This window comes from Tinamus guttatus, unplaced genomic scaffold, assembly GCF_059628265.1.
Source record: "Tinamus guttatus ecotype Peru unplaced genomic scaffold, ASM5962826v1 Tinamus_guttatus_pri_ptg000096l, whole genome shotgun sequence".
In the NCBI taxonomy this organism is placed as follows: domain Eukaryota; kingdom Metazoa; phylum Chordata; class Aves; order Tinamiformes; family Tinamidae; genus Tinamus; species Tinamus guttatus.
In genome coordinates, this window is record NW_028288630.1 from 378,423 (window position 1) to 502,407 (window position 123,985).

Below are 123,985 nucleotides of genomic sequence, written 5' to 3' on the forward strand. Positions count from 1 at the left end.
TCTCCTTGCATGCATGCGAACCCTGTGCACGCTCCCATTGCACACCTGCACCTGCAGACACCCTGCTGGGCTGGCACATGTACCCCCTTTGCACACCCACCACCCCCAGTGTGCAACACGGTGTCCAGGACTGCGTGTGTGGCACACGCTTGTGCACAAGAATATGGGGATGCAAGGGGGTTGGCACACGCTGCCCCCAGGCACACGCGGGGATCTTTGCACAAACCTTAACTTGTGTGTGAGCATGGGCTGAAGGGCATGCACCTGCCCACACGCGTGCACACGTGCTCCTGCCAGCAGGACATGCCGACACGGGCAGTGTGCACCCCTCGCACACTCCCTTGCACACTTGCCCCAGCAGTGCACACACAAACCCAGCACAGGGCGTCCTGCACCCCAGGGCTACCTGCAACCCCTTGGGCTACCCCCCAGCCCGTGGGGCACCCCAGGCAGCCGCAGCCTGGCAGTGCCCACAGGGCCCAGGCGTCCGGGGCCTGTGCAGCGCAGCTGGCAGCAGGAATGCAGGCCACGTCCTCGGGGAGGTGATTAATCATTAATTACCAGCGACGGCAGCGGCAGCCCCAATGCGGGAAGTCCCCACCAGCCCCGGGGGGGCCGAAGGTGCAGCGGGTGCCCCAGGGCCCAGCGGGTGCCAAGAGCTCCCTGGGCACCCACCCCGAGTCCCCAATTCCCGCTCAGGCAGGATGGGGCTCAGGCAGTTACTGGGTCCATGGGGACGTGGAGGGCACCAAGTGGGACCTGCGGTGCTGCCAGTGTCACTGTCCCCGCCAGGCTCCCGCTCCCTGGAGGAGCCCCGCCGCGCCGGCCCCGCTCCCTGTGTTATCAGCCCTGCAGCTGCCTGGATTAATGATTACGGCAGGGAACGGCCAAGCCCCAGAACCCGGCACACATTAACCAGGAGGCGGCTCCCAGCCCGGCTCCCATGGCCCGGGGGAAACTGAGGCACCGGGTGCCCAGTGCAGCCACCACAGCCGGGTCTCTGCCACCTCCCACCTTGTCTTGGATGGACCCTGGGCACACTGGAGGTCTCCAGGCTGAATTCGGACCATGCTGGGGCTCCCTGGGCTGTGCTGTGGCCACATTGGGGGTCCCCAAGCCACATTGTAGACACATTGATGGTCCCCAGTCTGGATGCGGGTCGTGCTGTAGCTCTCCTAGGCCAACTGCTGGCCATCCTGGGGGTCCAGAGGCTGGACCCGGGCCTTGTAGAAGATCCCTGCACCAGATCCCAGCTATCCTGGGAGTCCAGAACCTGGATCCAGGCTCCAATGGAGCTCCCTGCACTAGATCCTGACCATGTTGGGGGTCCCCAGGCCAAATCTGGGCTACATGGCTACCCTGGAGCTCCAGGTGGGACCCTGGAGGTCTGGAGGCTTCATCCAGGCCTAGCTGAAGCTCCCTGCACCAGATCCCAGGCACAGCGGGGGTGCCCAGGCTCCATCCCAACTTCATTGGAGTTCCAGGCGGGATCTAGGCTCCGCTGGGACTCCGGGGCCGCATCCTGCCCGCATCACCAGCAGCAGCCGGTCCCGGCGCTGCTCCCGCCATTGATCTGGCCCTGCAGCAAAGTGCGTTGCTGCAGCAACGGCCGTGCCGAATCCGTCTGCCTCCGTGGGAGCTGCGGGCACACAGGGCACACGCGTGTGCAAGACACACCGACACATGCGTGAGCATGGGGTGCACACGCATGTGTGAGCGTGCACAGCCCCGTGCAGGCAGGAGTGGTGGGTGCCCCTGCGTGTGCGAGCCCACGTGCGTGTGTGTGTGCAAGCCAGGCCCGGGGACAGCAGGACCGCGGCGGAGGGGACACCGGGACATCGTCCTGCCCGAGCACTCCCCCCCGCCCCACGCTTTGCTGGGGGAGGGGCTCTGCTCTCCCCCCACACTACGGCCCCGGTTCCCCCCAGCCCGGACACGCGTGGGTGCCGCGGCAGACGGTGCCGCTAGGAGGGGGGGCGATGACGGAGCCAGGGGGGAACCCCGGAACCCTCCGGGGGTGCCCAGCCGCGGGGGCGCAGGCCGGGCCGGCAGCCACGGGGATGGGCGCGGGGGCGGGCAGGGCGGGGGCGGGGACGGCCGGGAAGCCCCGGCGGCCCCGTGTGCGGCGGAGCGCGGCGGCGGCGGCGGCAGCGGCGCGGCCCTTCCCGGCGCTCCGGGGCGCGGCGGCCCCCACCGGCATCCCGGGCGCTGCCGCCGGGTATGTCCGGTGCGGCGGAGCCCGCGGCCGCCGGCTCCTTCCAGGTGAGCGGCTCCCGCTTCCCTCCCCTTCCTCTCCCGGGCCGGCCCGATGCCCGGTGCGGCGGGGCCGGGGCTCAGCGCCGCCGCCCCGCAGAGCCCCCGCCGCCTCCCGAAGCGCAAGAGCCGCTTCAAGCGCTCGGACGGGAGCACCTCGTCTGACACCACGTCCAGCATCCTCCGCAGGCAGGTGAGCGCCGCGGCCCCCCCGCCCCCCCGCGCCACCGGCGGCGGCTGCGGCGGCGCTGCGGGCACCGCGGAGCGGCCCCGCGGGGCCCAGGCGTCCCGGCACTGCTCTCCTCCCTGCCCGCCCCCCGCCGCCTCCTTCCCGGTCCGCCCTCCCCGCGCCCCCCCCCACCCTTCCTCGGGGACCGGGCGCTCGCACCGGGCCCCGGCGGCCCCGCAACGGCCGCTCCCCGCGGCTAAAAATAGCGAGTGCTGCGTCAGGCCGGGCCGGGCCGCCGGGCACCGGCGCTGCGGCGGCGGCGGCGGCGGCGGCGGGGGGGGCGCGTCTTGGCGTGGGTCCTTGGCGGGGCGGGGGCAGCAGCCCGGGTCGGGGGCCGCGGCGGGGCCCGGCGACCGGCGGGGAAACTGAGGCAGCGGAGCTGGAGGGGCCGGGGGGACTGGACCGCCCTCCTGCCGCCCCCGCCCGGCGGCTCCGTCTCACACCGGGCCGAGCGGAGCCCCCCGGGCCCGCAGCGAGGGGGGGAGCGGCGGGTACCGGGTCCTGCTCGTAGGCCCGGGGCCGCGTGGGGAGAGCGGAGCAGGGCCCGGGCGCGGCGCATCCCCCGGCGTCCCGCTCCCCGCCGCTCCATTGCCCCGGCCTCCCCCCCCGGCCTCTTCGAGCCCCCCCCGCCCGGCGCTGCGTCCCCTTCAGCACCTCGGAGAGGGCCCGTCCCGGCCCCGCCGCCCCCCCCGCCCGGGCCCCCCCGCGGCCCCCCCGGGCCCGGCCGGCGCGCGGTAACGGGGCGGGCCGGGCCGCTCCCCCGGGGCCGCCGCTGCCCCCCTCCTCGGGGGCGGGGGGGGCGCGGCGGGGGGGCGGGAGCGGCTCCGGCCCCGCCGCAGGGCTCGCCCTGCAGACGGGGCTGCTGCCGCCTCGGGGCAGGAGCGGGGCCGCCGCACCGGAGCATGGAGGTACGGCGGATCCCCCCGGCCCGGGACCCCCGGCGGAGGCCGCCCGCCCCCTTCCCCGCGGGAGCTCCGTCCAGGGACCCCCCTCTGCTCCTTGGGGCCGCTCGGGAGCGCCCGGGGCGAAGCATCCCCGGCGAGGGGGGGGAACCGGAGAGGGGCCGCGGCGGGAAGGGGGTCCCGATACCCCCTGGCAGCGGCGGGGGCGGCGGCTCCGCAAGGCCCGGGGGGGCGGCGGGGGCGGGGAGGGGCGGAGAGGGGCGGTGGCGAGGCGGGCAGGGCCAGGCGGAGCCGCAGCCGGAACCGGAGCCGGTGCCGGTGGCGGGGCCGGGGGCGCGGGCGGTCGGCTCCGCTCGCCCCGTCTATGTCGTTTTCTGACTCCAGCGCTACCTTCCTGCTCAACGAGGTACCGGCACCGGAACCGGCGCCGGTCTGCGCGGGGAGGGGGCGCTCGGTGGGGGCGGCTGCGCGGCGGGGTAGGGGGGGGCAGGTTGTGCAACGGGGGGCGGCGACTGCGCCCCGGGGGCTGCGCGCGCCGGGGGGGCCCGGCCCGGTGCCCCCTCCCGGGCTTTTGTTCGCGGCGGCGTCGGTCTCGCACCCCCCCTCCACCCCCGCCACATTCCCGGTAGGTGCCGCGGGGCCCCGGGAGCGCCCCCCGCCCCCGTGCCGGTGCCTCCCCCCCCCCGGAACGGAACCGCGGGGGCTCCGGGCTGCGCGGAGGAGGGGGCGGCCCGGGGCCGTGTTGGAGGCCCGGGCTGGGGGGTGGCCGCGAGGTTGGAGGGGGGGGCGTCTTGGGGATGTCGCGTTGAGGGGGGAGGTAGCCCGGCCACGTGGGGGGGACAAGCGGGGGGGGCAGCGGCTGCGATGGGTGAAGGGAGCCCAGGATGGGTGAGGGGAGCCCAGCCCCCCCCGGAGATGGCAGCAAAGCGGAGGGATGCGCGGGGAGGGGGAGGGGAGGAGGGGGCTCCTCTCCCGTCACCGGAGCCTCGTGCCGGGGCGGGGGGAGGTCCCTGCCCGTGTCCTGGGGCCCGGGGGACGCGCCCGGTGCAGCGGGGCCGGTGCCCGCCGTGCCCGCGGCAGCCGCTCGGAGCTCCCGGGCTGCCGGGGCCCGGAGCGCCGCGGGGGGCGCGGGGGGGCGCGCAGCCACATCCAGGCACCTATAAATATTTCACTGCAGCTTCCGCGCTCGTTCCGGGCGCAGCGGGCACCGGCTCCGGCCCCACCGCGGGGAGCGCGGGGGGCTGCAGCAAGGCCCCGGCCCCCCCCGGCTCAGCGGGGCACTCTGGGAAGGGGGGGGGCTGTAATCCCCCTCCCTAAAGCCTGGGGGGGGGGGGGGCTGCACTGGGGGGGGGTCCCTTGCAGCGGGGTTCCGGTGCCCCCCGTTAGGGCACTGCCCCAGTACGGGGGTCCCTGCCAGCAGCAATGTCCACAGGAGCCTGGGACCATCTGGGGGGACCATGCGGGTGTCACTGCAGCACAAGGGGGGTCCTGTAGGTCCCCCCCGGCACTGAGCCCCCCCCACCTCACAGGGCTCCGCGGATTCCTACACCAGCCGCCCGTCCCTGGACTCCGACGTGTCCCTGGAGGAGGACCGCGAGGGCGCCCGGCGCCAGGCGGAGAGCCAGGCCCAGCAGCAGCTCGAGAGGGCCAAGGTACCGTGGGATGGATAGCGGGGTGGGGGGGTCCAGGCCAGACCGCTGACCCCGGCCCCCCCCGCAGCACAAGCCGGTTGCCTTCGCCGTGCGCACCAATGTCAGCTACTGCGGGGCGCTGGACGAGGAGTGCCCGGTGCAGGGAGCCGCCATCAACTTTGAAGCCAAAGATTTCCTGCACATCAAGGAGGTGCGAGCGGCCGGGTACGGAATGGCGGGGGGGGGGGGGGGGCACGGGGCCCCTGCCTCACCCCCTGCCCGCCCCTTCCCCAGAAATACAGCAATGACTGGTGGATCGGGCGCCTAGTGAAGGAGGGGGGGGACATCGCCTTCATCCCCAGCCCGCAGCGCCTGGAGGCCATGAGGCTCAAGCAGGAGCAGAAAGCCAGGTGGGCAGCGGGGGGGCGGGCGCCGCGGCCCCCCCCGTGCCACTCACCCGCCCTGTGCCCCCCCCAGGAGAGCTGGCAACGCCTCGGGCCTCGGGGACAGCGGGAGCCGGCGATCGCCCCCCCCTTCCCTAGGTGAGGGCCGCCCGGGCGGGGGGCGCAGCTCTGTGTCCCCCCCGGCGCTCCTGACCTGGTCTCTTGTCCCTGTCCCCCCAGCCAAGCAGAAGCAGAAGCAGGTGAGACCTGGGGGGGGGCACAGACCCTGGCCCCAAAATGTGTGAGGGGGCCGGGGGGGCTGCTTTCCTCGAGCCCCCCCCTCCTTGTCCCGTGGCAGGGGGTGACACAGCCGGTTGCTGCTGTCCCCCCCGCCGCAGACACAGCACATCCCGCCCTACGACGTGGTCCCCTCCATGCGGCCCGTGGTGCTGGTGGGACCCTCGCTGAAGGGATACGAGGTACCGGGGGGGTCCTCTGCCCCCCGCCCCGAATGGTGGCGAGCAGATGGCAGGGCCACGGGCCGCCTGGCACCGGCGCTGGCGGCTCCATCTGCCCGGGCCGACGCTATCCCCGCGCGGTGGCAGGTCACCGACATGATGCAGAAGGCCCTTTTTGACTTCCTCAAGCACCGCTTCGATGGCAGGTGAGCGACCTCCTCCCCCTGGACCTCCCCTCGTCCCCAGTACCCCCCTGTATCCCTGTCACCCCCCTTGGTGTCCCCAGGATCTCCATCACCCACATCACGGCCGACCTGTCGCTGGCCAAGCGCTCCATCCTCAACAACCTGGGCAAGCAGGCGATCCTGGAGCGCTCGGCCGCACGCTCCAGCATCGGTGAGCGCGGGGGGCCGGGACCCCTCCCCGGGCCGGGCGGGCTCACACAGCCCCCGTGTCCCCGCCGTGTCCCCAGCCGAGGTGCAGAGCGAGATCGAGCGCATCTTCGAGCTGGCCAAGTCCCTGCAGCTCGTGGTGCTGGACGCCGACACCATCAACCACCCGGCGCAGCTGGCCAAGACGTCGCTGGCGCCCATCATCGTCTACGTGAAGGTGTCCTCCCCCAAAGTGAGTGGGGACAGGGCCAGGGGGCTCCGGGGGGTCCCCCCGCCCGCCCCGAGCGCCGTCTCGCCCCCAGGTGCTGCAGCGGCTCATCAAGTCTCGCGGCAAGTCCCAGGTGAAGCACCTCAACGTGCAGATGATGGCGGCCGACAAGCTGGTGCAGTGTCCCCCGGTGAGCCCGCGGCCCCGCGTGGCGGCCCCGCCGCGTCCCCACCCTGTCCCCAAACCCCCTTTGCTCCCCCCCCAACCCCAGGAGCTCTTCGACGTGATCCTGGACGAGAACCAGCTGGAGGACGCGTGCGAGCACCTGGCCGAGTACCTGGAGGTCTATTGGCGGGCGACGCACCACCCGCCCCACGCGCCCCACGCCGTCCCCTCGCCCACCAGCATCCCCGGCCTCCAGGTAACGTCCCCTGCTGTCCCCTGGGGGCCGGGGGAAGGAGCTGGGGCGGGTGATGCTGCGGGTGTCCCCACAGCCGCTGTCCCCAGGGCCAGCTGGCGGAGCGGGGCGGCGAGCGCTCGCCGCTGGAGCACGACAGCCTCATGCCGTCGGACGAGGCGGGCGAGACGTCGCCGGGCGCGTGGGCGGCCGCGGGGCGCCGCGGCGGGGACGACGACGACGAGGACGGCTACGCGGAGCCCTTCCCGGCGCTCTACCAGCCGCCGCGGCAGCACCCGGGCGGGCTGCGCGGCGCCGAGCCGCAGGAGCGGCTGCTGGAGCGCGCGCCCGAGCGCGCCCGCGCCGACAGGAACTGGCCCCGCGCGCGGCCCTGGGCCAAGGACAGCTACTAGTGCCGGGGAGGGGCGGCCGCGCGGCCCGCGCCGCTGTCCCCGCTGCTCGGGGACGTCCCCTGCGCCGCTGTCCCCGCTGCTCGGGGCGCGGGGATGGCCCTGTCCCCGCTGTCCCCGCTGCTCGGGGACGTCCCCGTGGCCACGCTGGGGGTGCTCAGACAATCTCCCCGGCGGGACCCGCCGCTGCCCGGCGCTGGCAGCGCCTTCAGCCATAAGCACAGGAGGGGCTCGGCCGCCCGGACGCCTGGGCCCCCACGCCGGAGCCACCGGCCTCCCTTTCCCTGTCCGGTCCCTGTGGCTTCCGCGAGGCGCCTCCCCCCCGCAGGGACCGGGCCCTGGGGCAGGGGGGACATTTTCAGCAGCACCTCCCTGCCCTGCGCCCACCGCGGCCCCGAGGACAGAGGGGACGTCGCCCCTTCCCCCGGGGCGCCCGGCCACCCCCTCCCCTGCCCCTTGCATGGGACCCCCAGGAGGAGGGGCCGCCCCCGCTTCGCTCTGCATCGATTTGCTCCCTGCAGCCCCCAAAACCGCCTCCTCGGGGGGCCGCCGGGCCCGGCCCCCCCTCGCCCCCGCGTCCCCGCAGCCGCCGCACGTCACCGCACGTCACCGCACGTCACCGCACAGCCCTGTAAATAGGGAGCCCGCCGGGCAGCTCCGCGCGGTCCCGGGCAGCGGCCGGAGCCGCCCCGGGGCCCCGGCAGAGCCGGGCCGAGCCCGCGGCCGGGGCACAGATTTGTTACAATTTCTTTTGTAGAAAGCACCGATTTCCCTGTAATTTGTTTCAGAAACACGAGAGTGCTCGGAGTCCCGGCTGTGCGTGTCCCTGGGCTGGGGACGGGGGACAGAGGCGTGGGGGGCCCCGAGGCTCCTTCCTTGGGGGCTGTGGCTGGCGGCAGCACCGGGGCGGGCGCTGGGAAGGGCTCCCGGCGCTGCGGGAGGGCTGGGACGGCTCCCAGGGGCCAGGGACACGGGGGTCCCCCGGAGCGCGGGGGCTGGCGGGACGGCGCAGGGAGGCAGGGAGGGCAGCGCTGCTGCGCTGGTTGGTTTATTCCTGCAGCGGGAACTGGGGTTTCAGCTTTAAAAAAGGGAGGAAGGGACAAAAAAGAGCTCCCGGGAGAGCCCCGGTGACAGGAGCAGCCGGCGAAGCCCAGCACGAGCCCCCAAGGTGCCTCTGCCCTGGCCGCGGGCCGAGGAGGGGGGACCCGTCCCCAAACAACCTCCAGAGGCTTCAGCAGTTCGTGACGGACGTGGGGAGGGGGCCTGGGAGCGAACGGGGGACTCGCAGGGGAGCCCCGGGCCCAGTCTCTGCTCTCGGCAGTCGCGGCTGCGCAGAGGCCGGCGGGGCTGGGACAGGAGCAGCCCCTGGCCCCGGCGGTCCTGGCGTCCCCGCAGCGGGGGACGGGAGGCGGACGGCGGCCCCGGGGACTCACGCGAAGATGGTCTCCTCCCGCCGCTTCTTGGTGAGGATGGTGCCCGGTTTGTGCTGCGCGTCGGGGTGGTTGGCGAGCTCGGGCGGGCAGGACGACACCGGGCTCTCCAGGATGGCCTGCTTGAGGTCGTAGAAGACGCTGGAGTCCTCCTTGGTGAGGAAGGTGATGGCCACGCCGCTCTTGCCCGCGCGGCCCGTGCGCCCGATGCGGTGGATGTAATCTGCGGCGGGACAGGGGGTCAGGCCACGCGGCGGCCCCAGGCCGAGGGGCCACCGGCGCCACGTCCCACCCCGAGCCCCGAGGGGCTGGCCCGGACCCACCTTCGATGTTCTTGGCCATGTCGTAGTTGACGACCATGGAGACGTCGTGGATGTCGATACCGCGACCGGCCACGTCCGTGGCCACCAGGATGTCCTTGGCCCCGGCCTTCAGGTTGGACAGGGCGAACTCTCGCTGCTCCTGGCCCTTGCCGCCGTGCAGGGTGCACGCGTTGTACTGCGGGACCAGGGACAGGCGTCAGCGGGTGACACACGGTGCCCACAGAGCCCCAAGTCGAGTCACGGGGTCTCCGTGCGCAGCCAGGAGCCGGGGAGCGAGTCCCGTGGTGCAGGACGGGACCTGCGGAGCCTGGGATGACCCCGCCAGAGCTGCGGATGCTGCTCCGGCCCGGACTCACCCCCATCTTCTCCAGTGACTTGGCCAGCACGTCGCAGCCCTTCTTCTGGTTGACGAAGATGATGATGGGCGGGTCGAAGCCCTGTTCCAGGATGGCCAACAGCTTCTTCCTGTTGGGCAAGAGGAGAGTTGGGCCAGGAGACGCCACGGTGCTCTGCACCCTTCCTTCCCAGAGCTCCTTTGCTCTCTGCATCCCGTACCAGCCCCCCAGATCCTCCCTCCGTGCCCCAGCCCGGCGCAGGAGCCCTCTCCACACCTCTTCTCCGACTCCGACATGAGGAAGACCTTCTGCTCCACGCGCTCGTGAGGCTTCCCGGCGGAGCCGATGTAGACCACGGCCGGGCGGCGCAGGTAGCTGCGGGCCAGGCGCTCCACCGCGGGCGGCATCGTGGCCGTGAACATCACGGTCTGCGAGAGACACAGGGGACGTCAGCGACACCCCCCTGGGGACAGCAACGCCCCCTCGTCCCCTCCGTGGCCGCCGCGCTGCTCCCCGGTGCCTCGCACTGCACCCACCTGCCTGTACTTGTGTTTCCCCGACTCGAAGTTGGCCAACATCTTCTCCGGGTCCTCGGCCTCGTCGGTGTCGGGTTTTTGGTTGGTGACAGGCATGTGCTCCAGGATCTTCTGCACGTCGGGCTCGAAGCCCATGTCGATCATGCGGTCGGCCTCGTCCAGCACCACGTAGGTGCAGCGGCTCAGCACCAGGTAGCGGTTCTCCAGCACGTCGATGAGCCGCCCCGGCGTGGCGATGACGATCTGCCAGGGGCAAAGGGGGACGGTGTCCGCAGCCCGGTGCCAACCTGGCCACCCCCCAGAGCCCGGCGCTGTCCCCAGCCCCTCCGTGACGCCCCCAGGGCCGGGCACCCACCTCGCAGCCCATGCGCAGGCGGAAGCCTTGGTCCTCGCGGGAGATGCCTCCGATCACGGCCACCGTGCGGATGCCCAGCGGCTTCCCAAACTTGATGGTCTCCTCCTCGATCTGCTGGGCCAGCTCACGGGTGGGCGCCAGGATGATGGCATAGGGACCCTGGTCCGACTCCTCGATCCTGCGGCGGGTGAGGCCGTGTCACCCGCTGCGCCCTCCCCCTTCCCGCGGCCCCGTCCTGCGGTGCAGGGGACGGGCCACTCACCGGTCGATTTTGGGCAGCGTGGTGATCCACACGAGCAGCGGGATGAGGAACGCGGCCGTCTTGCCGCTGCCGGTCTCGGCGACGCCGATGATGTCGCGGTTCTGCAGGCCGATGGGGATGGCCTGGCGCTGGATGGGGGTCGGCTCCTGCACAGGGAGAGGCCGTTGGGGAGCAGAACGCGCCCTGCCCTCCTCACCCCCTGCCCAGGCCACGGAGAATGAGGATTCCTGTCCCAGCTCAGGCTCCCTGGTGGCAGCTCCGGCGTCCCCACCTTGTAGCCGCACTTGTCGATGACCTCCAGGATGTGGGGGGGCAGGGAGGAGTCCTTCCAGGAGCGGATGGGGTTGGGAATCTTGCCCCCCTTGGTGGTGATGCTGTAGTCCTCGCGGAAGATGCGCCAGTCCCTGTCCGTCATCTCGTCCAGCTTCTTCTGGGACCAGTGCCGGTCATCCCAGCGCTGCTTGGCCTCCTTCTTCCGCAGCTTCCGCAGCCGGGCCCTGCACGGGAGACAGGACTCACCCGCCGGCCCCAGCACCTCTGGGGACGCTGGGTTTTCCCCTCCGCTTGCACAGGGACATGCTGTAACCCAGAGTCCCTCGTTCTGTCCCCACACGGGCACACAGAGCCAGACAGGACCCCCCCTGTGCCCCCAGCACGCTCACTCTTCCTGCTCCTTCTCCTCCAGCGTCCGCCTCTTCTCCATCAGGTCTCCGTAGAACCGGGACTGCTCCCGTTTCTGCTGCTTCAGGTCGATGCCGGCGATGAAGCCCCGGCCCAGCAGCTGCACCTGGTGCCGCTCCTTGTACCTGCGGCAGGAGGGAGCGTCAGGGCCAGGGCTGCCCCGTGTCCCCAGCACTGCCCCGCTCGCCGGCACTCACAGCGGGTTGTAGTCGATGGACGTGTCCTCGGACGCGTCCCACTCGAAGACAAACTTGCGGTCGTTGAGGTGCCGCGTGCGGCGCCGCTTCTTCACTCCTCCCAGGTACCGTTCCTGGGGGTGCCAGAGCGGCCACCTCGTCCCCCAGTCCAGGCTCCCTCCCCTGGCCCCAGCGAAAGGGCCCTGGCGTCCGGGTCGCTCCCGGCCCGGGGGTCCGTGGCCGGCTGTACCTTGATAGCGTGGAGCTCTTTGCTCTTGTCTTTCTCCTCGCGGATCTTCTGCCTGCCCTCCTCGTCCTCCGTGCCGTTGGTTTCCCGCTCCATGCGCTCCCGGCGCTCCCTGCGCTCACGCTCCTGAGGGTCTTCTGGGGAAGCCGGGAAGGGGCATCAGAACCGAGGCCTCTGTGGCGCTGCGGGGGGCTGTGGTGGGGACACCGCCATACCCAGCATCTTCCTGCCCATCTCCTGGAACTGCTTCCGCTTCTTCCTCTCCTCTTCGAGCAGCCGCTGCCGCTCCTCGACCTCCTGCTGCCGCCGCCGCAGGGCCTCGGCCTCGCGCTCCGCTTTGGACAGGAATTTGGGCTGGGGCAGGGGGGGCAGCTTCACTGCAGGGCCGGCTGCGACGCCAGGGCGGCCCCCTGCCCAGGCAGGGACGTCCCCATCCACGGGGACAGGAGCGTCCCTATCCGCCAGGATAGGAAACGTCCCCCCTGCTACAGCCACCACGGGAAAAGGGAGACCCCAAAGGGCTCCGGCTCCTACCTTGGCTTCAGCCTCTTCTTCTGCCTTCTTCTTGGCCAGCAGCTCCTCCAGGGACAGCGGCTGGGCCTGCAAATGAAGGGTCGGGCCGTCAGCAGCCCCGAAGGCTCCGTTCCTGCCAGCGGGACAGTGGCCGCCCCCAGAAGCAGTGTCCAACCCCTTCCTTGCCTGCACCTTCTCCTTCTTCAGCGCGTTCTCATCCTCGTCCTCCACCTTCCGCGAGTCCCGGTCCCTGCGGGACTTGGAATCCTTCCCCCTGCTCGGGGACAGGCTGCCGAGCAGAGCAAAGGGCAATGAGGCGGCGAGCGCAGCGTCACCCTGTCCCCTCTCCGGCCAGACGGCAGGACAGCGGCCACCGCTTCGAGCGGGCAGGGCCTGGGCACGCGGCGAGGAGCGGCACTCACCTGGATCGCTTCCTGTCCTTGTCCCGCCGGTGCCCATCTTTGTCCCGGTCGCGGTCCTTCTTGCCCCTGTCGCGGTCGCGCTCCTTGTGCCGGCGATCCCTGCGGAGCGGGGCAGGCGCACGCGGCTCAGCCCCCTTCCCGGGGCGCCCGGGCGCCTTTCCCGACGAGCCGCCCGCACTCACCTGTCCGCAGATTTGGAGCGGGAGCGGCTGCGCGAGCGGCTGCCCCGCCGGCGCTCCCGGGAGCGGTGCCGCTTGCGGTCCTTGCCGGGGGAGCTCTTACGGTCGCGGTCACGGTCACGGTCACGGTCACGGTCGCGGTCCCGGTCGGGTGAGCGCGAACGTTTCCTCTCCTCCTTGGCGGGAGACGCGTCCCGGTCCTTCTTGTCTGCCAGTTCCCCAGCCATCTGGGAAGGAAGAGAGTCAGTGGGAGCTGGGAATGGGGGCCGGTACCGGGGACCTGGTACCGGGGGGCCAGGAGTGGGGGCTGGTACCGGGGCACTGGGAATGGGAGCTGATATCAGGGAGCTGGTACCGGGGGGCTGGGAATGGGGTCCAGGAGCGGGCGGCTGGGAATGAGAGCCGGTGTGAGGAAGCTGCTACCGGGGGGTCGGGAGTAGGGGCTGGGAATAGGGGGCCGGTACCGGGACCTGGTACCGGGGGGGAGGAATGGGAGCCGGTATCAGGGAGCTGATACTGGGGGGCCAGGAATGGGGGCTGGCACCGGGGACTGGCAGCGGGCTCCGATCCTCGGACACTACACGGGGGGACAGGCAAGGCCGGGGACCAGCGCCGACCACGCAGCGTCCGGTGCTCCGCGGCCCCGGCGCGACGAGCGCGGCACCGGGACCTCCGAGCGCGGGGAGCCCGGGGAGCCCCCGCCGCCGCGGGGCAGAGGGGCCCGGGCGCTTCCCGTCCGCTCGCCCCGGCCCGGGGAGCCGCCCGCGGCCTCCGCGCCGCCCTCACCGCCGCCGCCGCCGCCACAGGCCTCAGCGCCGCCGCGCCGCCATGTTCCGGGCGCCGCGGGGCACGGCGGGAACGGCGTCGCTCCCCGCCGCGACTACAACTCCCGGCAGCCCCTGCGGCGCCGCGCCCCGCCGCGACTACAACTCCCGGCAGCCCCTGCGGCGCCGCGCGCCCCGCAGCCCCCCCCCCCGCGCTCCCTCCGCACCGGCGCCGCCGCGGGGGCTGCGGCCGCGCGGGACGGGGCGGCCCGGGCGGTAACGCGTGGAACGGTCCGGGGGGAGCCCCGCGCGCAAGGGCCACAGGGCCTCTCTAACCACCCCTGCAACCGGCCCCCAGGCCCTGGAACAGCCCCTGCGACACCTACACTAACCCCTGCAATTAGGGAACCCTGTGGCCCCCATCATAACCCCTGCAGTAGCCTCCTCCCAAACTATGGCCCCTGTAAAAACCCTTGTAAGGGCCCCACAAGCATCAGGACCCCCCTTAACGCTCCCACAGCCCCAATACAGCCCCTGCAGCAGCCCCACCTGCACTGCTACCCCTATAACAGCCCCTGCACTAGCCCCCTATGCAGCCCACTCGCCTATAATTCTCCCTGCAGTAACTCTCCCCAAGCTACAACCATCTGCAAGAGGCCCCCAGCACCACAGCACCCACCACCCAGACCAGAGAGGGCATCATCACCACCACATCCCCTGTATACACACTGCTGCCCCATACAATAACACCCCACCAGCCCCTTGGCCAAACACAACAAAGCACTCATTGCACAGTAAATAGTTATTATATTTCCAATAATAAATAAGCTTTTTTTTTTTTTAATAACACTGAACATTGAACAGAGTCACCCCAAGAGACAGTCTATAAAACAAGGCGCCCCCTCCGCCCCAAGCCCATCAGAGCCCCCCAGGGGCAGAGGGGGCACCAGGGCCAAGCAGCAGATGAGGAATGGGGCAGAGCCAGACACAACTGGGCAGTCAAAGGAAAAGGATGAGTCCGTGGATGAGTCCTGCCGGCTCTGGAGGCTCAGGAGCAGCCGCTGAGCAAGGTCCCCTCCACGCGGGGTCCCCAGGTCCCCCATCCCATGGCATCTCGGCAGGGGCTGCCCCCCAGCCCCGGGCCCCAGGACACACGTGCTGGTTGGCTGGGGGTAGCAGTGTGATGGGGCAGGGGAGTTGCTGGCACCCTCCCCGCGGGGCGCCACAGTCCCCACCACCCAGGGGGGCCGGGGCCACCTTGTCCCCATGTTTCCCTCCTCCCTCCACCTCTTCACATGACAGAGCAGCTTTTGGCCTTCTCCTTCTTGAAGGCGGAGGAGATGAGCTCGGAGCGGCTGGGCAGGTGCAGGCGGCGCTTGGCGAGGCCGCGCGCGGGGCTCTTGGGGGCCGGGGGGCCGCTGCGGCCCAGGCAGAGGCCGGACGCGCTGCGGAAGATGCTGTGAACGCTCTTCTCCGACGTGAAGGCCGAGCACTCCAGGTAGCTCTCGGCTCCCAGCTGCTTGGCCGCCGCGCAGCCCTGTGACCCCAAATCGGCGTGAGACCGGGATGGGGTGGGTGTCCACCCAGTCCCGCAGCCCAGGGTGGGGGTCCCAGCCCGCACCCCCCTGCCAGCACCTGCTCATAGGAGATGGGCGCCTGCTTCTGGTGCGAGAGCTCCATGAGGGTGCTCAGGTCCGTGCGCAGGTCCGTCTTGCAGCCGACAAGCAGCACTCGCGTGTTGGGGCAGTAGTCCAGGATCTCTGTCTTCCACTGTGCGCATCAGCCCGTGCTCAGGCGGGTGCGTGGCAGTGGGGGGTTCCCAACACCCTTCGGCTCCCAGAGGAGACTTTTCCCGCTGGGAACAGGGACCAGGACATCCCTCACCTTCTTGGAGGCGCTGTCCAGGGTCTCGGGGCGGCTGATGTCGAAGCAAAGCAGCACCGCATCCGAGTCGCTGTAGCACAAGGGCCGCACATTGTCATAGTAGGGAGAGCCTGGTGGGACAAGGAGGGTCACCTTGCTGCCCCCTAGCAGCATGAGGGGGCTGTCCAGGGACAGTGGGCAGCCCCAGAGCACCCCCAAATACTAAGTGCCCCCTCAGCGTGCCCATTGCTGCCACTGCCATGGCAGGAGCTGCGGCCCAGGGAGTTTATGTAACTGCAAAGCCTCCCCCGCCAGGAAGGAGCCCAGCCAGCAAAGACTGGCGGGGGGGGGACTGGGTACAGGGCTGCCCCCATGGGGCATCGGGGCTGGATGGGGGGGACCCCCACAGGCCCCAGGCGACCCCTCAGAGCCGCCCCCGGCGCCTCCTCCGAGGGGTTTTGCAGCCCAGACGCTCCGTGCGCGGAATAGCAAAGAGGCTGCGCCAGCGCATCGCCATGGCGACGCGGGGACCGCACCACGGGGACCCCTGCGCTGGGGGGGACACTGCAGCACCCAGGCTGCCCCCGTGTCCCCCACCCCGGCCTTGAGGGCTGTCTGGGGAGGGGGCAATGCCAGGAGCACCCCCCCCCCCATCCCCTCCATTTGCAGGGGCCTTTCATTCAGTATGATGGGGGGGGGGGGGGGTATAAAGAGATATGTGGGGGCTTCCACTGGTGCTGGACTCCCCCAGAAGGGAGCTGGGCCTTTGCTTGCCCCCTCCTCTGCATCACCCACACCCCACAGAGCCAGACCCACAGGTCCCCCAGCACCCCAAGGAACAGAGAGGCCCCCAGACCTGGATATCAGCACCCCCACGCTGAGCAAGCCCCACTATGGACCCTCACTGAACCCCCCACCGGGCCCCCCCTCCGTGCAGGCCTCACTGCAGCCCCCGTGTGCTGCAGCCCCCCCATAGCCCAGGCCTCCCCTCCCCCCCACTACCGCAGTCCCCAGTCGCAGGGTTCTGCCATCCTCCTCCTCCCCCCCGCGACAACCCCCCCACACATCCTCCCCCCGCAGACCCCCGCCTCGTTCGGGGAGGGGGGCTGGGGGGGGGGGGCGCACTCCGGTACTGAGCACCCCCTTGGGGGCTGGAAGGGCATTTCCCTCCCATCCATCCCCTGGGAAAGGCCCCACTTCCCCGGTACCAAACCGGCATTTCCCCGCAGCACCCGTTGCATCCTCCCGCTGTAACGAGAGGCGCATTTCCCATCTGCTAAACGCATTCCCTCCCGGTACCGGAGTTTCACCCTGCCTCCTCTCCATGCATTGCCTGCCGGTACCGCAGACGCATTGCCCCCCTCGCGGTGCATCCCCCGCCAAAACCAGCATTGGGCCGCGTTCCCTCCCGGTGCATTCCTCCCCTCCCCGTTACCGGCGATGCAAGCCCCTCCCGCCCCGGTACCGGAGGTGTCCCAGAGGCTCAGCTCCACACGCTGCTCCTCGCTGGCCAGACACGCCGTGTAATTCTCAAATACGGTGGGCACGTACGTCTGCAACAGCACCGGGATCGTCAGAGCACGGTACAGGCGGGATCCCCGGTGGTACCGGCGCCAGGGCCGCTCCGCCTCACCTCGGGGTAGCAGTCCTTGGCCAGCACCTGCAGCATGGCCGTCTTGCCGCACTGCACGTCGCCCACGAGCACCAGCTTGCAGCGCGCCGGGGCGGGCGCCGCCGGCCTCCGCTCCCTCATGGCAGCGGCGGCGCGAGCGCACCCCAACCCCAGCGCCCACCCACCGCCCTGCGCGCCCGCGCCGCGCCGCCCTTATATAGCGCCGCCGCCGCCGCGCCCCGCCCACGGCGGCGCCGCACAGCCAATGGCGAAGGGGGCGCGGGGTTCTGCGGCCAATGGCGGCGCGGCGGGCGGCCCCGCCCCTTAGGGCTAACGGGGCGGGACGCACCTGGCGCAGGTAGCGGCGGGGGGGCCGGTTCGGGGCTGCGGGCGCCGGGCGGGGCCTGTTCGGGGCCGGCGGGGCCGGTTCGGGGCCAGTTCGGCAGCGGCGTCCGGAACCGGCCAGGTCCGGCGGCGCTTCTCTGCCTGCGGGACCCCGGAAGTGCGGCTCGTTCGCTTCCGCCTCTAGCCGGAAGCGGCGGTTGCTAGGGGACCGGCAGGACGCGAGCCGGGGAGCCGGGTGTCGTTGGCGGGGGAGGGGGAGTGATGGGGGGGGACCCTGGGACGGAGGGAGGGACTTTATGGAGGGGGGACATCCCATCGGGGGGGGGACACATCCCGGGGACAACTTTGGGGGAGGGGACACCCCACAGGGGGTCCCACGCTGGGCGGGGAGGGGGTTGGACACCTCCTGGGGAGGGACATCCCGTTGGGGAGGGGACGGGGGACACGGTGTTGGGGGGGGACCTGATGGGGGAGGGAATAAGCGGGGCGGGGGAGGGACACCCGGAGCGGGGACACCCCACGGAGGAGGAGACAAGGGGGGACACCCAACGGGGTGGTTTCGGGAAGGGGGGGTTCCCCAAGAGGGGCCTCTATGGGGTCAGAAGGGCTCCCCATAAGCAAAGCCGCGGCGAGGGGACACGGAGGGGTCCTCGGGGATGTCGGTGACCCCCCGTGGCGCCCCCAGCCCCACGATGCCGCGGAAGCGGCGGCTCCGGCCGCCGGCACCCGCCGCCCTCCCGGAGGAGGAGCGGCTGCTCCTGCTGCAGGCCCAGGCCCTGGCCGAGGAGGAGGCGGCCAAGAAGAAGAGCGAGGTGCTCACCCAGTTCCTGAAGGTGCCACGAGGGCTGGGACGTGCGGGAAGCGTCACCGCTGCACGCGGGGACGCCCCCTCCTCACCGCACCCCGACCCCGCAGGACAAGCTGGCCAAGGAGGAGCAGAGCAGCGCCCTGAACCTCAACAAGATCAACACGCAGTGGCGCGCGGTGCTGCGCGCGGCCAAGGCGCGGGAGCTGCGCGCGGACATCGAGATCCTGAGCCAGACCTTCGCGCGCGTCACCGACTGCAAGGACAGCATCATCAGGGTGAGCGGGGCCCTGACGCGGGCAGGGGCCGCAGGGAGCCCCTGCGTGACCCTGCTGTCCCTCAGTCCCTGGCCAGGGATCTGGCGGAGGCCGAGGCGCAGCACCGCCAGGCCCTGTGCAGCCACCTGCACAACGTGGACCGCCTGCTGCAGCTGCAGCGCTGCCGCCTGCGCTACCTGCGCGAGGACTACGACACCGAGCTGCTGGCCCTGCAGAAGGACTTCGAGACAGAGAGGTGTGGAGGGGACAGAGCCACCGTCGGGGCTGGTCCCTGCCCTGCCACTGCATTGTCCTATGTCCCCCGCCAGGAGAGCCATCATGGAGCAACACAGGCAGGAGTGCTGCTACCTGCAGGGTGTCATGGTGGCCGTGGAGCACAACTTCGTGGAGAACAACTACGAGGCCACGCTGAACTTCCAGAGTGCCTGGGACGACATTAAGAACAAGGCAGGACACAGGGACAGGCTCGCGGGGCAACAGGGACCTGCCTCGCTTGGCACAGAGTGGTCACAGCCCGGGGAGGAGGTGACAGGGGTGACAGGACCTCCCTCCGCCATCTCCCTCCCGCAGCAACTGGAGGAGAAGCAGCTCAGCCGCCTGCACCTGGGCAGCAAGGTGGATTCCCTGTGGAAGCAGTTCCAGCAGCTCCTGCACAACTACACGGAGGCCACGGAGGACCGGAAAATCGCCTTCGAGGTGCTCAAGCAGAAGGACGAGAAGAGCTCCAAGGAGATAGAGATGCAGACGAGGAAGCTGCAGAGGCTGCAGGTTGCGCGTGCGGGAGGTGGCGGGCGCACGAGCCGAGGGGTCCCCGCGCTGCCATCCCGCCCGTCCCCAGGACTCCATCGCGGCCGTGCGGGGCCGGCTGGCCGCTCGTCTCCAGGAGAGCGAGGAGCAGAACCGGCGCGTGCGGCAGGACAAGGACGTCATCCTGCGGCGGCTGCAGGCGCTCAAGAAGGAGATGGCGCAGGCGCGGGCCGAGGCGCGCGGCGGCCTGGCCGAGCTCACGGCGCAGAGCGGCGCTGCCCTCGCGGCGCTGACGCACGCGGTGGCCAAGGTGGGAGCCCGGGGCAGGCGCGGGAGCCCCGCGACGCCGCCGGCCCCGTGCGGATCCCTGTGTCGGGCGTCCCGCTCGCAGGCTGAGCGCATCCTGCGGCTGGCCGAGATGTGCCGCAAGCTGGAGGCCGAGGAGGAGAAGGTGCTGCCCTTCTACCCGTGCTCGCTGGGCAAGCAGGAGCAGCAGGACGCGGAGCAGCTTCTTCACGAGCCGCCTGCGGAGCCTCTGGCCCAGGTAGGGAGGCAGCAGGGCACAGAGGAACCTTGGGGACTGCGGGGTGTGCGCAGGGACAGCCTGGGGACCCTCTCCCTTCCCTTTCTCCCTCCTCACAGGCCCTGCGGGACTACGTGGCCATGGAGCGCTTCTGGCAGCGCTTCAACAAGGCGAAGCTGGAGGAGCTGGCGCTGACACGGGAGAAGGCGGCTCTGGGCCTCCGCAACGGGCGCCTGCGGGAGCTGCTCGGCCAGTACCTGCGGGGCATCTCGGTGAGCCAGGACGTGCTCCGCGAGCCCAACCCGCTGCTGACCACGCGGCCCGGCCGCCCCGGCGCCCGGCCCCGCGCCGCGGAGGGACCCGCGCACAACGTCATGGAGGCCGCGCACGTGGCCTCGCGGCTGCTCTGAGCCTCCCAGCCGAGGAGGACGTGAACGGCCCCACGGGTGGCACCGAGTCTGTGATGGCAGGAGCTGCCATTAAAGAGCGTGACTTATTTCCACTCAGCCTTATTTCTGCTTTCCCACAGCTCTCGCGCGTCCAGGTCTGGCTCCAAACTCCCTGCCAGGAGCAGCTGGGAGCCAACACCCCGGCCCAGACCAGCCCCAGTCCCTTCCCAGCAGGATGTCGCACTCCGTCCCCATCATAGCAAGCGGCCAACAGAGCAGACAGCACGTGCTAAGGCTCCGTTTTATTTCTTTTTGGCCTTGTTCCTCTTCTCCTCCTTGAGCTTCTTCTTGGAGAGCTTGGGGCTGCTGGCTTTGCGGTAGAGGTGGAGGCCGATGAGGCCCAGGAGCGCCGGGAGCAGCGCCAGGCACACGAGGGGCAACACGTCGTTCACCACCTTCTGCCAGTAGCTGGCCCGGCTCAGGGCCACAAGCTCCACCTCGAACCTGAGCACGGCATCGCCTGGCGCGGGGACACGCGTGGCTTGAGCGGGACCCCCCGGCCACCGTGGGGACAGTGTGGACTGTGGGGGACCCACGCAGACCCCCAGCGCTTACCTGGGATGGTTGGGGGGGAACCTCGTTTGCCATATGCCAAATGCGGGGGGATGATGGCTCTGCGCTTCTCCCTGCCATGGCAAGGAGCTGTCAGGGTGGCCGGGACACAAGGGACAGGAGGAGCTCGGGAATGTCGGGGTCACCAGGACCTCATGTTGGACCGAGCAGCTTCCGGCCTTGTCCTGGTCCCCAGCACAGACAGTGGCACCCGGTGTCCTCCCCGGCCGCACTTACCCCACGCACATGTCCAGCAGACTCTGCTCCAGCCCTGCCGGGAGGGAGGGAACACTGAGCAGGACACAGGGACAGCCACCAGCCCCCCTTGTCCCTGTCCCCAGCTGGGCACCAACCAGGGATCACTTGGCGCTTGCCCAGCTCCACCTGGAGCGGGTCCCGTGTGAGCGACGTGTCAATGATCCGGCCATCCTCCAGGCTGCCCTGCGGGACGCACAGATATGGTCACCGCTGTCCCACCACTGTCCCTGTGCCAGTAGCCATCCTGATGCCACCCCAGAGACACCCCCAGGCCAGTCCAAGTGCTGCCCAGGGCCACATGGGCTCCCTCCCCCTGCTGGTGCCAGCCCCAGTGTCACCTTGGGGCTGTCTCCATATGGGTCCCAGAGCCACCAAAGGGACCCCATGCAGGTCCCGGTGCCAGCGCTAGTGCCACCCCCGTGCAGAGCTCACTGAGCTCCCAGTGTCACTTGGGCACCATCCCCATATGTGTCCCGGTGCCACCCCAGGGCCACCCCGGCCCCGAACCCACGTGGCGCCGCTGCTGCCGCGGGACCTTCCTCACGTGGGCCCTGACGCCGGTGCCGCCGCCAGCCCCGGTGCCACCCTGTGCCCACCCGTCCCGGTCCCTGGGGTCGCGCGCGGGCTCCGGCGCCACGCGGGGCCCGGGACACGCGGTGGCCGGTGCCGCCGCGCCCCGCCCGCCGCCCGCCCCCGCCGCCAGTGCTGACGTGTTCGTGCCGCCGCCCGCACCGTGTAGTGGATCTGCACCGTGTCCCCCAGCGCCGACAGCTCCGTGCAGCCCTCGGGGGGCGCCACCTGCAACGGGAGGCGACGCGGAGGGGACGGGGAGGGGGGATAAGTTGGGGTAGGGGGGTCACTGGGTCCGGTACCGGCGCCCCTCTCTCCCCAAACCGCCGCGCTGCCTCCAGGTGTCCCCACCGCCTCCCCTCCTCTCCCGGAGCGGCCGCCGGGATTCCCGGTGCCCTCTGTCCAGACGGTGCCCCCGCCGGTGCGCGGGAACGGCGCCCCTCGGTGCCCCCCGCCCCCCGGTTCCCTCTCCCGCTTCCCGCGGCCGGGGCCTCACGAGCGTCTCCAGGCGCAGCCCCCGCGCGCCGCTCTCGGTGTCGCCGTCGCCGTCGGCGGCGCGGGCGGGCGGCGGCAGCAGCAGCAGCGCGAGCAGCAGCAGCGCGGCGGGGGGCGGCATGGCCGGGCTGGCGGCGGCGGCGGCGGCGGGACCGGCACCGCCCCGGGACCGCCCCGGCCCGCGCGGCGCCGCCTCCCGCCCGCCCTGGCCCGGCCCCGCGGGGTCCTGCGGCCGGCACCGGCACCGCCGGGTGTCCCGGGAGGGAAACGCGGCTCTGGGGTGTCCCCCGAGCAGGGCACGTGGCTTTGGGGGTGTCCCGGGGCTGGGACATCCCGTCGGGGCGTTCCGGAGCTGGGGAGGAGCCTTCAGGACATCGCAGAGCTGCCGGGGGCGTCCGCGGGGTGTCCCCCAGCCGGGACGCGATGGGGGGAGCCCAAAGGGGCAGAAGGGGGACAAAGGGGTGGTCACCACGAGGTCCGTTGGAGGGGCGAGGGCTCAGCAGGCGACAGCAGCCCCCGGGGAAAGCAGCATCCACTGGGCACCCAGCACCCTGTACAAGCACCCAACGTGTCCCCAGCACCCAGGTGCCAGCGCCAATTTGGACCCCTGCATCCCTGCCCCATCACCCAACTCGCACCCGTGCACCCCCAGGTGGCCGCAGCTCAGGATTCAGGGAGACACTTGGGGACAGAGCCTGCACCCTGGGCACAGAACTGTCGTGCAGGGAGCCCCGGAGCACACGGAGCCACCCCAAAACACGCGGACGGCCCCAAAACGCAGAAAACCCACCCCAAAATGGCAGCAGCAGCGCATGCAGCCCAGTAGCGGTGGCGGCTCCTGGACGACGGCATCGGCACGCGGGCGGCCGCGCGCGGCCCATTGTGCGCCCGCCGCCGGCACCCACATACCAGCCCCGGTTGCCGAGCGGGGCCGGCGGCGCGGGGCCGCGGGCGCTAATGGGATTAGGGCGGGTGGGTCAGTGCAGGGCCGGGACCCCCGGGAGGGCGCACAAAGCCACAGCCACGGGAACGGGGGACAGCGGCGCCCCGTGGCACCAGGGAGCAGGAGGAAAGTGGCTGTTTTGCCCCAAATTTCTTTCCATCCACCCCCGCCAACAATACAGAGGGACCAGGCATCCGTGCGAGCATGTGGCCACAGCCCAGGAGTGATGCCAGGAGGGGACATCGGGGACCGAGGATGGTGCCCCCGGCCCTGCCCGCCGCTGGCACCGGCCCCACGGGATTAGCGCTAATGGGATTTCCCATTTCATCCAATATCGCCCCGAAGAGGGGCCGGCCAGGGCGGGGACGCCCACCCTCACCCCCCGTCCCACTAAGCTGGTTCTAATTAAAACCCACCCAGGGTTGTCCATCACTGCACCCCCCACCAGGGACCCCGGTGCCCGTCCCCGCCGGGTGAGGGGGCTGCAGGAGAGGAGCCGCAGGCCGGCGCTACATAAAACATGTTTAATATCCAAGGGGGGGCCGGGGCCGGGTGGCAGCCGCCACCTCCGGCACGGGGCGGGGGGGCGAGGACACACGTCCCCGAGCCGGGGCCGAGCCGCAGCGACACGTCACACCAAGCACAGACCGGGGCATAAATACAGTGCCGGGGGGGAGAGGGGGTGTCCGTCCATCCGTCCGTCCGGGGCAGGGGACATTACAATCACTATGCTGGCATGGGGGGGTGGGGACGACAGGGAGGGGGCACGCACCGCTGGGGAGGAGACCTGCCTCGAAGTGACATAGGGAGGGGAGCGGGGGGGATCCCCAGGAACTGGGGAGGGGGAATGTGGTCCCAAATGGCCCTGCGGTCTGTCCCCCCACCCCCTGCCCTGTTGTCCCCCCCCCCATTTGGTCCACGGCAGGGAGGGGGGGTCCAGGGCCGGGCACCCGCCCCCCGGGGGGGCTCTGCCCCCAACCCCCATATACTTTTATATAGAGCTATATTTCCACGCACGCACACACGAGATCCAGGGGGGGCCCCAGAGGAAGAGGCGAAGCCCCAAGGCCGCCGGCACCCCAAAAAAGCGAGAAAAAAAAAAAAAACAGAGGGGGGGAAGAACTGGGCAGGGGGGCGGCCGGGCACGGGGGGGCCGCCGCCTCCGCTCACTTCTTGTTCTTGAGCTGGTTGGCGAGCCAGTCGAGGCCCTCGTAGAGCCCGTCGCCGCTCGTGGCACATGTGGCCTGGATGTACCAGTTGCGGTGGCGCAGGGAGTGCAGCCCCAGCTTGTCCGTGATCTCCGCCGCGTTCATGGCGTTGGGAAGGTCCTAGGGCAGAGCGACCCTAAGCAGCAGCCCCGGCATCACGGGGACGGGCACGGCCCGGGCACAGGGTGGCTAAAGCCCAGCCCTGATGCCATGGGGATGGGCACGGCTCTGATGCTGCGACAGCCAAGCCTCGACGCCATGGGAATGAGCATGGCCCAACACCACGGAGATGGGCACAAGGCTGATGCCAGCATGGCTGCGAAATCCCAGCCTTGATGCCGTGGGGATGGGCAGGGCCACATAGCCTGCTGAATGGCAGCCCTGAGGCCACAGAGATGGCAATGGCTCCAGTGCCATGGGGATGGGTATGGTCTTGCCGCGGGGGCTGACAAGCCCAACCTTGACACCATAGGGACAGGGACAGCCCCACCGCGCAGGCTGCTGAACCCCAGCCCCAATGCCACAGGGATGGGCATAGCCCTCATGCCACCCAGGGGCTATAAAACCCTAGGTCCAACACCACGGGGATGAGCACAGCCCTAACAGAAGGTCTCCAAAACGCCAGCCCTGACACTACAGGGATGGGCACGGTCCCACCATGGCAGGCTGTGAAACGCCAGCCCTGACACCACGGGAATGGGCCCGGTGGTGCCCCCCGACCCCCACCTGCTTGTTGGCAAAGACGAGCAGCACGGCGTCCCGCAGCTCGTCCTCCGCCAGCATCCGCATGAGCTCCTCGCGCGCCTCGTTCACCCGCTCCCGGTCATTGCTGTCCACCACGAAGATCAGCCCTGGGCAGGGGGACAAGGCCACGGCGCTGGGGACAGCACGGGGACCGCAAGGGGACGGCCCCGAGGGGGTGGGAGGCGCAGCCGGCCCCCCAGCCTGGCACACGGGCACCTACCCTGGGTGTTTTGGAAGTAATGCCGCCAGAGGGGCCGGATCTTGTCCTGCCCGCCCACGTCCCACACAGTGAAGCTGATGTTCTTGTACTCCACCGTCTCCACGTTGAAGCCTGCGGGCAACGAGGCAGGGGGAAACTGAGGCAGGCACGGCCACCTAGGCACCCTCATCCCATCCGACACCCCCTTGCCGCCCCAGCACCCATCCCAGCTCCTGCTGCCCTTCCAGGTGGGAATACAAGGCAGGAAGGAGCGAAGAAGCCCTAAGGGAGGCAGAGGGCCCAGGCGTGCGGGTGTCCGCACACCTATGGTGGGGATGGTGGTGACGATCTCGCCCAGCTTGAGCTTGTAGAGGATGGTGGTCTTGCCGGCGGCGTCCAGCCCCACCATGAGGATCCGCATCTCCTTCTTCCCGATGAGGCTCTTCAGCAGGTTCCCGAAAATGTTGCCCATGGCGGCGGCTCTGAGCGGAGGCGAAGCCGAGTCCTGCGGGGCACAGGGCAAGCGCTGGGGGTGGCCCCGGGCCCGGGGGGGCTGCAGGGAAACCCTGGGGGTGGGGTGGGGGGCTGCAGGGTTTGGAGACACCCTGTACCCTGGGGGGGGGGGCTGTAGGGACCCCCCTATGCCCTGGGGGGGGGGGGGGGTGTCTGTGTATCCAAGTCCTAGTGTGGGGGCTCCGGGGTGCACAGGACCCTCTCCAGGCCACGAGGGAGGGCGGGGGGAGCCCCTGCGTCCTGCTCGCTGACCCTCCCCACCGCGTGTCATGGGCGGGGGGGCAGCCCGGCCTGACCCCCCCCTCAGCCAGGAGCCCCTCCAGCCCGGGACTCCTCGGTCCCTGCCCCCAGGAGCAGGATCCAGGGGTCCCCAGCCCCCCCCCCAGGGCACCCCCACAGGGCAGCCCCCCCCCCCCCCCCCGCGCATGCGAAGCCCCCTCGGGTCGCACTGCGCCCCCCCCCCCCCACGGCGCCCCCCTCCCCAGCAGCGCACGCGCCGCCGCGCCCCCCCCGGCTCCCCCCCCCAGCATTGAAGGGTCCCCCCCCCCGCACCGCGCACACCCCCGCACCGCGCCCCCCGGTGCAACGCGCCCCCCCGCGCCGCGCAGCCCCGGTGCGGCGCCGCATCCGCCCCCCACAACGGTGCAACGCGCATCCCTCCCGGTGCACCGCTCCCCCCACCCCTGCACCGCTCCCAGACCCTCCCCCGGTGCAATCGCCCCCTCCCCCGGTGCAATCGCCCCCCCCGCCCGGTGCAATCCGCCCCCCCGGTGCAATGCAGGCGCCGCTCCCGGTGCAGCGCAGCCGCCCATGCAGCGCAACCGGGTCCCCCCCACGGCGCGGTACAGCCCCCCCAACCTGGTGCTGGTGCTGGTGCCGGTGCCGGTGCCTCCCCTCCGCCCCCAGCTGACTCTGCACCGCGTCCCGCCGGCCGGAAGCGGAGGCCCGAGCGCGCGCGGATCTCGCGAGAGCGCCCGTCCTCCCCCCCCCCCCCCCGCCCCGCATCACTCCCCCCCTCCCGGCTCCATCCCCGCCGCCCGCACCGGGCCCGGGGGCGCGGGGGGGGCGCGGAGCTCGCGAGAGCCGCGAGTCGTTTCCATGGCAGCGGCTGCAGCAGAGCCGGGGAGGGGGGAAACGGGGGGCGATGCCCGGGGCGGGGGTGCCTGGATGGGGGGCACGATGGGGGGGTCCGGATGGGGGGGGCACGATGGGGGGATGGGGCGCACGATGGGGGTGCCCGGGGTTTGGGTGCCCGGGGCGGGGGGGGCACGATGGGGGGCAGCAGAGGGGGGGTGAGGGAGAGGATGGGGTGGGGGGAGGCACCGCTGGGGGGGGGGGCTTCAGAGCAGGGACGGGGGTGGGGGGGAAGGGGGACACACAGGGTGCCCTGGGGGGTGTTCCTGGGGAGGGGGTGCAGGGTCCCGGGTGGGGGCACCCTGCACTGCACCCCCCCACACACCACGGTGTGCACTGCACGATGCTGCGCACTGCAGCCTGCGGCCTTGGGCGCTGCAGGGCCCGCACACTGCACTGCACTGCACTGCACTGCACAGCCCCCGTGCTGCACTGCACTGCACTGCACAGCGCACTGCGCAGCCCCCGTGCTGCACTGCACTGCACTGCACAGTGCACTGCGCAGCCCCTGCACTGCACTGCACTGCACAGTGCAGCCCCCATGCTGCACTGCACATAGCAAGGGCCTGGGCGCTGCACAGCCCCTGCACTGCACTGCACAGCGCACTGCGCAGCCCCCGTGCTGCACTGCACGTAGCAAGGGCCTGGGCGCTGCACAGCCCCTGCACTGCACTGCACTGCACACTGCGCAGCCCCCGTGCTGCACTGCACATAGCAAGGGCCTGGGCGCTGCACAGCCCCTGCACTGCACTGCACTGCACAGCGCACTGCGCAGCCCCCGTGCTGCACTGCACATAGCAAGGGCCTGGGCGCTGCACAGCCCCTGTGCTGCACTGCACAGCGCACTGCACAGCCCCTGCACTGCACGTAGCAAGGGCCTGGGCGCTGCGCAGCCCCTGCACTGGCAGTGGGTGACTGAGGCAGCTCAGGGCCCCCCTTCCTGAGCCCACCCAGCCCCGCTCCTGTCCCGGGCCTGGAGGAGGGGCCCAGGCTTCTGGGTCCCCCTTATTCAACTCGCTGCGAGGAGGGAGGGCCCCGTGCTCAGTCCCCCAGGGCCTCCCCGCGCTCCCTGCGTCTCCTCGGCTGTCCCGGTGCTCCTTCTCCTCCCCATGCGCCCCCCACAGCTCCATCCTTCCCGTCTGTCCCGGACCCGGCCCCCCTCCGTCCCCCTACCCGTCCCGCCATCCCTCTGTCCTTCCCTCCGGCCGTTTCCCGGTGCCGCCGCCGCCCCTCGCCTCCGCTCCCGGCCCAACCCCGCTCCGCCGCTCCCGGGGCCGCCCCGGGCCGCCCCTTCTCCGCCTGCTCCGTGCGGAGCCGTCCCGGCCCCGGGCCGTCCCCGCCTCTCCCCCCCGGGCAGGTAAGGCCGGGAGCACCGGCCGCCCCGACGGCTGCGAGAACCGCCGCGCGCTGCTGCCCGCCCGGTGCCCTCCGGTGCCGCCGCTGCCCGGGGCGAGGGTGGGAGGAGCGGGGGGGTTGTCCGGGAGGAGTGCGGCGGCCAGCGGGGCTAGTGCAGGACCCCGGACAGGGCCGCGCAAGGCGACCCGGGGGAGCGGACAGGGCTGCACCGGGGACACCGGCGACAGAGCGGGGGGAACGGGCAGGGCTGCAGGAAGCAACCGGGGACAGCGCGGAGGCTGCGGGGGGAGCAGCCAGGGGATGCGACAGCCCCGGGGATGGAGGAGACAGCGGGGCAGGGGGTGCCCGGCCTGTGCTGGACCGGGGCGGGGAGGTGGCGGGACCCGGGGGCAGCGGGCAGCGGCGGCGGGCGGGGCCGGGCCGGGGGCGGCGGGGCCGCCCGGTGTGTCATGTTCTTGGCACGGCCCGGGCGCAGCTGCGCGGGGCGCCCGAGAGCCCCTGCCGCCCGGGGCAGCGGGGCCAGCGCCCGACGGGCCCCCTACCCCCAGGGAAAAAAGGGGAAGGGGGAGATATGGCGGGGGAGAGGGATATAGCGGTGGAGGTCGCGTTTCGGCCCCGCCGGGGGTGGCCCGGCCCCGGCCAAGACCCTCCCGGCCGCGCCCCGGGGCCTCCCGGCGGCCGCTGACCTCAGCCCGGGAGCCGCTCCGGGGCGGCGGCGGGAGGGCGCGGACAGCGCCTGGCCCGGCCGCCGCCCCTGGGCCCCCCCCGGCTCCCCCGCGCCCCGGGGCACCGCGGCCGGGAGGCGGCGTTGGGGGGCGGCCCGGGCCGGGGGGGTCTCTGACGTCACCTGCACCTGCAATGAGCTGCCGGGTCTCAGCGTGGCTCTCTACGGGCAGGTAGGAAACTGAGGCAGAGCGGGTCCCGCGGGCCCCTGCCGCAGCCCCTGCTGCCATCTCCGTTGTGGTGACCCTGTCCCAGTCGAGCATCCCTCCAACCCAGCCTGTCTTTCCCTGCCTCTTGTATCCCTGTGCGCTAGGACCTGCACCCTCCACCCTCGCCCCGGCACTCTGGGGCCATGGGTGACATCAACTGCCCTGGGCCACAGGGGTGCAAATTCTGCGGTGGGGGCACATTTCTCCCCAAGCCCCTCCAGGTCGAATCCCACAGCCCCAGGCTGCACCTGGGGAGGGGAAGGGGTCTGCACCCCCCCACCCCAGGGGCAGGGGATGGCAGAGGGGTTCTCCCACCCCATAAGCCTGTGCTGGGCCCGGCTTTGTCCGGTCTTTAATTGAAAGTGGCTCTGGGGGCTCCTGAGAAGAAAGGGCGTTTCGGGGCCGTGACGGGATGAGCGGGGCTAATCCATCCCGCGCGCATGACTGGTCCGGGGAAACCGCGGCCGTGGGGATTAGGCCCCGGGCCGGACCCCACCACAAAGGGGCTCCCGAAAAGGGCTCGTCTCACGGCTGCGCAGCCTCCTCTTGTCACCCCAGAGCTGGACACAGCGAGGACAAAACCTGTGTGAGGTGTCAATGCACTCGCAGCACCCTGTGCACCTACAGCATGTCTGGGCCACCCCTCCTGCACCATCCCTGAATGTCTCCCTTCATCAGCCATATCTCTCCATGCCTCTTTCCGAGCATCCCTCCATCTACTCCTCCATCCTGCCTTTGCACCTCCCTCCCCTCCTCTGCCTCCCTTCATTCCTCCTGCTCTTCCTCCACTTCCAGATCCCTGCATCCTTCTCAGCCTCCAGCCCTCTGTTCATTCACTGCTCCAGCCCTCCATCTGTTCCTCCATCCCTGTCTATCCCTCCAATGTGCAGTGCTGGAGCCCCAGGGTCATAGGGGACCGATGGTCCAACAGCAGGGGCTGTACACCCATGTACTGGCTGGGAGACTCCAGGTTCCTGCGTCCCAGGCCAGTGCCAGCACTATCCTATCCCTCTCCGCAGGGCACGGACCAGTGGGGAGAATAGGGATTTGGGGGGAAAGGGGCCGGCCCCAGTGTTCCTGATGCAGCCGCGGGGGTCCTGCACCGCCCCCCCAGCCCCCCGCACCCTCCCCTCCCCGCTCCTCCCGGGCTGTCCCGGGACTGCACTATCTGGGCTGTCCCGGTTCCTGCACCTCCGGGCTATGCCGAGCTGTCCCACATCCCGCTCCCCGGGCTATCCCGGGCTATCCCGACCCGAGCTGTTCATGCATCCCGGGCTGTCCCGGCGCCCATTCCGCCCGCGCAGTCCGGAGCAGCCCGGAGCGGGGCTGCGTGGCGGGACCGGTACCGGCGGCGGGGCTGGCGGGCAGCCCCAGCCGAGCCCCCCGCGGCCGTCGGCGGGGCCGGGGCGCAGCCACCTGCCAGGCTAATCCGGGCCGTGACGGACAGGCCCGGCGCCGCCGCTCCCGCCGCCCCGTTAAGAGGTGCCGCGGCCCCGCCGCTCCCCATTGTTAGGGCGAGGACGCGGGCTGGCCCCGCACGGCGGGACCGGCCCATGGGGACCCTCCGCGCCGCCCCTATAAGAGGGAAGGGGCTGGAAGATGTTCCCGGGTGCTGAGCGCTGCGCACCCGCCTCGCCTCTCCTCGCCGCCTCCCCGGGGAGCCACCGCGTCCCGGGCACCGGCACCGAGCACTGGGCACCGGCAGCCCGTACTAGCGTCCCGAGCATCAGCACCAGGCTCCGGGCACCGCGCAACGACAGCCCGCGCTGGGCACCGACACCGAGCACCGGGCTCCGGACAGCGCGCACTGCCCGTCCGCACCAGAGCACCGGCAGCAGCGTCCCGTGCACCGGGCTCCGTGCACGGAGCGTCCACAGCAGCAGCGCCCCGAGCACCGCGCCTCGGACACCGCGCACGGAGCTCCCGCCTCCGCGCTCCGGGGGCCGGTCCTGCGCCCCCCGCCCGCCGCTGTCCGGTGCCCGCGGCCCCCCGCGGCCCGCCGAGCCGCCCGCGCCCCGCGCGCCCGGAAACACGCGTGGATGTAGCGGCCGGGCCGGGGGCTCCGCGGCACCATAAATACCCCGGCGGGCGCTCTCCCTCGCACTCGCCGCCATGCGCCCCGCCGCGCTGGCCCTGGGCTGGAGGACGCTCTGGGCGCTCGCGCTCTCCTCCCTCTCCAACACGTTGGCGGTGAATAACAGCGGCCGGTGGTGGTGAGTCCGGCACGGAGCCACCGGGACGGCTTCGGCCCCGACAGCGGCCCCGGGGCAGCCCGGGCTGTCGCTGCGCCGTGCGCCCCGTCGCGGGAGCCGGAGCCGAGCGCCGGGGAGCGGGAGGAGGGACGGGGCGTCCCGCTGCCGGCGCGGACGGGCTCTTGGGCTGGGGCTTTGCGACGGGTCGGGCTGAGAGGGGGTGGCAGGGAAGGGATTTGGGGACCGGGGAACTGCTGGACTGGATTCTGTCCCCTGGGGGAGCTAGCGCTGAGCACGGCGCAAGGGAAGAGGTGACACCTGGGAGCCGGATGCCTGGGTCCCACCGGGGGAGCGGGGAGGACGGCAGGGCGGCGGGTGCCTCTGCAGAACCCCCCCCTTCCCCGCTGACCGCGGCGTGTGCCCTGCAGGGGGATCATCAACGTGGCCTCCTCCACCAACCTGCTCACGGACTCCAAGAACGTGCAGCTGGTGCTGGACCCCAGCCTGCAGCTGCTGAGCCGCAAGCAGCGCAAGCTGATCCGCCAGAACCCCGGCGTGCTGCACAGCGTCAGCAGTGGCCTCCAGAGTGCCATCAAGGAGTGCAAGTGGCAGTTCCGCAACCGCCGCTGGAACTGCCCCACCTCGCAGGGACCCAACATCTTCGGCAAGATCGTCAACCGTGGTGAGACCGCGGGTGGCGCGGGCGGGGGAACGGAGGCACCGGGAGGGCTCACGTTGGGCTCCCGCCTGGGAGCCTCAGAGGGTGCTATGGAGCTTCTCAGATAGAATGAACCCCATGCGGAGCCCTTTGCACTGAGGCTGGCGGGTGCCCCCCAGCCTGTTCCTGAGCCCCCGTTCCCCCCCACCCACACATACAGGATGCCGGGAGACAGCCTTCATCTTCGCCATTACCAGTGCTGGCGTGACGCACTCGGTGGCACGGTCCTGCTCCGAGGGCTCCATCGAGTCGTGCACCTGCGACTACCGGCGCCGTGGCCCTGGCGGCCCCGACTGGCACTGGGGTGGCTGCAGCGACAACATCGACTTCGGGCGCCTCTTCAGCCGGGAGTTTGTGGACTCCAGCGAGAAGGGCCGGGACCTCCGTTTCCTCATGAACCTGCACAACAACGAGGCCGGACGCATGGTGAGGGCTGCAAGGGCCATGGGGGAATTATGTGGGGGGGATGCAGGACCAGCTGCAACCTCCTCCTTTGCAACCCTCCCCTTGCCTGCGCAGACCGTCTTCTCGGAGATGCGGCAGGAGTGCAAGTGCCACGGCATGTCCGGCTCATGCACAGTGCGCACGTGCTGGATGCGGCTGCCCACCTTCCGCGCCGTGGGTGACTTCCTCAAGGACCGCTTCGATGGTGCCTCGCGTGTCATCTACGGCAACAAGGGCAGCAACCGGGCGTCGCGCGTGGAGCTGCATCACCTGGAACCTGAGAACCCGGCGCACAAGCCACCCTCACCCCACGACCTCGTCTACTTTGAGAAGTCACCCAACTTCTGTACCTACAGTGGCAAGACAGGCACGGCGGGCACAGCCGGGCGCTTCTGCAACAGCTCCTCGCCGGGGCTGGACGGCTGCGAGTTGCTGTGCTGCGGGCGCGGATACCGCACGCGCACCCAGCGCGTCACCGAGCGCTGCAACTGCACCTTCCACTGGTGCTGCCACGTCAGCTGCCTGAACTGCACCAACACGCAGGTGCTGCACGAGTGCTTGTGAGCGGCGGGACCCCCCGAGGGGGGCGCGTCCCCCCGATGACGGGGGCCCGGCCCCGGGGACGCGGTGCTGGCAGCCGCCCCACCGCACGGTTTGCTTCTTGCTGTAAATAAAATATTTATTGTGGACGGTGGGATGCTGGGTCCCCCGGGCCTCTCCGGGCCCCACCGTCCCTGTGCTTTGCTGGCCCCAGGCCCTGTTTTTTATAATTAAAGAAGAAGATAATAATAATAATAATAAATAATTATTGCTTTGTTACAGGTTTCATTAGCCTTTAGGGAAGAATAAAGGATATATTTTTATCAGTCCTGCCCTTTTTCTGTCCCGGGGTGCAGGGGGGTGGGAGGATGTGGGGAGCAGCGGCGGGGGGGGCTGATGTGTCACTCCCTCCAGCCGGGCAGCTGTCCAAGTGTCTGTTCATCCATCCGTCCATCCATCTCCCCATCCTCTCTGCATCCAGCCATCCACCCCATCCATCCATCGCCCTCTATCCGTCCCCCCCAGCACATCTGTGTGTGCCCCCTGCTGCTCCCTGCACCCCCCCCCATCTCTTGGCCGGCCTCGCTGCCGCCACCAGGCCCAGGGTGGCCATCACCATGGCGCCTGGGCTGCGGGGCTGCGGCCCTGGAATTTGCTGGGGGTGGTGGGGCTGGTGCCGCCGGGGCCGGGGGCCGGTAGCGGCCGCGGGAGGTACAAGACGGCAGACAAGGAATGAGCATCGTCCATCACGGCTGCCGGCCGGGGCTGACGGCTCCCCCCGGCTCCGGGGGACGAGAGGGGCAGGGGGGGGGCACTAACGTTCCTGCCGCCCTCATCCGCTGGGAAGCGCCGTGGCTCCGTGGCCTGGTGGGATCCTGCCAAGGTGAGAATCCCCTGGATGGGAGTCTCCTTGTCCCATTGGGAAGGGGATCCCAGTGGGATGAGCCTCTGCTCAGGGCAGGTGTCCCATCAGAGGTGACATCCTATGGGAATGGGCATCCTGCCTGTCTGGGAGTCCCTCAGGACAGGAATCCTCCCACGATGGGTATCCCACCAGGGTGGGTCTGGAGGCACGGCTTGCATCCTGTGGGAATGGGTATCCCACTGGGGAGAGTATCCCATGGGAACATGTATCCCACCAAGGAGGGAATCCCATGGGAATGAATATCCCACCAGAGAGGGAATCCCATGAGGATGAACTTCCCTCTGGGATGGCCATGGTGCCTGCCAGCAGTCCAGGTAAATCCCAGGGCTTTTTCACCATGGCAAAATCCCCATATGGGGAGGGTCCAGCCTGGCCGCGGGGTCCCGGGAACCTCTCACGGGGCCTCTTGGGGCCACTCACATCAAAGGCTGCAGATGACTCCGCGAGCAGAAATATCCCCGGAGCCGATAGTGGAAAAGTTGATGTTTCGAGTGTAAGGAGGCGGGGGGAAAAAAAACCAGGGGCCCCTCTGTCCGTGCCAGGGCCAAAACACTCCCTGGTGTGGTAAAATAAAATAAAGCAATGTGAGAAAAAAACGACTGGAAAGGAACAGCCCGAAATAACCCGCCGAGCATCTCCTGTCTGCCGGGAGTTATCTGTCTGCTAAATTCTGCACACGCGGAGGGCATGAAAATAGCCTGTTTTCCTGTGGTAGCAAGTCAGGAATATAGATAATGACATTCGCATAAGTCACCTCTGTTACTCAGCTTTTCCTGTGCGCCGGTGACCGCTCGGCACCTTGGGCAGCCGCGACCCCCGGGCGGGCAGGGGCACCCCGGGCGCTGCGCCCGGCCGCCCGCTGCAGGGTGCAAAACCTCCCCGGCTTTTATAAATACACCCGGGAGCTGGAAATAGCCCTTCTGGCAGTGGCGGCGCTGGGAAACGCCAGCCCCGCCTCCAGGGAGCCAGCCCGTCACATCTGGGAAGCCAGGCAACATCTGGATGCTGGCCACCAGCTCTGCCGGGGCCGCCAGGCCGGGCAGTGCCCGGACATTGGGATCCCCCTGGCACAGGGCTGGGATGGCAGCTGTGCTACTGTGGGAAAGTGCCCAGATGTGCAGGGAGGTGTAAGGAGCGGTGCCTGGCTGGGTGGCAAGACACAGCAGTGTCACAGGTGCAGGATGGTGAGAAGAAGCAGTGTCACATGTGTGGGATGGGGAAAAGAGGTGCCCAGATGTGCTGGGCAGAGTAAGCCACAGTGCCCAGATATGCAGGATGGGTTAGGACAGTGCAGAGATGTGTGGGACAGGGACAGGACCATATCCAGATGTGCAGGACAGGGAAAGGGATAGTGCCTAAATGTGCAGGAGCAGACAGGGCCATTCCCAGCTTCACAGAGCAGGGGTCAGACCATGCCCAGATGTTCTGGGCAAGGATAGCATCCTTCCCAGGTGTGCAAGATGGGAAAGACCCGTGCCCAGATGTGCAGGACGGGCCAGGACCATGAAGCCCTCCCCGATGCCACCGGTGGGAACCCCCCGTTCTCGCACTATTCCCCCGCGGCGGCACCGCCCCCCCCCGGGGCCGGGCGTCGCGGGCTCGCGCCCCCGCCAGTCGCCCGTCCCGTCCGGCCGCCCCCAGCCCCACAATCCGCCACATTCCTCCGGCGCGGGGCCAACGCGCCCAGCAACCGTGGCAGGTCTGGCCTCTAATCCCCGGGCATGCCAGGCCCGGGGGGACCGTCGCCGTCACCCACTCCCCGATAGGTGACCAATGCCCGAGACGAACAATTAGGGACAAAGCCGGAGCCGCCGGGGGGCTAACGCCGGCCTTCACGGGTGCCTTGTGCGGCATTCGGCGAGTTTAATGAATTGTCCATCACTCCTTTCAGCTCCGCTCGCCCGGGCTGGATTAATCTGAGAAGCCGCAGTGGGGTAGGAGCCGCTAAGCCTGTATTTATTACTCTGCCATTGTAACTAATTGAGGTAATTATCTGTGACTCCAGCCCCGCGCAACAATGCGCCATTCACGGCCCCCCCTCCCGCCGCCCGCCGCCGCGGGGCCTGGGAGAGCCCGGCCGCGGGCACGCGTGGGACCCGCTCCGCAAGGCGCCGGTACCGGAGCATCCATGGGCCGTGGCCGGTACCGGGCCATTCATTGCCCCAGTCGGCAGGTACCCGGTTGGTGCCTGTTCACGCACGGGCAGTGACAGCGGGTTGCACCCCGGCCTCCTAGCATCCCCGTGCACCCGGGATCGGAGCCCGCTGTCCGCTCCCCGCCGGTGTCCCCCGGGGCTAACCGGCTGAGCGGCGACATCTGGCGGCCACGGGGGACGCCGCGCTCCGGGGCAGGTGCCACCGGTGGCCGGTACCGGGCAGAGCCCCCGGGCACCCCCGACCCGCTCCTACTCCCGCCCCGGGCACTATCCGACCCTGCGCAAGCGCCTTCCCCCTTGCACAAACGCCTCCCCCCGCTTACACAAGCACCTCTCTCCTTGTACAAGCACCTCGCACCATGCCAAGGCCGCCTGTCACACGGGGTGTCCCCAAGCCTCGCTGACACCTGCCGTGGCAGGGGCACAGCGTGACAGGGCCTTTCCCGGCGCCGTGCATCGCTTCCGTGCAGTTTGCACGCGCACTTTGCACGCGGGCATGCAGCCCGTGGGCTTGCACAGGGAGACAGGCACACGCTTGCACTTGCATGCGCCCCCCGGGCACCCCCGAATGCTGACATTTCCACTAAGCCAGTGCCTGTTCGCATTTCTCCCCCCTACACACACGCATGTGTCCCCGCGTGTCCATGCACACGCGTGCGTGCCAGGCTAGGGGTCCCCGCGCCTCCCTCCCTGTTTTGGGTGGCGGCGGGGCCGGGGACGGCCCTGGTGCCAGCCCGAGCCCGAATTAGCAGCTCATTTTCTCGGCAGGGAGGCAGGGAGCGGGGAGCGGTTGGGGCTGGAGCGGAGCACGGGAAGGGCCGCGGCTTCTTCCCCCGTGGCCCAGCACCCTGGGGACCCTCCGCTGCCTCCAGCCTGGAGCAACGTGGGTGCCCTATAGCTGGGATCCGGATCCCACCATCCCGGAGCAACGTGCGTGCCGCATAGCTGGCACCCGGGTCCCTCACCCCGGAGCAATGTGGGTGCCCAACTGTTGGCGCCCATGGGGTGCTGTCCTGTGGCCCAGGCTAAAATTACCGGCGTGACTCAGAGCTAGCCGGACACCGGGGCCACGCGAGTGTCGGGAGTGGCACCTGGACGCGCGTGGGAGCAGCGGGACAGACCGAGGGAACACGCGGGGGAGCGGCGGGACAGACAGGGGGACACGCGTGGGAGCGGCGGGCTCCCCCCGGGGCGCGGAGGCCCTGGACGCCTGGGTCCCCCGCGCCGTGACCCGGCGGCCGCCAGCAGCGGGATAATGACAGGGCGGGGGGGCGGGGGAGGCGCTGGTTTTAAATAACGTGCAAATTGGCCGCGGGGTTTGTGCGGTTTCCTCTGGGCGCGGGGATCCTCCCCCCCCGCGCCGTGACTCAGAGCTGGCGGCGGGGGGGCCGCCCCCCACCCGTGACTCACCCCCCGGGGAGCCCGGGGCCGCCCCGCCGCGTCCCCACCGTGTCATTACCGGGGAGTCGGCGGCACCGGCGGCCTCCCCTGCCGGACGCGTGGGCCCGCTCTCGGGAGGACGTGGACGGGGCGCTGGGGATGCCCGGGCACCGCACGCAGCTCCTGCCCCGCCCCGAGCGCAAGCACAGGGGTCCTGCGTGTCCCCCTCTCCCGTGGACCTGTCCCCTTGTCACTGTCATACACATCCCTGCACGTTCTCTGCTATGTCCCCATCTTATAGACAGCTTTGTGTGCATCCCCGGTGGCACCGTCATTCACCTCTCCGTGTCACCATCACACAGGTCCCCGTGCCCCGTCGCGTGTCTTCGTGTGAGCCCTGCCCTTGTCCCCTACCTTGCTACATTACAGGGCTGCTCGTGTATCACCTTGTGTCACCATCGTGTTCCCATTGCGCTGAACCCCATTCCCACGTCACCACAACAGCTGCCCCCAGTGCGCTGGGCCCCGTGTCCCTCCGTGTCCCTCCGTGTCCCCACCCGTGTCCCCCCCCCCGCAGACGCCACCCGGGCGGTCACAGGGATCCCCGCAGCTTTATTGCAGTCACAGCCCGCGGGAAGCGCCAAGCCCCGCCCCCGGCAGGACACGCCCGCGAGGCCCCGCCCCTTTCCGTGGCCACGCCCCGCCAAGCCCCGCCCCTAGGCGCAGGCGGTGGCCCCGGCGCCCTCCAGGCTGCTGGAGCTGCTGCTGCTCCAGGCGCGGGTGTCGCGACAGCGGCGACAGCTCCCGGCGCTCCGCGGGGCCTCGGCCTCCGAGTCCGAGTCGGGCGCCGTGTGTCGCCGGATGCGCGACACGGCCTCCCGCAGGTCCTGCGCGTAGAGCGCCGGGCGCCGCGCGTACGGGGGGTGCCGCGGCGAGACAGGGCCCCCCCGCGACACCGGGGACCTGGGGGGCACCCAATGGTCCGGGGACCCAGGGACTTCCCGGTGCCTTGGGGACCCGGACACCCTCCAAGGACCCGGGGACCTGGAGACACCCAGATGCCGCGGGAAGCCCGGGGACCCCGGACGCCCTGGGGATCGGGGGACCCCGCGCTGTCCCGGAGACCTGGACCCCTCCCGCTGCCTTGGGGACCCAGGGAGCTGCCACCGTCCCGGGGATCCCGGGGCTCCCCCGCGCGGCCCCGGGCTGCCCAGGGGCGGGGAGGCCGCGGCGGGAGGAGCGGCCCGCGCGGCCCCCGCCGGCTCCGGCTCCGGCCGCGGGCTGGGGGCGGGGGCCCGGCCCGCGGGGCCGCCCCCGACGTAGCGGACCTGCTCGCGGCGGGGCGGGGGGACGTACTCGGCCCGCACGCGCACGCGGGTGGCGTCGATGACAAAGTGGCCCCCGGACGCCCTCCGCGGGCCCTGGCGACCCCGGGGGGACGCGGCGCGGGGCAGCGTCTGGCTGCGGCCCCAGCGCGGGGGCGGCCGCCGGGGCCGGGCCTCGGTGGCCGCCCGGGGCAGCGTGTGACTCCAGCGGGCCGGGGGGGCCCGGCGGGGCGCGGGGGGGCGCAGCGTGCGGTGGGGGCCGTCGTAGGCGGGGGGCGACACGTAGGGGGGGGGCCCGGGCCGCCGGGCCTGGGCCATGCGCAGCATGTGGGCCTCGTAGCTGGGGGGGCCCGGCCTGCCCCCCGGCACGGCCTGGGGGGGGGCCGCCCCCCACGGCGGCTCCCGGGGCCGAGGCGGGCGGCCTGGGGGGGGGTCCTGCTGCCCCCAAGCGCGGGGGGGCACCGGGGGCTCTGCCAGGGGCCGAGGGGGCCCCAGCTCCGCCACGAAGCTCCGCTCCAGGTACCTGCAACACAGAGAGGGGACACGGTGGCCGTGGGACCCGCGACACCCACGCGTGCGTCCCCCCCGGCCCCGCTCACTCACGCGAACTCGCCGGCGACGCTGCGGTAGGTCCAGGGCTGGGGGGGGCGGCAGGCGGCAGCCATGGGCGCCCCGGGGCTGCAGCAGGACACGGTGTCGATGTGCAGCAGCAGCAGCCGCGTGCGCTCGCGGAGCCGCAGGCGCCCGGCGCCCGCCGCGGGGCCCCCCGCCATGGGCGCCCCCGGGCCCCGCTCTGCCCGCGCTGCGTCCCCGTCCCCGCTCCCAGAACAAGGCGCCGCCGGTGCCGGCGGGTCTGGGCCTGCCCGAGCCCACGGGCCCGTGCGGGCGGCCGCGCTCCCTGCCCGGTGCCGCCAGCCGCCCCGGGAGGAGCGGGGGGCCCTGGGATCCCTTCCGCCCCCCCCCCAGCTTGCGACGAGCCGGGCGGAATTGCCGGGTTTGGCACCGCGCGCTGCAGCCCACGCGGGCTCCGCGCGGAGCTTAGCAACCCTCCGGCGGCGGCATGGCAACCGCAGCGGCACCGGCACCAGAAACGGCACCGGCACCGGCACGTGCCCCCGGCGCCGCCGCTGGCAACCCGGCACTGTCACCATCCCCGTCCAGCTCTCACCTGGAGCCCCACGAGCCACCGCAGGCCCCGTGCCGGCCGGGAGCTCCGCCGGGAGCCGGGAGCTCAGCCCGGAGCCGGGAGCTCAGCCGGGATCCGGGAGCTCCGCCGGGAGCCGCTGGCTGGAGGCTCCGGCCTCCCCCCGGGCCGGGAATGTGCCGCGCTCAGCAGGGCCAGGCCTGGCGCCTCCCCGGCCCTCGCCGCAGCCCCCAGGGCCAGGCCCTGTCCCCCCATCCTGTCCCCAATCCCGGCCTTTGAGAAAAGCCACGAGCGGAACAAACAGGGATTTAGGGAGCTGGCGCGGCTCAGCAGATTCCCGGTGTCCCGGACCCCCCGGAGAGCCCGCAGGGAAGGGGCACAAGGCGGGTGCCAGGGCTGGGCTTTATTAGCGGTTTCTCTCCACGTGCACAAGGGGTGAGGGGTGAAGACGCTGCCCGGCGCCGGGGGGGCCCGTGGGCACCGGGGACAGGGGCAGCCCCGGCCCAGACGGAGCAAAGTGAAACCAACAAGTGAAGCCCCGCGTGGGGGCAGCCAGCGGGGAAGGTGACAGGGGCCGGCAGGGCCGGATGCCGGTGGGACACAGGGGGTGGCCGAACTCATCCCTAATTCTGTGACCTGCTCCGGGCAGCGCCAGCCCCACGGGGTCCCGGGGGGGCTGCCTGGAACCGCCCCCCAGCTCGGCTGGGGGCAGCCCCCCGGCGGGCGGTTATTGCTGGTGTTGCTGGTGAGTGGGACCCCCCTGCCCCCAGCCCCGGGGAGGGGGCGCAGGGGGGGCAGGAGAGTGGGGCAGGGGGGGCAGCAGGACCTCCCCCCCAGCCGCCGTCACCGGGTCAGGGCTTGGGCCCCTCCGGCAGAACCAGGGCCTGCAGGATGTCCGAGAGGGACACGATGCCCTTGACCACGTCGCTCTCGTCCACCACCACCAGCCGGTGCACCTGGGACGGGGCCGGGGGGTGAGGGCGGCGGGGGCCGCGGGGGCTCCGCGGCGCCCGCCCGCCGGGGACGGGGCTACCTCGGCCTCCACGAGGCGGTTGATGATGGTCTCCAGCGTCTCGTGCTTGTAGCACTTGAGGACGCCCTCGAAGTAGTGCGAGCGGTGCTGCAGCGCCCGCGTCACCGTCACGTCCAGGTTGTTGTAGGTCTTCTCGGCCGCCAGGTTCTGGGGCGGGCAAGGGGGCTGCGGAGATGCCCGGGCCCCCGCAGGCCCCCCCATCCTGGGTCCCCCCCCAGGTACTTACGATGACGTCAAACTTGGAGTAAATATCCACAACCCGGCCTGGCCAAGGGGAGAAGCGGCTGGTGAGAGGGGCCCAAGGCCCCGTGATGGCCGTTTAGGGACAAGAGGGGCGCCCGGTGTCACCCCCCGTGGCCGGTGTCACCCCCCGTGGCCGGGCGCTCACCCGAGTCGTCGACGACGGGCAGGGCGGACACGCGGTGCTGCACGAAGATGCCCAAGGCCACGTAGATGGGCGTGCTGGTGCGCACCACGGCGATGTTGCTGTACGTGCCGATCTGCAGCTCCGCCAGCGTCTTGGCCATGAACTCGGGCTTTGGGACCTCCGTTATCTGCAGGGGATGGGGACAGGGACAGCGCCCTGGTGACCTGCTGCCGCCCGGAGCCGCTTCGTCTCCTGCCACCGCAGTGCGAGGTGGGACTTACGAAGAGCTTGAGGAACTTGAGGATGCGCTTGTGGGTGAGGATGTAGAGCGTGTTGCCCGAGTCGGGGTCGATGACGGGCAGGCGGTGGATCTTGTGGTGGATCAGGGACGTGACGGCGTCGAAGAGGCTGTGGGAGAGCAGGGGCAGAGCGGGAGCAGCAGCTCCGGGCAGGGGAGGCCAGGGCAGGCTGGGGACGGCGCTGCCCCGGACAAGGGGACCCGGGGAAGCTCCTGTGCAACCGCAGCCACAAACCCCGGGGTGTCCAACGCCGAGGTGGCCCCGAGGGGACGGTCCAAGCCCCCGCGGCGCTTACCTGGCGCTGGGGGAGATGCAGACCAGCGGCTTGAAGGAGTCTTGCAGGTAGACCTCTGCGGGGAGAGACGTTGGGGCCGCGGGCAGCACCGCGGGGCCGCGGGCCGCTCCGCGCGGGCGGCGCCGCCCTCACCTCTCCACGTCTCTATTTTATGCTCCTCCAGCTCGTAGATCTGCACCTGGGCGGGGGGACGGGGCCGTGAGCGGGGCGGCCGCGGGGCCGGCAGGGTCCCCGCGCCCCCTGCTCCTCACCATGGGCGACTTGTAGTAGCGGTGCAGGATGTTGATGAAGTCGGTGATGGTCAACATCCCTGCGGGACGCGGCGTGAGCGGCAGCGCCCGCCCGCGCCCGCCCCCGGCCCGCGCCGCGCTCACCCACGAAGCTCTGCTTCCTGCTGTCCCACAGCGGGGCCGCCCGCACGCCGTTGGTGACCAGCGCGAAAAAGGCCTTCTTCACCTGCAGGAAGGCGTCAGGGGGCGCGGGGCGCCCGGGACGGCCGCGGCGCCCAGGACGCCCCGACCCACCTGCAGGGAGGTGTCGAACACGACGAGCTTGGAGCTGGTGGGGATGAGGTCGTAGCAGCAGTGGGACTTCATGAAGCCGCTGTAGACGCCGCTCGGGGACTGCCCTGCGGGGGGGACGGGCGAGCGCGGCCCAGGGTGAGGGGACGGCCCCGGGGATGCCCCCGAACCTGTTAGCGCCCCAAACCTGAGGCAGTGCCTGGACACCATGGCCTGGAGCCCCTCTGAGCCCCGGGACACCCCAAAACGGGGCTCTGGGACACCCCAAATCCATTGACATCCTACACGCACAGGATATTCCAATCCTGAGGCATTCCCAGGCCGTTGGACATCGCAAACCGGGGGTCCTAGGGCACTCCAAGCCCCAAAACAGGGCTCTGGGGCACCCCAAATCCATGGACACCCCAAAGCGGGGACGCCCCAGTCCTGGGATCCGGGACCCCCGGAACCCGGGACACCCGGAACTCTGTGCCCCGGGGCGACTCGTCCCTTGGGACCCCCCAAGTTGTGACCCCGGCTCACCCCGCTGCCGGCCTCACCTTCCGGTGCCGCCGGCTCCTGCTCCGCCGGGCTCTCCGCGGCCGGACCGGGACCCTAGGGACGCGCAGGGGGACGGGTCGCACCGGGCCGGACCGAACCCGCGGCCCCGGTGCGCCCGGTCCCGCTTCTCACCTCCATGGTGCCCGGTCCGCGCCGCCGCCGCGCTTCCGCTTCCGCCCGGCGCGAGCCCGCCGGCTTCCGCCAGCACCGGCCACGTGGCCGGAAGCGCGCCGCCCGCCCGCGACCGCGCGGCGACCTTTCACCTCCCGCCGGGTCACGGGGTTGGGGGGGGGGCGGGGCTGGGGTCCCCGGTGTGGGGGGGGGGGTCACCGGGGACCCCCCGGGGACGTGTCGAGGCGCTGTCCCCCCCATCCCCCCGGGTCGGTACCTCCCCCCCCCCCCGGTGGTCCCGTGTCCCCGAGCGAGCGGACGCAGGCGGCTTCTCACGCGCTTTATTTTAAAATAACATCCAGTGGTTTCGGTATTGGTAAAAACGGGTTTTCTACAGGCCCCGGGCTATGTACAGCTCTCAAAGTTAAAGTTTCTCCTTATATTTTTTTTTCTTTAAAACTTTCTCAGCCCCCACCCCCAGTTTTTTAACTTTTTTTTTTCTTTTTAACCTTAAACCTTTTTTTTTCTCTGTTTTTTGCAGCTTTGACGACTTCGCGGAAGCAGCTCCACGGAACGGCCCGGGGGGGGGGCCCAACTCGCCGCTCTGCTCCAGCCGCGGCCCCCCCGCCCCCCCCGCGCCGGGTGTTTGTGCGTTAAAGAGACGCGGGGCCCCCCGGGGGGGGAGGGGGCCGTAACGCCCCCGCGCGGCCCCCCCCGCGCTCGGGTTTTAAAAATACCCCCCCGCCCCCCACGTTGCCCCCGCGCCCCAAATCTCAGCCCAGCAGAGCACAACGAGCCCCCCGCCCCCCACTCTAGTATATACAATATAAGGTATAAATAGATAAATAACCTGCCCCCCCCTGATCCCCCCGTGCCACCGTGGGACACACGGGTGGGGGGGGACGAGCGGGGCAGCCCCCCCGCGACGGTGCCGGCCCCCCCAGCTCAGTCTGGGGGTGGGGGGGGAGCGGGTCCCACACCCCCCCCCAGCCTTGGCAGCCGTCACAGGGGACAAGGGGGTCCCAGCATCGCCCCTTCCCCGCGGACCCCCCGCCACCGCCAGGGGCTTTTCTGCACGTGCAGCCACGTCCACGGGAGGGGACAGGGGACACGAGAGACGCCGCGTCCCCCTCCCCATCACAGGGAGGGGACGGGAGGGGGGAAAGGGGGGCGGCCGCTCCGGGGAGGGCGGCTGCGGGTCAGGGGGTGCTCACATTAAAAACCGACGACGACGAGAAGAACAAGTAATAAAATAAAAGGAAAAAAAAAAAAAGAAAGAAATCTAACACTTAAAATGAGGTAGGTTTGGGTGCAGAAGCTCCTTGTGTCTGTCGGGGGCCGGGGCGCGCTCGCCGCGCGCCCGGCGCTCTCGTCCACGCGCACAAACAGAAAGAGATCCGAGGAAGCGAGCGGGGCCCGGCCGCCGGCGGCGGCGGCGCAGGGCCCGGATTGTCGAGCTCAAGGAGTCTGTGTTACCTTGGTACGTAGCGAGCAAATATTATTCAAAGTTTCTCGGTTCTAAAAAGCCGGGGCCGGCGCCGAACTCGTCGCCCCCCGCCCTGCCCCGGCTCTGGCACCGGCTCCGCTGCGGGGGCTGCCCCCCCGGCCAAGGATTTGGGGGGGGTGGCGCAGGGGTGCCCCCCGCCCCCGTGTTCCTCCTTGCGGGACGAAGCCAAGAAAACCCTGAGTTGCCGGTTCGCCCGTCCCGCGCGGGCGGCTCCGCGGCCGCCCGTCCCGCCGGAGCCTCCGGCGCCTCCCGCGGCCCCGTGCCCGCCGGGAGGGCCCGGGAGCCGCTGCCCCTCGGCCAGGGGGCTCCGGGGCGGCGCCGCTGCCCCCTCCCCAGCCCCCTTCTTGTCTTTTCTTTTTTTCCTTTTTTTCCCCGGGTTGTCTGTCCCCCCCCAGCTAGTTCATCCACTTCCGGCAGTTCCAGGCTCCACAGTGGCAGGGGATCTTGTGCTGATCGTCCTCGAAGTCGAACTGGTAGTCGTAGGTGAGCTGGGGGGGAGCGGGGAGTCACGCGGGGCCCGGCCCCCCGTGCGCCCCGAACCGCCCCCCGTGCGCCCCAGCGCGCCCCGGCCCCCGCCGCGCGCCCGGCCTGACCTCCTCGCCCTTGGGGATGCGGCGGCTGGAGATGATGATGATCTTGTCCTCCTTGTCGAAGGTCACGACTTCGGCCACGCAGTTGGGGGCGCACGAGTGGTTGATGTACCTGCCGGAGGGGACGCGCCGCGTCAGGACGCGCGGTCCCCGCCGTCCCCGGCTCCCCGCCCCGGCGCCGCCGCGCTGCTCACCTGGCCGGGCCGCCCGTCAGCGTGGCGTCAATGACGTGCTCGTTGTTGATGCGGAACATGTAGATCCCGCGGTTCTGCAGCGGGTGGCAAGAGAGCGTCACCCGCTGCCCCCAGTGTCCCCTCGCCGCCCCGCCGCCCGCTGGCCACCCACCTGCTCCTCGTAGATCTTCTCGCGCCGGTTGGCCACCTCGTTGCGGATGATGGTGCCGATGTACTCGATGACCATGGTGTGCTTCTCGATGTCCTTGGCCGCGTAGAGCCCCAGGCCCTGGATGCGGGAGCGCGCCAGGTACACGTTGTTCTTCCACTCCGTCTTCAGGCGCCGGTACTGCGAGGACTTGGAGTGCACGAACTGCTTGCTGTAGGGCGTGTTGGTCTCGCCGGTGAAGGTGCTCTGGTAGGCCTTGGACATGCTGGTGCTGTTGAGGGTGTGGGGGCTGCCGGGGCCGCGGGGGTGTCAGAGCGGCGGCGGCCCCGCCGGGCCCCCCCGCGCTCCCCAGCTCACCGCTTGTAGTGCGTGAGGATCTTGGGCTCGGAGCGGGCGCAGCCCGTGGGGTTGATCATGAGCGGCAGCTCCATGAGCGGGTGGCGCCCGTAGCGGAACAGGTAGTTCTGGCAGCTCTCGACGCCGGGCAGCTGCCGCGGAGGGACCGTGGGCTCGAGCGGTGCCGGCGCACGGGCTGCCCCGGCCCCCGTCCCGCGCCCAGGCCGCGCCGCTTACCGACTCGGCGATGCGCAGCACCGCGTGCACCGTGAGGCCGAAGAGCTCCTCGCCCTTCAGGTACTCGGGGAAGAGCCGCAGCATGTCGGCCTCCTTCCTCATCATCGCCACCGGCTCGATGATCCGGTTCCAGACGGCTGCCGAGGGAACAAGGGGTGTAACGTGGGGAGCCAAAAGCTTCCTATAGTGGTGCCCCCGGTTTTCCCCGGAGCCCCGACGGCCGGTGCCATCACCGCGTGGCGGGAACCTGGAGGAAGATTTGGCACCCGCGGAGCCGATTGCAACTCACCCTGCGGCGAGGAGTCAGAGAAGACGAGGTCCTCCAGGCCCTGCTCGATGACCTGCACCACGAACTCGGGCCGCCCGTTGTTCTCGCAGATGGTGCAGCGGTAGCAGCAGCGGCGGTTGTTGGTCCGCAGGCTCCAGTAGATGCGCGTGGCCTCGTAGCCCACGGGGTAGAGGGCCGTGACGCTGTGGAAATCGGCCATCTGGTGCGGCAGGAGCTGCCCGATGGCGTGGAAGACCAGCCCGCCCACGCGGAACATGTGGAGCCGCTCGCCGCGCTGGATGATGCTGGCGATCTGCTTCACCTCGTCCCGCTCGATGTAGACGCGCCGGAAGACCGTGAAGCTGCTCAGCTCCTGCTCGCAGGGGCCCTTGAGCTTGTGCAGGGGGCACAGCATGGTCTTGTCCTTGAAGAACATGCACTTGGCGCGGATGGCGCACGCGAAGTGGTAGACGCTGGGGCAGCGGATGCGGTTGCAGCTGTTGGTGGCGCCCGTTTTCTGGCACAGCGAGCACTTGGTGAGCAGTCCGCGGTGCAGGGCCACCTCCACGTTGATGAGGGCCCCCCCCTGCGTCTCGTACACCTCCGTGGACCACAGGGCGCAGTTCAGGTGGACCCAGAGGTCCAGGTCGAGGTTGAGCAGCCGGGCCGGGCCGTCCGTGGCCCCGTCGCCCTCCTCGTGGCAGAAGCAGCACTTGCGCAGGTCCCGCGGCACCTTCTCGGGGCGCAGCGTGGTGCCCAGCTTGTCGATGAACTCCGCGATCTCCTTGTCGCCGTCCCGCTTGGCCCCCCCCTTCTGGATGGTGACGAGGAAGCGGAGCCGTTTCCACCGCACCCCCTTCCACTTCTTCAGCCGCGGCCGCGCGTCGTCCCCGTCCTCCGGCGGCCGCGAGCGCGGCTTGAAACGGGGCGGCGACGCGGCGGCCGCGGCGCCGTCCTCCCGCGGCGACGGGGCCAGCGGCAGCGGCGAGGGGGGCGCTGGGGTGGCCTCGCGGGCGGCCTCGGGGTCGGGGACACGGGCGGCCTCGGCGGGGCTGGCCGGGGAGGGGACGGAGGGGGACAGCGGGGGCGAGGGCTCCTGGGGCATGGCCGAGAGCTGCCGCACGTCCAGGTTGGAGACGTTGTGCACGTAGCAGTGGTGCAGGGTCCTGTCGGGCGCGGGGCTCTCCTGCGGCGCGGAGGGCGCGGGTCAGAGCGCCCCGGGGATGGGGGTCCTGCACCATGGACCTGCCTCCCCTTCCACACGTCCCACAGGGACCCCTGAGGCCACCGGGGACTCGGCTCCTCCTGCAGGACCCTGGTCCTACTGGGACCCATGGGCCAGCCCAGACGAGCTGAGACCCCCCGCACCTCTCCCCGTGTCACAGCCCCCCAGGGACCCCCCGCAGCTCCAGAGCGGCAGCCTCACGGACTCCCCCGTCGCCACCGACCTGTTTGAGCAGCGTCAGGAGGTCCAGCTCGCCCTTGAGGCTGTAGCCCGGCAGCACCGCGTCGAACTGCTTCAGCCACTCGGAGCCGCTGTCCGGCCCCTTCCCGGCCAGCGCCGCCTTCTCCTTCGTGCCGAGCATCCCTGCGGGAGAGCCGGGCTGGAACGCGGGGCGCGCGGTGCCCGCGGGGCCGGGCGAGGGCCGGGGCGGACGCTCACCAGCCATGTCCGTCTCCACCTTCTTGGCCTCCCCTGCGGCCCCTCGCATGGGGCTGTCTGGAAACAGCACCTCATAGGAGCTGGGGATCTTCACGCTCAGCAGCTCAGCCATGGCCACCATCACCCCGTTGAGGTTCTGGGAGAAAGAAGGTGGCGCCCGTGAGGAACGGCGGGTCCTGCGGCCACGCAGGGTCCCCAGCGCCACGCGCTGCCTCGTGCCATCCCCCGCTCACCTTGGCGGCCGCCGCCGACACCGTCAGCATAACGGAGACCTCGCTGCTCTTGGCCTTCTCCCACGGGGCACCCGGGCCCGCTGTGCCCGCCTTCCCGGCGGGCGCTCCGAAGGGCTCCGCCGCCTCGTAGGGCTTCGTCTCAGGGAACACTAGCAGGGGAGAAAGGGGTCAGAGACGTGCAGAGCCGATGGGATCCGTCACAGAGACACTGCTGGGAATTCCCTGCTTCCCAGCGCAGCGAGGAAGCCCGGCATGGGGACTGCCAGCACCACCGGGAGACTCCAAGAACAGCCTGGTCCTGACCCAGGGGCCAGGCACAGCGCTAGATCCAGCCCACGTGTCCCACAGACCCTTATTCTTAGCACCCCATGGACCCTCCTTGTCCAGCCTTGCCCTACCCAGTCCCCATGGAACACAGACGCCCCAATGGAACCTCCTGGATGGTCCATACAGCCCCTCACACCCAACCTACCGGCCCGACCTCCAAACAGCCCCGGGCTCCCCCTGCACAACCCTGCACGGACCCTGCACGTCCCCGGCACCCCCAGAGCCGCGTTGTTCCCGGTCCGGTGCAGCCTACCTGGGATGCTGGCGCGTGGGATGATGGGGATGATGGGCGAGAGCACCCGCTCCTCCGGCTCCGGCTTGGCCTCGCTGAGCAGCGGGAAGCGCAGCAGCTCCTCGCCCAGGACGCTCTCGGGCGACGAGGCCGGCACGATGCTGTCGGGAGAGTCGCTCTCGTCGTCGCTCTCCATCCTGACGTCCTCGGTCTGGTTGTGCGGAGGGGTGGGCAGAGCTGCCAGCAGGTCCAGGCTCTTCACCTCCACGGCTGGAGCATCTGCACACGGAAGAGCCGGGCGTTATAGGGGAACCGGGCAGCGCCGCGGTGCCGGCACTGCCACCATCGCCGCCACCCCGCGCTCACCTTTGTGGCCGTGGGGCTCGCGGGCCGGCTCGGCCTCCTTGGGCTGCTCGGCCAGCTCCTCGGCGGCCGTGACGCCGTTCACCAGCTTCTGCTGCACGGACGGCGGCGGCGTGGGCGGCAGCGACGAGGGCGGCGTGGGCGGGTTGCTGAGGTTGTTCTGCAGCGCAGGGGACACTGGGGTGAGCGGGGGGATGTCACCGGCCCCAGGGCACCCCCAGGGCAGAGCGCCCCGGCCTCACCTTGGTGAGCAGCTGCGAGTAGTAGTCGGGCGCGCTGTCGAGCACGGCGCTGCCGAAGGCGCCGCGCAGTTGGCTCTTGCCATTGATGGGGCTGCTGCCGAAGGGCGCGAAGAGGCTGAAGTTGGCCGTGATGGTCGGCTCCGTGAGCGGCAGCAGGGACAGCTCCTGCGGACGAAGCCAGGTGAACGGGGGACACCCCACGCCCGCCGCCACCCCCGGCCGCAGCCTCACCTGCTTCAGCTGCCGCATCAAGGCCTCACTGGGCTTGAGCCCGTCATCCTTGCGCAGCTTCTTGCGGGAGGCCGGGACCCGCTCGCTGCCCTTCTGCACCCGCTTGGGCTTGGCGGCCACCGGCTTCTTAGCCAGAGAAGGGTCCTAGGGAGGGACAAAGAAGTGACAAGGCCGGGCACGGCCACGAGGACGTCCCCGCCGCGTGTGTCTCCGGCCCCCCGCTCACCTCGCGGGCCGGCGGCGCGAGCGGCTGCGGCGCGGCGCTCCGGCTCTCCGCGTGCCCGTTGAGCTCGCCGGGGCTCTGCGCCGAGAGCTGCACGTTCTTGGCGCGCAGCAGCTTCTGCAGCAGCAGGTGCCCGGCCTCGGAGCGGGCACCGGGGCCAGGGGGGCTGCCGGCCGGGGCACCCCCCACGTCCCCGTTGGCCTCCGGCTTCAGCAGCTCCCGGGGCTCCGGCTCACATTGTGCAGCCGCCGGCGCCGTCTCCTCCTTGGGCTCCTGCTTCACGGGGAGCTGGGAGGCCTCGCCGGGGGGCCCCTCCGCCGCCTGCCCGTTGACGGGGGGCTCGGCCGCGTCGGCGTCAAGCACCGGCGGCTCCAAGCCCCAGGGGCTCCGGGCCAGCTCTGGGGGTGCCGCGGGGCTGGGGGCCGAGCCCCCCGGGGCGGTTGGTGTCATCGTCTTTGGCTCATGGGGGCTCTGCTCAGGGCTGGGCTGGGAGCCCAGGGGCGACGGGGCCGGTGGCGTTGGGAGCCGCACGAGGCCGGGCTGGGGGCCACGCGCGGCCAGCGCCGCCTGCACCAGCTCGGCCAGGGGCTGCTGCCCGGGCTGCGGCCGCCCGCCGGCCCCGGCATCAGCGGCAAATCCGGCCGGCGCCTCCGCCGGGGCCGGCGGCCGCACGGGGAAGAGCGGCCGGGGGGGCTGGCGCCCCGGCGGGACCCCCTGCTCCGGCGCCGGCCCGGGAAAGGGCCCCGGCTGCCGCAGCGCCTGGCTCTGCTGCAGGAGGCTCTGCTGGTGCCGCTGCACCAGGAGGGCCTGGAGCTGCTGCTGCTGCTGCGGCGTGAGGTGCCGCAGCTGCGGGTTCTTGGCTAGGACGCCCTGAAGCTGCGCCCGGATCTGCCCCATCACCGGTGCTGGCACCTGGCCCAGGATGCCCGGCGGGAGCGCCGGCCCGGGCTGCGGCACCGGTTTGTGCTGCACGGGGCTCTGGAACCGCGGGGGCTGCGGCTGCGCCCCGCTGCCCGGCAGCCCCTTGCCCGGCTGCTCGGGACCAGGGGGCCGCGGTGCAGGCGGCAGCTCCCCCGGGAGAGCGGTGCCGGCGCCGGGAACGTCCCCGTGCGGCTGGGCCAGCTCCGGTCTCGCCGCGCCGGGGCTCTGCAGCGGCTGGTGGAGCAGCCGAGCGGAGCCCAGGCCGCCCGGGAGCTGCTGGCTCTGCCCCAGCTCCGCCTGGGGCTTCGGGGGCGCGGGGAGCCCCAGCGCGGCCGGGGGCTCCGGTGCAGCCTGCGGCTCCGGGGGGCCCTCGGTGCCCTCGGGGGGCAGCCCGTCCGCCGCCGGCTGCTCCTTGCCCGCCGGGGCCGGCTGCAGCCCCTGGCCAAGGTGCAGCATGGAGGGGGCCTGGCCGGGCGCCCCGGGCTGCGCAAAGTGCTGCAGCGGGGGCTGCGGCGGGCGCAGCGGCTGCCCCAGCACCACGCGGTGCCCCAGCATCGCAGGCGGCTGCGGCGCCAGCTGCGGCGAGCCCAGGACCCGCTGCTGCTGCTGCTGCTGGGGGGCCAGGAGCAGCGGGCGCTGCTGCGGGGCCGCAGGGCCCAGGCTGCCCGGGTGCTGCAGCGCCGGGGGCTGCGCGGGGCCCAGCAAGGCCGGCGGCTGCGGCGAGAGCTGCTGCACCAGGAGGCTCTGCGGCTGCTTCGGCCCCACGGCGCCCTGTGCCGCGGGCGCTGCCGGCTGCTGCCCCCCCAGGCCGGGCTGCTGCATGGGGGGTTGCTGGGGCAGCGGCGGCTGCGCCAGGCCGCCCGCAGGCTGCATCGCTGGCTGTGCCATGAGGCCCTGCGGCTGCAGCGACGGCTGGGACAAGATGCCTGGTTGCTGCAGCGATGCCTGTCCTATGACACCCGATTGCTGCAGCGATGGCTGTACCATGACACCCTGTGCCTGCATCGATGCCTGTCCCATGACACCTGGTTGCTGCATTGACGCCTGTCCCACGACACCCGTCTGCTGCATGGATGTCTGTCCCATGACACCCGGTTGCTGCATCGTCTGTCCCATGACACCTGGTTGTTGCATTGAAGCCTGTCCCACGACACCCGTCTGCTGCATGGATGTCTGTCCCATAACACCCGGTTGCGGCATTGTCTGTCCCATAACACCTGGTTGCTGCATCGAGGCCTGTCCCATAACACCCGTCTGCTGCATTGACACCTGTCCCATGATGCCCGGCTGTTGCATCGACGACTGTCCCATGACGCCTGGCTGCTGCATTGATGCTTGTCCCATGATGCCCGACTGTTGCATTGACGCCTGTCCCATGATGCCTGACTGTTGCATTGACGCCTGTCCCATAACACCCGTCTGCTGCATTGACGCCTGTCCCATGATGCCCGGCTGTTGCATTGATGCCTGTCCCATAACACCTGTCTGCTGCATGGACACCTGTCCCGTAACACTTGGTTGTTGCATTGACGCCTGTCCCATAACACCCGGTTGTTGCATTGACGCCTGTCCCATGATGCCTGGTTGTTGCATTGACGCCTGTCCCATGACGCCCGGCGCCTGCTGCTGCAAGGACACCTGCCCCAGCATGTTCTGCTGCTGCTGCTGCAGCTTCTGGGCCAACTGCATCCTCTGGAGCTGCCTCTCCTGCATCAAGCGGCTGTCGGCGGCCAGGCCGCGGAGCGCGGGGTTCCCGGGGAAGAAGGTGCTGGATGTCCCGGGCACCGGGGCGCTGCCCCCGGGCTGCTGGCCCATGAAGGCCAGGCCCTGCGGCACGGCCATGGAGACGCCGCCCTGGGGCAGGCGCAGGGCCCCGGCCTGCCCCGGCTGCTGGCCCAGGCCCTGCGCGGCCGCCGCGGGCTGCGCGACGCCGTGCGCCGACAGCAGCTGCCCGGGCAGCTTGGACATGAGGCGGGGGCTCTGCGAGGGGCTCAGCGCCATCACGGCCGACGCCTGGTGCTGGTGCTGCTGCTGCTGCTTGTTGCGGTACTCGGCCATGAGGTTCGTGTGCTCCTTCTGCTGCTTCCGCACCTGCCGGACGCGGCGCCGGCGTCAGCCCCGGCGAGGGACGGGGCCGCCCCGCGCGCACCGACACCTACCTGGTCCAGCTGCTTCTGGATTTTGCTCTGCTGCTCCGTCACCAGCTTCAGCTTCTCGGCGTCGGCCTCGGGGAACTCGCGGCCGGCCTTCTTGGCCGTGCGCTGCTTGGCGCACAGGGCCTTGCGCGACTTGCGGTGCGCCCCGATCTGCTCCTCCAGCACCTTGAGCTGCATCTGCAGCAGCTGCTGCGTGTGGAAGAGCCACTCCTCGTACTGCCGCTGGTCGGCCTCGTCTGCGGGCGGCAAGAGGGCTCTGCTCAGCGGGCGCCGCGCGGCCCGGGCCCTGCCACCCCCCGGTGCCACCGCGCTACTCACTGATGATGCCCTGCGCGAAGCTGGGCGGGTTGGGGCGAGCCTGGCTCGGGTCGGCGCCGCTCCGGTCCTGGTGGAGGGGGGAACAGTGGTGAGGAGCTGGGCCCTGTCCCCAGTGCTCTCCTGTCCCCTTTCTGCCACCCCGGGGTGGCACGGAGGCGCTGGGCAGAGCAGCTCGCCCGGCTCCGCGGCGTGCGGCGCTCACCTGGCTGCCTCCTGCCAACATGTGGTTCTGCATCTCCGAGACCGCCGGGGCTCCCGAGAGCCGCTGGGCCAGCAGGGAGACCTGTTGCCTTTGGGATCGACACGGAAAGGAGGAATGAGCCGCGGCCGAGGTGCCCTGGCCGCCCCCGGCCGCCCCCGCCGCTCCCCTTACCTGTTCATGCCCGGTGCTACCCCAATGCTGCCCTGAGCCATCACCTTCTTGATGCCCTTCAGCGCGACCATCTTGGCCTTGGCGATAGGGTCCATGATGTCCTCGGCAGCAAATTTATCCAGATCTGCCACGAGAGAGGCCCGCGTGTCACCGTGGGCTGCACTGGGGACGCCGCAGGCCCAAACCAAGAGCGGCTGGAACGGCCCCATTTCCCAGCACAGCTCCCGAGAGCACCGTGGCCCTCGTGTCCCTCCGCTGCAGCCAGGACCCCATGCACCCAGCGCCTACCTGTGTCGGGGAAGAAGCTGTTGGCGAGTTGCTGCTGCATGACGAGCTGCGGCGGCTTCAGCCCCAGGCCGGGCGGCTGCCCGGCGCCCATGGGCTTCTGCACCAGCACAGGCTGCTGGCCCTGCGGGGGCGGCAGGGCCACCTGCACGCCGTGGGCGGCCGCCAGCACGTGGGGCTGCGCCGGGGCCATGCCCATGTGCCCGGCCAGCGGCGGGCCCTGCTGCGGCCCCCCGAGCCGCGACTGCTGCGGCTGCAGGAGCTGCTGCCGGGCCAGGAGCCCCAGCTGCAGGGAGGGCTGCGGGGCGCCCAGGCGGGGGCCCTGCCCCTCGGGGGACGGCCCCGGCGCCGCGGGGTGCAGCAGCGGGTGGCCCGCGGCCGGGAGCTGCGGCGCGGCGCCCCGGGGCAGCTGCGCCGACATCTGCTGCTTCTTCTGCAGCTCCTTCTTCTCGTGCTCCAGCAGGTCCTCGATGAGCAGGGGCAGCTCGCTGGCCACCAACGAGCTCTCCATCTTGTCCAGGTCGTCGGCCGGCGAGTGCCGAGCGCTGCCCAAGCCCAGGGCGCCTCCGTCCAGCTCGAACTTCTCCAGCAAGGGGCTGCTCTGGCCGCCCAGCGGGGCCAGCGCGCGGCCGGCGCCGCCGTAGGGGTCCTTGTCCAGCGCGGGGACCCCCGTGTGGCCGCTGCTCGCGAAGGGCGTCAGGCCCAGGCGGGCCGGGCCGGCCCTGGGGCTCAGGAGGCTCTGGCCTGATTTCAGCGGCAGTCCAAGGGACACGGAGATTTTATCCGGGCCCTGCAGGGCCTCCGACTTGACGGGCCCCGGGAGGCGCTCGGGGCCGGTGAACTGGCACGGTGACGTCTTCAGGCAGCCGTCCTCCAGCTTGGGTTTGACGTCGACGGCCACCGCGTCCGCCTTCCCCTCCGGGGCCAGCGCAACACCTGGCGCGGCCACCAAACCCACCCCCAGCACCAGCCCATCCTTGGCCTGGTCCTCCGTGGCTGTGTCCTTGCTGTCCCCAGGGTCTGGGAGCTTCAAGATGGGCGCTGGTGGCTCCGTCTTGAGCTGGGCTTCGCGCTCGGCCTTCTCGTTGGCCGACTCAACGAGGCGGAGGTGCTCGTTGAAGATGTCCTTCTTGTCACCGGTGTCCAGCTCGGGGTCCGTGTAGGCCAGCAGGTCGAACTCGTCTCCGTTCAGCAGGTCATCCAGGTGGGGATCCGCCGTCTCCAGGCTGTCCAGGTTGTCCAGGTCATCGTCCCCTTTAGCCACATCCGGGTCCAGGCTCAGGTTGGCCAAATCGTCGTCTTCCAGGTCCTTGTGGGAGCCAAAGTCATCGTCCAAATCGGGCTCCACGGGCACCTCGCAGGGCAGCCGCCCCCCTTCCAGGCCCAGGTGGCTCTTGCCTGGGGCAGGAGCCGGTGCAGGGTCCGGCACGGGACCGTCCTTGGGGCCGTCGGGGCGGAGGGTGGTGCCGGGGGGCAGTGGGCGCGTGGCCACGTGCTGCAGCTCCAGGCCGGGCGCGGGGACGGTGGCCTTGGCCAGCGGCTGCTGGTGGCTGTTGCCCATCTCGGCGCCTTGCGCGGAGGCGGCCGGCAGAGCCACCGGCATCTTGGGGGGCTGCAGCGCCGGTGCGGCAAGCGCCTGCATGGGCATCACCGGGGCACAGATGCCCTGCGGGGCTCCCTCATCGCCCGGCAGGAAAAACCGCGGCCGGGGCGGCTGGGGGGCGAAGGGGGAGCCGGCGACGCCGCCGGGTCCCTTCTGCACGTTGTGCCGCAGCTCGATGAACGGGGCGCCCAGGGGGCCGGGCGACGCGGGCACGGGCTCGGCGGGGGCCGGCAGGCGGGTGCCCAGGGCGCTGGCGGCCGGTGGCACGAAGCGGGAGGCGAGCGGGAGCCGCAGGGCTGCGTGTTGTTGCTGCTGCTGCTGCCACAGGTGCTGCTGCTGCTGCTGCGGGGACGGCGCCGGGAAGACGCCGCGCGGGTAGAAGGCCTGGGGGGGCCCCACGGCCGCCCTGCAAGGCACCGCGGCGTCAGCACCGCATCCTGCCGCGTTCCCGCACGGCTTGGATGCCCCGGGGCGGCCCAAAGCGCTCCGGGCATCCAGGGAAACCACAGCCGCCCCCATCCCACCCGGAATCCCATGTGGTTGCTGCTGGGGTGAGATACAGCTCTGATGACCCCCCATCAAGACAAGCCCATCGGGGACAAGCGCGCGGTCCCTTGGAGCACCCACCTGCCGTTGACATCCAGGGTGGCCGGCGTGGCGGCCGGCGGGGGCCGCGCGAGCCGCTCGTCCTGCACGAACGTCGCCTGCACCATGACGGAGCCCGGCAGCTTCGCGGCGCCGGCCGCGGCCAGCGGCCCCAGGAGGCTCTTGTTGTCCTGGGGGGGCAGCGAAGGCCACGGCGTCACCCGCAGCGCCGGCTGCTGCCCCGGCCCTCTGCGCGGCCCCGGCCCTACCTGTGCCGGCTGGTAGGGCCCCATGCCAAAGGCCGGGCCGCCGGGCTCGGGCGCCCATCCCGCCGGTGCCGCCGTGGCGGCCGCGCTCTCCTTCTCCTGCCGCAGGCTGTTGCGCTGGATCTGCTGGCGGATGAGCAGCTCGCGGAGCCGCTGGCGCTGGGGACAAGGCGGGTGTTAGGGCACAGGGCAGGTCCCATGTGTGGGGACTCAGGCAGGGGACCCAATGGGACCACATGGCACCCACTAGAAGTGATGGGCACCTCGAGCACCCCGACATTGGGCTGCATCTACCCATTCTCTCCATCAGGGCACCTAGTCCCCCTCCAAAGCCCGGAGCTGGGACCCCATTCCCATCCCGACAGACTCCCATTCCACCCTCGGCTCCCACCCGAGCCGAGCGCGCGAGCCCTCACCTGCCGCTGCTTCTCCAGCTCCGACTGGCTCATGGCGCCGAGGGCGCCGTCCTGCGCGCTCGGCAGCTCGCCCAGCTCGCGGTTCGGCGGTGCCGACAGCGCGGCCGCCGCCTCCTCCCGCTTGTCGGCCGGCGTCCCCAGCGCCGGGGCTCGGGGCAGGTAGGGGACAGGCGCGTCCTGCGGCTGCGGGGCGCCCGGTGGCGGCTGCGGCAGCACCGAGGGCGGCCGCAGGGGCGAGAGGCTGTAGGTGTCGGCGGCGCCCGCGCCCGGTCCCAACGGGCTGCCCGCCTGGTGGAAGCCGGGAGAGGCGGCGTACGCCGAGCTCTGGGGCTTGCCGGGGCCGAAATGGCTGTTGAGCCCGTGCGGCTGGTGGGACGGGGAGCCCTTGAGAGGCTCCGAGACGGCCGGGGGGAACGTGAAGCGCATGGGGGGCTGCCCCGCGGCGAAGACGCCGGCGCCGGGCGAGCGGGCGAAGGGCGGCGGGGGCTGCGCGCCCGGCGCCTTGGCCAGGGGCTCCCCCGCCGCGGCGCCCCCGAAGCCCCCGGCGCCCGCCGGGCTGTGCGACAGCGGCGCCGCCTTGAAGCCCGGCTCGGGCAGCTGCGGCCGGGGGGGCTTGTGCAGGGGGGTGAAGGGGTCCCGGGACTGGGGCCGGGAGGGCGGCTGGGAATAGGGGTCGGGGGACTGGAAGCGGGGGGTGACGGGCGACTGGCAAAAGGCCTCGTTGGAGAGCGGCCGGGGCGTGAGCGGCGACTGGGAGCTCGACTGCGACTGGGGGCTGGCGGGGACGCGGGAGAAGGGCTCGGAGGGCAGCGAGCGCGGCGGGGCGGTGCAGCCGCCCTCGGGGGGCTGCGGCCGCGGCGTCAGCGGCGCCTGCGCGTACGGGTCCGAGTAGGGCGACTGGCGGAACAGCTCGGCGTGCCCGGGGGGCGAGGGGGCCAGCGCGTGGGCGTCGGGGGGCCGGTGCCCCAGCCCCGGGCTCTGCGGCTCTACCTGAGACACCCGTGGGGTCAGGGGGGCTTTGAAGACGTCGGGTGCCTTCAGCTCCGCGCCGGGGAGGTGGCTGCCGCCCGGAACGTCACTGTAGCCGGCGGCCGGTGCGTAGCCGGGCGAGCAGACCCCCAGCGCACCCCCGTCCTCCTTCTTCACTTCCAGGCCCTTCTTCTGCTCGCCGAAGGGCAGGGGTGAGAGCAGAGCCTCGGGGGGCCGGGCCCCGGGGCTCCCCGGCCCCGACAGGTTGTCCAAGGAAGGGCAGCGGGGCTTCAGGAAGGGGTCGGGGGTGCCGGGCTGGTGCCGGGGGGTGCCGGGCGGCGTGGGGTGGAAATCGGGGGGCTGGGAGCGGGCGCCGGCCAGGGTCTGCCCCGCGAAGGGCTGGAAGGCGGCGCCCGCCGTGGGGCTCTGGCCCAAGGGCGAGGGGAAGCGTGGCTCCGGCGCGTAGGCGGGCGCCGCGCCGTAGGGATCGTGCGAAGGCACTTGGGCGGGAGACTGGGGCGGCAGCTTGAGGAAGAGCTCGCTGGGAGACTCCGGCCCCGCTCCGGCGCCCGCCGGGGGCTTGAGGAAGCCCTCGCCCGCGCCCGGCGGGCTGCCCATGTACAGGGGCTGGGCCCCCGGCGGCACCGGGATCCGCAGGTGCAGCGAGGGCCGCTCGGGCTTGCGCAGTCCCTCCCCTTTGGTCTGCTTGTTGATCTGGCTCTCGGCCTGCTGCAGAGAGAGCCGGGGGCGTCAGGGCCACCCGCGTGTCCCCTCCTCGCAGGTGGGCAAGGGGCTAAGGGGGCAGGAGGCCAAGGGCTCCAGCACGTACCTTCTGCACCTTGTTGATGCGATGAGCTGCCCGGTTATCTTTGGCCTTTTGCTAACGGAAACACGAAGCCGGGTGACGCGCAGGCCCCGAAACCCGGACCCCCCGGCCCGGCGGTGCCCGGACACTCACCAAATAGGGGGCTTTGTCTGTGGCGGGGACCTTTCTCCAGAGCTTCATGATCTGTTTGCAGCGGCTCGACCAGTCTGGGAAGCCAGCGGAGACAAAGGACACAGGCGGAGGGAAACGGTGCGTTAGTCTGTGCCCAGGGAGCCCACGCTGACAACCGGGCGGGCGGCTGTTCCCGTTCCCAGATGGGAACACGGGGGTTTCTCCTTGCTCCGGGCGCCCAGCTCCTTTCCCCGGCTCGGGCCACAGCAGACGCTTACCTGGATAATCCTGCTTGAGGTTGGGGAAGTTCATGTTGGCGTAGAGCACAGGCGAGATGGTGGAGAGCTCGCCCAGCTCCTCGTCCTTCTCCCAGCGCTGCAGGCTGCGCTGGTTGTAGGACAGGCCGTCGCCCTCGCCCTCCGTGGTGGGTGTTGTGGGCGTCGAGGGGGTGGTGGCGGCCGAGCTGCTGGCCCAGGGGCTTTCGGGCTCACAGTGGTCCGGGCTGAAGAAGCCGCTCCGCTCCCTGCATGGGAAGAAAGGGCGTTACGGGCAGGCAGGGAACGGGGAAAGAGAGGATCCCGCAGGTGCAGCCCCAGCTCCTCTAACCCGCCACATACCTGTTATCAAGGAACGGGGACTGGCAGACACCCGGATACGAATCCAAAGAGACGGAGCCGGAGAGCGAGCCCAGGGAAACGCTTCCTGTGAGGGAAAACAGAGGGGCTGCAGCGGGGGCAGCGCTGGGGCACAACCCAGCGCCTGTCCCCCGAGCGCCGCGAGGGCTTCCCCGCGCACCCCGGAGCGCCCTTCGCCTTCCTGCCCAAAGCGCGGGGACAACCCGGGGGTCGGGGCCGCTCAGCAGAGCCCGGATGGGGACGGGGACACGGGGTGGGGGCGGGTGGCAGGTCCTGCCCTTCTCCCTGCTCCCGCCGGGGCTTCCCCAAGGTGCCGCATCCGGCCCCGGGGACGGCGCCGCCTCCACCCACCCTGTCCCGGCAGCTGGAGGTCTCCTTGCAGGAAGGGCCGTTGGGAGAGCTGCGCCCGGCCGGGGTCCTGCCCTGCGACGCCGGCCTCCGTGCCCGCCGCCACGCAGTTCAGGGGCTGCTCCCCGCGCTCCGCGGAGCCCAGCACGTCCTTGAAGAGCTGCTGGACGTCTTTGCTCTCCATTTTGGGCAGCTCTGCACAGGGAGGGGAGAAGAGGAGCGGGGGCCATGGCGGGCGCCGCGCCGAGCTCGCCCTTGCGCGCTGCCGGGACCTGGGGAAGGAGCCCGGGACGGGGACCTGGCTCCGAATGCCCCCGGCACCCGCCCTCCTGCACCCTCAGTGGGGAATGGGAAGGAGTCGGGAATGCGGCGATGGGGCCTGGCTGCAGCTCCCGGTGCTCTGTTCCCTGGAGCGGGGCCACGCAGGGACCCACCGACCCGCTTCACCCCAGCGCGGCGGGCTCCAGGCTCACCTTCCATAGGGATCTTGTCCAGGTCGGAGCTGAGGGCGCCCTCGCCGGGGGTTGCCGGTTTCTCGGTGTCCCCGGGGTCTGGGGAGTCCTTCGGATCTTCGGCCCCTGGGGAGGAGGAGGAAGGAGCACGAGAGCCTCAGCACCCGGCAGGACCCGGCGCCCACCCCGTGCCCCCCGCCCGGGCTCAGCGTCCCGGGACCCCTGACTGTGCCCAGCACCACCCTGGGGCTGGGGACCCCTCCCCAGACCCTCTCCTGGGCTCAGCTCCCCCCTCCAGGACTCCCGTCCTGGCTCAGCCCCACCCTGGGGCTCAGGACCCCTTCCCAGCCCCCCCAGTTCATCTCTGCACCCCCCCAGGACCCGTCTTTGCTCATCCCCCTCCCAGGCCCCCCCACCTGACTCCACACCCCCCCCCCGGGCCCGACCCCGGCTCTGCATCGCTCTGCGGCTCATTGGACCCCCCAAAGGGGGCTCTAACGGGGGACCCCACTCCCCATTACCCCCCTTAGGACTTTGCTCTTGTCCCCAACATGGGATGGAGCCGCGGGGCTGCTCCCAGCCCTCCCCGTTGCCTCCCGGAGCCCTCCCTGCTGCTCCCGAGCCCCCAACCCGCTCCCTGGGGCACAGGGGCCCCCGGCGGGGGGGCCGGGAGGATGCGCCCCCCGCAACACAGCCGGGCAGGACGCGCCACCGGAGGGCGCGCTAGGCTGCGACTCTATGGTCACTGCGGCACTCCATGGTTTTCCATGGTGGAAAAGCATGCTGGGAGACCATAGAGGTTTCCCCCGCCCTCCCTAGAGTGTACTCATCAGCCATAGAGATGTGCCGGAAAGAACACCCTGCGCCCATCTCTATGGTGATCGAAAGGGACGATCTAGGCCGCGTTTCGATGGCCACGGGAGGACTCTGTTTTGGGGGTCTCACAGGAAACCTCGCGCTACCCCCGGGCCGCGTTTACACCCCCAGGGGTCCCCGGGGCTCACCCAGGTCCTCGGCCTTCGCCTCGTCCTTGCCGTCATCATCAGGGGCCGCAGCGCTGCCATCGGTGCTGTCGTCCCCTGATGGGTGACAAGGGGGGTCAGGACAGTCTGCGGAGCAGTGGGCGGCCCCAGAGTCCTCCAACAACACCCAAGTCCTCCTAGACAGCCCCCAACAATCCATGCAGCCCCCAACAATCCATGGCATCCATGGCAACCCCCAACAACCCGCAGCCCCCAAGGCAACTCCCAGCCTCCGTTAGACTCCCAACAACTCTTGGCATCCTCCAACCATCCCCAACCCCCACGGCAAACCCCAATAATCCCCCCAAGTCCTCCAACAGCCGCAGACACTCACCCCGGGGGTGCGTGGGGGTCTCCCTCCTGTCCAGGGGGGCCCCCGGCAGCGCCCCGGCCATGCCAGGGTCCCCCTTGGGCCGCGGGGCGCCCTGGCCCAGGCAGGGCCGGGCGGCCCCGTCCCCGACGCCGCCCGCCGCCAGCAGCGCCTTCCGGCTCAGGTCCATGAGCGCCTTCCCGAAAAACGCCTCCTGCGCGGGAAGGGACCGTCAGCGCCGCGGGGCCCTCGGACACAGCTCCGGTCCGGGCGCCCCAGCCTAGTGCTGTTGAGCCCATCCATCCAACCACCCATCTGTGCATCCCAGCACCATCTCCATCCGTCTGTGCATCCAATCTAGCACCATCTCCATCCATCCGCTGTGCATCCCAGCACCATCTCCATCCGCCTGTGCATCCAATCTAGCACCATCTCCATCCGTCTGTGCATCCAATCTAGCACCATCTCCATCCGTCTGTCCACCCAATCTAGCACCATCTCCATCCGTCTGTGCATCCAATCTAGCACCATCTCCATCCGTCTGTCCACCCAATCTAGCACCATCTCCATCCATCCGCTGTGCATCCCAGCACCGTCTCCATCCGTCTGTCCATCCAATCTAGCACCGTCTCCATCCATCCGCTGTGCATCCCAGCACCATCTCCATCCATCCACCCATCCTAGCACTATCTCCATCCAATCTAGCACCATCTCCATCCATCCGCTGTGCATCCGAGCACCGTCTCCATCCGTCTGTCCATCCAATCTTGCACCGTCTCCATCCCTCTGTCCATCCAATCTAGCACCGTCTCCATCCATCTGCTGTGCATCCCAGCACCATCTCCATCCATCCCTCCATCCCAGTGCCACCACCATCACCGCCAACTCCATCCGTTCCCACCTGCAGGTAGGGAGGGAACATGTCCTCCAACTTGCTCTTCTTCCGTCCTCGCCGCTTCTTCTTCTCGTCCCCTTCCGCAGAGGCCGGATCCAAGCCGCCCTCTGCCGGGATGTCCCCCGGAGGCCCTGGGAACGCCCTCTCCGTGACTGTCATCCCCCCAAAGGAGCCCAGAGCAACACCCAGACTCCAGGAGAGTCCTGGGCAGGACACCCCACACCCAGGGGCGTCCCTCGGGATGGGTGAACGGAGGGTGCTGGGGGTCCTACCGTCCTCCGGGTGCCCCTCGGCGCTCAGCCCCTCGCGCCCGACTTCGGCCAGCACCGCCGACACCTTCTTGAGGCGGGTGTGGGACTTGCGCTGCCGCACCATGAAGCCACCGATGCCTGGCAGGAGGCGGTGGGGGTCACGGTGCCGCCCGGCGCGGGGTCCCCGCGGCGCCCGGACCCCCCGGCGCTCACCGGGGCGGTACGGCTTGCGCTTCCTCTTCTTGCTCTCCTCCGGGTCCTCCAGCCCCTTGCCCGAGTCCACGTCGGCACCGCCGTCACGGTCGGGACTGGCCGCAGCCTCCAGCTTGATCTCACACTCCATGTGCTCGACACCCACTGCAAGGTCAGGGGTGTCACTGGGCGCCTCCTGCACCCCTCTCCGCGTCCCCGTCCCCCCTCGGAGCGGGAATCTCCCACCTTCAGCCTTCAGCAGCTCCTCGGCATCCAGGTCTCCGTCCTTCTTGTCGTCGGGGCCCAGCGGGTCGCCGCCCTCCAGGACGCCGTCGCCGTTGAGGGCGCCGGGGCGCGCGGCCTTGCGCTGCCGCCGCTTGTGCAGCGGCGACATGGAGAGGTTGCGCAGCACGGCCATGCCCGTCTCCGTCAGCCACACGCCCTCGAAGCGGAAGTACTGGGGCTCTGCCGGGAGGGAAGGCAACGGCGCTGGGCACGGCCACTCCAGCCACGCGGCCATCCCAGCACCATCTCCATCCATCCATTCATCCCAGCGCCATCTGTCCATCCATCCCAGCGCCATCTGTCCATCCACCCATCCATCCCAGAGCCATCCATCCATCCATTCACCCACCCATGCATCCCAGTGCCGTCCATCCATCCCAGCGCCATCCGTCCGCCCATCCATCCCAGCGCCATCTCCATCCATCCATCCATCCCAGCGCCATCTCCATCCATTCACCCACTCATCCATCCCAGCACCATCTCCATCCATCCCAGCGCCATCTCCATCCATCCCAGCGCCATCTGTCCATCCATTCACCCACCCATCCATCCCAGCGCCATCTCCATCCATTCACCCACCCATCCATCCCAGCGCCATCTCCATCCATCCATCCATCCCAGCACCATCCGTCCATCCATCCATCCCAGCGCCATCTCCACCCATCCATCCACCCCAGCGCCATCCATCCATCCATCCCAGTATCATATCCATTTATCCATCCCAGCATCATCTCTGTCCATCTGTCCATTGATCCATCCCAGCACCATCTGCATCCTTCCATCCGTCCATCCCAGCGCCAGCATCTCCATCCATCCATGCCAGCACCATGTCCCTTTCTCTGTCCATCCATCCTACCACCATCTCCATCCATCCGTCCTTTCATCCATGCCAGCACCATCTCTGTCCATCCATCCTAGCACCATCTCCATCCATCTGTCCATGCATCCCAGTACCATCTGCATCCATCCTTCCATCCATTCCAGCACCACCATCTCCATTTGTCCACCCATCCAGCTCTCTATCCCAACACTACCACCTTCTTTACTCCTCCATCCACCCCAGCACCGTCTCCATCCACCCATCCATCCATCCCAGCGCCACAATCTCCACCCATCCACCCCAAGGCCACAACCACCTGCATCCACCCCAGTGCTGTCTCCATCCATCCCTGCATGCCAGCACCACCTCCACCCATCCCGGCACCACCACCACCTCCATCCATCCCGGCACCACCACCTCCACTCATCCCAGCACCACCACCTCCACTCATCCCAGCACCACCACCTCCACTCATCCCAGCACCACCACCTCCACTCATCCCAGCCCTGGTACCTGGCTCCTTGACTTTCATGGAGGTGACCTCCGGCGGCGGCACGGCTACTGCACAAGGAGAGCGGCACACGTGAGCACACGCAGCGCCCCGCGCACCGCTGCCTGTCCCCAAGGTCCCCCTGCCCGTCCCCGGGGCGCCCCGGCGCTCACCGGCCGGCTTCACCACGTAGGGCTGGCAGGCGCTGCAGTCGAAGCCCTCGTCCGCCGCCTGTTCCACCTCCTCCTCCGTGAACAGGCTGTCGCACGCCGCGTGCAGCCACCTGCGGGCAGCGGGGCTGTCACCCGCGTGGCCGGCGGTGCACAACGCGCCCGACGCGGCCGGCGCCGCGGGACTCACCGCTCGCAGTGCCGGCACTGGATGAGCAGGTCGTCCTCCACGTACTTCTCGCGGCACACGGGGCACACCACGAGGCTGGCGCAGGGCGCGCAGTGCGTGTAGTTGTTCTGCCACTCGCAGTGGAAGCCGGGGGACGCGGCGCCGCACTGCACGCAGCACACGCACCTGGGGGCCGAGAGCCCTCAGCATCGTCCCCGTGTGCCCACGTCCCTGTCCCCGTGCCCGGCCCTCAACATCGTCCCCGCGTGCCCACGTCCCCGTGCCCGGCGCCGGCCCGCACCACTTGCACTTCCAGCCGCCCTTGGGCACGGTCTGCAGCGGCGGGTCCAGGCAGTACGTGTGGTAGCTGATGTCGCAGTCGTCGCAGAGCAGCAGGCGCGACGGATCGGAGGCCTTGCCGCACACCTCACACACGATGCACTCCACGCAGCGCCAGCCCTTCAGCAGCATCACCTTGGTGATCTGCGCGGGGAGGCGGCGCGTGAGACCGGCCACAGGGCCACGCACCAGGACATGGCCACGCACCAGGACACGGCCATGCGCCGGGACACAGTACAGCCACACGGCCACGTGCCGGGACACGGCCACACACCAGGACATGGCAAGGCCACATGCCGGGACACGGTGGAGCCACGCGCCAGGACACAGCCACGCGCCAGGACACGGCACAGCCACGCACCCAGACATGGCCACTCACCAGGACATAGCACAGCCACACACTAGGACAGAGCCACGCACCGGGACACGGCACAGCCACACAGTCACGCACTGGGACATGGCACAGCCACGCGCCATGACACAGCCACGCATCGGGACGCAGCCACACACCGGGACACGGCACGGCCACACAGTCACGCACTGGGACATGGCACAGCCACGCGCCATGACACTGCCACGCATCGGGACGCAGCCACACACTGGGACATGGCACAGCCACACAGTCACACACTGGGACAGGGCAACACAACAGGACATAGCAAGCCCACACGGCCATGCACCAAGACATGGCACAGCCCCATGGCCACACACCAGGACACAATGCGCCAATGCACCGGGATACGGCACAGCCACACAGCTACGCTCCAGGACACGGTATGGCCGCGTGGCCATGCTCCAGGACACAGTACGGCCATAAGGCCACACGCCGGGACACACCACGGCCACGCAGCAGGACACGGCCTGGCCACGCGTCCGCCCCAGCGCCCCTCACCTTGCTGTTGACGCAGTAGGGGTGGTAGCACTGGGAGCACTGGGAACAGGCCAGGAGATGCCCCTCGGCGCCGCGTCCGAAGCTGCCGCACACCACGCACATGTCCTGCCGGGAGAGTGGTGTGAGCAGCACCGGCGGCAGCGGCCAGCGCAGCCGGCCCGGCCCGGCCCACTCACCTGCATGAGCACAAACTTGTCGGTGTTGGAGAAGAGCACGACCGTGTTCTGCATGGTGTCGTCGTCGTCCTCGTCCTCCTCCTTGCTGGGCGAACTCTCCACGTCGGCGAGCTGCGGGAAGAGCAGGACGGGCGCTCAGCGCCAGCTCAGCCACGGGGGGCACCGGCCCCAGCCTGATGCCAACCCGGGGGGCAGCGGACCCCAAAGCCCCCCTGCAATCGCAGGCACTGGCTGGCACCAGCCCCATGGAGAGCACGAGACACCCCCGCCCTGACCTGGTCCAACCGGTGTCCCCAGAACGCTGCTGCCCTCCAGGGTCCCCTGCCCGTCCCCATGGCACCCAGGGGCTCCCGAGCTGTTCCAAGGGATGGGGACGGATGCTGGGGAAAGGAGATGGGATGGATGCCGGGAAAAGGGGACGGGAAGATGCTCGGCTCTCGGCCCTGCCACTAGCAGCTCGGGGACCCCCCGGCCCCCTCCCCGCCGCCGCCCCCAGCCCAGCCTTACTGCTAGGGTGTCAACGGACGAGGTGGTCGACTTCAGGCGCGCACGGCCCCGGCCCCGGCCCCCGTGGGACCCACCTCGGGGGCGCCTCCGCCCGGGGAAGCTGCTGCTGCGACCCTAGGGCCAAGGGGGAGAGGGGGGTTACGGCCGCCCGCACGGACCCCCCGCCGCGCATCCCGCCTGGGGCCAAGGGCTGGGAATTGGGGAGGGACGGAGAAGGGGGGGGGGCCCAGTCCCCATCCCACCCGCTGCCCTCTATGTGGGGGAACCCCAGGGATCTCCCCCTGCGAGGAGGAGGGGGCCGGCGGGACCCCCCCAGCGCGGTACCTGTTTGACGCGGGAGCGCCCCGGGGAGCTGCGGCGCCGACTCTTGTCCCCGTCGCCCTTGGGCGCCGCCGGCTCAAAGGGCAGCGAGTCGTCGGTCTCGGCGCTGAGCGGCAACGAGGCGCCGTCCTCCTTGGGCGGGCTGCCCTCGGCGGGGGCCAGCTCGGGGCACGGCGACCCCCCGGCCTCGGCATCCGGCGAGCCCAGCGGCGCCTCTGAGCCCGGGAAGCTGCTGCTGGTGTCGCCCTGGCTCAGGTTGGAGAGCTCGTGCAGGATGTCGGGCCGGGGCCGCAGGGCGGGCGGCTCGGGGCCCCCGTCGTCCCCGCACGGCGGCGGCGGCGGCAGCTTGGCGCCCCCGGCGCACACGTCCATGGGCGTCCCGGGACGCGGCTCCTCCGGCTCCAGCGGCTCGGGGGAGTCTTTGGGGTCCCCGCCGGGCCGGCCTTCCTCCAGCCCGTCCTCCTCGCTCAGCGGCGGGGAGCTGCCGCTGGTGCCCTCGCGCTCCAGCCTCGGCGCCTCTTCCTCCTCCTCCTCCTCGGGCAAAGCCGGGAAGGGCCCCAGCTCCGGGGCCGGGCTCGGGCAGGGGGCGTCCATGGGGGGGCTGCCAGGGGACCCCCCCTCGCCGCCCGTCTCCATCTCCTCGTCCTCGGGGGCCGGAGCAGGGGCCGGAGCGCAGGCGGGGGAGCCCAGGGGGGGCGGCGGGGAGCCGGGCGGCTCCGTGTCCATGGCGGTGCCGGGGCTGCCGGGGGGCTCCGGCAGGACCGGGCCGGGCGCGTCGGGCACCTCGTCCTCGGCGGCACCAGGTGAGGGGGGCGGGGGGCGGGCGGGCGAGACGGCACGGAGATCTGGGGACACACGGAGGGACGGTGACGACGCGGCCCCACGGAGCCCCCCCGTCACCCCCGCCTGTCCCCCAGACCCACCTGGAGGCGCCGGGGGCGGCAGGGCCACCTCGGGGGGCAGCAGCGGCTCCAGCTCCATGGCCTCCTCGGGGGGCAGCTCGGGGGGCACCTCGGGGGCCAGGGCGGGCGCCTCCTCCGCCACGTCCACCTCGGGGAGGAGACCTGCGGGACGGGGCGGCACGTGAGGGGGGACAGGAAGGACACGAGCATCACAGGACCCCCTGCCACCAGCCGGGGGACACCGAGGCACAGGGACCCCCCCACCATGGAACACCCACGCGCACAACCAGGGTCACAGCAGGCGGAGAGGACCCTGGTGTCCTGGGATGGGGAAAGGGGGACACAGAGGCTCCCGCTTACCCGGTGGCTTGGAGTCCTCCTCAGGGGGTGGCTCAGGGTCCTCCACAGGGGCCAGTTCCATGGGGGACAGTTCAATGGGGGGCAGCTCATCCGGGGGGGGGTCATCAGGGGGCATCTCATCGAGGAGGGGTTCTTCACGGGGCGGCTCCTCAGGGAGGGGTTCGTTGTGGGGTGTCTCGTCGAGGGGCGGCTTTTCCGGAGGTGGCTCTTCCCGGGGTGGCTCCTCGCAGGGCGCCCCGCCATCGCCTGGGGGTGCTTCGTCCCCATCTGGGGGTGCCTCGTGCTCGTCCGGGGGTGTCTTGGTGTCACGGGGGGGCACCTCGCCACTGTCCAAGGGTGCTCCGTCACCGCTCGAGGGTGTCCCACCGCCATCCACAGGTGCCTCGCCACCGCCTGAGGGTGCCTCAACAGCATCCAAGGGGGCCTCAACAGCATCCGAGGGTGTCACCACAGTATCCGAGGGGGCCTCAACAGCACCCGAGGGTGTCACCACAGCATCCGAGGGGGCCTCAACAGCATCTGCTGATGCCACAACAGCACCCGCGGGTGTCTCAACAGCATCCATAGGTGTCTCAACAGTGTCCGGGAGGGTCTCGGCAGGCTCCCCGCTGGACTGTGGCTCCTCGCTGGGCCCTGCGGGCTCAGCCTCGGGCATGGGCACGTCCACGTGTGCCGGCTCATTGCGCTCAGGGGACACCGACCTGCACGGAGGAGCCAGGTGAGGATGGCAGGTCCCTTCCTTGGCACCGCGCAACCCCCTCACACCAAACGCAAAGGCAGGGACACCCCCTGCCCCGCGCCGTCCCAGCCGGTTCTCCCATTCCCACTCACGCCAGGTCCGTGGGAACCCCCTGGGCGCCGGTGCCCTGGTCCACAGGGGCGTCCTCGCTGCAGCGCTGCTCCTGGCACCCCGGATCGGTCTGGGAGCACCGGGAGCCGGGCTCCAGCCCGGCCGGGCGCTGGCCGTCCTCGGAGCAAACCCGGCAGTTCTGGGGAGAGGACACAAATATGTCGCAAAAGTGGAACGGGGACCAGCCTGGCCGTGGGGGCAGCTGACGGGGGTCCCCGCAGGACATCCCCGGACCCACCTTGCACTTCCAAGAGCCCGCGGGGAGGCTCTCGATGGCCGGCTCCATGCAGAACGTGTGGTAGCCCTTGTCGCAGGCCTCGCACACCAGCATCATGGAGTCCTCGCCGGGCTGCCTGCGGGGCAGGGGGGGACCGTGAGCGACGGGCCGCGACCCCTGTCCCCCCTGCGCCGCGCGGGCTCCTCACCTGCAGGTCTGGCACACTTTGCACTCGGGGCACTGCCAGCCCGCGCGCTTGCGGGGCGCCAGCGCGATGTCGAGGCAGGCGCCGTGGTAGTGCTGCCCGCAGCTGGTGCAGAAGAGCAGATCCTGCAGGTCGCCCGGCCCGTCGCACACCACGCACCGCACGTCCCCTGCGCGCGGGACAGCAGCGGCGTCAGCAATGTCACCGGCCCCTCGTCCCCCAGCCTGCTGCCACCGCGGCCGGGCTCCCCGGCGCTGGCCAAGCCGGTACCCACCCGCCTGCACCGCCTCGGCCACGTGCTCCGGGCACAGGAGCCGCAGGGTCTTCATGGACTGGAAGCAGCCGCTGGCAGCGGCGCAGGGGAAGTGGTAGAGTCGGGGACAGCCCTCCGCGCGGCACGGGATGGTGGCCCCCATCCTCTGACAGTATTCACATTTCTGAAAGCAGCAAGAGCATGGCATGGTCACCAAGGGAGCGACGGATGGACCAAGGGCCCCGCGAGGGTCCCGGTTTGGACTGACCTGTGAGATCCCTGAGAAAACGGCTCTGTCCACGCGGGCCAGCCCGGCGGCACCCGGCAGTGCGCCCACGGACCAGGCGGCACAGCAGCGGTGCACCCAGCAGTGTCCTGCAGGGAGGTGGCATCAGGAGGGGTCTGCAGCGTGGGGACCCCCCTCACACCGGGCGGCTGGGCTCACCTGTTGGCTCAAAGAGCTGTGCCGGAACCACCGGCTCCACGAAGCCGACGGGGGCCGGGTCATCCGGCGGCGGCGGTGGCTCACGGGGGGTCTCGGTGGGCTCGGGTGCCACCGGCCACGGGGTCCAGTCGGGTGGAGGGTCGAAGCGCTGCAGCTCCCGCTGCCCGTGCAGGCTCCAGGCCCCACAGTTGCAGAGGGCGCAGCGGCGGGCCGGGGCGCTGCGGCACATAGGGATGTTAGCAGGGGACACGGAGTGGCACCTGGTCCCCCCCGTGCCCTGGTGTCCCTGCCCTCACCTGCCAGCCTGCGGAGGCTCCTGGGTGCCCGTGTGCTCTGGCTCCGGCGCCACTGAGGCTCCTTCAGGCGGTTTCAGGGGGTCTCCCTCCGCACCACCCGCCTCCTCCGAGGATGCGGCGCCGTCGGCTGCTGGGACAAGCGGCTGTCGCACCCCTGGGGACAGAACCCCCAGGGGTGCCCAGCCGAGCACTCCACGCTCACCTGGCGCCTCCGAGTCCTTGTCCTCACTGGGTGGCTTCTGTTCGTCCATTCTGCCTCCTGCCGTTCCCTCCAGAGAGGCCCACGGCTGCAAGGGCACGAGCACCGTGAGCGCCCGGTGTCCACCCAGCCACGCGCCACTTACGGCTCCGCAGGGGTCCGCGAGACCCCGGCGCCGGTGCCCTGATCAGGGTGGGCATCACAAGCCTGCTGGGGCTCACTGCGCCCCACAGCCACCACGTGGGATGCACCGAAGCCCCTCCGTGCCCCAGCCTCGCAACCGTTACAGACACAACGGGATACAGTCACTGAGGATGCTCGGGCAAGCAGGGAAGTGGGAATTGGAACCCAAGGGGTTTCCAGGCCCTGAAGCCCATGGGTATCTCCAGACCCTGCAGCAAAGCCGGGGCAAATGGAAATCCAGAACCAGGCCCTCATGTCCCCACCATAAGCAGCCAGATGCAGCCTCTGACCTCTCCAGCCTCAGTTTCCCCAGGGCCAGCGCTCAGCTGGCCCAGCCTCTACGGTGCCCGGGGTCCCCTGCAGCCAGGGCCGCACAGCGACACCCCTGCCCAACCACGTTCCTTCCTGAGCACCGAGATTTGGAAGCGACACTGAAACCACAGTTACAGATTAAGAGGTGCCTGGGGAGAAGCGGCTGGGCAGGAGGGGTCCTTGCTCCACCCCTCCCAGCTCTGCCCCTTGCCCTCGTGATCCCTCCTGGCTCCGTATCCAACACTTGGCCCAAAAACATGGCCTGGCACCAACAGGGGGGAAAGCAAGGCCCAAGGGCTGCAAATTCGGGGCGGGGGGAGGGGGGGGGCAGCATTTCTAAACGTGTCCCCAATGTCACACCGAGCCCGGCACAGACCCGGGGCGGGAGGACAGGACCGGCCTTGGTTCCCGGGATGCGGGAGCCGCACGGGGCCGTGCCAGGCAGGACGTGGGGGGCAGAACACGGCTCTCGGCGCTGTCACCACCGCTGCGGGGCGGCCACCGCCGCAAAGCCGCCCCATGCACTCCCGGCGGCACCGAACGGCCCTTGGGCGATCTGGGGGGGCGATCGCGGAGGTGCCCGCGGGGTCTTAGGGTGCCCGGCAGGTACCCCCGGGCCGCGGGAGGCGGCTCGCGGCGCTCAACAGGTAGCGGGAGGGCAGCGACGGGAGGGGACGGGCCCGGGGCCCCCGCGCAAATCTCCGTAATCCAGCGCGGATTAGAGCCGGGCGCCGCGGCCGGGCCTACGGGCCGCGGAGCCGGGGACGGCCCCACGTCACCGCCGCGGAGGGGACGGGGGACACACACACACACAGAGCGACACCGAGGCCGCGGGCCGCCCCCCCTCCCGCCCGGAGCCCGCGGCCGCCGCCGCCCCGTGCCCAGCGAGGCCCGCGCGAACCCCCCGCCGCGGAGCGAAGCCGCCGAGGCCCGGGTGCCCCCCCGGGCTCCGCCGCGGCCTAGCGCGGTCCCGTTGGCTCCTACCTGCGCTCACAGGGCGGCCCGGCGGCCCTCAGCCCGCGAAGTCCATGGGCTGCGGGCGGCGGCGGACATGGCCGGGAAAACAACACGGAGAGGCGTTGGCGGCCGCGCCGGGGGGCGCCGGGCCGCGCCGCGAGCCCCGACGGCGGGGCCGGCCCGCCCGGGAGCCGCCCGGGAGCCGCCGAGGCCCGCGCCGGGCCCCGCCGCCGGGGAAGGGGGAAGCGCCGCACAAAGGGGGCCCGGGGCCGCGCTCGGCTCGACGGTGGCCGCCGGAGGAAGAGGAGGAGGAGGAAGAGGAGGAGGCCGCGCTCGCCGCCGCCGCCGCCCCGCGCGCACGCGAGCCCGGGGCGGAGCGCGGCCGGGCCCGGCTCGGCTCGGCACGCGGCTGGCGGGGCCGGCGCGGGGGACGCAGGCGGCGGCCCCGCTCCGGGAGGCGGCGGCGGCGACGGGCCCGGAGCGAGCGCGGAGACTTTTCCCTTCCGGGGGGGGTGAGGGAGGGGAGGGAGGGAAGCGGAAAACGGGGAGGAAAAAAGCGGGCACCGGGGGAGGGGAAGTTTCTCAATGGCCCAGAGCGGCCACACTGTAGCGAGCCGGGCCGGAAGGAAGCGGAGCGGGGCCGGGCCGGGCCGGGCCGGGCGGGCGCCACGCGGGGGGCGCCGGGGCCGCCGCCTGCCCCCGGTCGCCCTTTTCTCTTGTCTCGTCCCCTTCCCTCGTGCGCCCGCGGCCCCCACCGGGCCGGGCGGCGCCGGGGCCCCGGGGCTCGCTCTTACCCCCCCGTTTTCCTTCCCTACAACGAAGGGCTTCAAGAAACTGAACAGAAAGTGTTCCCCGACGCAGCCATTTTCAGAGGAAAGTAGTCCTGCCGGGCCGCCCCCCGCGCCCCCCCTCCCCTTCCTCCTCCTCCTCCTCCTCTCCGGCGAGGGGAAGGCGGGAGCGTGCGGCCCGGCCGCCCCCCGCGCCGCCCCGCCGCGCTCGCCGCCGGGGCCGCCCCGCCGGGGCCGCCGTTGCCGCTGGGGGTCCGGGACCGCGGGCGCGGGGGGAGAGGGCGGCGCGGCCGCACTACTTCGCCTCGGGGGCTCGGGCGGAGGGACACGGCGCGGGGCGGGCGCTGCGGCACGCGGCGGGGGAGGGGGGGGTGACGGTGCGGTCCGCAGCGCACGTTAGCGGCGAGGGATCCCTCCGCCCGCGTTAACCCCGCCGTGGCCGAGCCGGGCGGCGGCGCCCACGTGGGGGCCGCTCCCCCCGCCCCGCTCCGCCCCACCGGGCGCCCGGGGCTGCCGTCGGGCCCGGCCGGAGGGCACCCAGCACGGCCATCTATGGAGCAGGTGCGCGCCGGGCCCGGCCGTGTGTGGGGCCACCTCTGGGCTCTGCCCCGGCAACCGCTGGGGCTGCTCTCGGCTTGGCATAGGACAGGCCAGGGCCACCCCGACCAGCCACGGGCCGGGCAGGGTGCTGAAACCTGGGGCAGGTATTGTGCCCGACCATGGCTCCCCATAGGGCAGAAATTGCCCTTGGCCCTAGGGCAGACATCACGTCCTTGCTGTGGGGCACGCAGCTCATTAGACCCCATCCAGCCATGGGGTGGGATGGTGCCCAGTCCTGGCTGTCAGTGGGGCAGGGTCCGTGCCGTGGGGCAGGCTCTGTACCCAGCTCTGGGGGGGCAAGGTGCCAGGCTACAGGGTGGACATTGTACCCTGTGCCAAGGCCTTGTCTCTCCCCTGCCAGGGAGCCAGGGCCACCAGCCCCTGTGACATGAGCTGGGTATATGGCCCCTCAGCACCCACAGGACCCCAGTTTGCGCTATTGCCCGCAGCACCACATCCTCTGTGTTGCTCCCAGTTGCTTTATTACATCTCTGCTCCATCCCATGAAACCAGCAGCCCTACATAAGGGATAGCACCCAGGTCAGGCCCCAGGCAGGGGATGAGGTACCTGCAGGACTGCACCCACTGCACGGTGGTATTAGGGCCTTGTTGTACCAGGCACCCGCTCTCTGGGGCACTGGGCACAGGGATTAGCAAAGCCTCCATCTGCCAGACAGCCCTGGCTGCCCACAAGACTCCAAAACACCCTGCCAGGCAGGAGCCACAGGGCACAGGGCGAGATGTGGGCCCAGTTGCACTGGCAGAGCCCACAGAGGGGCAGCTCAAAGCCACATGTGGCACCACATGTGCCCTGCTCGAGGCCCATGGATGACAGTCCAACCATAAGAGGGCAGGATGTGACGGTGACATTGGTACCCAAGGGTGCCCCATCCCCCTCTATGCATCCAACATAGCCCAGAGCTCCCAGCAGGGACCCCACTCCAGGGAGCAATGCTCCCCTTTACCCATGGTCCCCAATGTGGGGCAAAGATCTGTCCCCAAGGACCCCTTAAAGATCCCCCCCCAACACCCACCCTGGTCCCCTGCACCCCTTCTCCCCTATGTGCATCTTCGTGTGCCTCTCTGCCACCAACCCAAGTGGGTAATTAGCACTAACGAGCCTGCCAGGGGACTGATGAGCCACACAGGACACCCCAGCACTGGGCACCCAGCACCTGGACGCCCTGTGAGCCCCCCATCACCATGTGCCCCATGCTCCTTCCTTGCAGTAAACAGTCGTGGCCCGGACGGATCGGCCCTCCCGGAACCGCTTCCTGCCCCAGTGCCAGCTGGGCTCCACGGGGGCTTCACCCCTGCACAAAGTGGAATTGTTCGAGCCTGGCGTCCCTGACTCCCACACGCCGCCGCTGCCAGCGCGGTGGCACCAAGCGCCATCCCAGGGACAAGCTGCAGATTCAGTTCCTGCTCGGTGGCTCCGCTGGGAACAGCTCCATGTCCTCACGTGTGGCTGCTCACGGCGAGGACCCCTGTCACCCCTGTGACCACCACCAGCCCCCAATGCCCATGCAGGGGCTGGCACAGGGCCCGGGGGGCTCCTCGCCATGGCCAGGTCTGGGTCAGGAGGTGGATCTGGTGGCATCGGATCACATGAGGCGGCAACGGTGCTCCCGGCTATAGGAGTTGTCCACGCGGTCGATCTCCTCGATGATCTTGGTGAAGATGCCCTGGGTGCCCTGGGGATGAGGGACCGTGAGCCATGGGACCCATGCCAGGCCCAGCCTCCCCTGCCCTGCATCACCAGCCCCACCTGGCTCTCCTTGGCTGAGGACTCAAGGAAAATGGCTCCCCAGGACTCTGCCAGCTTCCTGCCTTCGTCCGTCTTCACCTCCCGGCTGCAGAGACGGCAGAAGGAAGCAGGGGGACAGGCAAGAGGGACCGGGAGGTCCCCAAGCCCAGAGGTGATGGTGGGTGGTCAGGGGACCCAAGAGCCCCTCTTACCTCTGCAGGGATAGGTCTGCCTTGTTGCCCACTAACACCACAGGCATCCTGGAAGGGGCAGGGGGGACAGTGTCAGGGCTGGCACCAGCTGGCACCTCAGAAGGGGTGGGGGGGGACAGGCTTACCTCGTCTTCCCCCGGCTCTCGTACAACTTGTTGTGGAGGGTCTTCACCACCTGGAAGCTGCAGGGAGAAGTTGCGGAGAGGTGGGACGCTTCCAGTGCTGGGTGCCCCCCACCAAGAAGGGCTGGGTCCCGCCACTGCACTCACCTGCGCAGGGATGTCACCGAGTACACCAGCACGTAGCCGTGGATGCCGATGACGAAGGAGTGGGGCAGGATGGTGTACTCGTCCTACGGGGGCGCTTGGTGTTGAAGGAAGCACGGCCATGCCCTGTTCGTCACTGTCCCCCCTCCCACCGTTACCTGCCCGGCCGTGTCCACCAGCTGCAGGTGGAATTCGTCCTTGCCGACCACCACCATCTTGCTGTAGGCTGCAGAGACAGGGGGATTAGCAGGAACCCCCCACCCCAACACTGCGCCCAGTCCATGGCCCCCACATGGCACCTCCCAGGCTGTGATGAGGCAGTGGGAGCTTCTTCGCTACAAGAAGCCCCCCACCCAAACGCACTGCGCTGGAGGGGTGCCTGCACCCCGGACCACCTGCACTGTGCTCAGCCCCTTGAGCCTGGGCAGGATGGGCCCCCTCTGCCCCAGGCAGATCCTTCTCTCACAGCCCCCACCCCAGGGCACCTGGGGGGCGGAGAGGGGTGAGCCCCTCTCAGCCCCCCATTAAGAACAAGCTCCCACCCCTCAGCCAGGTTCCCTCAAGCTCCCAGGGTGACCAATGCTCTCCCCAGGGCTGTACCCCATTCCTCCCCAGCAGCAAGCCAGAGTGAGGACAGGTTTGTCCTTGTCCCACCTGTGGGGAAGGGTGCCCCGGCCTGGCACTTACTGCTCTCCACCGTGGGGTCGTAGCAGTCCAGAAACTTCCCTTCCACAAACTGGTGAGCCAGGGAGGTCTTGCCTGGGGAGGGGCAGGGAGGGTCACACAAACCCGAGCTGAGCAGAGGGTCCCAGCAGCACCCACCGTAAGCAGAGAAGGAGCAGGGTCAAGGAGAGCCCCCACCACATCCCACACTCCTACCCTAGGGGTTCCTTGGGGGGCTCCTGGGAGGGTGCCCAGGCTGAGCACAGCCCCCACTCACAGGCAGGCCCCCCCCTACACCCAGTACTGGGATCCAGGGCAGCCTCCAGGACACCCCTTACCCGTGAGGGTCCCCCTTGCCCAGCCCTCCCCACGCAGGGGGCTGCCGTGCCCTCACAAGCACCGTCCCCTCCATGCGCACCCACCAGGGACCTCCCCATGCACAGCCCCCTGCCCTCGCACACCCCGTGCGGGCTCCCGTCCCCGCACATCCCTCGGGCATCTCCCGTGCACAAACCCCCATCCTCGCACACCTCGCAGGCAAATCCCATGCACAACCCCCTGCCCTCGCACACCCCGCGGGCGAGTCCCGCGCACAACCTCCCGTCCTCGTACATCCCTCGGGCACCTCCCGTATAGAACCCGTCCTCGCACACCCCGCGGGCGCCTCCCGTCGCACAGCCCCTCTCCCGCTGCACGCCGCCGTTGCCCGCCCGCACTCACCCACGGCCCGGTAGCCCAGGAGAACCACTTTGCGGTAGCGCACCAGCGGCATGGCCCAAGGGGCGGGACGGGGCGGCGCGGGCGGGCGCGGCAAGCGCCGCTATAAGAGCGCCCGCCGCGGCGGGCGCGCGGCTGCTGGCGGGGCGGGGGGGGCACTACGCCGGCCGCCCCACGTGACCACAACAGCGCCCGCCCGCCGCTCCCATTGGCCGCGCCGCGGCCAGCGGGGCGGGGCGGAGGGGCTGCGCAGGCGCGTTGCGGCCCGCGTCTCCATTCATGAAAACGGAGGGAACGGGCGCGGCCACGTGGGTGCCCAACACCTGCGGCGGCCACGTGGGGGGCGCCTGGTCCCCCCGGGTCCCCTGGACCCCCTTGTCCCTGCTGCCTACAAGCCCCGCCCCCCCGGCCCCTGCCTCCTGGGGACCCCCATCCCACCGCTTGTGCAGCCTTCCCTTGTGCCCTGGGTGTCCTCCCTCTGCCCAGCCCCCCCCCTCCTGCCAGTCACCTTCCAGCAAGGGCCATAGATCCTCTTTATTTACCCAAACCATTAAATAGTTTCTTTTTTTTTTTAACAGAAATGGTTAAGAGCCCGTCCACACCCACAGCAGAGCTGCCCCACTGCTAGGGCAGCCCCAGGGGGGACATTTATATTACATTTATAAATAGAAAAATAAAACTCTCAAGCAGGGCGGGTTAGCAGTTAGTGCAGGTTAGAGCTGGGCCCGGCACTGGGCACTCCGTCCCTGCCGCGGCGCCCACCCCTTTTCCCTCCCTTCCCCAGCCTGCCGCTGGCACACGGAGCTACGTGGGGACAAGGCAGGTCCTGATGGGGGGCAATGGCCAAGTGCCCTGGGAGCCCTGGCACCGGGCTGGTTCCAGGCAGGATTGAACCCTGGCGCAGGGTCCCAGGGTCCCCAGTGCCCAGGCAGCAAAGCTGTCCCCAGGCGCAGTGGTTAATAAAGCAATAAATACGGAGCGGGGGGAAACGGGTGGCAGTGCTGGGACTGACCCTATGGTCTGGGCAGAGCTGAGCCCCAGGTCCCCAGGCCGCCTGCAAGACCCCGTCCCCAGCCCTCCCCGGGCAGCGCTTGCCTTGGCAATGCTTGGTGCAACTTTGCGGGCAGCCCTGGCCTCTGCGGGGGTCCGCGTTTTCCCCGTGCCCCCCGGCACAGTGCTTGGGACCCTCGGGGCACTAGGCCTGCAGGGCCTCGTGGCCCAGCACGCGCCAGGCCAGGCGGTAGAGGAGGTGCGAGTACCAGTGCATGCCCGCGTCGGGCGCCGTGCTGTTGGCTGCCTCGGCGCGCGCTGGCAGCAGCGAGAGCAGCCGGTGGAAGAGGCGCAGCGGCGCGAAGGCCCGGTGTGCCCAGCAGTGACTCTCAAGCACGGCGTAGCACGACGCCAGCACCCCGTTGACCAGCAGTGTCCCGTGGGAGGTGAGCGGGGCGAAGACGCCCACGCCGTCTTCCCGCGACACCCGCAGCACCCGTGCGGGCTGCAGCCCCTGCCCGCCGGCCCCGTGTGCTAGCACCGCATCACCTGGCCGCACGCGGCTGGCGAAGACGGGCAGGAAGGCGGCCGTGCCGTTGGCAGCACCACGGGCTGCAAACACCAGGTGGGATGGCGTGAGCAGCAGCCGGCGGGCCGGGCTGGTCGTCTCGATGGCCACGAAGGAGGTGCGCTGGGCTAGGTCACGGTCAAGGAAGAGCAGCACCTCGGTTGGCACCAGGCGCCCGCCTGGCTCAGCACCCAGCACCCAGTCGCCCCGGCGCAGGTCGGAGAGGCCGCGGCGCTCGCCACTGCGCAGTGTCACCGTGGCATGGCCTGGGAAGCAGCCGCCCGTCCGGATGGCCAAGGAGTTGTCTGGACAGAAGGAGGAACTGGTGGGAGCCCAGCACCCGCCGGGGGTTGGGAGAACGGGGGTGGGACTCGTCCCTGGCACCCCCCGGGCACCTTCCGCTACCTGCCAGCACAGCGGCTGCTGCGGAGGGGAAGCGATGCGAGCGGAGACGCTTGCGCCAGAGCTCGCGGCGGCACCCAGACAAAGCACGGGCTGCACAGCCCCTTTGTGCTCCCGCTCTGACGCCCTTTGTTCCCTGCTGGCCCTGCGCCACTGCCACCGCCGCTGGGGACACTGGCATTTGGGGGCACTTTCACTTTCTGTTTGTTGCCAGCCCTGTTGCCAGGGGCTCAGTGCAGGGCTCCAATGCACAAGTGCTTATTCTGCTCTGCTGGAGGGGGCACCAGCACCCAGCGGTGCGGGTTGCACAGGATTTCAATGGGGTACCAGGGGCTTTGCCAGTCTGAGAGGCTCCAGGTAGGTGTGGGCATGGGCGAGCAGCAGCTCTGCCGCAACACGGAGTCGGGACACATGGGGAAACCGACACCAGGGATGGAGGAACCTGCAGCCCCGGGTGGTGCTTCAGCCCTCCCAGGGAGGGAGGATCAACCCTCTCCAGCCCATGCAGCAGCCCAGGGCCCTGCTTACCCCGCTGGGCTCTACCTGCTTTCACGGAGACATGCACGTGCGCCTTGGATTCGTAATAGACCCAGTCGAAGCCAGCCTCAACAGCAAGGCGTGCCAGCATGCCGTACTTGTCCCGGTCCCGGTCCGACGTGGTGATATCCAGCGCCCGGCCCTCGTAGTGCAGTGAGTCGTGGAGGTGGTGCCCATCCTCATCCCAGCCCTCCGTCACCCGCAGCTTCACCCCTGGCCACATGTTCATCACAGCGATGGCCAGGGAGTTCACCCGCTCCTTGCAGCGCTGGGGGTGGTGGGGGCAGCATCAGGCCCGTTGCATCGGACCTGGACCTGCCACCCCAGCCACCTAGGACCCTCTGCCAGGGAGACGGTTCAAGTGCAGACAGACAGACAGACAGACACCAAGCACCTGCATGGGGCTTGCAAGGAGCTGGTCCCTGGTGGTTGCTGGCTCGGTGGAGGATCAGGCGGTGCCCCCTCCCCCGGGTCCTCCAGTGGGTGCAGGGCTGATGGTGATGGGGCTGTTCCAGGCCCGTCCCGATGGGGATTAAAAATTAACGTGCCCTGGGGTCCCCATCGCAAGTGCCGCCCCCTCCTGGGCACCCGGGCGGAAAGGGCACGGCCGGTGCCTCCTCCGCGCTGTGACTAGTGAACCAGTGGCTCCCAAGAGAGGCCCGTGGGGCAGAACGCGGGGGGGCACAGCCCCGGAACAGCACAGGGCAGGATGGGGTGGGTGCAGCCGGGCCCCTCCACCCGGCAAAGCGAGTGGGGCCTGGAGAGAAGGGATCCGGGGGGGTGGTCCGGGACTCCCAGGTTTGGGTGATCTGCGAGGGGAGGAGGTGGGTCCCGGGACGACTGGGTCCCTCTCTCCCTCTTTTGCGGCGGGGCTGGCACGGGGGTCCCCTCGCCTCCGGTCCGCAGCCCGGCGGCCCCGACCCCATGTGAGCGGCGGGGCGGGGGCGGCAGGGGCGGGCGCGGGGCGGCCCGGCCCGCGGGGGCAGGAATGCGGCGGCCCGGCTCGGCCCGGCCCCGACAATAGGCGCCTTCGAGCCCGGCGCTGACCTCAGGCCCCGGGAATGCCGCGCCCGGCCACAAAGGGCCCTTTGAGCCGCCCGCAGCCCCGCGCCGGCCTCGCGCCCGCCACTACCGGACCGGGGCAGCGGCCGGGCCCGCCGCAGCATCGCCGGCTCCATGGAGACCGCGGGGCCGCCCCGAGGTGCGCCCCGACGGCTCCGAGCCGCAGCAGGGACCGGGGCACGGGATCCGCCTCGCCCGGGGCTCCCCGGGCACCGCCCGCCTCCCGGAGCCGGGCGCCCCTCCACTACTGAGACCCCTTCCCAAGAGCAGCGCGGGGAGAGCCCAGGCGTCCGGCTCCCGGCGGTGCCGCCGTTTCCCCGTTGGGAGCGGACAGGTGGGAGGAAGGTGCCTCCGGGGCCGCCGGACGTCCCGGGCTCAGGCCTGGGCCCGACCCAGGGGCGCGGCGGGCTCGGGGAGGGGCTGCCCCGCTCCGGCCCCTCGTTCCCTCCGGGCGGACTCTCCTCCGCCCGCCGCGCTCGGCAGAAGGGCCCCGCCGCCCCCGTTAATCCCTAACGGCGGGTTCTTAATGTCTAACTCGGCGCGACCGCCCCGTCGCGGCGGGGGCGGGGCGGGCCGGTCCTGCCGCCTTGCCGAGAGCCGGGGAACGGGAGCGGGGGGGGCAGATCGGCCAGGGGGCGAGGAAGGCACCGAGCGCCCCCGGGGAGGGTCGGTGCATCCCCCGGGCATCCCGGGGCTGTTTGATGCATCTCGGGGAGGCTCGGTGTGTCCCCCCGCCCCGTGCAACCTAAGGAGGTCGATGCGACACGGGCAGGCTCGGTGCATTCCCCGTGCACCCCGGGGAGGCTCGGTACATATCGGGGAGTGTCGGTGCGTCCCGTGGGCGCCCTACGGGAGGTCGGTGCCTTCCCCGCACCCCCCACCGCGGCCTCGCTGCCGGCGGCCCGGCCGGGCGCAGCCCCCACCTCGGTCATGAGCCGGTCGGCGCCCGTGTTCTCCTCGTCCTTGAAGATGATGTCGGGGTTGTAGTTGGGCACCAGCTCCCTGAAGCGCTCCGAGCCCCGCAGCACTTTGCCCTCCGCCTTCCCGCTCGCCCCCAGCGTCTGCTCGGGCACGTTGGGCACGAACTGCTTGTAGAGCAGTGGCGTGAGTTGCCGCCGGCCCAGCCGCCGCCGCCCCACCGGGCCACGGCCCGGGCCGCAGCTCAGTGCCGGCGCGGCCAACAGGCAGGCGGCGAGGGCGAGCAGGGCGAGGGCGAGCGGGCTGCGCCGGGGCATCGTGCAGCCCCGCTCAGGCGCCGGGGCCCCGGGCGGCCGCGGCGGGCATGGCCCCGCTCGGGCGCTTTTAGCGGGTCGCGGTGCCAGGGGCGGGTCGGCGGCGTTTCCTTCTCACACCCACGGTCCCGTCGTCGTCGCGGGAGCCGTGCCTCCCCCCCGGGGCCGCCACCCACTCGGAGCGCAGCGCCCGGTCCCCGACGGCCCCCCGCTCCTGCGCGGCACCGGCGCCGCCTCCCTGTCCCGGCGCTGCCGCTGGCACCGGGAACCTCGCTTATCCTAACGCTGTGCCTCCGGTACCGGGAGCTTCTCCCTCTCCTGCCTTTCGGGACCGCACTCCGGGATCAGGATCTGCCCTTCCCTAACGCTGCCCCTGGCACCAGCAGCACCCGTTGTCCTAACGTCGTGGTTTCGGTACCGGGACCTCTTCCCGGTCCGCGCAGTCCCCAGCAGCGGTCCCCCCGCTCCTGGCACTGCCCCCGTATCTGTCGCCCTCGCTCCTGGCAGTGCCCCGGTCCAGGTACCGCCCCCTCCTGGCACTGTCCCTGTCCCTCCGCTCCTGAAACTGCCCTCGTATCGGTGCTACCCACTCCTGGCACTGCTCCCGATCCTCCCTCGGTCCCGGCCCTGTCCCGGTGCAGGTCCCCTCGCTCCTGGCACTGCCGCGGTGCCAACATCCGCCTCTCCCGGCACTGTCGCAGTGCTGGTCCCCGACTCCCGACACCGTGCCCGTGTGTCCGCTCCTGGCACTGCCGCGGTCCCGGTACCCCCTCGGTGTCGCTCTGCACCGTGCGCTGTCCGGAGCGGCCCCGGGCCGTGACGGGCAGCCCGGACGGGCTGCCCCCACCTGCGGCCGCTCCGGCACTGGGCAGCGCGGGCGGCCGCGACCCGGCTCCGCCTCGCAGCCCGGCCCCGCCGCGGTCACCTCCTCCGGGGCCGCCCCCGCCGGGACGCCCGTGACGGGGGGGCTGCGAGCAGAACCGGGGGGACCCGGACGGCGCGGTGCCCGCCCCTTCCCCCCCCAAAAAAGGGCTCCCAGCACCTTCCCCTCTTGGCCAGCGCTCACTGGAGCCCCCGTGCCCAGGCTCGGCCGGACCCAGCTCCAGTCCCGCTGCAGGTGGGACAACCTCAGCCCTGTCCCCTTGCACCCCAGCGTGGTTCCTGGAGTGCCAGGGCAGGGACAGAGGCTCTGGGCAGGGCCCTGGGACAGCGGTGGGGAGGGAAAGGGGGTCCAGTCCCCCAGCAGCAGCCCCGGTACCGGGCGGAGAGCGCGTGGCGGGGAAATCGTGGGCACCGATGGCCTCATTTCCTGCTATATAAAGCAGCTTCCTGCGCTTCCTGCTCAGCCCCAGCCCGGGGGGAGGCCGAGGGCCCCCCCACCTCTTCCAAGGGGATAGCGGGGCCTGGCGCAGCCCCAGCCGGGGCAGGATGGGTGGGAGGGCCGGTTCCCGGGGCAGCTTCCGCTCCTGCCACCATGAACCCCCGGTGGTGCCGGGGACCAACTTCCCCCCCGCTGGTCCCTCAGCCTGGGAAGAGTCCAGAGAAGCCCCCCAGCACCCACGGGCCCACACCAGGACCCCCCCTCAGCCTGCAGATCAGCCAGGTGGGGGAGAAGGGGGCCACAGCCACCAGCACCCGGGACATGGAGCAGCCCTCACGTTCGGCCCCACTCCCTTCCGGCTGCTCTGGAAAGGGCTGGATGGCCCCAGCCAGGAAGAGGGATAATTACAACCTGTGGGGTGAGGGAAGGGGGAGATGTGGGGGGCCAGGATTGAGCATCCTGGGGAGCAGAATGGGGCCCTGCACCCCCCTCCCATGACTCCACTGCACATGGCTTTGCGCTAAATCCCAGCCTGGCTAATCCACCTGCCACTGCGAGCTCAGCCCCCCCGGACAAAAGACACAGACAAGTAGATTCAAATACTTCTATATATATATTTATAATTAAAAACAAACAAACAAACAACAATGGAGTGTTTATTGCCCCGAACAGGTGAAGTGATAACACAGACCAAACAAACTCATCACACACAGCTGCACAGAAGGACCAGGGCTGGCTCAGGGCCCCAGTCCTCCTGGTGGGGACAGCTCGGGCCCCGAGCCCTCAGGGGGACAACCAGTGTCCCCTGCCCCGCACATGGGGACAGAGCCCCCGCTCGAGCGTCATTGCAAGGCTGGGGGCGCAATTAAAAAATGAACAAACAAAGAAAATGCAAGAGAGCAGGGGCAGGGGGCCTTGCACGAGGTATATGGAGGTGGGGGGGCTGCAGCCAGCGCAGCCCCGGTGTGGCCCAAGCAAGGGGGACGTGGGCACAGAGCCATCCTCAGTGTGTCCCCAGCACTAGCAGCGCTGGCGCAGGGGCCAGGGAGGCGTCACAGGCAGCGGCAGCTTGTGCAGACCTGGGCAGAGGGCAAGGGGTGAATGTCGGGCTGTCCTCGTTGTCCCCTCCCCACCCCTTGTCCTCTCCCCGTGTCCCCTCACCAAAGGCGCGCAGCAGCTCGGCCTGCACGGCCCAGGTGACCTCCCTGGCCAGGCACAGGGCGGCCAGTGCCACGAAGGCCACGTTGTAGAGGAAGACGAGGTAGAAGTTGCCCAGCCAGTTGAAGCGGCCAAAGTGGCCCAGGAGGTCGAAGCGTGTGATGCCTGTGCACGGTGGGGGGGACAGGTCAGGGCGCCCCAGGGTGGGGGGACATCGGCACCCACCCCTGTCCCTATCCCCACGGTGGGGCCTCACCCAGCGTCCGGGAGAAGATGGGCAGGGCCGAGCTGAGCACCAACAAGGAGACACAATTCCCGATGATCTGGGGCGGGGAGGAAGCAGTGTCACCCCGGGGTACCCTGAGCCCTACTGTGAGTGCAGGGAGGGTGACAGCAGCCCCCTCGCTCAGCCTCACCCCCCAAAACGGGCACCTTTGGGAGGGGGGTGTCCTGGCGCCGGGGCAGCAGGCGGGTGAACAGTGGGGAGCTGTAGAAGCCCACGACAGAGCAGAGCATCAGGTAGCTGCGAGGGGGACGTTAAGGAGGGAGAACTGAGGCAGGTTGGAGGGGACGAGACAGGACAGGGCTGGAGACAACACGGGGCCGCCAAGGATACAAGATGAGGACGACTTGCAGGACGGCTCCGAAGCATCCCAGCATGGAGAAGGAGACCTGGCCCAGGGCTGTGGCCTGCGGGCAAGGAGGGGATTGGGGGCGGGCATGGGCAGGGCTGGTGCCCTCAGTGCCCCCCAACCCTCCCCTCCTTGTACCTGCGTGCCCCGGGGCATGGCCGCCTCGTCCAGCAGCAGCTCCAGCACGTGGAAGCAGACGACAAGCACCGAGATGCCCTGGTGGGGGCAGACGAGGGGGTCAGGGTGGCAGCAGGAAGTGGCGAAGGGGACGAGGACACCGGGCCACCCACCACGCTCACCGTGAGCGCCAGGAGGCCCAGCATGGCCAGCGGGTACCCCAGGTTCCTCTGCCAGGGCGACGCTCTGCACCGCAGCTCTGCAGGGCAACGGGCCCGGGTGAGATGGGCCTGGGGGGGGCTGCAAGAGTTACAGCACCCCCCCCCTTCACCCCCTGTCCATAAGGAAGTGCCCAGGGAGGGCCCAGGTGTCCGGGGCAGCTCCCGGGGCCTTACCTAGTGTGCGCCGCTTGCTCCGCAGGGCCAGGAGCTGCTCCCGCAGCAGCGCCACGTCGAGGCTCAGCCAGCAGGATGTCCTCCCTGCAGGGATGGGGACAGCGGCAGGTTTGCAGGGGCCTCGGCTGCTCCCCCCAGCTCCCACCCACAGCGGACACCCACCAGCCAAAATGCGGCGGGACACGGAGGCCTCCTCAAACCTCGTGCAGCTCAGCTGTTCGTCCAGGGCTTCCAGGAGCTACAGGAGGGTCAGGGGCCGTGAGCTGCCGCCCACCCACAGGGATGCCAGGCCCTGCCATTCCGGGCCTGGGGACGCCACGGGGCAGCAGGGCTTGAGGGTCACCTTACCCGGGGCTTCACCAGCAGCTTCCCCATGACGGTGAACATGGTGGAGAGGCCGAAGGGGGTGCACACTGTGATGGGGGGAGATGCTGAGCCGGGGTGCCCGTCCCCAGCACCGTCCCAAGGGATCCAGCCCTGCCAAGACCCCCCCAGGCCCAGAAGCATTTGCAGGGAACAAGCCGCCACCTGCGGTGGCCCCCTTTCCCTCCTGGGTGCTCCTGCGGTGACGCTGCGCCCTGGGGTGACGCTGCGCCCTGGGGACACGGGGTGGCCAGGGTGACCGCGAGGCGCCGAAGCCACGGCACTTACACAGCAGGAGCAGCACGCCGAGCAGCGAGAGGCAGGAGTAGAGGTAGGGCAGGTAGCACTGCCAGAGGGCTGCGGGGAGGCAGGGTGAGCTCACGGGTGCCGAGCGGGCTGCAGAGCCCCTGGCCCTGCGGCAGCACCCACCGTGCAGCGACTCGCGGCTGGCCGCGTCCCGGTCCACCAGGGCCAAGGCCACCCACACCATGCCCAGCACGAGCAGTGTCAGCAGCAGCAGCACCACCGATGTCTCGTACACCCGGGCCATGATGCCCTGCGGGACAGCGGGGTTAGTGGGTGGCAGGGCACAGGCAGGGGGCCGAGCAGGGGGTGGCTGTGGCTGCGCTACCTTCTTGGAGCCTGCAAAGCCCTCCGACTCAGTGAAGAAGTAGGCAAAGGGCATGAGGAAGACGAGGGACAGGTTCGAGAAGAGGAAGACTAAGTTCCAGAGGCCTAGAGGGAGGAGAGGGCGCAGGGTGAGAGCGGGCAGGGCCATGGGGCACCCACTGCCACCCTGGCACCCACCGTGGACGAGAGAGCCGTTGAGCCACTGCATGTAGTAGCTGCGGGGGAAGCAGAGCAGCACCTCGTTGCTGATGATGGAGAAGGGCAGCAGGAGCACGGCGCCCAGCGACACGGCCAGCGTGAAGGTGCACAGAGCCAGCCTGCGCGCAGGACAGCACGGGCTCAGCCACAGCCAGGAGGGGAGGAGGCCGAGTGCCCCCGCGGCTGCGGGATGGGCAGGGACTTACGCGATCCTGTTGACAGCAGCATCCTCATCATCATGAACTGCAGGGCATGGAAAGCAACCCCAGAGGGGAAACAAAACCCGCGTTAGGGCCAGCTGAGCCCAGGTGCCCTGGCCCCTTGGGATCATCCCTTCATGGCCCTCTCCCCATGCGCACTCGGAAGGCACGGGCAGGGCCAGGCCTCTCCTGCGCTGCTGGGGTAGCTGAGGCTCAGGGCTGCCAAACACAGACTTTGGGCTCTGCTCCCCATCCTGCCAGGGAGCTGCCGCGCAGCAACGAGGGCCCCGCAGTGACCGATGCTGCAGCAATGCGACGCAGCCCAGGGCTCCCGTGGGAGGCGGAAACCATGTCTGGTGCCCGGGGACACAAACCCTGGGAGGGAGCAGCACGGGGGTGCAAACAGCTCCTACCTTCAGCAAAGTCCGTGTGCTTTTTGAAGTGGGTTATGACAAAGTGGCAGAGGAGGTAGAGGCTGACGAAGAGCAGGGTGCAGATCTGCAGGGCAGAGGGACTGGTGAGCCAGGACCCGCAGCTGCGGTGCCCGGCGCTCCCAGCCACGCACCATCTCCACACTACTTTTTTCCCCACTCCTGTCCTGGGTTATTTGCTCCCTGCAGCCCTGTCTGCACAGGGACGGCTGCCCTGCTCCCACTCACCCACTGGGTGCTCTCAGAGGCCGGTGCTGCAGCCCCGCACCAGCAGCTGCTCCCTGCTCTGCATGTCCCAGCGCTGCCCTGGCCCCCGCACGCTGCCGCCGGCAGAGCCATGGGAACAACCTTGAGCTGGGCACCAAGGCTGCCCCAGCGTCCCAGCTGCAGGCGTCACCAGAGGAACACGGTGACCTTTCCTCCCTCCGCACACGCAGACAGTGACGGAGAAAGATCCAAACCCGCTGCCTTGGCACAGAACCGCCACGGCACCTCCCTGCCCAGGGGACCCAAGGCAGGGTGGGATGCAGCTCGTGGGCACCCTGGGGTGGCAGCCTGGCCGGCGGGTGCTCCCCAGCCAACATAGCGCTTATGCAACAGCGGGGCTGGAGGATGAGGCAGCAGGAAACAACGTGGCCAGGGAGGCTGAAAGGTCACGCGAGCTCCACGCTGGCGATGCCGACCCAGGGTGGCCCCAGGAGGGATACGGCTGCTGGGACAGAGCCGGGCGCAGCTCCTGGCTGAGGTGCCAGGCTCTGGCCGCTGGTCCTCCCAGTGGGCACCAAAGTGGGCTGCTGAGCTCATGGCTGGGCCACCTTACCCTGCCCATTGCTGCCCTCTGAGCCATCCCATGGCACAACCTGTCCCCAAGTGCTACATCCAGGGATGATCTCAATGATAGGGTTAGGGACCAGGATGCCTGGGCCCTCAGCATCTCTGGGCTCTGCTGCATTAGGTGCCCAGGCTGCCAGCGGAGGGTAGAGCAGCAAGGGCAGCTGCGTGCCCCACTGTGCCCAGGGGACACCAGGTCTAGGCCCTTGGCAAGGCCCTTCCAGCTGCCAAGGGCATGAAGGGGCTGACATGGACTCTGCTTCTATAGCCACCCAGGGTCCTCTCACCGGGGGTACCAGGACACCCCCTCCCCGCGCAGCAGGAGGGCTCGGGGTGGCCAAAGGGGCCCCCGGGGGCCCTGCTCCAACCCCTCACCAGTTTGCCTGCTCACCACCCATCGGAGCCAGCCCGCGGACAGCGCTATCGGCGAGGCGCAGCCCAGCCTGGGCACCTGCAGCTGCGATAAGGGGGACACAGCAGGGCCCAGCAGCGGCGCAGGCGAGTCCCGCTGTCCCCGCTCCAACCCCTCACCGCTGCCTCGGGCCCCGCTGTCCCCGCCCGGCGCCCCTCACCGCCGCCTCGCGCCCCGCCGCTCACCAGGCTCTCGCGGACTCGCTCGTGGAAGAGCTGCTCCCGCACGGCCAGCGCGTCGTGCTCCGCAGGGCCCATGCTGCGGCCAGCATGGCTGGGCGGGCGGCGGCGGCTGGGGGGCGCCGGGCCGAACCGGGCCGGTGCTTGGGGGAGAGCCGAGCCGAGCCGAGCCGAGCCGAGCGCCCCCGGCCCCGGCCCCGCCCGCCCGGCGCTCGCTACAATGTATCGGCTCCGCTTCCCGCCCTTAAAAGGGCCACGCGCCCCCGGGGCCGGCCCCGCCCCGCCCCGCCGCGCCGCCATTGGCTCTGCCGCGGTGAATGAAGCGCCGCTCATTGGGCCGCGGGGAGCGCGGGCGTCGCTGATTGGCTGAGACGGGCAGCGGCGTCCCGCGGCGGGACCGGGCCGGGACCGCGCGCACCGGAGGGACACGAAGGGATGGAGCGATACCCGCCCCGGGAGCAGGGGGTTAAAACCCCCATCCCCTGAGCGCCGAGTTAATCACTGGGGCCAGCGCTAATCCCCTGCCACAGCACTAATCCCTGTGGGGATTAACAGTAGCTCTGCAGCACCCACCGCCTCCTGCCCTCCCCAGGGCACCTGCACCCACCTGAGCACCAGGCAGGGGACACCCAGCCAAGAGAAGCCGCCCACCAGCAGCTCCATAAACACCCCAGACCCTCAGCACAGCCACCCCCACTAGATCCAGGGAGGAGGTGGCAATTGGCACCAGCCGGGGGGCCAGAAGGGCAACCTGAAGGGACAACAGGGACAATGGGTCTCCAGGTGAAAGGGGCAGGGGGCCCTGGGTACCACAGAGACATCAAAGGTCTGCATAACACTGGAACATTTTTTTAATAAGCCTTTTATTGACAGAAATGGTACAGACACAAAGAAAACAAAAATCAAGCTGTGGAAGAGTGAGAGCACCCAGTCAGGCCCAGCATCCTCCCGGCCCCGCGGGACCAGATCCCTGCCCGCAGCACAAGAAAGCTAAAATGTTTGCAGGTGACATTTTGTGTACATGCTACAGAGATGGAGCCCGGTGTTTAGTATTCCTCACCTTCCTCCTCACCCTCGCCCTCCACCGAGTCTACCCCCACCTCCTCGTAATCCTTCTCCAGGGCTGCCATGTCTTCACGGGCCTCCGAGAACTCGCCTTCCTCCATGCCCTCGCCCACGTACCAGTGCACGAAGGCACGCTTGGCGTACATCAGGTCGAACTTGTGGTCCAGGCGGGCCCAGGCCTCGGCGATGGCCGTCGTGTTGCTCAGCATGCACACGGCGCGCTGCACCTTGGCCAGGTCCCCGCCAGGGACCACCGTGGGCGGCTGGTAGTTGATGCCCACCTTGAAGCCCGTGGGACACCAGTCCACGAACTGGATGCTGCGCTTGGTCTTGATGGTGGCGATGGCGGCGTTGACATCTTTGGGCACCACGTCCCCACGGTACAGCAGGCAGCAGGCCATGTACTTGCCGTGGCGAGGGTCACACTTGACCATCTGGTTGGCCGGCTCGAAGCAGGCATTGGTGATCTCGGCCACAGAGAGCTGCTCGTGGTACGCTTTCTCGGCAGAGATGACGGGCGCGTAGGTGGCCAGGGGGAAGTGGATGCGGGGATAGGGCACCAGGTTGGTCTGGAACTCAGTGAGATCGACATTCAGGGCCCCATCAAAGCGCAGGGACGCAGTGATGGAGGACACAATCTGGCTGATGAGTCGGTTGAGGTTGGTGTAGGTGGGACGCTCAATGTCGAGGTTCCTGCGGCAGATGTCATAGATGGCCTCATTGTCCACCATGAAGGCACAGTCGGAGTGCTCCAGGGTGGTGTGGGTGGTGAGGATGGAGTTGTAGGGCTCCACCACGGCCGTGGACACTTGTGGGGCCGGGTAGATGGAGAACTCCAGCTTGGACTTCTTGCCATAGTCAACGGAGAGGCGCTCCATGAGCAGGGAGGTGAAACCGGAGCCGGTGCCACCGCCAAGCTGTGGAAGACCAGGAAGCCCTGCAGGCCTGTGCACTGGTCAGCCTAGAAGAGAAGGGCAGAAGAGACATTTACTGTTGTCCCCTGCTTATACTAACTTGGCCACTAGCTCTGCTGGCTAGAGGCTTGTCTGCCCAGTCCTGCTTGTCACCAGAGCCATCTCCTGAGTTTACAGTGTTTCATTGTCAGAGACTGCAGGATCTCAGCGGTGGCACTGGAGCAGATCCTGGCTCCCTTTTTAAGGGCAGCTAAGCAGGCATTAACACTCCCCTTCCAATGTGGGCAGGCAGCTCTACAGCAGCACAGCTGGGCTCAACTCGCTGCCCTGCTGCACCTAAGCACATTGCAAAGATGGATCAGAGTCCACAGCAAGGGGAAACCTAAGATGACCCTGAAAAGGGGTAGGAAGGAGATTTTCCCAGTTCAGGATGGGGTCCTCCCTCCAACAATTCTCCCTGAAGGGCCCAGTTTGGTGTTTGACTTGCAGGTCACTGCAAGGACACATTTGGGAGGTCAGAAGGGCCCAGAAGCAGCATGGACAAGCTGCTGGGAGCCATAAAGGCTCCCATTTGCATCCCCAGAATCTGTGGACAATGTGGACCTGGACCCAGCATCAGCACCCAGAGGCCTAAGGGCGGCAAAAGGCAGCAGGAGCTTTCCCTGAAGCAGGGCGCACAGCCCAGGCTCAGCTGCCTGCGGGCACCAGGGGGGTTCTCACCAGCTTGCGGATGCGGTCGAGCACCAGGTCGATGATCTCCTTGCCGATGGTGTAGTGGCCCCGCGCGTAGTTGTTGGCCGCATCCTCCTTGCCCGTGATGAGCTGCTCGGGGTGAAAGAGCTGCCGGTAGGTCCCTGTGCGCACTTCATCTGCAAGGGAAGGTCATGGAGCTCGTTAGTGCCAGTGCCACCAGCACAGCCAACCCCCAGCCCCGCGGCCAGCCCCGCGCTCACCGATCACCGTGGGCTCCAGGTCCACGAAGACGGCGCGGGGCACGTGCTTGCCAGCGCCCGTCTCGCTGAAGAAGGTGTTGAAGGAGTCGTCACCGCCGCCGATGGTCTTGTCGCTGGGCATCTGCCCATCGGGCTGGATGCCGTGCTCCAGGCAGTAGAGCTCCCAGCAGGCGTTGCCGATCTGCACGCCCGCTTGGCCCACGTGGATGGAGATGCACTCACGCTGCGGGGGGGACACGGAGCTGCAGGGTCTGCCTCCCTTTGGGGCAGTTCCCCTTTCTCCATGGGGCTCTGGGAGCACCTGGGCACAGGCTCAGCCCCCTGTCGCTCCCCCTGCTCCAGAGCGGGGCCCAGGCTGCCTCCCAGGTTAACTGGGGATTTGCAGCCGTCACGGCAAGGACGCCGCTTTGTGTCCGGGTCAGTTTTCTTCCGGTGCTCCCAGCAGCCGCTGGCGCAAGGAGGACATTTTGTGGCTCGCTAGCGCGCACTTCCTGCACGGCGCGAGCGCGCGCCCGCCGCGGGGACGAGGAAGCATCCGGGCAAGCAATGGCGGGCAGGGGACCAGCAGCGCCAGGCGGGACCAAGGTAGCCAGGAGGGGGGTGCATCTGTTCCTTCCCCCCTCGCTGGCATTCCGGCCGCGCCCTGCGGCACCACCTGCTCCAGCACATTCCTGCCGCCCGCCCCGCGCAGATGGCGCCTAAGCCCGTCCCGTTGCAGCGGCGGGGGGGAAAGCAGGGGCACCCAACAGGGCCAAGGGGATTAAACCCAGGATGGGGAGGCTCTTGTGCGGGGCTGTTTTTTTGCTGGTGCAGACTGGGTGCCGCAGGGCTGCCCCCCGCCCCGGGACTGCGGCTGTGCAGGACACGCCGGGCGCCATGGCGGGCGCTGGAGGGAGGCGGGGGAGAAGGGGGGGACGCGCCCGTCCGGTTCCCGCGCGCGGGAAGGGTAACGGTCGGGGCTGGGCGCCAAAACCAGACGGGCACCCCACCCCCACGGCGGGGGGGGGGGGGGGGGGGGGGGGCGGGAGGCCACGTGCTGTGCCCAAAACCGCCCGTCCCCCGCCCCGTCTGGGCTGCCCCCATCCCTCCCCCCTTCACCCTCCGAGTCTTCTTCCTCATCATTCTCTCCCCGCAGTCCTCCCGCCTCGGTGCCCCCAGCGCTGCCCTCCCGCCCCGACGCCCCCATCTCGCTCTCCTTCGCTCCCCCAGCCGCGCTCTCTTGCCCCGCTGCCCCCCCCGGACTAGATTCCTGCCTCGGTGCCCCCCACATCCTCGCTCTCTTGCCCCGATACCCCGCCCGCCCAACCTTCCTGCCCCGATTTCTCTGTCCTGACTTCCTGCCCCGACGGCCCCCGGACTCCCTCTCCCTTTCCACTCCCTTTTCCCCCCTCACTTTCTAAGACCCCCTTCCGTGCTCCCTTTCTCCCGCATTTCCACCCCCCGCCATACCATGGTGGCAGCGCGGTTACTTGTCCCGACAAGTAAAGGGTCGACGCAAGTAAGAGGCTCCCGCCCCCGACGGGCGCCTCCTTATATACCGGGCCGGGGGCCGGGCCGCACCCCCGGACCCCGCTCCCATTGGCCACCGCACCCGCCCGACCGCGCGCCCGACGCCGCCGATTGGTCAAGAGGGGGGGGCGCCCGCCCCCTTCTCCCCCATCCCGTTCCATTCGGGAAGGGGCGGACGCTGCGGAGCTCTGCAGAGGGGGGGGTTGCGGTGCCCGCCCCCCCCCGAGCCCTGCAGTGAGGAGGGATTGGGGAGGGGGTCTGCATGGGACGGGGGAGGGGGAGCCCCGCTCCGCAGCCCCCCCATCTCGGTGCAGTTCGCATTGCCGGGGGGAGGGGAGCGGGATCGCCCCCCCCTCCCCGCCCTGTTGCGGCTCCGCTGCGGAGGAAAACTGCGACAGTGGCGGGGGGGGGGACCCGCCCAGGAGCACGTGCTGCCCCCCCGCCCCCCCCCCACCGGCCCTAATCCACTTGGGCCCCCCCCCCGCCCTTCACCCCCCCCACTGCACCGGGATGGGCCCGTCTGCACCCGGGGGGGGGGGGGCGCCCGCCTGCGCCGCCAGCGACCCCCCCACCTCGGACCATGTGCGCCGCCGGGGCCCCCCCCAGCCCGAGGGGTCCGGCCCATGTGCTCTGCCCCCCCCCGCAGGTCCATCTGCACCCCAGGGACCCCCCGGCCTGGGGGGAGCGCCCAGCCCGTTTGCACCTCCACCCCCCGCCCGGGTCCTCTTGTCCCAGGACATGGGCGCCCTGAAGACCCCCACCCTCGTGGGCACCCCGGGGGTCCCCAACCCATCTGCATCCCCTGGAGCTGCCCTGCCTCCCCCCTGCCTGCAGCAAGCATCAGCGAGGGGGGACATGTGGCCCAGCCCCTCCCGTGTCCCAATAGGTGGCACCCAGGAGGGGACACAGCCCTGGAGATGCTGCCGCAGGCCCCGTGCACCCCAAAACTGCTGGTGCAGGGGTGGGGGGGCGGATGGGAATGGACAGGTTTACTGGGCATCCTGCCCCTCCCCAGAAATGGTGGGTGCTGGGGGTAAAACCCTGCTCAGGGCCCACCCCCTGGCCCTGCAGTGGGGGCCAGACATGGCCAGGGACCCTGCAGACACCTGGTGCCTCCCCCCATGGGCCTGCCCTAATCCATAATGCTCTTTGCTCCGAATAATCCCATTCCCACCCGAGCTTCGGGATAACCCAGCAGGGACAAAGCAGAGGGCTTGGAGCTGCTGGCACCTCCAGGCGCCCCCGCCGCCGCGCTGCCGCAGCTGCACTGCAGTGCGTGACGTGGCGGGCGGCCATTCGCCTGCCGCAGCGGCCACGTGCTCGGGGCCACCAGCCATCTTGCTGCACAGCAAAATGGCACCGGTGGCCGGGCCACCACGGCATGGCCCATTCTGTGCCCACCCCCCCCCCCCCCCAACATGTGGCACCCGCTCATCGTCTCCTCCATCACTTGTGCCAGGACGGCTGATGGTGGCACAGGATGGAGGACCCTCCCCATTTCCCCTCTGCCTCCCCAGGGACAATTGTGGCTGGGGGGGGGAAACTCATGGCAGCCCCCAGGGAGGGGCTGGGGAGCAAGGGGGCTGCCCCCACCCCCATCCCCCTGGGCAGACAGATGGGGAGGGGACAGCCAGCCCTGGCTGCAAGCAGCAGTGACAACCCCGGGTGACACCACCTCCACCCTCCTGGGCCACGGGGACTTCTCCCAAGGGGTTTATAAGGCACCCTAAGTCCCCAGAGCGGTGAAGCCAGGAAGTGCTGCTGCCCCCACAGCAGTTCCAGGAGGACCCAGGACCACCTGAGCCGTGGAGCACCCACGGGGGGCTTGTCCCCCTGCTCCACCCAGCCACAGGGACAGCCAGGGATGCTGTGGGCTGAGCCAGCCCTTGTGTCCCCAACCCTCCCAGACACCAGGGTTGGAGGGGCCCAAGGGGGACCAGGTTTGGCAGAGCACAGAGTGACCACACGACACAAGTCCTCTAGGACAGGGAAGGCTTTTTATTGAGACCCCGGCGGGCCGGGGAGGGTCCCCAGTACAGAGCAGTTGCACAGCAAACACGCGGGGGTGGCCCCACCGCTTGGCTCAAGACCCTACGTTATGTTCCCCGTGAGAGCAGCATGGTGGGGCTAGTATTCCTCACCTTCCTCCTCACCCTCGCCCTCCACCGAGTCTACCCCCACCTCCTCGTAATCCTTCTCCAGGGCTGCCATGTCTTCACGGGCCTCCGAGAACTCGCCTTCCTCCATGCCCTCGCCCACGTACCAGTGCACGAAGGCACGCTTGGCGTACATCAGGTCGAACTTGTGGTCCAGGCGGGCCCAGGCCTCGGCGATGGCCGTCGTGTTGCTCAGCATGCACACGGCGCGCTGCACCTTGGCCAGGTCCCCGCCAGGGACCACCGTGGGCGGCTGGTAGTTGATGCCCACCTTGAAGCCCGTGGGACACCAATCTACGAACTGGATAGTGCGCTTGGTCTTGATGGTGGCAATGGCGGCGTTGACATCTTTGGGCACCACGTCCCCACGGTACAGCAGGCAGCAGGCCATGTACTTGCCATGGCGAGGGTCACACTTGACCATCTGGTTGGCCGGCTCGAAGCAGGCATTGGTGATCTCGGCCACAGAGAGCTGCTCGTGGTACGCTTTCTCAGCGGAGATGACGGGCGCGTAGGTGGCCAGGGGGAAGTGGATGCGGGGATAGGGCACCAGGTTGGTCTGGAACTCAGTGAGATCGACATTCAGGGCCCCATCAAAGCGCAGGGACGCAGTGATGGAGGACACAATCTGGCCTATCAACCTATTGAGGTTAGTGTAGGTGGGACGCTCGATATCGAGGTTCCTGCGGCAGATGTCATAGATGGCCTCGTTGTCCACCATGAAGGCACAGTCGGAGTGCTCCAGGGTGGTGTGGGTGGTGAGGATGGAGTTGTAGGGCTCCACCACGGCCGTGGACACTTGTGGGGCCGGGTAGATGGAGAACTCCAGCTTGGACTTCTTGCCATAGTCAACGGAGAGGCGCTCCATGAGCAGGGAGGTGAAACCGGAGCCGGTGCCACCGCCAAAGCTGTGGAAGACCAGGAAGCCCTGCAGGCCTGTGCACTGGTCAGCCTGTGCCGGGAAGACAAGACAGAATGGCCTGAGCTCTGGCACCGCCGGAGCTGAGAGAAGCTTCTTCACGGGGGAGAGAGGCAGTTGCTTCCTTCTCTGTGGTCTTGCCATGACCTTCTGGGGACTTCCCAATGGCCAGGCAAGAGCTGCCAGGCCAGGCCACCTAAGGACCACCCCAACTCCCTGTGTTGGGAAGGGTCACAGGAGCAGAGTCCCCCGGGAAAGGGGGACAAGGAGCAGCCTCAGCAGGCAGGGCACCCCAGAGAGGCTCTGGGCAGTCAGGGCAGGCACAGGGTGGCAGGGACAGTGCCACCCCCTGCACCGGGCACTCTCGGGGGCCCCAGCGCAGCAGGCGCAGCCCGTTCCGAGCCCCTGAGTGGGAACAAAGGGGACTGTGGGGCTGAGCGCCGGGGGCTGCGGCACCGCTCCAGCTCTGCGGCAGCCACCAATGGGAGCTGCTGCCAGCCGGATTAGCATTAATTAATACATTAAGTCTAAATCCAGCCCTGCCGGTTCACAGGGAAGGGAGAACAGGCAGCTTTGTCCTCGCCCGCCCCCCAGGTGCCTGGCCCAGCACCCCCTACCAGCTTGCGGATGCGGTCGAGCACCAGGTCGATGATCTCCTTGCCGATGGTGTAGTGGCCCCGTGCGTAGTTGTTGGCCGCATCCTCCTTGCCCGTGATGAGCTGCTCGGGGTGGAAGAGCTGCCGGTAGGTCCCTGTGCGCACTTCATCTGCAAGGGAAGGTCACGGAGCTCGTTAGTGCCAGTGCCACCAGCACAGCCAACCCCCGCCCCGCGGCCAGCCCCGCGCTCACCGATCACCGTGGGCTCCAGGTCCACGAAGACGGCGCGGGGCACGTGCTTGCCAGCGCCCGTCTCGCTGAAGAAGGTGTTGAAGGAGTCGTCGCCGCCGCCGATGGTCTTGTCGCTGGGCATCTGCCCATCGGGCTGGATGCCGTGCTCCAGGCAGTAGAGCTCCCAGCAGGCGTTGCCGATCTGCACGCCCGCTTGGCCCACGTGGATGGAGATGCACTCACGCTGCGGGGGGGGACACGGAGCTGCAGGGTCTGCCTCCCTTCGGGATTCCTCCTCCCTCCGCCCCATTCCTGCTATGGGGCTCAGTCCCCCCCCTTGCTCCCCCCGCGGGGGCACAGAGGGGACGTGTGACCCTGTGGGCGGCGCTGGCACCATCGGTCCCCCCCTTCCCCTCCCCCTCCTCTCTGCGTCCCAGCTGCCACCGGCTCTGCCCCCCCCCCGCCACCCCTCCCTGTCCCCTCCCTGCGCCCCAGACGCAGCCGGCTCGGCGGGTCCCCAGGGCAGGAGGGACCGGCCCTTCCCCGGGGCTGCGTCCTGCTGCCAGCCCCCACCCCGCTGTTCGGGGGGGCTGGGGGACAATGGCCACACCCTGGTCCCATCCTGTCCCCGCCACGGGGACCCCCAAGGACCAGGGCCACACCCAGAGCGGTGCTCGGCACCCGGGTCCCATCCTGTCCCACTGGACTTGGACCCAGTGCAGCAGGGAGCACCAGAGAGTCCCATCCTGCCTCGCCCACCCCCTTGGACCACTGCCACCCCCAGGATAGTTGGGGACTCAGCACCGGGGGGTTATTCTCCCCGTCCCCCCCGGGCAATGCGCAGTACGGGCTGCACAGGGGCCCCATCCTGCCCTGCCCGCCCCACAGAGCCCACGGGGTAGACCTGGGCTACACCCACTGCGGGCGCTCAGCACCCGGGTCCCACCCTGCCGCCCAGGACGATATCGGGGGCGGCTTATTCCGCCCTGCAGACCCCATTAAACGGAGAAGCCACACGGTAATGGAGCCGAGGGCTCCGCACCGCAAAAAAGGACCCATCCTGCCCCGCTAAACGGGGACGGGCAACGCCCGGTAATGGAGCCGAGGGCTCCGCATCGCAGATGGGATCCATCCTGCTCCGTTAAACGGGGATGGGCAACGCCCAGTAATGGAGCCGAGGGCTTCGCACCGCAAAAAGGACCCATCCGACCCCGTCAAACAGGCCGGGCAACGCCCGGTAATGGAGCCGAGGGCTCCGCACCGCGGATGGGAACCATCCTGCCCCGTTAAACGGGGACGGGTGCCGCCCGGTAATGGAGTCGAGGGCTCCGCAGCGGGGATGGGACCCCTCCTGCCCCGTTAAACGGGGACGGGAGCTGCGCAGCGCGCAGGGGCCCATTCCGGAGGGCCCAGAGCGGTGCGGGGAGGCTCGGGACGGCGGGACTGGGCCCGGTTCTCACCATGGCGGCGGTTCGGCTCCGAGGCTCTCTTACAGCACGACTCCAAGGCGGTCGATGTAAGAAACACGGCGACAGGCGGCGGCGGCACCGCGCTATATAGGGCGGGCGGGCGGCGGGGCCGGGGGGGCGGCGGCCATTGGCGCGGAGCCGGATGAGGTAATGGCCCCCCCGGCGCCGCAGACAAAGGCGCGGGGGCGGCGGCGCCTCTTTGTTCCGCTGCGGCTCCTCCCGCCGCAGCCCGGGCCGCAGCCGGCGCTCCCGGGCCGGCCCGGGCCGGTCCTGCCGGTCCGGTCCCGCTGGGCCCCGTTGCTTGGGGCTCCTGCGTGTGCTCCCCGCCCCGACCCCGCTTCCCAGCCTCCCTGTCCTCGGTCACAGTCTGGTCTCCAAACCCAGCCACACCCTGATCCCCATCCCTACCGCGCCGTTGTCCCTGTTCCTAGACATATCCTTGGTCCTGGCCACACCCTGGTCCCCATCTTTACTACACTGTGGTCATCGTTCCTGACCGAGTCCCTCTTCTCAGATACATCCCCATCCCCACCATGCCATGGTCCCTATTCCTGACCGTGCCCCACATCCTGGCCATACCGTGGACCTCATCCCCACCATGCCATCGTCCCTATTCCTGGCCATGTTCTGGTGCTCATGTCCCTAGCCATGTCCTGGTTCCTGTCCCCATTCCTGTCCACTCCCTGGTCCTCATCCCCATCATGCCATGGTCCCTGTTCCTGCCCGTGTCCAATATCTTGGTTCCCTGCTGGGCCCTGGTCCCCAGTCCTGGCCACACCCTGGTACCCAACCCTGCTGCACCATAGACACATCCATGTCCCCACCATGCTGTGGTCCCTGTTCCTGGCTGTGTCCCCACTCTTGGCCACACCCCGGTCCCCATCCCTGCTATGATGTGGTCCCTATTCCTGACCGTGTCCCCAGTCCCAGCCATCCCCGCTGCACCATTGTCCCCGTTCCTGCTCATGTCCTTGATCCCAGCCACACCCTGATCCTCATCCTCACCATTCTGTGGTCCCTATTCCTGGCTCTGTCCCCATTTCCAGCCACATCCAGGTTCCCAGGGGTCCCCATTCCCAACCGCATTCCATCTCCCAGCCATATCCCTGCAGGCTCCAGGGGTCTCTCCAGGCTGGACATACAGGGCAGGACCAGTCCCAGTTGCCGCCCCTGGAGCCACTGTCATTGCCTCTCCCCTCCTGCTCGCAAACAGTCTTTTCCTGTGTTTTCCTCCATGTTTCCCACATTCCGTGTATCCAGGGGCTGCTTGCGATCCCACGGCCATGCTCAGCTCCAGGCACATCCGCATCCGCAATGCGGAGTGCCTGGAGCCGCACACAAAGGGGCCCCGATCCGGGTGCTTCCCGCAGACAAAGGAGGGCTCAGCCCTGCGGTGCTGCGGGGGAGCAGGGGGGGACATCACCCCTGGGGACGCAGCCATGGGGACAGGGGCTCCCAATGGCATCAGGGGTCCGCGGGGGGGGGGGCACCCCCGGCCTCCCAGCCCCTTCCCATCTCTTTAGCTATGGACGACCAGCCCTCTCCTGCTGACCGCTGCTAGGCAACCGCCGCGTTGCTAGGAGACCGGTTGCTAGGACATGGGCTGCCCCCCTGCCACATCCCCTGGCGTCCATGGCCCTGCAGGGCTCAGCCAGGGGACGCGACGGGGTGGCAGCGGGGACAGGGCGGTGCCAGCCCCGCTGGCCAGGCTGGGGGTCTCCAATGCCACCATGGGGGGGGACCTGGTGCCGAGTCCTGCTGTACCCCACCAAAGGGACATGCTCCCACCCCCCACACGCAGCCACCCCCCCCCCCGGGCGCTGCCCCGACGCCTGTGCTGTGTTGACTGTTGGTAGCAACGCGGCGGCTCCTGGTGACGGTTGCTGGGCCCCTGACGTGTCTGCAGCCCCGTGGAGCAGCCCAGCACAGCGCAGCTGTGGGTGGGCAGGGGCACCACAGTGTGTCCCCCTCCCACAGCAGAGCCCCATGGAGCAGACACGGCAGTGCGGGGCACAACACTGCATGGCACAGTGTAACAGGATAGGGTGGCATGTGGCATGGTGTAGCTTGACATGGTTGTGCAGGGCATGGTGTAGCAGGGCATAGTGGTGGAGCGTATGGTGGTGCATGACATGGTGCAGCAGGATAGGGTGGTACACGGCACGATGGCACAGGGTATGGTGGTGCATGGCATGGTGTAATGGGACAGGGTGGTGCAGGGCTTGGTGTAGCAGGGCATGGCGATGTGGGGCATGTAGTAGGACACAGTGATACTGCATGGTATCTGGATAGGGTGGCAGGTAGCAGGATAGGGTGGTGCAGGGAATGGTGTAGCAGGACATGGTGTAGCAGGGTGTGGCAGTGCAGGGCATGGTGTAGCAGGCCATGGTGGTGCAGCGTACGGTGTAGCAGGGTGTGGTGGTGCAGGGATGCTGCAGCACCTGATGCTGCAGGACCCGAGGGGGGGGCAGCAGGGAGGCCCTGGCAGGGGTGCCCGGAGCCGCACACAAAGGGGCCCCAATCCGGGCGCTTCCCATAGACAAAGGAGGGCTCAGCCCTGCAGTGCCACAGGGGGCGGGGGGGACATCACCCCGGGAACACAGCCATGGGGACAGGGGCTCCCAGTGGCACTGGGGGTCTGCATGGCAGGGCGGCACCCCTGGCCCCCCAGCTCTTTCCCGTCTCCTTAAGAATGGAACAACAGTTGTCTCCCCACTGACTGCTGCTAGGCAACCACCGCGTTGCTAGGAAACTGGTTGCTAGGACATGGGCTGGGTCTCCCCTCTCCCTGAATCCCCTCCCCATCATCCATCGCCCTTCAGGGCTCAGCCAAGGGACACGGAGGGTGGAGGGGACAGGGTGGTGCCAGCCCAGCTGGCCAGACAGGGGGTCCCTGATGCCACCATGGGGAGGACCCCAATACCGGAGACACTGCCCCCCCCCAGCCACCGCAGAACCCCCCTGTGCTCCAGGGCCCATGTCATGTTGTTGTCCCCACGCCAAGACTGGGCCGTGTGGGCAGCCACGGGCACCTTGGGACGCTCACGGTGTCTCTGGTTTATCAGCAGTTGTGGGTCTGCGGGGTCCATAGGCCCTTGGCTATTTTTACCCTGTTTTCCTGCCTGTGATTGCGTGTCTGTCTGTCCCCCGAGCTCCCCTGTGAGGACCCCGTGGGTGTGAAAAACCTTGCTGGAGTCAAGGGAGACATCACTGCCTGCCAACATCCGTCTGTCCCATAGTGTTAGGTTAGTCAGGTTGCTTAAACATGACATCCCCTCTGTTAATCTGCCCTGCCTCCCCCGGTCACCTTCCTTCCCTTGGAATGCCCGGGAATGGCCTCTAGGAGGAGCTGCTCCATCACCTTTCCAGGCGTGGAAGAGAGGCTGGATCGGCCCGGAGTTCCTGGTTCTCTCTTGCTCTTTCTGAAGACCGAAGTGACGCTGACTTTTCCAGTCCTCCGGTACCTCATTTGGGCTTTTTTTTTTTTGTTTTCTTTTGTTTTTTTCTTTTTTTTTAATAAATAAAATGTGTCTTTTGGTTGGTTGCTTCTACCAATAAAGATTGTATTTCTTTTGTCTCCATTCCCTTTTGCCTCTTGCTCATTGTTCGCAGCCGCTCGGGCGCGGGGGGGACATGGGGACATCCAGGACTGCTCCTGGGCAGGGTGCCCAGCGCGGCCACGGGAGCTGGGGACCGGGGGCCCTCGCTGTCCTGGGCCCGGAGGCCACTGATGAGCCGGGCAGGTCACACCAGGACGTGCTAGAGGGTCCTGCCAAACGACACAGCCTCCCCACCGGGGAGTCCCCTCCCCTGGCGCTACAAAACACCGCTGCGGGGGGTACATGCAGGGGTGTGTGTATGGTGCAGGGATGCAGGCACACGTGCATGGGTGTAGCGGGGTGTGCGTGGTGCAGGGTTATGTGCAAGGTGCAGGGGTACCTGCATGGAGCAGGGATCCGCGCAAGTGCAGGGGTACCTGCACGCACCAGGGATCCGTGCAAGATGCAGGGGTACGTGCAAGGTGCCGGGTACGTCCATCGAGCACGGACAAGGCGGGGGCGCCCGGTGCGGCGCCGCTCCCGGTAGGGAGGGCCCAGGTACCCCGGGACAGGGACCCCCTGCACCCCCCGGCCCGGGGGTGCCGCACCGCCGCTGTCCCCCCGCCCCGCGCCGCTCTGCCCCGCTCCGCCCGCGCTCTCTATGCTCCGGCGCCTCCTCGCCGCAGCGCCCCCTGGCGCTGCGAGGCTGCCGGGCGGCCTCGGCCAATCCACGGCCGCGCGCCACGCTGGGCCCGCCTCCCGCGTCGCTCATTGGTCGGTGCGGGCGCGGCGCCCAATCAGCGCGAGCGCGATGTTACAAAGTGGCGACGCGGGGCGGCGGTGGCGGCGGCGCGGGTGTTGTCGGGTGCGTGAGAGGGTGCGGGGAGGGGGTTGGAGGACCCCGACGGTGTTGGCGTCCCCCTGCGGTGTTAGGGATGTCCCGGCGTGTGTTGGGGGCCTGGAGGGGCTGTTGGGGGCCCCGTGGGAGTCTCCCAGCGGTGTTAGGCACGTCCCTGTGGCTGCTGAGGGTCCCCATGAGGGAGGTAGAGGGGTGTTGGGGGTCCCGGGGGTGTTGGGTCTTCTTGGTCGGTCCCCTTGGGGTGAAGCCCCAGACCCCAATAGCAGGTGACCCTGGCGGGGCACACTTCACTGGGGGTTGTCCCTGGAGGAGACCAGGGGCGGTTGGGGACGGGGGTTTGGATGTCCCCGGTGTTTTGACACTTGCATCCCCCTAATGTGGCACCCCAGGGCCATGGCCGAGCAGCTGCAACCGGTTGTCCCCTCCGGCACCAAGGAGAAGCCGCCACAGACGGAAGGTCGCACCCCCAGAGGCACCGTGGAGGGGTGCGGGCTGGCGCGGCGGGTGCCCCTGAGCTCCCTGTCCCCCCAGCTGCGGGGCAGCAGCTCCACACGCAGGTGAGAGACCGCGGTGTGGGCTGAGACCGGCCACCTCGCTGCACGTGTGGGGAGGCCCGAGGGGCTCACGGGGGCCCCGTGTCTCTCGGCAGCACCCGGCAGGCGGAGGGGGGTCCTGCCAGCGCCACCAAGGCAGGTGAGTGACCCCCAGCCCCTTGGTGTGTGCGAGGGGTCCTGGCTTCCCCCCTTGCAGCTCCTGGCCACCCCCTTCCCTGCCCTGTAGGGAGTCTCCACTGCGGGTCCTGGCTGCCTCCTGGGGGTCTGGCAGCAACTCAGACCCCCCCGCACCCTCCGCCGCCTTGTCCTTGTCCCCGCAGGCTCCAAGTCCCCCATGGTAGCAGCCCACGTTGCAGCCCCCTGTGTCCCCTCGCCCTTTGGCTGTGCTCGTCGTGTGCCCGTCACCCAGGCTGAGGTGAGTGTGGGGGTCGGGGGCAGCCCGGACGCCTGGGCCCGCTCCCGAGGTCCCAGCAGCACTTCTGCTCCCCGCAGCCCTGCAGGCAGCAGCCGCCCTCCTCCTGCACCCCCCGTGCCCCGCGCCCACCCGCAGCTGCCAAGAAGGTGGGTGCCCCCCACCCAGCATCACTGCAGAGGGGGGGCCCTCTGTGGTGCTGCCAGCCCCGCTCACACTGTCCCCTTGCAGACCCCTCTCGCAGAGTGGAACAGCCCCCTGCCCGTCCTGGCCAAGCGCCGCCTCGGCAGCCCCCCCAGGGGCACCGTGGAGGGGTGCGGGCTGGCGCGGCGGGTGCCCCTGCGTGCCCGGAGCCCCCAGCACCCCTGGCCGCAGGGGACCAGCCCTGCGCCCAGGTGAGGGGCCCCTGGGGTGGTTGGTGGTGCGGGGAGCAGAGTGGGCTGAGACCGGCCACCTCGCTGCGCGTGTGGGGAGGCCCGAGGGGCTCACGGGGGTCCCGTGTCTCTCGGCAGCACCCGGCAGGCGGAGGGGGGTCCTGCCAGCGCCACCAAGGCAGGTGAGTGACCCCCAGCCCCTTGGTGTGTGCGAGGGGTCCTGGCTGCCCCCCTTGGGGCTCCTGGCCACCCCCTGGGGACCTTCCCTGCCCTCTAGGGAGTCTCCCCTGCCCCCCTGGGGGGTCCTGGCTGCCGCCCCGGGGGTCTGGCAGCAATTCAGATGCCACCCCCATTCCGCCGCCTTGTCCTTGTCCCCGCAGGCTCCAAGTCCCCCATGGTAGCCGCCCGCATCGCAGCCCCCTGTGTCCCCTCGCCCTTCGGCTCTGCTCGTCGTGTGCCCGTCACCCAGGTGGGGATGAGTTTTGGGGCAGGGGAAGGAGGGGGGGGCCAGGACACCTGGGCCCCCTCCCAGGGCCCCACCAGCCCCTCTGCTCCCTGCAGCTCTCCAGGGAGCAGCTGCCCTTCTCCCGCACCCCCCGCGCCCAGCGCCCGCGTGCGGGTGCCCGCCAGGTACGTGACCCCCTCCCCGTCATCCGGGGGGGTGAGTGTTGCAGCCCTTGGGCCCCCCCGGGGGTGGCAGGGGGGTGGCTTTGGGAACACCCCTGTGTCATGGATACCGGTGCTGTGGGGAGGTGTGGGAGGGTCCTGCAGGTGGGGGGGCTCTGGGGACAAGGGGTCTCTTGGATTTGGGGGGAGGCTCTGGGGCGGCCTTGGGGGGATGTCCCTGCAGGGTGGGATGGGGAGGTGTCTGGGGGAAGCAGGGGGCCAGTCCTGCCTGTGTCCCCCAACCTGTCCCCATGTCCCTGCGCAGGAAGGGAACAGGCAGGGCAGTGTCCCTGCGTCCCCAGGCGCGGGGGGAGCCCAGCTGGGCTGCAGTGGCTCCATGGCCCCTGGCCTGGGGACGGTCCTGGAGCCGCTGTCCTCGTCCCCGCCGGAGCTGGTTGTTTGCCGGATGGAGCTACCCCCGTCCCCGACGAAAGAGTCGCGGCTGGAAGCCTCGCAGGCCCCGGTGACATCCCTGGACACTGGTCACCCCCCTGGCAGCCCTCCCACAAGCCTGACAGGCAGTCCCCACGGCCACCGGCCACCGCGGTGGCTTGAGGCACCCGGGCACCTGGGTCCTCAGGCAGCCTTGGGGGACCCTGTTGAGCCACAGGCACCTAGTGCTTAATGACACCACCCCCCTTTTTGTCCTCGTGGGTTGTTGCTCCAATAACTCCTCTTTGTGCTCCCGGCTTATTGTTGCCCCAATAAACCCTCCCTTTGCACTCGCACGTTGTTACTCCATGGTCTCTTGTCCTGGGGTTGTCCCTCTCACCCCTGTCCCCTCCTGTTTCCCCCAGCCCTGTCTCTGAAGGTGCAGGGGTGTTGGGATGCGGGCCAGGGAGGACGGACAAGGCGGAGGCGCCCGGTGCGGCGCCGCTCCCGCTACAGGCGGCCCAGGTACCCCGGGACAGGGACCCCCTGCACCCCCCGGCCCGGGGGTGCCGCACCGCCGCTGTCCCCCCGCCCCGCGCCGCTCTGCCCCGCTCCGCCCGCGCTCTCTATGCTCCGGCGCCTCCTCGCCGCAGCGCCCCCTGGCGCTGCGAGGCTGCCGGGCGGCCTCGGCCAATCCACGGCCGCGCGCCGCGCTGGGCCCGCCTCCCGCGTCGCTCATTGGTCGGTGCGGGCACGGCGCCCAATCAGCGCGAGCGCGATGTTACAAAGTGGCGGCGCGGGGCGGCGGTGGCGTCGCGAGTGTTGTCGGGTGCTTGAGAGGGTGCGGGGAGGGGGTTGGAGGACCCCGACGGGTGTTGTGGGCATGGGACGGGGTTACGGGATCCCGGTGGGTTGTTGGCAGTCCCCGAGAGGGGTAGTGCGAGTCTAGAGGGGCTGTTGGGGGCCTCCGGGGGTTGTTGGGAGTCCCATGCGGATGTTGGGGGTGCTCATGGGGGTGTTGGGAGGTCACATAGCAGTGTTGGAGGGGCCTGGAAGGGTATCGGGAACTCCGTGTAGGGACAGTCCCTTGGGTCCGAGTCCTTTGGGCAGGTGTGGGGGGTTCCCGGGGGGTCCCGCAGCTCGGCGGCACCCGGGAAGGGGGGAACCCCCCGGTTGACCCCCGTCCCCTCTTTGCCCCTCTCTCCCTGCAGCTCCGCAGGGGCCGGTGACAAAGGTGGCGACGACCCGAGGGCAGCCGGCAGGAGCCAGAGATGGGGCCGGAGCCCCCCCAGCTGCAGCCCCCACGGGGAAAGGGGAGCCCGTGGGGATGCCGGGGGCCCCCGGGCTGAATAAAACCCTTGTTGCACTCGTGGGTTTCCCGCTGCTGTCCTGGGGCCCGGCCCAGCAGGATCATGCAATGGGGTGGCCACCCAGACGCCTGGGCCCCCCCACAGCCCCTGGGCTCTTCTCTGTTAGGTGGGGGGCCCAGCTCCCTCCCTGGGGTGTCCTGGCTGCCTGTGCGCCTGCCTTGTCCCCCTGTCCCCGCCTTCTCCGCACCGGTTCCCAGGCTGCTTGGCGCCCAGGTGCCAATTACAGCGGCCGCTGGTGCGCTCATTACCGGCGGCAACGCGCGGAGCGGTGACAGGCAACAGACGGGGCCAGCGCCGCGGCGCTCCGGGATGTGCGCGACACTGCGGGATGTTCGTGCCGCTCTCCGGGACCTGTCCCCTCTGTGCCCCGCCTCCGGGTGGGCGCCGAGGCAAAGCCAGCAGCTGCGTGTCCAAAACCAGAGTATTTTATTGGGGAGGGTAGGCAAATAACAAGTGCAACAATCAGATGTGTTTTGGGGAGCCCAGCATGAGGCCGCTGCTCGGCGGTGCGGGTGTAGCGAGGGGTGTGTGGCCCGGCGGGTGTTGGCATGCAGGGGGGTGCAGGAGGCTGTATTTACACGGGGGTGCTGAGGGGCGGCATGCGCAGCCAGGGGGTGTGCGGGGGGACAGCCAGTGTGTGTTTAGCTGTTGCAGCTACAGCCGTGCCGGGGGTGCAGGGAGGGCACTGGGGGTGAGCGGGCGCGCGTGCACAGCCGGCTCGTCCCCGGGCTGCCCTGCACCGCGACACCGGGGGGAAACCGGCCTCACCACATCCACCTCCCGAGGCTCCGCGGGGCTGGGGGGCTCCCTGCCCGCCCCGGGCAGCAGGGACCCCCTCCCCATCCCCAGCGGGGCCGGGGGAGCCGCAGCTCAGTCCGGATAGATGATGAAGCCGGAGAAGGTGCTGTACTTGTTGGTGTTGCCGCCGTGCACCTTACCGCCGTCCAGCTTGACAAACACCTCGTCGCCCACGTCCAGGTGCAGGATGACGCTGTTGCTGGCGTAGTCGTAGTTCTGGTCGGCGTCCTGGGCGATGGCGCTGGCCCTCACCTGGCGGGGGGACAGGGCTGTGAGCCCCCCGCGCCCCGGATGGGGACGGGGACTGAGCCGGGGGGGAAGTGGCCGCTCAAGGTCGCTCTCGCAGCCCGGCTGACACGGAGCTGAGACAGGGACCCAGATGTCCAGGTCCTCCTCGCCCCGGCCCCCACATGCCCTGGGTTCGCTGGGGACGCTGGAGGTGACAATCATCCGCGGGTGTCCCGGTGACCCCAGTGCAGCTGCAGAAGATTTGGGGACCGGCAGCACCCCGTGTCCCTCTCCCGTGTCCCCCTCGCTCCCCATCCCGGCGATGCCTCCCCCTCCCGTGTTACCGGGCACTCTCACTGCCCGGCGGAGCCTCCGGGACCGGGAGCAGCTCCTGGTAGAGGCGGCAGCGATCGCGGCCGATCAGTCTCCGCTAATAAATTGGAATCGTCGAGAGCGGCCGCGGCCTCGCCGCTACCGGAGCCGCCGCCGGCAGTACCTGGCACCGGAGCGCGGGGATCGTGGCACCCCCCGCTCCTCCGGCGCGGGCGGAGTCGGCTCCCGGCCGGGGCTCGGCGGGGCCGCCGTTCCCGGGGGAGCTCCCATGTTTCCCTACGGGGCCAAAGCCGCGAGCCCCGGCGGCGCCGTCCCGATCTGCTCCAAGCGCCGGGGCTCGACCCGGTGTTTTGTGCTCAGCGCCGCGGGAGGCCGTGGAGGTGCCGGGGCTGGGAGCCGAGTACGGGGGAACCGGGCTGCCTGGAGGGGGCAGCGGGACGGGGAGCTGGGCGGAGCGGCGCGGGGGAGGGCCGGGGGTGGCCGGGGGCCCCGTACCTGCCCGTTCTTCATGAGATCGGCCCACATGCTGGTGCCGTCGCCGCCGCGCATGAGGACGTGGTAGGTGAAGTAGTAGATGCCGGGCAGGGGGCAGGTGAACTTGCCGCTCGACGGCTCGTAGTAGTTACCCACGTTGGTGACCACGTCGTCGAAGCGCAGCACCTCGTAGCCCTCGTGCGGCTTCCGCAGCCCCGCGTAGAAGGCGATTTTGGGGCTGTAGAAGGAGGGGATGTAGCCGCCCGGGCCCGGCCCGGGCGGTCCCGGCGGCCCGGGCCGGCCCGGCTCCCCCGGCGGCCCGCGCGGTCCCGGCGGCCCCGGCGGCCCCCGCACTCCGGCGCGGCCCTTGCGGCCCTGTTCGCCCTTAGCCCCGGGCAGAAAGGGCGGCGGCGAAGCGGCCGCCAGCTCGGGACCGGCGCCGGGCGCCCCGGCCGGGTAGGGGTCGCAGACCATGCGGCAGCTGCCCAGCATCTCGTAGTGCGCCGCGGCCTTGGAGCTGTGCACGAGCAGCGGGATGGCCACGAGCAGCACCAGCACCATGGCCACGCCGACGGCCGCCGCTGCCACCCGCCGCCGGCGACTGAGGCGGGAGGCGGCGAGCGCCAGCAGGTCCGGTTCGCTCTTGGGCGCGATGGTGCCGCCGGAGGGGCCGCGCCGCGCGGCGGGGCCGGGGCCGACGGGGCTGCGGGTGCGACCGGGGAGGAAGCCGGGAGCGCAGACGGGCCCGGAGCCGGGACCAGAGCCACTGATGGAGCCGGGGATGGAGCCGGGATATAAGCTGCACCGGAGCCGGGTTCGGAGCTGGGACCGGAGGCGGGGATGTAGCCGGGACCGGAGGCGGGGATGCAGTCGGGATCGGAGCGAGGGATGCAGTCGGGATCAGAGCCGCTGATGGAGCCCGGGATGGAGCGGAGACCAGAGTCGTGTATAACCGGCACCGAAGCTGGGGGTGCAGCCGGGGATGGAACCGGGACCGGAGACTGGAACGGAGCCGGGACCGCAGTCGTGAATATAATCGGCAGCGGAGCCGGGATGAAGCTGCGGATGGAGCCGAGGATGCAGCCTGGAACGGAGCAGGGATGGAGCTGGGGACGGAGCCGGGATGAAGCTGCGGATGGAGCCGGGATGGAATCGCGGGCGCGCGGAGCCGCCCCGACGCGCAGGGCAACTTCTTGTCAAGTTGCCCGGGAACCCCCCGGGAACGGGAGCCCCCCGGGAACGGGAGCCCCGCGCGGCGGGAGCCCCAGAGCACGAAGCCCCCTCCGGGAGGGGGCCCAGCTGCAGCCCCCCGCGCGATTCCCGCTGCGCCCCGGCGGCGGCCGCGGGCCGGGGGCAGCGTCGCCCGGTGCCGCCGGGACCCCGGCCTCCCCCGCCCCACTCGGGATCCCCGATGCCGCCGTGCTCCTCCCCCCCGGTGCCGCCGGTACCTGGAGCCTGGAGCGCACGTGGAGCCGCCGCCGCCGCCCGCGCCGCAGCCGCCGCCGCTCGACGGCGCGAGCCGCCGGCCCCGGGCAGCGCGGGAGGGGCGGGCGCGGGGCGGGGGCGGGGGCGCGGGGGGGTCGCGATGTGCGGGGTGTGCGGGGCTGCGGGGGGCGCGGGGTGTGAGGGCTGCAGGCTGTTCTGGGGGTGCAGGTGCCTGTCAGGGGAGCGGGGAGGGATGCAAGGGGGGTGTTGGGTGTGCGGGGGGGGTGCGTGCTGGGTGTATATGTGCAGGAAAAGGTGTGCGGGTGCGCGGGTGTGTGTACTTGCTGGGTGCTGTGTGTGCTGCAGGGGAGGTGCTGGGTTCAGGTGTGCGCATGATGGGTGCTGACGTGAGTGCGGGTGTGCAAGAGGTATGCAGGCAGTGTGTGTGTGTGTATACACGTTTGTTTGTGTGTGTGCAGGGGGTGTTGGGCGCATTTCTGGTTGTGCGTGGGATGAGTAGAGGCAGTGTGAGTGTGTGTATGTGTGTGCACTTTCTGGGTGCATGGCTGTGTGTGCTGCAGGTGGTGTGCAGGGTGCACAGGTGTGTGTGCATGTGTGCAAGGGGTGTGCTCGGTACAGGTGGCATGAGTGTGTGTGTGTGCAGGGGTCTGGGTGTACAGGTGGTGGTGCAGGCTGACGTGTGCAGGGGTGTACATGTGCAGGGTGTGCATTGTAGGTGGGGGATGGGTGCAGAGGGGGTTGGATGCAGGGTGTGCATTGCAGGAGGGGTGCAGGTGTGCACGTGTGTGTGTCACAGGGCTGGGCACCACCAGGTGCACCTTGTGTGAGCCTACACCAGGCTCCAGGTGTGTGTGTGCCGGGCCCAGGGCCCTGTACCCCCAGCAGCACCGCGGCCTCCACAGCCCCTGGACCTCTCTGCATCGGTGCCCAGAGCATCCTGCACCCCCTGCACGGGGGGAGCTGCCCCCCGCTCCGCTGCTCCCGGCTCTGCTGCCGCTGCCACCGCTTCCCCATTCATCTTGGCGGAGGCGCGGGGCCGCCTGGGCTTTGGGACCTGATTTATGGCTGCTCTTTTCAAGTCTGTGCTGAATCCGTTCCGTTATGCAGAGCGGAGTCTTGCCCCCGGCACCCCTGGGAGCGCGGCCGCAGCCTGGCAGCTGCCACGGCCGGCGGCGGGGGGGGACAAGGAAAGGCTGCGTGGAGCCCCTGGCTGGCCCTGCACAGGGCTCTGCATCTCCCTTCGAGGGGATGACGCCAGCAGGGCCCCAGGGCAGCTTTGCACACGCAGGACTTGCACACGCAGGAGTTGCACACACAGCGGGGGTTGCACACACGTGTCCCTGCATAGGGATGCGCTGTGCCCCGTGTGGCAGCTCCTGCCGTGGGGGTGCGTGGGCCCCTGTGCCCGTGTCGGGAGTGCAGGCACAGGTCCCCCCCGCGCTGCACGTGGGATGCCTCCCTGTGCTGCCGGATGCGCAGCCCGGCCAGCTCCCCGGCCGCGCTAATCAATCAGCCGCGATATTAGATGGATTTATGGCCCTTTTCGCGGGAGGATCAATGCGAACCGGGGAAGCGAACGGCAACGTTTGTGAAACAAATCGCGGCGGCAGCGGCGCCCCACGCCCGCCCCCCTCCCGCAGCGGCCAAGCCCGCAGGGCCGAGCGAGCGCCAGGGCCGTTAATTAGCGAGGGCCGTTAATTAGCGGGGCGGCGCGGGGAAGCCCCGAGCGCTAATGAGTGGTGCTCCCCGTCCCTCTGCGCCCGCCCCTTCGGGGCCCAGGCGTCCCGGAGCGGCTTTGCGGGGCCGCGGCCCGGGGGAGCCGGGGCCGGGGCCGGCAGCGCCGCCGGGGTGGGAGGCAGCTCGGAGCAAACACGGCTGGTAAAAATAGAGGCGGCGGCGGCGAGAAAGGTCAGTCCCGGGGAGACGCGCCGAGGGCGGCGGGAGGGGGGCGCGTCCTGCGCTCCCGGCCTCTCCCGCGGCGCTGCCGGCTCGGCCGGGCTGTGGCCGCCCCCCCGGGACCCTCCCCTACCCGCCGGCAGGGATGCGGGGGGTCCCGGGCTCTGGCCACACGTTGGCCCGATGGGGGCCGGGGCACCGCGTTGTGGGACAGAACCGGGCTGGGGGACAGTAATGTAGCCCCCCCACACACACACACACCCCGATGGATAACACGGGGACCTGGAGCAGCAGACCCACAGCAGGGAGTGGGACGTGGGGCTGCTGCAGGGGCACCCAGGGCGCTCCGGGGAGCATCTCTCCTGCTGCATGGGCAGGTGACAAGGAGGCATGTGCCTCGGTGGCCCTGCGGACATGTCGCCATGCTGGCTGCACAAGTGCTGGTGTCCGGTGCATGTACTGTGCCCGGTGTGTGCCCTGCTCCCGTGCACACCCCGCGTCCGGGGCGGCCCAGCGCTTCCCTCCCAATTGCTGCGTGGCACCGGGGCCTGCAGACAAATGGGCCCGTCAGCGCCTGCGGCCGGGAGGGACCTGCTGCAAATGAATATCGATGGGCCAGAGGCGCCCGGGCGCCACGCGCTCCATCCAGGGCATGTTTGCAATCAAGCTGGGCCTCCGGGCCGGGCTCAATTGGATGAAAATTGTCCTTGAGCGGCAACAATAAAACAGCGGCCCGCTGGCGGGGGAAGCGGTTTAATGGGGCCGCAGCGCGGGGCGACGCTCCCCCGGGAGCGCGGGGCCGTCCCGCTTGATTGGAAGGAGCAGCCTGGGCCGTGGGGACGGCGGAGCATCGCGGCGGTGCCGGGAACACATTTGTTAGCATAATCGAGCGCGCGGAGCTGCCGGCGTCACGGCTCGCTGGGCCGTCCGCGGCCAGGACCCCCCCGAGCCCTCGGCCCCACATGCTGGGGGATGGGAAAAGCCACCGCGGTGGCAAGGATGGGAATGGGATGACCTCGCATGCATCCTGTCCCCAGCATGTGCATCCCATCTCCTGTTTTCCTTCTGTCCCCAACATGCAGCCCGTGTCCCCACAGCCTGTGTCTCTGGCATTGGTCCCATGGCCAGTGCTTGCTAACTGGTCCTAATCAGCCATGAGGTGGCTGGAGGTTATTAACTGGAACAGGATGGGCGCAGGTGGGGGCTCTGGAGCTGTCCCCCACTGCCATTCAACTGCTTTTCGGTGTCCCAATCCTGTCACTCCTGGCATTTTGGGAAGCTCTGGGATTGTGGATGCTGCCCCCTCCCTTGCTGAGCACTGTGTCCCTCAGTGTCAGGAGCTTTCGGTCGTTGGCCCAGGCTCAGTGCAGAGCCCCGGCCTGGATCCGGGCAGAGCTCGGTGCTCCAGCAGCCACTGCGCAATGTCCCCGTCCCCAGAGTTGAGACCTCCCCGTGCTCCCGGACCACATGAAATATCGACGGGCTCCGCTATGACAGGCAGCTGCCAGCACTGCAACCCCCCCGCCGGGCCGCAGGGCTGCTGCTGTGATGAGCTGTCGGGTCTCAGCCACGGAGGCTGTGCTGGGGCGGGGGAGCCGCGGTGACGGGCTGTCACCGCCTGTCGAGGGACCCAGGGATGGCCAGGGCTTCCCGGCGGGGATTTACACCCCCCCGCGGCTCGCGGGGCCGTCCATCACGGCTGCCAGCGTGCGCCGCGCCGCATGGCTGCCGCCCGGCCCGCATCAATTCCCTGCCTGGGCGGCATTTATTAAGGATTCAGGGGGCGTCGGGTGCAGAGATCCGCGCTGGAGCGGAGGGGTGGGCGGCCAGGGCGGGGTCCCCGGCCCCCCGCACCCCCAGCCCCCTGCGCCACCCGGCCCTGTGCCGCCCCGGCCTCATTGCCCATTCGCCTCATGCCTACCTGAGCCGCGCGCTGACAAATAGACATTTAAATCAGACAATTAGCTGGCCTCCACCGCTGACATTTTTAATGTATTAATGTGCATCAACAGCTAATACATATAAAATTCCCCTAATAACAGCACTTGGGTAAAGGGGCTGCTCTGCAGCCCGGCGCTGGCAGTGATGTACGAGTCCAGAGGGACTCCGGCCCCGGAGTTTGCATTAATTACCAGCAAACTGACAAGGCAACGTGACATTCAGGATCAGGCGCCGGATTCCTTTAACCAACCCTGTAGGGTTTTTTCAAGCCCTGGTGCGTGCGTGTGCGAGCGGTGCAGCCGTGCATGCCAAGGTGCGTGTGCAGGGCAGCCGTGCACGGCCTGGGCTGGTGGGGCTGTGTGCGGCCCCCCTGCACTGGCGTGTGTGTGCATTGCAGCATGCATTGCGCTGCAACACACGTGTGCATTGCAACATGCATGTGTGCTGCAATACGTGTGTGCACTGCAACACGCATGCGCATTGTGACACGCATGTGCACTGCAATACGCATGCGCGCTGCAACACGCATGTGCATTGCAGCGCATGAGCACCTCGCCACATGTGTGCATTGCAGCCCGTGTGCGTGTTCCCAGGGGCTCTGTTGGGTTGGCTGGGGGGGGTCCCCATGTGGGCCCAGGACGCCCCGTGCAACGAGGCAGTGACAAATGCTCCAATTAGCAGGAAGGCGCTGAAAATCAATGCCTTAAACGCCGGTGGCCGAGGCTGATCAATGGCTCCAATTACGCCCTCAAGCAGGGGCTCGCGGGGGCTTCGGGGTGCCCCAAGACCCCCCCCCTGCGGGGAGGGGGCCCAGGCGTCCGGGCTCCTGTGGAGGTGCTGGTGCCCTTTTTCCGGAGCAGGTGCCAGTGGGTGGATGGGCCCGTGGGACCCCCCTCCCCTCCCCGGCCGCAGCGGGGGGGCACACGGGGCGCACTCGGCTCCAGCCAAGCGTGGGGCCGGCCGCGCTGTCAGGAGGCAGCGGGGCCGGGGGGCACGGGGGGGCCGCGCTGTCAGCCGGGTGCCCTGACGGACAGCGGGACCCAGGGGAGCCGCCAGCCCCGTCTGACTGTCCATCACCCCCCGCACCGGCACGGTCCTTGGGGGCTCCTGGCCCAGGGGGCCGGCTGCATCTCCAAACAGGGGTGAATTTAGGAATTTGTCCCATTGCCTCCCCCCCCAACCCAAGCACAGCCGGGCTGGGGGCTGCTGGAGCCCTTGTGTGTGATGAGGACCAGGCTGGAGACCCCCTTGTGCCCCGGTGGGACGGGCTGGGCACCCCTTGTGCATTGGGGATGTGGGGTGGGGACCCTCGGGCAGGGGGGGACACCAGACCCCTCGTGCATTGGGGCTCTGGGATGGGGACAGGGTGCGGGTGTCCCCCAGGGTTGCAGTCACCCCCTGCCCCGCAAACCACAGGGCAGAGGGGCAGCCCGGGCCGGGGGGACCCTCTGTGCTCCCCTCCCCAGCCGCAGCGTCGCGATGGCGGGAGGGGGGGCCCGAGCCGCTGCGGGGGCCTTTAATAATGAATGAGCCCAAATTGGCGGCTGCTCCCGCTAAGCCGAGCAAACACGGAGGCGCCGGCTCCGCAAACAGGCCGGGAGCCCGCGCGTGCCGGGGCGCGGGTGGGAGCTGCAGCCGCGGGAGCGCGGGGAGGTGCCCCGCGGCCCCGGGCGTCCCGCGCACTTTGTCCCCGCGGCGCCGCATCCGCCGCGGAGCAAAGTCCGTCCCGGGGAGGGAGCGGCGCGGGCGGCCGAGCCCCGCGGGGCCGCCGGGGAGGTGGGTGCCGGGGCGGGGCGCGGGGCGCGGGGCTGTGGGGCGGGGGGTGCAGGGGGGAGGGAGGGGACATGTGGCAGCCCTGGGTGGACACGCGGGGAGGGAGATGAGGGGGTGGCACCGCCGGAGTGTGCCCGGTGGGGCGGGTCCGGGTCCGGGTCCGGGGGAGGAAGCACCAGCCCGCAAGGGACTCGCGGGGCTGTGGGGTGGGCATGAACCAGCCCCAGATGTGCAAGGGGGGCCCTGGGTGGCCATGTGGGGCTCGGGGCGGGCACGTCGGGCTACGGGTGGGCTCCTGGGGCCCTGAATGGGCTCTTGGAGCCCCGGGTGGGCATGCCAGAGCTCAGGGTGGGCATACCGAGAGGACGTGCCTTGGGCCTGAGGGTGCAAGTGGGGTGCGATGTGGACATGCATCGGCCCTGGGTGGGTTTGCATTAGTCCTCAGTGTGCACCCTGGGTTATGCGTGGGCATGCACCAGCCCTGGGTGGGCACGGGGGTGCAAGCTGGGCATGCACCATCCCCGCGTGGGCACTCTGGGCTGGTGCGCTCTAGGCTGCACCAGCCCTGGGTGAGCAAGCAGGTCTCGGGCTGTGCACATAATGTCCCCATGAGCGTCCCCTGAGCCGCCCCTGTGTCCCTGCAGGCAGCGGGCGCCAGTGCCCGCACACCCCCCTCCCCGGCGATGGCCAAGCGGCTGCTGGTGGCCTACGGGCTGTGGGCGCTGGGGGGGCCGCTGGGGCTGCACCACGTCTACCTGGGCCGCGACAGCCACGCGCTGCTGTGGCTGGTGACACTGGGCGGCTTCGGCGCCGGCTGGCTCTGTGACCTGCCCCAGCTGCCCGGCTGGGTGGCCGCGGCCAACGGCGCCAGGACGCGGCAGCGGCACCGCGCAGGCACCGCGCCGGCCCCCAGCGCGCTGGGCTTCTCCATGCAGCTGGCGGCGGGGACCTATATGGGGACGCTGGTGGGGCTGGCACTGCCCTGGGCGCCGGCGGTGCCGCTGGGCGCCGCGCTGGGCGTGCGGCTCGCGGCGTCGGTGGGCGAGCAGACGGTGGCCGCAGTGCCCGTGCTGGCCGCCGCCGGCTTCACCGCGCTGATCGTGGGCGCCCGCGCGCTGCCCGTGAGCCTGGCGGCCGCCGCGGCCGCCCAGCGCCACCGGCGCTACAAGGACCCTGCGGCGCCGCGGGCCGCGCTGCGCGTCCGGCTGTGCCGCCTGGCGCTGGGCTACGCGGCGCTGGCGGCGACGCTGCTGGGCGCCGTGCTGGGCCGTGTGGGCGCCGGGCTGCTCCTCCTCACCCAGGGCACCCGCGGCCTCGTGGCGGCTGCGCTGCGCTGGGCACGCGGCGATGGCGACAGCGCCGACATCCGCCTGCGCCGGGCGTATGAGGTGGGCGCGAGCGGTCTGGAGGGCTGTGAATTGGCACCCCTGGCTCTTTTGCGACTGGGGAGGGAGGTGCAGCCCTGCGCACTGTGCCCATGGCGGGTGCAACTGGGGTGTAACCGCAGGGGGCAACAACAGGATGCAAACTGGGGGAGAGGGGTGCAAACAGGGGATTGCAAAGGGGGGGATTCCCTGGGGACCAACCCCCATCCTGCATCCAAGAGCTGGTGGGTGCAACGAGTCAGGGTGAAGATGGGGGGCTCCTTGGGGTCCCCTGTCCTGCATGCCGGGAGCTGGTGGGAACAACCGAATGGGTGCAAAGAGGGGATTGCAAATGAGAGGACTCCCTGGGGACCGCTCCATGCCATCACCCTGCACACCGGGAGCCGGGGTTCAGCCAAAGGGGTGCAACCGGGGGACATTTCCCGGCGCTTGGTCCATGCCCCCCACCGCTCATGCTGAGAGGTGCAGCCAGGGGGCTGCAAGTGGGAGATTGCAAAGGCGGGGGATCCTCCAGGAGCTGCTCCATGCCCCGCCACGGGCTCCTTCCCGCCTCCCCACAGGTGCTGGGCCTCGCTGCCGGCTCCTCCGCCGAGGACGTGCACAGGAGCTACCGGGAGCTCGTCAAGATTTGGCACCCGGACCACAACCGGCACCGGGCCGAGGAGGCCGAGCGGCGCTTCATCGAGCTGCAGGAGGCCTACGAGGTGCTCGCGGGGCCCCGGAGGGCTGCGGCAGCCGCCTGAGGATCCGTGGGCGCCTGAGGCCGCGGTGGGGGGTTCAACACGAACTCTCCTCCTCCACTGCTCTGCTTCTCGTGCTTGGGGCGACGCGGCTCTGCAGACGGATGGGGATTTGCAGGGGTTTCTGCAAATCATTGTGCGAGGGTCTGTGCGGATCTGTGCATGGGGGCTTGTGCAAAGCACTGCACCAGGGTTGTGCAAGCTACTGCATGGGCCTGTGCTCTGCAACCCGCTGTCATGTGGCTTGTGGAAAACATTTCGCGTGCAGATGTGCAAAGCACTGCACGAGGCTCCTGCAAACCATTGCACGGGGGCAAGTGCCACCCTGGCCGGGACACACCGCATGGTCCCCATCATGGACACCCAGGTCCCCATCAGATTTTGTCCCGCTGCCGAGGAGAGGGCGGTGGGTCCAGAGCGGGGTCCGAAGCGGAGCGGGGCCGCGAACCCGGGACCTTCGGAGCTCCGTCCCACCGCGCGCATCTTCGGCTCTTTCCGGGAGGCGCTCGGTAGTTTCCGTCCACGTTCGGCTCCCTCATCCCCGCCCCTCGCGATGGCGGGGAGGCGGGGCCGCGGCAGCGCCCGATCCGATTGGCCCTCGGCAGAGCTTGGTCACGCCCCATTTTCCACCGACTTTGGCTGAGCCGCTCCGCCATTGGCTGACGTCCCTCCCTCCCCCCCCCCGCGCGCCCGTAGGAGGGGCACCACCCTGCCCTCTCATTGGCCAACATCCCTCGGCCCTGCCCCCGCCTCTCTTCTGACTGGCTGCGGCGGGAGAGGGGCGCGCTCTCATTGGCAGCGCCCCGCGGTGCCCTCGAGGAGGGCGGGCGGGCGGGGCGCCGCTATTGGCTGCCGGGCGGGCCGCGGCGGCCCTATTGGCTGGCGCCGCCCGGGGGCTCCTGCCGGGCCGAGGCCGCCGCCCCCCTCCCCGGTGCATCGCGGCGGCCTGAGGTGAGGGGGGGGCGGGGGGGGAAGAGCGGGGACCCCCGTGAGTGCGGGGGGGGCGGCCGGGACGGTTGGCCCGGGCCGGGGGGGAGGGGGGCGGGAACAGCCAGAGGGTGGAGGGGTCTGGGGGGGAGGGGGGGGAACAGGGGCCCTTGGGGGAGGGGGTCGATTATTTTTTTGGGGGGGGGGGAGGGGGACAGACAGTGCGGGGGGGCTGGGAGGGATTTGGGGGGGGAGGGGGCGGCCGGGGCTGGGGGGGTCGGTAGCCTCTGGGGACTGTCCCAGCCAGGGGAGGGGGCGCCCAGGGGGTGCCCTATGGAGCAGGGGGTGCCCCATAGGGATGGGCAGTCTCTGCGAGTGTGGAAAAACGTTTGGGAACGTTTGGGAACATGTGGGGGCGGGGGGAAGCGGGCTGTGAGGAGGGGGGATTCCTGTGCTGGGGCCTGTGGCCGTTAACGTAAAGTGCCCCAAGTTACCGGCTGAACTCCAGCTCCCCTGAAAACTTCCCTTTCTTCCTTTTCCTCCTCCTCTCAGGTTTTTCTCCCTGGAAGCGCGGCTGAGCAGCCAGGTAGGAGGTGGATCCGCTGCCTGCTTCCCGCTTTTCCCGTTGCGAGCGCTCCTCGGTGCCGCTTTTGTTCCGCCCGGACGTTCGCTTCCCGGCTGAGGCTGCCGCGGCGCCCGTGAGAAGCCGTCGCCGAGGAGCTTTAAGTGCCTTTTCCTAAAGAGAGATCCCTAGGAAGGAGGGTAAAGAATAAGAGCAGGGCTTTGCGCTTGCTGCAATCCTGGGAAGGAGCCAAGTTGGGTTTCCCCTGTTTGAGGAGGATTCCCAAGCGGAATGCCCCCTCAGGGATGCCCATAGTGATCCCACAATCCTGGAGCAACGGGAGCCTCCAAGGGCTCCCAGCTGCCATCGATTCCCTTGCAAAGCAGCAGGCTGCCCTTGGAGGAGGTTGTCCTGTTCCTGCTTTGAGCCGTTGTGCCGTGAATGAAATTCCCGTGGGAATCTCCCTCCGCGACATCCCAAAGGAGGTAGCTGGTTATTTTCTGGATTCTTGAACTCTTTATAAGGACCAGATTTCACTAACTGCATTTCCTGCTGCAGGCCATAAATTGAAAAAATGAGATGGCTGCAAAATCCTTCCTGGAGAAGGGCCCCGTGGTGCTGCAGATTGCGAGGCCTTTGCTTCAGCAGATGATGCTGAGTGGTTTGTCCTTGTTTCCCAGGAAGAATTTGCTTACATGAGCCAGGAGCATCCCGGGATTCAGCCTGAAATACAGACCCGTTTTTGTGATGTTTTGGGCTGAATATTTAGCCAGGAGGAGGCCCGTAGGGTGCAGCAGGAAGAGGCTGGTACCTGGATTTTGCATGAGGGTTCTTGAACTTTTTGTGGTTGCAGTGAGCGCCAGGCTCCCTCCCAACCTCCCTTGGGAGTGATTTTTTGGAAGCAATGCCTCTCCAGCAAGAGCTGTGTTGATATTAATGCTTTCTTTCAAAATCCCTTGAACTTTGGGGGGAAAAAATGTGTGTTTTGACAGCGACACAGCTTCACCTTCCTGCTTTTTAAAATTATCTATTTATTAACTAGTCTTTGAGTCGTAATGGGAAGCCCTTCCCCTTTGAGTGTTAAATGCCTGCAAAACTGGATGCAGATAATTTAACTCCCAGGCAAAAGCTGCATGGAAGTTGCATGCAAGTGCAGCAGCTGTTCTGTTATATATCAGCATTTATGAGCCCAGAAATGTCTCCTGAAGTTACTGGAGTTAAAGGTTCACCAGGCTAAGCTCCTTGCCTCATGTGTCGGGTTATTTCTTTTAATTGTAGCTTGTTTTCTGAGGAGCATGTAAAGGTTTGATGGATTTGCTGAGCTATTTTGCTGCAGATTCTTGTTGGATTCGGGACAAAGGAGCTTTAAGGTATGACCTGCTCTAGGGAGAGGATGTTTAGGTGCTGCCTGCTTTCCTTGTCCCTAGTTATATTTGCAAGCTTTTTGAGGGCATAACAGACCTGCAGAATAGATGGAGACAAAGGAAAATCCTAGGGGGAGAAAAGGTTTCTAGTAGCACTACAGTAAAACTGTCCTTCCCCCCTTTAATTAGACTTGGGGGAGATGAAGATAAAGATTTTCACCCCCTAAAGTGAGGCAGTAAAGGCAGCATCCCTCAATACATTTCCCATTATTTTTCCTCCTTTCTTTCCAAAAGCTGGTGGGTTTTAGATGCAATAAAAAGTAAAATGTAGCCAAAAGGATTTGCCTTTGTACTCTTGAATATGAAGCGATTTGTCACAAGTCACAGGAAAATGTCTTTCAGGTCAGAAGGCTGGCACATACAACTGCAAAGTAGTAGTGATGAACACAAAATTACCCAGGATGAACTTCCAGTGATGCCAACATTTTGTTATCTTGTAGTAGGGCTGATTAGGAAGGATAACGGAGGCTTGTGGGAAGCTTGGAGCCGTTTGGATGCATGGAGGGATGGCCAGAAGAGAAAGTAAGATCTTTGCAGGAGGCTTTTGGGCTGCAGGGACGTGTGGGAAGTGCCAGGGATCCCCAGGAGCTGCTTATTTGGGAATTGGGAGTAGAAAACGTGATGTGATCGGAGAGAGGCAGCCCCCTCGTGAAGAAAACCAAAAATGGATATTTAAAACCACCTGAACTGCTGGTTTAGACAGTGTAAGTCCCCCTAAACACACCATGAGGGGGGCTGCTATGTGCTCCCCATAGACCCACGACTCTTTTGGCGTGTGAAATACTTTGTTTTACCTCTTTGTGCTGCAAAATGATGCCCAATTAGCTGTGGAGAGGGGCCGTGTTTGAGAATAGCTAATGCTCAGCCGTGCTCTGCATAATGCCCTGGGTGGAAGAGCAATAAATGTGGGGATTTAAGCAGAATACAGACAGCTAATTATCTCCAAAGTTAAACGTTCAGTCCATTCTTCCTCAAAATAACAAAAATGAGCAAATACTTGGTGGGAAAAATGTGTAATATTAAGAAACTAATGGTCTTTTGGTCCTAAATTGGGTCTTTTTTATTGCAGAGTTTTACAATCCTTTATCCAGTAATGTAAAGGAAAAAGAAGCTGTTTTATGTGCATGTGGATTTCAGGGATTGATATTAGGCTTTGGGAGACCCGTGTGACGGGTAGGCCCTGCACGAGCCTCCCGTCCTCCCCTCCGGATTCAGCTGGATGCCCAAAATTTGGGGTGTTTTGCGTGTTTATGTGCAATGAACATCCGAAACAGGCTTCTCTAAATGTGGCCAAGGAAAGAAAAGGCACTCCTGAATTTCTAGGATAATTTTTATCTTTTTCCCCTCTTTTTTTGGTATAAAACTAGAGTGGCTTCTTGCGTGGGTGCCGGTGTTGTAGGTACCACCCTCGGTGCCCCGGGGCCTCGCAGGCAGGATCTCTATTTGCAAATGATTATAAATTACAAATAGAGCGGTTTCTTCCCCCAAACGCTATTGTGTGAGCTCAGGGAGCCCCGTTCTTAACGTGCTTGAGCAACAAGATGGAAATAGCTGCGTAAGGGGCTACTTAACTCGAAAGCCAATTAGCCAGCTGCGCACGGGCATCGGAAATCGCCGTGGCCGCGGTGATGCGGGATGTTCCTTGCCTGAAATCCCAGAGCGACGGTGCTAAAAACCCTCCCGAGAAGCAGGGGGGATTTTCAGACCTTCAGATTTCCCAGCAAAACCAAAATCTTCTGCAGACTGAGAGAAAATCCCAGCAAAATTCCCGCTGTTCACCTGATTTTCCTTCGAGTAGAGAGTTACTGGTTTCTCTAAGGTTGCAGAAATCCCAGTTTAGAGCCTTTTCTGGGCTGTTCTCTGCGGGTTGGTGATTTTCAGATCCCTTCTGTTTTTGATTTGGAGTCTGTGCAATTTTGCACGTTTTTTTCTTCTTCCTTAAATAGAATCTGTCGATATTTGCACTTTTCACAGAAATGTGCATTTCCAGCGTAACTTGAACAAAACTGTCAGCACCGAAACGGCAGCTCTAGGAAGAGGCTGGTGGCTGAGGCGGGCAGAAGGAGCTGGTTTCTGGGGTGTTGTTATTCCTGCATCAATTCTATTATAATTGTAATATTTTAGCCCTGCAGATGGGTTTCTTAACATTTCTCTACTGATTTTTTTTTTTCCCTTGGCTTTATTGCTTGGAGTGAAGTATAGGGTACATTATGTAAGACTTATTGCCCTTATCTGAAAGCGCTCCCCATCCCCAGCAAGTTCATTTCATTCACTTGAACTCGCCCTAACCTCTGTATTTTCCTAGTCCTGGAATTTCCAGGTCTGTTGCAGGAAACCTCGTTTTTTTACAGCTTTCTTGCACTGATCTATTTAAGATTGTTCTGCTCATGCTGCAGCTGTGAGAAGGATCCCCAGTTAAACGGAGGTCATGCAACTTTCTGAGCTTTTCCTCTGAGAAACCAGAGTTGCTTCTGACTGTCTGGCTCTGTTTTTATCACAGGAAATATCAGGTGAAATTGCAGCATTAATTCCATTATCAAGGAGTCGAGATTTGCTGTTATATCCTCATCAGAGCTTGTTTTCCTTCAGTCTCCTCTTATCACTCCTGTGCATTTCAGATCTAGCCCTGGCCTTGCCAAGGAGCAATTCAGACCTCTTTGGATGGCCTTTTTTTTTTTTTTTTTTTTTTTCTCCCCATAAGACTTAATTACTCCTCATTTCCCTCATTTGCTGTGCGTTTTATGGATGCCAAGGTTAAGTATTTTTAAAGCACGTAGAGATTTTTCGGATAATTTCCTTTCTAAACCTCACTTGAATGAGGTGCCCCTTTATTTAATTTTTAGGGAATTACCCCCAGAGAGGATTTTTAAGCCGGTCTTTGTCGCACGGCTGAAGTTAGAGGCAACTCAAGGGAATGGTCACAAATTATCACGGCTGCCGTTGCAGCTTTGTTAGTACCTGCACATCCCCCTGCTCCCCTCTGGATTAAGAAAAGATTTTCTGCATTTAAAAAATGAAATTGAGGATGCCAAAGCACATATTATTATTATTATTGTAATATTTGTGTTAGCTAAACGCGGCGCGCAGCCGGCGCCGTGCGCGAGCGCTCTCCTCCTCCGAGCAGCCGGATGTTCATCCCGCGATCCCGGCGGCGCGGATCCGCGTTAACCCTTCGCGAAACCCTCCGGCTTCTCTGGGCACCCCGGGCGTCTCGGAACACCATTCCCAACAGCACAACCTTTTGTTGTTGTTGTTTTTTTAGGTGTTTTCACAATTGAAGACGGTTAATGCTGAGAGCAGCTGGTGGCAGCGCATGAGTTTGTACCTACCTCTCATCTCAGGACTATTTGCAGGTAAAGAATTATTTTTGC

At 69.0% G+C, this 123,985-nt stretch overlaps 17 protein-coding genes across 21 annotated transcripts; 4 read left to right on the forward strand and 13 right to left on the reverse strand.

The window, feature by feature from the left end:
- The first annotated feature begins 2,205 nt into the window (after nt 1-2,205).
- Nucleotides 2,206-7,266, forward strand: CACNB3 (calcium voltage-gated channel auxiliary subunit beta 3). 4 transcript variants are annotated; one of them, XM_088520675.1, is made up of 14 exons: nt 2,206-2,262; nt 2,354-2,446; nt 4,914-5,036; nt 5,104-5,226; nt 5,310-5,425; nt 5,493-5,557; nt 5,639-5,658; nt 5,797-5,877; nt 6,004-6,062; nt 6,143-6,252; nt 6,329-6,480; nt 6,551-6,646; nt 6,728-6,877; nt 6,964-7,266. In XM_088520675.1, exons 1-14 carry the CDS (start codon nt 2,221-2,223, stop codon nt 7,264-7,266), a joined length of 1,533 nt encoding a protein of 510 aa, XP_088376801.1. In that variant the 5' UTR covers nt 2,206-2,220. The 4 variants fall into 4 exon arrangements, with proteins under 4 accessions (XP_088376801.1, XP_088376798.1, XP_088376800.1 ...); XM_088520672.1 differs by having other exon boundaries at nt 2,213-2,262; nt 5,803-5,877; XM_088520674.1 differs by lacking the exons at nt 2,206-2,262; nt 2,354-2,446 and adding an exon at nt 3,304-3,390.
- A 1,392-nt stretch (nt 7,267-8,658) lies between these two features.
- On the reverse strand, nt 8,659-12,949 carry DDX23 (DEAD-box helicase 23). The gene is made up of 16 exons (XM_088520671.1): nt 12,726-12,949; nt 12,544-12,642; nt 12,314-12,410; nt 12,143-12,208; nt 11,824-11,962; nt 11,612-11,745; nt 11,383-11,495; nt 11,167-11,310; nt 10,776-11,001; nt 10,505-10,650; nt 10,243-10,420; nt 9,888-10,130; nt 9,628-9,779; nt 9,373-9,481; nt 9,017-9,191; nt 8,659-8,916 (listed from the first exon to the last, which is right to left on the reverse strand). Exons 1-16 carry the CDS (start codon nt 12,947-12,949, stop codon nt 8,693-8,695), a joined length of 2,469 nt encoding a protein of 822 aa, XP_088376797.1. The 3' UTR covers nt 8,659-8,692.
- Nucleotides 12,950-14,762: 1,813 nt separating this feature from the next.
- On the reverse strand, nt 14,763-17,109 carry RND1 (Rho family GTPase 1). Its single transcript, XM_010225218.2, has 5 exons — nt 16,983-17,109; nt 16,815-16,902; nt 15,371-15,480; nt 15,122-15,256; nt 14,763-15,023 (listed from the first exon to the last, which is right to left on the reverse strand). The coding sequence occupies exons 1-5, from the start codon at nt 17,100-17,102 to the stop codon at nt 14,778-14,780; spliced, it is 699 nt and encodes a 232-aa protein (XP_010223520.2). The 5' UTR covers nt 17,103-17,109; the 3' UTR covers nt 14,763-14,777.
- Nucleotides 17,110-17,998: 889 nt separating this feature from the next.
- On the forward strand, nt 17,999-20,069 carry DRC2 (dynein regulatory complex subunit 2). The gene is made up of 8 exons (XM_088520640.1): nt 17,999-18,139; nt 18,222-18,389; nt 18,455-18,624; nt 18,698-18,836; nt 18,960-19,157; nt 19,228-19,446; nt 19,528-19,680; nt 19,779-20,069. Exons 1-8 carry the CDS (start codon nt 17,999-18,001, stop codon nt 20,067-20,069), a joined length of 1,479 nt encoding a protein of 492 aa, XP_088376766.1.
- Nucleotides 20,070-20,340: 271 nt separating this feature from the next.
- FKBP11 (FKBP prolyl isomerase 11) lies at nt 20,341-22,126 on the reverse strand. 2 transcript variants are annotated; one of them, XM_088520641.1, is made up of 6 exons: nt 21,985-22,126; nt 21,651-21,716; nt 21,014-21,101; nt 20,898-20,931; nt 20,664-20,734; nt 20,341-20,568 (listed from the first exon to the last, which is right to left on the reverse strand). In XM_088520641.1, the coding sequence occupies exons 1-6, from the start codon at nt 22,102-22,104 to the stop codon at nt 20,351-20,353; spliced, it is 597 nt and encodes a 198-aa protein (XP_088376767.1). In that variant the 5' UTR covers nt 22,105-22,126; the 3' UTR covers nt 20,341-20,350. The 2 variants fall into 2 exon arrangements, with proteins under 2 accessions (XP_088376767.1, XP_088376768.1); XM_088520642.1 differs by lacking the exons at nt 21,651-21,716; nt 21,985-22,126 and having other exon boundaries at nt 20,898-20,951; nt 21,014-21,102.
- A 1,961-nt stretch (nt 22,127-24,087) lies between these two features.
- ARF3 (ARF GTPase 3) lies at nt 24,088-26,567 on the reverse strand. The gene is made up of 5 exons (XM_088520676.1): nt 26,437-26,567; nt 25,402-25,557; nt 25,099-25,209; nt 24,861-24,985; nt 24,088-24,254 (listed from the first exon to the last, which is right to left on the reverse strand). Exons 2-5 carry the CDS (start codon nt 25,547-25,549, stop codon nt 24,093-24,095), a joined length of 546 nt encoding a protein of 181 aa, XP_088376802.1. The 5' UTR covers nt 25,550-25,557; nt 26,437-26,567; the 3' UTR covers nt 24,088-24,092.
- Nucleotides 26,568-31,124: 4,557 nt separating this feature from the next.
- WNT1 (Wnt family member 1) lies at nt 31,125-32,930 on the forward strand. The gene is made up of 4 exons (XM_088520643.1): nt 31,125-31,225; nt 31,633-31,886; nt 32,083-32,348; nt 32,442-32,930. Exons 1-4 carry the CDS (start codon nt 31,125-31,127, stop codon nt 32,928-32,930), a joined length of 1,110 nt encoding a protein of 369 aa, XP_088376769.1.
- Nucleotides 32,931-38,078: 5,148 nt separating this feature from the next.
- DDN (dendrin) lies at nt 38,079-39,464 on the reverse strand. The gene is made up of 3 exons (XM_088520715.1): nt 39,295-39,464; nt 38,667-39,214; nt 38,079-38,363 (listed from the first exon to the last, which is right to left on the reverse strand). Exons 1-3 carry the CDS (start codon nt 39,462-39,464, stop codon nt 38,083-38,085), a joined length of 999 nt encoding a protein of 332 aa, XP_088376841.1. The 3' UTR covers nt 38,079-38,082.
- Nucleotides 39,465-40,669: 1,205 nt separating this feature from the next.
- On the reverse strand, nt 40,670-43,042 carry PRKAG1 (protein kinase AMP-activated non-catalytic subunit gamma 1). The gene is made up of 12 exons (XM_088520677.1): nt 43,023-43,042; nt 42,890-42,944; nt 42,354-42,457; nt 42,204-42,285; nt 42,081-42,139; nt 41,962-42,007; nt 41,830-41,884; nt 41,517-41,643; nt 41,257-41,422; nt 41,095-41,132; nt 40,869-41,015; nt 40,670-40,791 (listed from the first exon to the last, which is right to left on the reverse strand). The coding sequence occupies exons 1-12, from the start codon at nt 43,026-43,028 to the stop codon at nt 40,687-40,689; spliced, it is 990 nt and encodes a 329-aa protein (XP_088376803.1). The 5' UTR covers nt 43,029-43,042; the 3' UTR covers nt 40,670-40,686.
- A 1,856-nt stretch (nt 43,043-44,898) lies between these two features.
- KMT2D (lysine methyltransferase 2D) lies at nt 44,899-72,967 on the reverse strand. Its single transcript, XM_088520678.1, has 58 exons — nt 72,872-72,967; nt 72,105-72,153; nt 70,629-70,713; nt 70,427-70,553; nt 70,131-70,348; nt 69,954-70,060; nt 69,707-69,869; nt 69,436-69,601; nt 69,249-69,363; nt 68,992-69,149; nt 68,738-68,861; nt 68,400-68,542; nt 68,161-68,294; nt 67,822-67,962; nt 66,902-67,743; nt 66,578-66,691; nt 66,071-66,181; nt 65,895-65,999; nt 64,965-65,146; nt 64,685-64,849; nt 64,498-64,607; nt 64,348-64,395; nt 62,976-63,194; nt 62,751-62,894; nt 62,559-62,675; nt 62,293-62,417; nt 61,416-61,605; nt 61,064-61,138; nt 60,081-60,185; nt 59,611-59,802; nt 59,242-59,326; nt 58,903-59,147; nt 58,646-58,719; nt 58,517-58,567; nt 56,719-58,416; nt 56,306-56,461; nt 56,079-56,227; nt 53,852-55,857; nt 53,564-53,687; nt 53,393-53,480; nt 53,191-53,257; nt 52,876-53,108; nt 51,806-52,807; nt 49,799-51,508; nt 49,573-49,716; nt 49,342-49,506; nt 49,103-49,259; nt 48,758-49,015; nt 48,178-48,326; nt 47,945-48,080; nt 47,730-47,869; nt 46,303-47,467; nt 46,014-46,150; nt 45,798-45,928; nt 45,444-45,729; nt 45,293-45,366; nt 45,102-45,210; nt 44,899-44,996 (listed from the first exon to the last, which is right to left on the reverse strand). Exons 3-58 carry the CDS (start codon nt 70,675-70,677, stop codon nt 44,904-44,906), a joined length of 15,321 nt encoding a protein of 5,106 aa, XP_088376804.1. The 5' UTR covers nt 70,678-70,713; nt 72,105-72,153; nt 72,872-72,967; the 3' UTR covers nt 44,899-44,903.
- A 2,102-nt stretch (nt 72,968-75,069) lies between these two features.
- On the reverse strand, nt 75,070-77,125 carry RHEBL1 (RHEB like 1). Its single transcript, XM_088520708.1, has 8 exons — nt 77,074-77,125; nt 76,378-76,449; nt 75,849-75,916; nt 75,694-75,776; nt 75,550-75,606; nt 75,425-75,472; nt 75,234-75,318; nt 75,070-75,159 (listed from the first exon to the last, which is right to left on the reverse strand). The coding sequence occupies exons 1-8, from the start codon at nt 77,123-77,125 to the stop codon at nt 75,070-75,072; spliced, it is 555 nt and encodes a 184-aa protein (XP_088376834.1).
- Nucleotides 77,126-78,252: 1,127 nt separating this feature from the next.
- DHH (desert hedgehog signaling molecule) lies at nt 78,253-81,885 on the reverse strand. The gene is made up of 3 exons (XM_088520687.1): nt 81,553-81,885; nt 79,574-79,835; nt 78,253-78,933 (listed from the first exon to the last, which is right to left on the reverse strand). Exons 1-3 carry the CDS (start codon nt 81,862-81,864, stop codon nt 78,266-78,268), a joined length of 1,242 nt encoding a protein of 413 aa, XP_088376813.1. The 5' UTR covers nt 81,865-81,885; the 3' UTR covers nt 78,253-78,265.
- Nucleotides 81,886-84,190: 2,305 nt separating this feature from the next.
- On the reverse strand, nt 84,191-88,834 carry LMBR1L (limb development membrane protein 1 like). The gene is made up of 17 exons (XM_088520682.1): nt 88,735-88,834; nt 87,289-87,373; nt 86,882-86,918; nt 86,655-86,794; nt 86,479-86,582; nt 86,277-86,403; nt 86,136-86,204; nt 85,833-85,897; nt 85,647-85,722; nt 85,485-85,568; nt 85,272-85,348; nt 85,111-85,188; nt 84,957-85,030; nt 84,773-84,863; nt 84,597-84,663; nt 84,344-84,505; nt 84,191-84,261 (listed from the first exon to the last, which is right to left on the reverse strand). Exons 1-17 carry the CDS (start codon nt 88,804-88,806, stop codon nt 84,203-84,205), a joined length of 1,467 nt encoding a protein of 488 aa, XP_088376808.1. The 5' UTR covers nt 88,807-88,834; the 3' UTR covers nt 84,191-84,202.
- An 885-nt stretch (nt 88,835-89,719) lies between these two features.
- On the reverse strand, nt 89,720-93,201 carry TUBA1B (tubulin alpha 1b). Its single transcript, XM_088520685.1, is given in 5 exon segments — nt 89,720-90,709; nt 90,712-90,754; nt 91,428-91,576; nt 91,661-91,883; nt 93,110-93,201. Coding segments are annotated over 5 exon segments (1,353 nt in total). The 5' UTR covers nt 93,113-93,201; the 3' UTR covers nt 89,720-89,774.
- A 2,095-nt stretch (nt 93,202-95,296) lies between these two features.
- Nucleotides 95,297-98,666, reverse strand: LOC104568175 (tubulin alpha-1A chain). The gene is made up of 4 exons (XM_088520684.1): nt 98,533-98,666; nt 97,094-97,316; nt 96,862-97,010; nt 95,297-96,277 (listed from the first exon to the last, which is right to left on the reverse strand). Exons 1-4 carry the CDS (start codon nt 98,533-98,535, stop codon nt 95,297-95,299), a joined length of 1,356 nt encoding a protein of 451 aa, XP_088376810.1. The 5' UTR covers nt 98,536-98,666.
- Nucleotides 98,667-107,555: 8,889 nt separating this feature from the next.
- On the reverse strand, nt 107,556-109,111 carry C1QL4 (complement C1q like 4). Its single transcript, XM_088520705.1, has 2 exons — nt 108,542-109,111; nt 107,556-107,737 (listed from the first exon to the last, which is right to left on the reverse strand). Exons 1-2 carry the CDS (start codon nt 109,079-109,081, stop codon nt 107,558-107,560), a joined length of 720 nt encoding a protein of 239 aa, XP_088376831.1. The 5' UTR covers nt 109,082-109,111; the 3' UTR covers nt 107,556-107,557.
- Nucleotides 109,112-116,259: 7,148 nt separating this feature from the next.
- Nucleotides 116,260-117,704, forward strand: DNAJC22 (DnaJ heat shock protein family (Hsp40) member C22). Its single transcript, XM_088520717.1, has 2 exons — nt 116,260-116,964; nt 117,522-117,704. The coding sequence occupies exons 1-2, from the start codon at nt 116,260-116,262 to the stop codon at nt 117,702-117,704; spliced, it is 888 nt and encodes a 295-aa protein (XP_088376843.1).
- Nucleotides 117,705-123,985: the final 6,281 nt, after the last annotated feature.

Bases quoted from the DNA above. Each gene is read 5' to 3' on its own strand.
- CACNB3 (XM_088520675.1), top strand. From the start codon at position 2,221: ATGTCCGGTGCGGCGGAGCCCGCGGCCGCCGGCTCCTTCCAG. The intron at 2,263-2,353 runs GTGAGCGGCTCC...GCCGCCCCGCAG, and splicing joins CGGCCGCCGGCTCCTTCCAG to AGCCCCCGCCGCCTCCCGAA. The intron at 5,037-5,103 runs GTACCGTGGGAT...CCCCCCCCGCAG, and splicing joins AGCAGCTCGAGAGGGCCAAG to CACAAGCCGGTTGCCTTCGC.
- DDX23 (XM_088520671.1), bottom strand. From the start codon at position 12,949: ATGGCTGGGGAACTGGCAGACAAGAAGGACCGGGACGCGTCTCCCGCC. The intron at 10,131-10,242 runs GTGGGTGCCCGG...TGCCCCTGGCAG, and splicing joins GCCTGCGCATGGGCTGCGAG to ATCGTCATCGCCACGCCGGG. The intron at 9,780-9,887 runs GTGGGTGCAGTG...TGTCTCTCGCAG, and splicing joins GGAAACACAAGTACAGGCAG to ACCGTGATGTTCACGGCCAC.
- RND1 (XM_010225218.2), bottom strand. From the start codon at position 17,102: ATGAGGGAGCGGAGGCCGGCGGCGCCCGCCCCGGCGCGCTGCAAGCTG. The intron at 15,481-16,814 runs GTACCGGGGCGG...TTGTCCCACCAG, and splicing joins GAGCCTCTGGGACACCTCCG to GCTCTCCCTACTATGACAAT. The intron at 15,024-15,121 runs GTGCTGGCAGGG...TTGGGGTCACAG, and splicing joins CGCCCATCTCCTATGAGCAG to GGCTGCGCGGCGGCCAAGCA.
- DRC2 (XM_088520640.1), top strand. From the start codon at position 17,999: ATGCCGCGGAAGCGGCGGCTCCGGCCGCCGGCACCCGCCGCCCTCCCG. The intron at 18,140-18,221 runs GTGCCACGAGGG...CCGACCCCGCAG, and splicing joins TGCTCACCCAGTTCCTGAAG to GACAAGCTGGCCAAGGAGGA. The intron at 18,837-18,959 runs GCAGGACACAGG...TCCCTCCCGCAG, and splicing joins GGGACGACATTAAGAACAAG to CAACTGGAGGAGAAGCAGCT.
- FKBP11 (XM_088520641.1), bottom strand. From the start codon at position 22,104: ATGCCGCCCCCCGCCGCGCTGCTGCTGCTCGCGCTGCTGCTGCTGCCG. The intron at 20,735-20,897 runs GTAAGTGCGGCC...TTGCCATGGCAG, and splicing joins CTGCTGGACATGTGCGTGGG to GGAGAAGCGCAGAGCCATCA. The intron at 20,569-20,663 runs GTAAGCGCTGGG...TCCCCGCGCCAG, and splicing joins TTCCCCCCCAACCATCCCAG to GCGATGCCGTGCTCAGGTTC.
- ARF3 (XM_088520676.1), bottom strand. From the start codon at position 25,549: ATGGGCAACATTTTCGGGAACCTGCTGAAGAGCCTCATCGGGAAGAAG. The intron at 25,210-25,401 runs GTGTGCGGACAC...CGTTGCCCGCAG, and splicing joins CACCACCATCCCCACCATAG to GCTTCAACGTGGAGACGGTG. The intron at 24,255-24,860 runs GTGGGGGTCGGG...GCTCTGCCCTAG, and splicing joins TCGTCTTTGCCAACAAGCAG to GACCTTCCCAACGCCATGAA.
- WNT1 (XM_088520643.1), top strand. From the start codon at position 31,125: ATGCGCCCCGCCGCGCTGGCCCTGGGCTGGAGGACGCTCTGGGCGCTC. The intron at 31,887-32,082 runs GTGAGACCGCGG...CCACACATACAG, and splicing joins CGGCAAGATCGTCAACCGTG to GATGCCGGGAGACAGCCTTC. The intron at 32,349-32,441 runs GTGAGGGCTGCA...TTGCCTGCGCAG, and splicing joins ACAACGAGGCCGGACGCATG to ACCGTCTTCTCGGAGATGCG.
- DDN (XM_088520715.1), bottom strand. From the start codon at position 39,464: ATGGCGGGGGGCCCCGCGGCGGGCGCCGGGCGCCTGCGGCTCCGCGAG. The intron at 39,215-39,294 runs GTGAGTGAGCGG...TCTGTGTTGCAG, and splicing joins AGCGTCGCCGGCGAGTTCGC to GTACCTGGAGCGGAGCTTCG. The intron at 38,364-38,666 runs GCCGGGCCCCCG...GGCACCGGGAAG, and splicing joins CGTCGGGGGCGGCCCCGCGG to TCCCTGGGTCCCCGGACCAT.
- PRKAG1 (XM_088520677.1), bottom strand. The intron at 42,458-42,889 runs GTGAGGCCGGCA...TCCCCCCCGCAG, and splicing joins GGAGCCGGCGGCACCGGAAG to GGCAGTCCCCGAGCGGCGTC. The intron at 42,140-42,203 runs GTGAGCGCGGCG...CGCGTCCCGCAG, and splicing joins CAGGAAGCAGAGCTTCGTGG to GGATGTTGACCATCACCGAC.
- KMT2D (XM_088520678.1), bottom strand. From the start codon at position 70,677: ATGGACGAACAGAAGCCACCCAGTGAGGACAAGGACTCGGAGGCGCCA. The intron at 65,147-65,894 runs GTGAGGGGCGCT...CTCCCCGCGCAG, and splicing joins CCTACTGCGTCAACAGCAAG to ATCACCAAGGTGATGCTGCT. The intron at 62,676-62,750 runs GTGAGCGCCGGG...GCCTCCTGCCAG, and splicing joins GCGCAAGCCGTACCGCCCCG to GCATCGGTGGCTTCATGGTG.
- RHEBL1 (XM_088520708.1), bottom strand. From the start codon at position 77,125: ATGCCGCTGGTGCGCTACCGCAAAGTGGTTCTCCTGGGCTACCGGGCC. The intron at 75,917-76,377 runs GTAAGTGCCAGG...CTGTCTCTGCAG, and splicing joins CGACCCCACGGTGGAGAGCA to CCTACAGCAAGATGGTGGTG. The intron at 75,473-75,549 runs GTAAGCCTGTCC...TGCCCCTTCCAG, and splicing joins GAGAGCCGGGGGAAGACGAG to GATGCCTGTGGTGTTAGTGG.
- DHH (XM_088520687.1), bottom strand. From the start codon at position 81,864: ATGCCCCGGCGCAGCCCGCTCGCCCTCGCCCTGCTCGCCCTCGCCGCC. The intron at 79,836-81,552 runs GTGGGGGCTGCG...CACCACCCCCAG, and splicing joins CCGACCGGCTCATGACCGAG to CGCTGCAAGGAGCGGGTGAA. The intron at 78,934-79,573 runs GTAGAGCCCAGC...CCTTCTGTCCAG, and splicing joins GCATGTCTCCGTGAAAGCAG to ACAACTCCTTGGCCATCCGG.
- LMBR1L (XM_088520682.1), bottom strand. From the start codon at position 88,806: ATGGGCCCTGCGGAGCACGACGCGCTGGCCGTGCGGGAGCAGCTCTTC. The intron at 86,795-86,881 runs GTAAGTCCCTGC...TCCTGCGCGCAG, and splicing joins GCTGCTGTCAACAGGATCGC to GCTGGCTCTGTGCACCTTCA. The intron at 85,189-85,271 runs GTGAGCGTGGTG...TGCCCCCACCAG, and splicing joins TGGGCCTCCTGGCGCTCACG to GGCATCTCGGTGCTTGTCGT.
- LOC104568175 (XM_088520684.1), bottom strand. The intron at 97,011-97,093 runs GTGAGCGCGGGG...CTTCCCTTGCAG, and splicing joins CCTGGAGCCCACGGTGATCG to ATGAAGTGCGCACAGGGACC. The intron at 96,278-96,861 runs GTAGGGGGTGCT...TTCCCGGCACAG, and splicing joins TCGACCGCATCCGCAAGCTG to GCTGACCAGTGCACAGGCCT.
- C1QL4 (XM_088520705.1), bottom strand. From the start codon at position 109,081: ATGGTGCTGGTGCTGCTCGTGGCCATCCCGCTGCTCGTGCACAGCTCC. The intron at 107,738-108,541 runs GTACGGGGCCCC...TCCCCCCGCCAG, and splicing joins ATCTCATGAAGAACGGGCAG to GTGAGGGCCAGCGCCATCGC.
- DNAJC22 (XM_088520717.1), top strand. From the start codon at position 116,260: ATGGCCAAGCGGCTGCTGGTGGCCTACGGGCTGTGGGCGCTGGGGGGG. The intron at 116,965-117,521 runs GTGGGCGCGAGC...GCCTCCCCACAG, and splicing joins GCCTGCGCCGGGCGTATGAG to GTGCTGGGCCTCGCTGCCGG.